Source organism: Ranitomeya variabilis, chromosome 7 (assembly GCF_051348905.1).
Source record: "Ranitomeya variabilis isolate aRanVar5 chromosome 7, aRanVar5.hap1, whole genome shotgun sequence".
Classification (NCBI taxonomy): Eukaryota; Metazoa; Chordata; class Amphibia; order Anura; family Dendrobatidae; genus Ranitomeya; species Ranitomeya variabilis.
The window spans coordinates 177,924,121-178,068,299 of NC_135238.1; the positions used below are offsets into that span (position 1 = coordinate 177,924,121).

The 144,179-nt window shown below is 41.7% G+C and overlaps 1 protein-coding gene, 2 long non-coding RNA genes and 1 pseudogene across 5 annotated transcripts in view; 3 read left to right on the forward strand and 1 right to left on the reverse strand.

The window, feature by feature from the left end:
- The window catches only part of TRUB2 (TruB pseudouridine synthase family member 2), a 20,387-nt gene extending 15,244 nt beyond the window's left edge, over positions 1-5,143 (reverse strand). Inside the window, exons 1-4 of one of the 2 annotated variants that reach the window (XM_077272363.1) lie at positions 5,002-5,143; positions 2,914-3,057; positions 2,705-2,836; positions 2,543-2,617 (exon numbers count right to left, since the gene is read on the reverse strand). In XM_077272363.1, the coding sequence (XP_077128478.1) occupies positions 2,543-2,617; positions 2,705-2,836; positions 2,914-3,031 (325 nt within the window). In that variant the 5' untranslated portion in view covers positions 3,032-3,057; positions 5,002-5,143. The remainder of the gene's footprint in view (positions 1-2,542; positions 2,618-2,704; positions 2,837-2,913; positions 3,058-5,001) is intronic. The other variant, XM_077272364.1, reaches the window with a different exon arrangement.
- Positions 5,144-5,417: 274 nt separating this feature from the next.
- Positions 5,418-8,587, forward strand: LOC143784280 (SRSF protein kinase 1 pseudogene; annotated as a pseudogene). Its single transcript, XR_013217755.1, has one exon. The product of XR_013217755.1 is annotated as an SRSF protein kinase 1 pseudogene (transcript).
- A 49,257-nt stretch (positions 8,588-57,844) lies between these two features.
- On the forward strand, positions 57,845-83,117 carry LOC143785796 (uncharacterized). Its single transcript, XR_013218082.1, has 5 exons — positions 57,845-57,981; positions 62,285-62,410; positions 76,004-76,127; positions 80,470-80,595; positions 82,993-83,117. It is a non-coding gene; the product is annotated as an uncharacterized LOC143785796 (long non-coding RNA).
- A 12,783-nt stretch (positions 83,118-95,900) lies between these two features.
- LOC143785797 (uncharacterized) lies at positions 95,901-103,739 on the forward strand. The gene is made up of 3 exons (XR_013218083.1): positions 95,901-96,025; positions 100,372-100,497; positions 103,319-103,739. It is a non-coding gene; the product is annotated as an uncharacterized LOC143785797 (long non-coding RNA).
- The last annotated feature ends 40,440 nt before the right edge of the window (positions 103,740-144,179 follow it).

Consider the following 144,179-nt stretch of genomic DNA (forward strand, 5'->3'; position numbering starts at 1 on the left):
GCTGGTGTTCTCCCCCCGGACCGTTAGACGGTTCGGGGGTTCTTGAATTTCCAGTGTGGATTTTGATAGGGTTTTTGTTGACCATATAAGTTACCTTTCTTTATTCTGCTATCAGTAAGCGGGCCTCTCTGTGCTAAACCTGGTTCATTTCTGTGTTTGTCATTTCCTCTTACCTCACCGTCATTATTTGTGGGGGGCTTCTATCCAGCTTTGGGGTCCCCTTCTCTGGAGGCAAGAAAGGTCTTGTTTTCCTCTACTAGGGGTAGCTAGATTCTCCGGCTGGCGCGTGTCATCTAGAATCAACGTAGGAATGATCCCCGGCTACTTCTAGTGTTGGCGTTAGGAGTAGATATATGGTCAACCCAGTTACCACTGCCCTATGAGCTGGATTTTTGTATTCTGCAGACTTCCACGTTCCTCTGAGACCCTCGCCATTGGGGTCATAACAGGACGCCTCCCTCCATTTCTAGCATACATTTCATGGTATGAATTTAAGGATTGTTGTTGTATACATACACGACCCATCTTTAGGGAAGGTAATATCACATCAGTGGGGTCCGCCACTCCTAACAATCAGCCATCTGCAGCTCCGGTGGTGGTCAGCTGTACCCTGGGCAGAGCTGTACACGGTTTACATCCAGCCTTGAGAGATGCAAACAGCTGATCATTGCCGGACAAGCCGCACACCTACAGATCTGACATGGGTGCCTATATCAAAAGTACTCAGTGGTGCTTGATAGTATTCAAACCTTTCAGGATTTTCCATGTCTTAACATTTTTATACCTAAAATTACATCAAATTTTGAATGTCCTAAAAGTAGATAAAGAGAATCAAACAAGTCAAAATATTAAATTGTCATTTTTTTTAAGGAAAATGATCCAATATCAAATGTCTGAGTGGCAAAAGTATGTGAACCTTTAGGACTAGCAAATAATTTGAAGAAGAAATTAGAGTCTGGTCTTTTCAATCAATGGGATGACAATCAAATGTGAGTGGGTGACCTGTTTTACTTAAAGAACAGGGATTAAAGTCTGATCTTCACAACACATACTTGTGAAATTGTATCATGGCACCAACAAAGGGAATTTCTTAAGATCTCAGAAAAGTTGTTGGTGATCATTAGGCAGAAAAAGGTTACAAATCCATCTCCAATGAGTTGGGACTCCACCAATAAACAGGCAAACTGTGTACAAATGAAAGAAATTCAAGACCAATATTAAACTCCCCAGGAGTGGTTGACCAACATGGATCACTCCAAGAGCAATAGTATAATAGTTTGTGAGGTCACAAAGGAACCCAAGGTAAGCTCTAAGCAAATAAAGGCCTCGCTCACATTAGGTAATGCTTACGAGTCCAGAATCATGAGGACACCGAACAATGGTGTGCATGGCGAGATTACAACGAGAAACCACTGTTCTCCAAAAAGAACATGGCTGCTTGTCTGCAGTGTCGCACACTTAAGCCACAGACATGTGATATTAGATAATTTGTCAATTAAGAGACTAATACTTTTGACAGATTTGATTTGGTTCTTTTTATCTAATTTTAGGACTTTCACCAAAAATAGTGTTAATGCCAACAACCGCTCCAGCTCAACTATACCTAATATGGCATGTGACTGTACCACAACCAGTTTTAGGTCTAATTCAGCTGTCCGCGTTACACGTACTTGCTCTGTGATTTTCACGGATTGATCTTGAACCCATTATACAGTGGGGGAAATAAGTATTTGATCCCTTGTTGACTTTGTAAGTTTGCCCATTGACAAAGACGTGAGCAGTCTAATTTTAAGGGTAGGTTAATTTTAACATTTGTAAAAGTAAAGTGCCCACCCCAACGCGCGTTTCGATGTTTTCTTCTTCCGGGGACGTCATGGAAGAAGAAGACAACGACACGCGCATTGTGGTGGGAGACAGGGCATTTCGGCTTCCCACTAAGGTAAAGAAAACTAGACTGAAACAGGAGCCAGGTGGCGGGCAAGAGAACTGCAAGTGCATTTCCCACCCTGACGCACATGCGGCTCATTTGCATAAGATTTCAATGTTGGATTGCTTAGAAATGCCAAAAAAATGATTTCTAACATCAAGGTATGGATTTTTTCCGCTACAACCTGGCTCATTGTAAAAAGTTCAGCCATAATATAAAGGGGCCCAATACAAAAAAAATCACACTCTCCTTACCGATCTCACCTGCCGACCACAAAAGGATGCACAGAGACCGGCAGCGGCCCAGGAAGAGGAGTGGCGGGGAGGAATCGGAAGGAGGAGTACTTCTGTCTTTATATTTTAGAGCCTCCTGCATGTTTTGCACAGAGATATGAATCCAGAATACCAGGACTCCCCACTGGGCTCCTGCTGTAGCTGATTTTATGGCAACTAAGGCAGGAAAGTTTCACAGCGCTGAAATCAGGGTCTCGATCACTTTTTTGCTGCCCTGTGCAGAAAAATCCTAGTAAGATTCCCTTTGATGAGGACAGAGAAGCTCTGTGCAGCTTATCATCCCTTCTGTAAAAACTGTGCATCAATTTTACGTCAAGCTCACCAAAGACTCCTGATGACCGTGTATCCAGCTTGTGCCCCACGCCGATCCTCAGGAAAGTATACCTAGGTCCTTTAACTGTTAAACCAGAGAGACATTACACTGATATAACATAGGTGTGATATCTGTAATCCTAAGGAACAAGCCTAGAAGAACTGGACTAACCCAGGACATGATCGGCCAGGACGGGAACGGAGGTGGCCACTTTGGTAAGCTCCAGGTTACTACTGTTCTCATTGCTTTGTGGTAGGAACAGGACCTGCTGCCGAGGAGGCGGCTGCTTCAGCGAGTTCAGCCCTATGTGAAGAAACGGACCATTACTTGTGCACAAGACGAGAGCTCCGATCTGAACGTCTCCACTAACATGGAATTACCTTGCAGCAGCTTCATCTCTATTGTGTCTCGTACAAACTTCCATCGAATCCCCGGCGGTTTATAAACAGCAAACATTCCATGCAACAGTCGGAATGCTGAAGAGGCGGAAAGAGCCATGGCTGCTGCTCATCTCCCACCGGTCACTGAGAAGAGAAGCACATTATTGCTTATTCCTATCTGTACCCACTGTGCATGGCAGCGAGCTGGGCGATCGGGCACGGTACGTTCCGGGACGCTGGGTGCCAGGAAGCTTCTCTACTTGGCAAGGTATTTAGGTTGCAGCTAATAAAATCTCTGCCATTGTACTGGTTCATTCATATCTCCAATTTGATAGTTTTTTTTTTTTTTTTATTAATTGATTTATTTTATCCAGTGATCCAATCCTTCAGATCAGCGCTTACAAGCTCTACAGAAACGACCTCGCAAGCACTGTACATGTTCAGCCACCGCTGCAAGATAACTGCTGGTAACCTAGGCACCAAGCCATAAACAATTATTATTAGTTATTTTTTTTACTTAAAGGGATTTTCCCATAAAAGTACATTGTAATCAATAGATCTTGGAATAAAAATAATTTTTACAATTGGATGTTTTTGAAAATATCGTTCCTGTGCTGAGATAATTTTATAAATGTGCCCCTGCTGTGTTCTGTGTAATGGCTGTGTCTGACCGTGAAGGGACATGGTCTGATCATATCACAGCTCCTGGGCAGGGGGGAAATAAGAGAGTATACTGACAGGGAGGAGCGGACCTGTGGAAGGCTGGGTTTGTCAGAATGCTACCTGAACTTCATCTCTCGTCATAAAATGGCGCCGTGAGATTGGAGCAGAGCTGATAAAAGGTGAAGATGGCAGCAGGAGAGTATAATACTTAGATTAGGGAATTTAGGTTAGTAGCACCACTCCAGCACTGACCCCCTCCATTGGAGTGGTGCTTTAAAAGGAATCTGTCAGCAGATTTTTGCTATATAATCTGAGAGCAGAATAATGTATAGCAAGAGATCCTGATTCCAGGGATGTGTCACTAGCAAGGCTGCGTGTTGTAGTTTCAATAGAATCAGTGTTTTATCGGCAGATTATCACGGCAGGACAGTCAGGCTAATCTGTGTAACCCCACCCCCTACCATTAGTGACAATACATGCCCTCCGACGTCAATTTCTGAGGAGGCACATTCAGCTGAACTGCACTGCGGTGCACAGGTCCCTGTGACATAATACATGTCCCCGGCCAACCAATCAAAGGCAGCCAGTCAGCGTGCCAGGCACTGGCCCTCTATGGCAAGGACACCATGTAATGCTCATGTTGGCTACCAGCTACATAAGAGAACGCCGCGTATCGTGGCAGAGGGGTACGGTGAAAAGAATGTTTGGGGGGGTTTATGCGTTACAGAAGAGTGGCAGAATGGGGGACATTTCTACGAGAAAATGGCTCAGATTGGTGGACATATGTGCCTGGAAGGGGCACAGGATGGAGGACATTGCAGGATGGGGACACTATAGGAAGGAGTCCAGGATGGGGGACATTATTATAGGGAGGGGGACACTATTATAGGAAGGCGCCCAGGATGGGGGACACTATTATAGGAAGGTGCCCAGGATGGGGGACTTTATTATAGGGAGGGGGACACTATTATAGGAAGGCGCCCAGGATGGGGGACATTATTATAGGGAGAGGGACACTATTATAGGAAGGCGCCCAGGATGGGGGGACATTATTATAGGGAGAGGGACACTATTATAGGAAGGCACCCATGATGGGGGACATTAATATAGGGAGAGGGACACTATTATAGGAAGGCGCCCAGGATGGGGGACATTATTATAGGGAGAGGGACACTATTATAGGAAGGCGCCCAGGATGGGGGACATTATTATAGGGAGGGGGACACTACTATAGGAAGGGGCCCAGAATGGGGGACATTACAGGATGGGGACAATACAGGATGGGAGTCCGCTGGGAGGGGCTTCCCTCACAGGCTGCTGCTCGGCTTGATTAACAGCTTTCTATATTACATACAGGAAGAGACCTGGCAATGAGACCAGAGGGGGAGACGCGGAGAGGAGCGCAGCCCCACGCGGGATACGCACCGACAATCACAGTGACCCCGTGTCCCCAGCACAGACCGTCACCCTCGTCTCCATGCCTCCCCAGCCGCAGCCATTAGCTTCCGACTACTGGGAGGTTCCGTAGAATCTAATTGGTTATCACCAGTAATTTTGAGCTTCCGGTGTCACAGAGACAGACACGCCCACTACACACGTGACACTGAAAAGCTTTTATCCACCAATCGCATTTGGAAGAAGAATCTCGCGCTGTCTAGCGATGGGCGGAGATTCAGCCCCGAGATGATGGAGTGGGCGGAGAGAAAGCTAGTGATGGGCGTGGTCTGAGAACAGACGTTCCTCGGATAGGCGGAGTTCAGCATCTGACGTAGTTGACAGCGGGAGTGTCCTCAGGAAAGCGCTCAGTGCAGCGGCTGGGTAAAGGGCGTGGTCTGCCGGCAGAGGCGGGATTAAGCGGTGACCTAGATGGCGTTGGGCGTGTCCAGGAAGCGGCGCAGCAGTTAGGCGGGACGGGAGAAAAGTTACAGAGGGCAGAGGTCTTCGCGCATGTCTCTTCCGCTGACCGGCTGAGAACATGGAGCGGAAGGTGCTGGCACTGCAGGCTCGTAAGAAACGGGCAAAAGCCAAGAAACCTCTCCGGAAAGTGGCAGACGGAGCTCCGCAGCGCAGCTGTGCCCCGGATCCGCCCGCAGAGGACCCCGCGGAGGACGAGGAGGAGGAGATCCTGGGCAGTGATGACGAGGAGCAGGAGGACCCCTACGATTACTGTAAGGGGGGCTACCATCGGGTGCAGATTGGCGACCTGTTCAATAACCGCTACCACGTGATCCGCAAGCTGGGCTGGGGCCACTTCTCCACCGTGTGGCTGTGCTGGGACCTGCAGGTGAAGCAGTTTGTGGCGCTGAAGGTGGTGAAAAGCGCGGAGCACTACACGGAGACCGCGCAGGACGAGATCCGCCTGCTGAGAGCCGTCAGGGGCACGGACCCCGGGGACGGCGGCCGGGACCGGGTGGTGCAGCTGCTGGACGACTTCAAGATCTCTGGGGCCAATGGCTCCCACGTGTGCATGGTGTTCGAGGTGCTGGGCCACCACCTGCTGAAGTGGATCATCAAGTCCAACTACCAGGGCATGCCCCTGCAGTGCGTGAGGAGCATCGTCCGGCAGGTGCTGCAGGGCCTGGACTACATGCACTCCAAGTGTAAGATCATCCACACCGACCTGAAGCCGGAGAACATCCTGCTGTGCGTGGACGACACCTACATCCGCCGGCTGGCCTGTGACGCCACACAATGGCTCCGCTCCGGTGCCCCTCCGCCCTCTGGATCTGTGGTGAGCACCGCGCCACTGCCCAAAGCCTCCACCAAACTGACAAAGAACAAGAAGAGAAAGCTCAAGAAGAAACAGAAGCGCCAGGCCGAACTGCTGGAGAAGCGGGTGCTGGAGATCGCGGGCATGGAAGTAGAAGAAGATGGTGCCCAGACACAAGACCAGGAGGAGTCTAACACTTGTAGTCCTACCACCCCAGATGGCGATTCATGCCCACCACCCAGGCAGAGTGATACTGAGGAGGTCCACCAGCAAAAAGAAGCCATGGAGGAGGTCCACCAGCAAAAAGAAGCCATGGAGGAGATCCACCAGCAAAAAGAAGCCATGGAGGAGATCCACCAGCAAAAAGAAGCCATGGAGGAGATCCACCAGCAAAAAAGAGAATCCATGGAGGAGATCCACCAGCAAAAAGGAGAATCCATGGAGGAGATCCACCAGCAGAAAGGAGAATCCATGGAGGAGATCCACCAGCAGAAAGGTGAAGAGATGGAGTCAATCAACATGCAGAAAGGGGACGCCATGGAAGAGGTCCAACAACAGAAAGGAGAAGACATGGAGAACCACCAGCAGAAAGAAGACATTATGGCGCTTCAGCAGCAGAAAGGAGAATCTATGGAAGAAATCCCTCAGCACAAAGGAGAAACCATCAAAGACATCCACCATCAAGAAGCTGATGAGAAGAATGAACCTGCAATAAAAGACGAAGCTGCATTAATGGCTGATGAAAAACTGACCGCCTCAGACTTCCTTATAAATCCTCTAGAACCCCAAAATGCTGAAAAAATCCGAGTGAAAGTTGCTGACCTGGGCAATGCCTGCTGGGTGCACAAACACTTCACAGAGGACATTCAGACCAGGCAATATCGGTCCCTGGAGGTTCTCCTTGGGGCAGGATACAGCACCCCCGCAGATATCTGGAGCACGGCCTGCATGGCGTTTGAGCTGGCCACAGGAGATTACTTATTTGAGCCTGACTCCGGTGAAGAGTACTCCCGTGATGAAGATCACATTGCACTGATCATCGAGCTCTTGGGTCACATTCCACGGAAGCTCATTGCTGCAGGAAAATACTCCAAAGAATTCTTCACCAAAAAAGGAGACCTGAAACATATATCAAAGCTGAAGCCGTGGGGTCTGGCCGACGTCCTGAAGGAGAAATACGAGTGGTCTGAGGAGGATGCCTCAGGCTTTGCGGACTTCCTGCTGCCCATGTTAGAATTGGCCCCTGAGAAGCGGGCGACTGCAGCTCACTGCCTCCGCCACCCCTGGCTGCAGTCATAGTGGCATAGTATTGACTCCACTCATTGTGTTTCTTGTTCAGTTTTTTTAAGGGCTGTCCTCCAACCCCCTGTCAGAAGAAAGTAGTATCAGAGGTGGACCGTGGACTTGTCATCTACTCCTGGTATGAGTGATCGGCGCGGAGGATCTCATTGGATGATGGGGGTTTCCAGCTGATTTATGGTGGAAATTAAGGGATTAGGTTAATCCTCTCTTGAGGGAATGAAGAAAGCCCTACAATGACCTTGCAGTCCTGGCTCTCGTAGAGTTCCACTATAATGGACCCATTTTGAAGTTTCCGGTGGCTTCAATATTTATCAATAGAGGAGAAAATAATTCCCATCGATTCGTTATGTTTCCAATTGATAGAACTTTGTTTCTTCATGTCTGTAATGGCTGATGATGCTCTACACACTGGTAATACCAAGGCTCCTTGCGGTCAGCGGCTCCTTCGGGGCTTACGTCTGAAGCCCTGGGAAACTGGATTCAGATGTCTGTGCGATGGGGCCATTGGCTGTAATGGTGACGATGGGATCACTGACGTAATTTTCACCCTCATTCACCTATTTGAGACCGGTTCCTAGACACAGCCGGCCGTCAGTGCCAACTCCGAATCCCGTTTTCCAGGGCTTTAGATGTAAGCCCTGATGAAGACCCTGACCGTCAGCAGAAACGTATGAACGTAGCTTAATATCTCAGACGCTGTCGGCTCCCGGGACTCTGTTCAGGACTTTGCGTCTAATCCACCACAGTTACATTCTTTTTATATACTTTGATTTGTTTGTGTTTCCGTCTGTTAACGTTTTGAAGGTTTCTGGTATTTCTTTATCCAGAGATCTGTTTTTTTGTGTTGTCTAACATAAGTAGAGGGTGCAGTGAGACAGTTCGGGTGGTTTACATCTGTTGTTCCATATCCAGTTCATGAAACTTTTTTGACCACATTTTTCGTATGTGATGACGGATTGTGAAGGAAAGAATAAAAATACTGTTGCCATTGACAAAGAACTGTTGTATGAGGCTATAAGTCACTATAGTTACGATCCGTATTGTAGGGGTCTGTATTGTGCCCCTGTGGGGTGCAGGGAGATGGAGGTACTAGTGTACTGTACAGGTTGCTGCTTGCAATTGATACTTTCCTCAATACTATGCCTTACGTTGGGGGTCTCTCTTTCTTAATTCTGTAGGCTTTGCTAAAAAGCAGACCAGTCTTGTCCCACTGACTGCCAACATGATTGTGGACTGGTGCCGGAGCTACATTTTATTGCATACACGATTCAGGTCTATAATGTTCATCAAATTTTATGGACCACAGCAGTGATGTCCCTGTGCCTCCCCACTGGTGGTATGTTTACCTTGGCTGCAGATGTTAAAGGGGTTGTCTAATACTAGGACAACTCCTTGATCTAAATGTTTGGCCTGATAAAACAAAAAAGCTTATACTCTCCTCCTGTGCCGGGGTCAATATCAAGAAGGGGTGGTCCTAGTAGTGGCCAACCCCTTTACGACATGCGCCGTACATGTACAGCGTATGTCGTGTGTCTCCCTTTGATGTGGGCGCTGGGCCCACATCTTTCCCGGCACATGTCTGTTGTTTTGAACAGCTGATGTGCCCGGAACTGCTGGTGGTGGAATCGTGATCCACCCATGGCTGTTAGCCCATTAAATGCCGCTGTCAAACTCTTGACAGCGGCATTTAACGCGCGCTCCTGGCAATTGCGACAGAAATCCTGCCCATCGGTGACCCCATCACCGATGGGTCGGCAGACCTCTATGGTTGTCACTGCCGGATTGCCATGAGCGCTGCTCGTTGGTTAGCACTCATAGCAAGTCAGCAATTCTGCTACATACAGGCGATCTGATCATTGCCTGTATGTAGCAGACCTGATCAGGTCATGGCAGCTTCTAGTCTCCCATGGAGACTATTGGCAAAGGTAAAAAAATATATATATATATATATATATATATATATATATATATATATATATATATATATATATATATATATATATATATATATATATATATATATTTTTTTATTATTTTATTAATATAAAAAAATATAAACTTTAAAATCACCCCCCTTTCGCCCCATTCAAAATAAAACGATAAAAAGAATCAAAACATACACATATTTGGTATCGCCGAGTTCAGAATCACCTGATCAATATAAAAAAAAAATTAACCCGATCGCTAAATGGCACAACGATAAAAAAATTCATTCAATTAAGTTTTTTTGGTCGCCGCAGCATTGCATTAAAATGCAATAACGGGCGATCAAAAGATAGTATCTGCACCAGAATGGTATCGTTAAAAATGTCAGCTTGCCACGCAAAAAATAAGCCCTCACCCGACCCCAGATCACGAAAAATGGAGACGCTACGGGTATTGGAAAATGGCACAATTTTGTTTTTTTTTTGTTTGTTTTTTTTACAAACTTTGGATTTTTTTTCACCATTTAAATAAAAAAGAACCTAGACATGTTTGGTATCTATGAACTCGTATGACCTGGAGAATCCTAATGGTCAGTTTTAGCATTTGGTGAACATGGTAAAAAAAATCCCAAAAACTGTTGTGGAATTGCTGTTTTTTTTGCAATTTTCACTGTACTTGGATTTTTTTTCCCGTTTTCCAGTACACTGAAACAAAAAAGGGCAGCAATTTGTAGCGTCATAGCATGCAAATATGAAAATTGAATTGCATTACTGCATTAGAAATATGAAAAAGTGAGAAAGCTTAGCACATAAATTGGCCAATTCCAGTACACAACATGGTAAAACCAATGGTGTGGTTCAAAACTACAATTCCGTCCTGCAAAAAACAAGCCCTCACAAGGCCATATTGACCGAAAAATAAAAAAGTTATGGCTCTGGGAAGAAGGGGAGCGAAAAACAGAAGCGAAAAAGGGCTGCTGCGTGAAGGGGTTAAATCCAGTGTATCAGGGTATGTGCATAACTTCTGTATTTGCAGCAGAAAAATCTGCAGACACTGTTTTGACAGGAAAAATGCAGCATAAATAAATTACATGTTTTTAATGCATTTTTATGCATTTTCCATGCATTAGTATGGATGAAATCTGCAACTCACAATGTACACAGAAGGTCCGCAGGGATCCTTAAAGGCGCAGCGCTGTAACTGTAGAGAGTTGAACATTGATTATTAATTATGGAGCAAGTATAAATTATTTTAATGTTTCCTGTGTGAAGCTTTTAATCTTCTTGGACAACCTCGTTAACAAAAAAATATAATTGAAATGAGTCAGAAATTGTATTGCAATCACAAGTAATGTATTAGACCCCTCCTTACCATTCCCCTCTTAGACGTTTACGATTTATAATGCGGATTGTGGAATCTGCTGTTTGGTCTGTTCTGTATCTCAAGAAATGCCGCCTGCTGCAGGTTTGTCATGGAACGTTGTGCACATTATTCTCTGGACAGTAACATTGCAGTAATGACTCCAGGTCCACAATCGCCTTTCCCCACTTCATACATTCTGTATTTGCCGTCTGCGGCATCTCCCTTTTTTTTTTTTTTTTTTTGCATAGCTCATGAAAATGAGTTGTTATAATATTTCCACCTAATGCTAAAAATGGAGCCGCGCATATGATTTTCATAATGTTGTAGGCAAATGATTGGAATAGCTACGGTATTCACTATGAGATGGTGAAGCTGAAGTCATCAGTCCGTTTGTTTTTCCTTTAAAAAGTTTCACACACAGAAAATGGGTACTGAGGAAAAAAGTGTTGGCTGTAAAGGCTGATGATGGAAAATTCAGTACGCTCACCCATAATGTTCATGTTGGTGGAATTCGGTGAAATTAGGCAGCTAATGTGATCATTGAAAAATGTCAGTTCGCTCACAGCCTTAGGGCTGTCCCACACGTCCAGATAATTCCGGTACCGGAATAAATCGGTACCGGAGTTGTCCGTGTGCCTGGGAACTCACGTAGGCCATACGTGCGGCACACGTGTGCCGCCCGTATGGCGAGTGGGTACCACATGGAGCGTGTGGTACCCACGCGTGTGGTACCCTGCATCGCGCTGAAGCCGCGATTCATATGTTCCCTGCAGCAGCGTTTGCTGCAGAGAAAATATGAATAATAGTGTTTAAAATAAAGATCTATCTGTCCGCAGGCCCCCCACCCCCTGTGCGCCCCCCCGCTGTTCAGAAAATACTTACCCGCTCCCTCGCTGCTTCCTGGTCTGGCCGCGGCTTCTAGTGTATGCGGTCACGTGGGGCCGATCATTTACAGTCATGAATATGTGGCTCCACCTCCCATAGGGGCGGAGCCGACTATTCATGATTGTAAATGATCGGCCCCACGTGACCGCATACAGTAGGAGGCGCGGGGCAGAGAGGAAGGAGTGACAGCCAACGTGGGAGCGGGTGAGTATTTTCTGAACAGCGGGGGGGGGGGCGCACAGGGGGTGGGGGGGCGGCGGACACATAGATCTTTATTTTAAACACTATTATTCATATTTTCTCTGCAGCAAACGCTGCTGCAGGGAACATATGAATCGCGGCTTCAGCACCATGTGGGGGGGACAGCGCTTACTGTAGCGCTGTCTCCTGCACGCACACGGACCCCAGACGGAGAATGTCCGTGTGAGGTCCGTGTTTTACACGGACCCATTGACTTTAATGGGTCCGTGTAATACGTGCGCTCCCACGAACACTGACATGTCTCCGTGTTTGGCACACGGAGACACGGTCCGCAAAAAATCAATGACAGATGCATTGATTTGAATGTGTCTACGTGTGTCAGTGTCTCCGGTACGTGAGGAAACTGTCACCTCACGTACTGGAGCCACTGACGTGTGAAACCGGCCTTAATGCACATGGGAGCATTAACTGGTCAGCACCATGTGGTTTCCTTGTTGTGAGATTGCAACTACGAACATGTCATCCATATGCATGCTGAGAGTGATAGTTTCTCTACAAGTAGGAGCCACGGGTTGCAGGCCATTAACCTTAATGACATGAGCTTTTGTCAGTTTTTTGCTCCCCTCGTTCCCAGAGCCATAACTTATTTATTTTTCCAACAATATGGCCATGTGAGGGCTTGTTTTTTTGCGGGACGAGTTGTACTTTTGAACGACATTATTGGTTTTACCATGTCGTGTACTAGAAAATGGGAAAAATATTCCAAGTGCAGTGAAATTGCAAAAAAAAGTGCAATCCAACGCTTGTTTTTGTTTTGCTTTTTTGCTAGGTTCACTAAAATGCTAAAACTGACCTGCCATTATGATGCTCTACATAATTACGAGTTCATAGACCCCAAACATGTTTAGGTTATTTTTTTTCTAAGTGGTGAAAAACAATTCCAAACTTTGCTTAAAAGAAAAAAAAGCGCAATTTTCCGATACCCATAACGTCTCCATTTTTCGTGATCTCTGGTCTGGTGAGGGCTTATTTTTTGCGCACTGAGCTGACATTTTTAATGATACCATTTCAATGCAGGTATGTTCTTTTGATCACCCGTTATTGCATTTTAATGCAATGTCGCGGCGACCAAAAAAACATAATTCTGGCATGTTTATTTTTTTCTCGCTACGCCGTTTAGCGATCAGTTTAATCCGTTTTTGTTTTTTTTTGTTTAATACATCGGGCGATTCTGAACGCGGCGATACCAAATGTGTATTTTTTTTATTTATTTTTTTGAATGGTGCAAAAGGAGGGTGATTTGAACTTTTATATCTCTTATTTTTTTCATATTTTTTTTAATAAAATGTATTTTACTTTTTTGCCATGCTTCAATAGCCTCCATGGGAGGCTAGAAGCTGCAATAGCCTGATCGGCTCTGCTACATAGAGGCAATGCTCACAACACTCCTATGTAGCAATATTACTGCATTGCTATGAGCTCCGTCCACAGGGTGGCGCTCACAGCAATCCAGCAACAACAACCATAGAGGTCTTCAGGAGACCTCTGGTTGTTATGCCGACACACCAATGATCCCTGACCACGTGACGGGTCAGTGGTGCGCGCATTTCCGGCCGGATGGCTAGAAGCGACTGTTAAATGAGCCGAGGCCTCACCCTGTCTAGTGACGTACCTGTGCAGTGGGCGTGGCCTCGATCCATACACTTGTACTGAGCCGAGACCACACCCTGTCTAGTTACGTACACTTGAAGTGGGCGTGGCTAACTAGAGGGCGTGGCCTCACTCCATACAAGTGTATGAAAGCAAGATTGCACCCACTAGACAGGCTCTGGCCGGGAGTATGTATAATGTATACATACCCTCCAGTCCCAGGTCATAAACCGGCAAAACCCACCAGCGCACAGTGCATGCGCTGGGGGATTCATAAGTCTGCTGTCACAATAGTAGGAATAGTACGTCCGATGGCAGAACCCCCGCTTTGATATGGGCTTCGGTGGTGAGCTCGCATCAAAGCCAGGACATGTCAGCTGTTTTGAACAGCTGACATGAGCCCGCAATAGGCGCGGGCAGAATCACGTTCCACCCGTGCCTATTAACTAGTTTAATGCCGCTGCCAAACTCTGACAGCGGCATTTAAATGCGATCTCTGCTAAGTACAAGTTTATGGAGGTAAGCCACGCCCACTGCACAGGTAGGTCACCAGACGGTGCGGCCTCGGCTCAGTACAAGTGTATGGATCGAGGCCACGCCCACTGCACAGGTACGTCACTAGACAGGGTGTGGCCTCGGCGCAGTACAAGTGTATGGATCGAGGCCACGCCCACTGCACAGGTACGTCACCAGACGGTGCGGCCTCGGCTCAGTACAAGTGTATGGATCGAGGCAACACCCACTGCACAGGTACATGACTAGACTGGGTGTGGCCTCGGCGCAATACAAGTGTATGGATCGAGGCCACACCCACTGTACATGACTAGACAGGGTGCGGTCTCTGCGCAATGCAAGTGTATGGCGTGAGGCCACGCCCACTGGACGGGTACGTGACTAGACGGGGTGCGGCCTCGGCTCAGTACAAGTGTATGGAGTGAGGCCACGCCCACTGGCCGGGCTCTGGCCGGGAGTATGTATAACGCATACATACCTTCTAGTCCCAACTCAAAAGCCAGTGGATCCTCACATCTCAGTGAGTACGCTGGGGTATTTATAAGTGCAATAACACAGTGACTGCAGACTTATCAATGTGGACCGGACAACCCCTTATCATAAAGAATTGAAGTGGTATTCTCACGTTTGGAAGCTATCCTCTATCAGTGTTTTAGGGTATAACTTCCTGATTGCTGGGGGTCCGGCCGTGGGACCACCACCGATCTATAGAACTGTGGCTCTGACGATCCCCATGTGAATGGAGCAGAGGTCGATCCTGTTCTCTGCTGCTCTTCCTTCTTGTGGTAGCGTCGAGGACCAGCTGAGCCCAGCGCTCTGCGAACTCCGGCAGTGCCAGTAAGGCTACTTTCACACTTCCGTCGTACCGACGGCCGTTGTGCTAAATTTAGCACAACGTGGGCAGCGGATGCAGCTTTACAACGCATCCGCTGCCCAGTGTGATGAGCGGGGAGGAGGGGCGGAGTTCCGGCTGCACATGCGCGGTCGGGAAAAGCGGAACTAACGGACAAAAAAAGTTACACTGAACTTTTTTTTGTGCATCGCGTCTGCGAAAACGCAACGCATCCGTCGCATGACGGACGCGACATGTGCCCATCCGTTGCGATCCGTCGCTTATTCAAGTCTATGGGCAAAAAACGCATCCTGCAGGCACATTTTCAGGATCCATTTTTTGCTCATAATGACGGATTGCGACGGTTACCAAAAGACGGAAGTGTGAAAGTAGCCTAAGAATGAATGAAGTGGTAGAGTGCATGAAAGACCACCTCTCCATACACATGAGCTCGGGATCAGGGGAGTCCTCTACTGCATGGATGGATAGAAGCAGCAGGTGTAAATGCCGATAGCTGATACTGTAGGACAGAACAGGCAGTATCTCGTCTTGTTCAGAGTCCAGTAAGCAAGTGCCATTTATATACAGGCGACTGGTGCTTGTTAAAGTGAGTTTGCCAGGGGGTGTTTCAATGCCGTCATTATTATTGAGGCAAAAGAAGTCTCAGCTCAGCCGTCTACATCAGCAGCGCTGCCAAGCTCCATGGTTGTCTACAGCTATGTTGCTGTGACGTCACCACTGCAGCTAATCAGCAGACATGGACTGTGGTGGGACATAGCATTGGACCCGAGGAGGGTAAATAAAGATCAGTTTAGTTTCTTGACTAAAGAACAAATATTTTAACATTTTTCTTTTTTTTTTTTTTCTTTACTGCAGCCAGCTTGAAATCAACAGGATAGCATGCACAGCAATCCGTGCTTTTTTTTTTCCTTTGCTGCATCTGTGTATTTTTAGTTACTCTCTTGTTTTTCAAGCACAACAAGTGTTGTTTTCTTCTTTTAATTTTCTTTAGGCTTCTGTGAAGAAAAAAAAAAATGAAAAAAATGCATGTGTGAAAAAATATATAAAATAAAAAAAAAATTTTAAGCAACAAAATCACTGCACAAAAATGTATTTGGCAGGAAGTTTCACACCTACTGAGGTGTCAGGCCAAGGATGACCAGCGCTGCATGTGGGGTCCCCAGGGGATAGATGGTAATACAACAAGATGGGTCCCTCCCCTCCGCAGGAGCATGCCCCTGGGGTGATGATGGGGGTTGTAGTGATTAGTGATGAGCGAGTGTACTCGTTGCTCGGGTTTTCCTGAGCACGCTCGGGTGGTCTCCGAGTATTTGACTGCTCGGAGATTAAGTTTTCATCGCTGCAGCTGAATGATTTACAGCTACTAGCCAGCTTGAACACATGTGGGGATTCCCTAGCAACCAGGCAACCCTCACATGTACTCAGGCTGTCTAGTAGCTGTAAATCATACAGCTGCGCCGATGAAAACTAAATCTCCAAACACTAAAAATATTCGGAGATCACCCGAGCATGCACGGGAAAACCCGAGCAACGAGTATATTCGCTTATCACTAGTAGTGAGCAGTGCAGCAGAAAGAAGCAAGGAGACGGAGTTCAGTCTTCATCTTTACTGAAGATGAATTCAGGTTGAGTCCAGGGGTTCTGAGCACTAGGTTCAGACTCCAGCTGGTCAGGAAGCAGCTGGAGTCCACTCCACTAAGTGGGTAGAATAAGCCTTCCTTTCTATGCCTGTCTGTTTGGAGATTCAACAGCTTATGAACTGATCTGTACTCCCTGCTTGCCTGTTCTGTAGCAGCTACAGCCAGCATCCATTGCGAGCTCTTTGCAAGCTGTTCTGCCAGTCCCAGCTCTGAGCCCTCTGTAATGTGGTGCTTTTGGTGCTGCAGGAGTGGCCAGAGAACCTGCAGTCCCCCTGGTCTCCAGATTCTGCTCTCTGAGTTTGCAATCCCTGGTAGCCCAGGACTCTGGTGTCCTCCTCTCGTCGCAATCCTAGGGTGAGCCTTCCATAGCTTCAACCCCAGAAACTCCACATGCTTCTTCTTCCCTACCCTTCCTCACACTACACTGCTCTCTTTCTTACTCCTCCCCCAGCCAGAAAAGACAGTTACCCTAAAAACTAAGGGCTTGTGCTCCCCCTTCTGGTCAGGGATCAGGCTTGTGTGTGGATGTGTGATTTACTTAGCGTATGGAGCTCCATTTACTTCCAGACATGATACCACCACCGGTAAGGCTACTTTCACACTAGCGTTGTTTGGAATACGTCGCAATGCGTCGTTTAGGAGAAAAAACGCGTCCTGCTAAGTTGTCTGCAGGATGCGTTTTTTCCCCATAGACTTACATTAGCGACGCATGGCCACACGTCGCATCCGTCGTGCAACGGATGCATCGTGTTTTGGCGGACCATCGGCACAAAAAAAACGTTATATGTAACTTTTTTGTGCGTCGTGTCCACCATTTCCGACCGCACATGCGCGGCCGAAACTCCGCCCCCTCCTCCCCGGACATTACAATGGGGCAGCGGATGCATTGAAAAACTGCATCCGCTGCCCCCGTTGTGCTTTTATTTCACAGCATGCGTCGGTACGTCGGCCCGACACACTGCGACGGACCCGTACCGACGCTAGTGTGAAAGTAGCCATAGGGAGGCGATACCATTGTGGCGGCCGGACCGCAGGGGCGCCACACTATTATCCAACGAAGATTACATTTTCGCGATCAGGTTGCACTACCTTATTCTAAGACGAGATGCTCCGCTATTATATAAAGAGGTCCAAATGTTCATATCAAGGGTAAAGGATTCCCAGTGGCAATTTCCAAATTTGATTAAATCTCTATTATGGCATATTAAAAGTGAGGTTACAGGCAATGGGGAAAAAAATGCATGTGTAGACAATGGCCGTTTTGCACTTGCTAGTGGTTCTACGGACCTGTCTGTATACTTTGTTTTGCATCCTCCTCTGCCTAGGAGATGTGGTATGATCAGACGATGTTCCTGTACAGTCAGACACAGCCATTACACAGTACACAGCAGGGGCACATTTATAAGATTATCTCAGCACAGGAACATTTTTTTTTAACACATCCGATTGTGTAATATATCCAAAATGACTCCACTTGTGTATAAAGGCACAGATGATTGGCCTCGGGGAGACCAAAGCATCCAACACCGCGGAGACACCATCACGTGTTTCTCAACGCAGTGATCCAGAACACTGCCCCCATCCCTGTGCCTCTACAGCCTTTGTACTAGGCACTGCTCCTAATAGCCAGATTCCTACTACACACTGATGAGGGGCAAAAACCCTGAAACAGCTGTCTGTGGATGGATACCATGCTTGGCATAGGTGGTTTTCCTGTATTGGATGTTTTCCTTTATTGGATGCTGCCCTTCCTGTGGTTGTTCCTTCCCGGGGAAAGGCCTGGCTATTCACTGCTTGCGTTGAAAAACACGTGATGGTGTCTCCGCAGCTACTCTACATCCACTTGTGTATAGTGATATAAGTGGAAAAATTATATTTAACCACATATATAGCAGTGTATAACAAAGTGTCCTGGTTCACATAAGATCAAACGAAAATTGTTTAACTTATTGATTAAAATGTACTTTGTTGCGGGCCAACCCCTTTAACAATATGTGTGCCCTTTTAGGAGACTTGTCAGTGGTCTATAAAATACATAGCGGGGTGAATGAACACTATGAAAATTAGGATATACCCAGGGCGCGCAGTGTTGTAGGTTCTGTGGTAATTCCCGCTATCATTTTTGTATTCCTAGCACGGATAGTCAGAATTTCAAATGACTTTGCTTCAATCTCCATTAGTTTAATATGTTTAATTAAATGGTTCTAATTAGTCTTGATTGAAGAAGATTATTTCATTAGCCTGGAGGGGTTTAATCTAGTTGAACCCTTCCTAGAAGTCGTCATTGAAGACCAAGAAAAGCTTCTAATTACATTTCTTTTATTTCTCAAAAGTTTTGCTACCACTTAAAGGGAACCTGTCGCTAAATGCTATACCCATTACCTTTTAGCCATCTTTAATAGCACCGCTGCAAGCCCTTCAGGTGAACCCAGCTGCCCCACATACCTAGGAAAATCCCTTTTATAGTTGTCCCATGCCATCTGATCGGCGGTTCAGTCAGTATCTCCGGATTATGCTCAGCGCATTCTCTTTGCCTCCAATCACCAGCCCACCTGCCTCATTAAGGCTAGTTTCACATTTGCGTTTAAAAACTCGGCGTTTAAAACGCAAATGCAGGTGGTGAAAAAACGCGTGCAAACGCTGGGTTTTTTAGACGCATGCGGTTTTTCATGCGGTAAAAAAACCACGGTGTTTTGACGCGTTTACATGCGTTTTTTCCTGCGTTTGCGTTTTTGAAACGCATGCTGAGAAGTGTGTGACAGCTGCCAATCATCAAAATCATCTAGAAAACCCACTATAAATAGAAATAGCTAGGGTTAGGGTTTGGATCCCTTTATCACCTTGATGGTGGGGGGGGGCTTATCAGGGTGTATTCTTGTTTTTTTTCTATTGAAACGCATGCGTTTAAAATGCAACCAAACGCATGTGCTTAAAAACGCATGCATTTACATAGACAGCAGTACGTTTTTTTGCGGCAAAAAAAGCCTCTAGAAATTACTACATGTTGCATTTCTGCAACCAAACGCAAGCATAGAAAAGACGCATGCGTCGTCAAACGCGGCAAAACGCATACAAAAAACGCATGCGTTTTTAATGTTAAATATAGGAAAAAACGCATGCTTTTTTTTGCGCTAAAACGCAGCGGCAAAAAACGCAAATGTGAAACCAGCCTAACGTAGGAGACTGTTGTGTCTTTACACATCTTGTTCCTGACTGCGTAGGCTCATTAGTTGTGGGAATTAAGTCCTCCACATCAATCAGAACAGGGGTGAAGGTAATGTAGGCAATGAACACAGTCTGGAACAATTATAACAGGCATTTTCCTAGCTATGCAGGCAGGCCTGGACTGGCCAACTGGAGAACAGGAGAATCCTCCGGTGGGCCGCCACACTCTTATATGAGCAGTATTTGGCACAATATACTTGAATCACTATGTACAGACAATTCCAGCATCTTATTCATGTAACAATCTACCCAGATCATTGTTATATAAATTTGTGATTGATGATAATGTCACATTTGCATGAAGTTGAAAAGTGGGGCAGTGGAGTTGGTTACTGGTGGGCCCTAGGCTCCCCAGTCCGACACTGCATGCAAGGCAGCTATGCCCGCAGGTATTAAAGATGGCTAAAAGGTGGTGGACACGAATAATCTTGGCAAAAACCTCAAGACAGGTTTCCTTTAATTATTGACTGCATGCAGCATTACTGCGTTTATACTGTTTCCTTGTTGGAGGATCACCTGCTAAGATCAATTCTGTACGTTGTTGGTCAGGTGGGCAACATGAACCAAAGGCAATGTCACAGCGGGCAGGACTTGATCAATGGCAGGGACCAAGACAGCAGGCAGACAAGCAGAGCAGCAAACAGCAGAAGAGACAGAAGTGTGATTATACACAGGAACTGAAGATGTATGGTCAGCCCGGGAGTTGCAGCAGCTTTTGTAGTGTGAACAGTTCCAGAGCAGAGTTATGTTTGGAGCCGACAAAGAGTTAATCAGCAAATAAATAGATAGCTGTTAGCAGTGGTGAAAAGACAATCTAGTTAGTAGGGAAGTTACAATCTGACGGAATGGAGTGTAATGTGAACAGCTCCAGAGAAGAGTCATGATTACAGCAGGCAAAGGGTTAGCAGCGGGTCCGAGCCATGCAGTGAATGCTGATAAATAAACAGGAGTTTGCAGAGATGATTGCCGCTGAGAGATCTGGTAGGTGAGGCAAACCCCAGGGCAAATGGTACCTGGATACAGAGCGTACTGAATACTCAGGCGCACATGGGTGTCTGAGTCAGCCATAGAAGGCCTTGGGTGATGATGTTAGTGGAGTTTGCTGGTATTTTGTGAAACCTGGCGTAAACCACAGCAAAGGGCGGAGGTCATGATGGAATAAAGCAGGGCCCGACCCTGGAGCGAGACAGGTGATTAACAGCTCTTTAACCCCTTAACAACCGCCGATACGACTTTTAACGGCAGTCATTAAGAAGCCTTATTCCTCAGCGCCACTATTTAACGTCGCTGAGGAATAAGGAAATAGCCCGCCCGGCAGCCACAATTCCACGGGTGTCAGCTGTACATAACAGTTGACACCATGCAGAATCCGCCCCAGCCGGTTTTGAAGCCGATGTGGGCCGATTAACCCCTTAAATACCGCTGTCAATCTTCACAGCGGTATTTAATTGGTTACAAGGGGGTTGAAAGACCCCCTTAGTAACCATCGGACTCCTGCGATGACAAAATAATGTGACATGTTCTCTTTAAGGGCATGGAAATTTTAAGTTTTAAAATTGCAAATTTTTCAAAATTGTTATATCTTAGTATAGTCATTATATTCACACTGTCCTGGTTTATAAGACTTGCAATCCATTCTTAGAAATGTTGTCACCCGTACAGCAACGGCTATTGCTTCACTTACTGGAAGGTGACTACATTGTACCCCAGAGGAGCACAAATGCCTGAAATGCCTGTTAGGCTACTTTCACACTAGCGTTAACTGCAATACGTCGCAATGTGTCGTTTTGCCAAAAAAAACCGCATCCTGCAAAAGTGCTTGCAGGATGCGTTTTTTCTGCATTGACTAACATTAGCGACGCATTGCCACACGTCGCAACCGTCGCACGACGGTTGCGCCGTGTTGTGGCAGACCGTCGGCTGCAAAAAACGTTACATGTACTCCGCCCCCACCTCCCCGCACTTCCCCGCACCTCACAATGGGGCAGCGGATGCGCTGGAAAAATGCATCCGCTGCCCCCGTTGTGCGGCGGAGACAACGCTAGCGTCGGGAACCTCGGCCCGACGCACCGCGACGGGTCGAGCCCGACGCTAGTGTGAAAGTAGCCTAATACACCAATACTAGATGTGTCTGCTGACAATCACCGCTCTGGTGTCAGCTTATGCTCTTGGATTTCAGATGATGCTCTGTAGTTTTGTGATCTTTTTAAACATATTCATTTGTGGATTCAGCGCCACCTTGTGGCTAACAGGAAAAAAAACAGGAAAAAAAGATTTAAAAAAACAAAACAAAAGATTTTTGCATTTTTTTCATTGTGAAATTCCACATTTTTATCACTCTTTAAAGTTTAAAACCCCTTTAATAGAGGATTAGTGTAACCTCTAGAAAAGGCTGTACTGCAATAACAGGCCAAAAGAAGGTTTATGTTACAGGGAACCTGTCAGCAGGGTTGTGCTCAGTAACCTACACACAGTGTCAGGTCGGCGCCGTTATACTGAATAAAATGATATCTGGGTTGATGAAATCCTTCTTGTGGTTTTTCTTTAATCTTTATTTTCAGTTTTACGTTAATGAGATTCTCGTGCCCTAAAGCGGGGTTCATATATGTGGTGCTCTGATTATATATTCATAATGCAGACTGCTGACTGGTCACCGATCCCTCTCTGACCCGCCCCCTAGTTTGCATAATGAATACCTAACATACTGAATAAAAAAAGTCACTTCTGGAGGCAGGTGCTGGACGTGGCCCCTGCGCTACAACATAATCGCATGGTTACTGTGCACTTAATCCCTTTTGCAGATTTACTTGAGCGACCACCAAGATGGCGCCGCCTGCGCAATGGTAGCTGATTGCGATCTCCGAGAGCTGCTACTGTGTAGGCACGGGCGGCGCCATGTTTGTGGAGGACAATTTTATTTCTTCTCCAGCAAGATGGCGCCTGCGCAACAGCAGCTATCAGATCTTTATACAAACCGAAAGCTGCTACTGCGCAGGCGTGGCGGGCACCATTTTCAAAATGACTTTCTTCGCTCAAGTAAATCTGCAAAAGGGATTAAGTGCGCAGTAACCATGCAATTATGCCGCAGCGCAAGTAACACGGCCGGCACCTGCCTGCAGAAGCATTTTTTTTTTCTTCAGTATGTTAGGTATTCATTATGCAAACTAGGGGGCGGGGCAGTGAGGGAGCAGTGACCGGTCAGCAGTCTGCACTTGAATATCTAATCACCACATACACCAGCCCCGCCTTAGGGCACGAGAATCTCATTAATCACAAACTGAAAATAAAGACTAAACAACAACCACAAGACGGATTTCATCAACCAAGGTATCATTTTAATCAGTATAATGGCGCTGACCTGACACTGTGCACAATCCTGCTGACAGGTTCCCTTTAAAGGGTTGTCCAATACTAGTTGACCCCTTCTTTACAGCCACAGCGTGTAGCTTTCAGACCAGCGATGTTCCTCCTCACTCATATACTGACATAAACAATGTCCTGTGACCACTGATTGGCTGCAGCATTCACTATTCTATCAGACTGGAGGAGACACGGTTTTTCAGCTGCAGTGGTCACATGACATTGTTTAAGTCAGGATACCAATTGGGGACATATCATTGATATTGGAGGAATGGAGCCCATCAAGACACTATGTAAACAGTTTATTTTGTGCTACACCTTGGGGCAATTAAGAAAAAGATTGTCAATCCTTTTAAAGTGGTGCTATGGAGCCAATCTGTTCCAAATCTGAGATGAGCAGTGCCAATTAGTTTACGACCCCATAAATCTTCCAAGATAAATGCACAATGCCTTTTGATCTTGCATGCGTCTCAGTATGTATCAGCACTACATCACATAAAAATTTGTGAAATGACACCTTTGACCCTTTCTGACATATCTGCACCACCATAGTCATATACAGCGCTGGCAAAAATTAAGAGACATCCAAACCCTGTCATGGGCAGCCCAATCTCCAGACCTGAACCCCATTCAAAACCTCTGGAATGTAATCAAGAGGAAGATAGATAGTCACAAGCCATCAAACAAAGAAGAACTGCTTATATTTTTGCGCCAGAAGCAGTGTGAAAGACTGGTGGAAAGCATGCCAAGACGCATGAAATCTGTGATTAAAAATCATGGTCATTCCACAAAGTATTGATTTCTGAACTCTTCCTGAGCAAAAACATTAGTATTGTTGTTTCTAAATGATTATGAACTTGTTTTCTTTGCATTATTTGAGGTCTGAAAGTACTGTTTTTTTAAATCTTGACCATTTCTCATTTTCAGAAAAAAAAAATTAAATTGAATGCTTGGAAATTTGGAGACATGCTGTCAGAAGTTTATATAATAAAAGAACAATTTACATTTTACTCAAAAACATACCTATAAAGAGAAAAATCAGACAAACTGAAAATTTTGCAGTGGTCTCTTAATTTTTGCCAGAGCTGTATAGTATAAAGCGCCCCCATAGGAGTATAATGCAGCCCCATAGCAGTATAATGCAGCCCCATAGCAGTATAATACATCCACATAGTAGTATAATGTACTCCTATAGTCGTATAATGGACCCACATAAGAACAAAATCTACAGAAAAACGCAGTCATCAGTCCAAAATATAGAAATATACAAAAAAAACTTTATTGAATCATGACAGGTATAAAAGCAGCAAACATGGGAAATCCCCCCGTGCCATCCTCAGCACGTACGATCGGACAGGGCAAGGTGCACACAGATATATCATACAAAATAAATCATGGCAGCATTTATATGTAATATATATCAAAAATAGCAAATATCCATAGTCAACTGCAATGCCAGCCTAAGTTACCAACAAAAAAAAGTATATACATACCAATGGTTAAGTAACAGGGATGTGTATGCACCAAGCGTCTGTCCCCCGAGGCGCGTTTCGGCGAATGCCTTTCTCATGGGGTGTGTCAATGTTCAGCTGGATTAAAATTTATACTCACACAACCGGAAGCATTTGAACCCAGAATTGTAATTAGCAATCACTGGCCCGCATGGCGGCATAACCCGGAAACACAGGGGCCCCATGTGATCCTAGGTCAGCGGCACCGCGGTGTCCAGGGCCAGAAATGACATACGTGTTATGCATGGTGAAGTAACACACGGATGGCTCTACACTTAAAACTTTGCCAAGGCATTTCAAGGAATATCATGGGTGTAATGCGACATTATTGAGGGTCAGGGGTATTGATGCCCTAAAGATCAATATCCGGGGTGGACAGTTATCCAAAAGACTTGCCAGACTCGAGACCCAATGGATATGGCATCTCCAAACTGTTCACCCCGATGGACTCAATGAAAATTTGTCATTTGTTCCATACTTGTAGTCCACCGCTTGTCTTCCTTTTCCCTAGTGTGTATCTTCTGCATGTTTGTGTTTTATTTGATTTTAATGGATTTTATTCTCTTTTAGTATTTGGACCACTATTTGCGATAGTCGGTGACTACGGCGGTGTATGAAATATGAGGATGACATGCTGTATGGACTACTATCAAGGGCCCTTTGAAGATGATACGACTGTCATTATGGGGGTACATATGTGGTTGGGAAATGGCCCCTGTATAGATGGAATGATTACAACTTAGATATTTACATATTTTGAGGCATATGTGTGTTGTTTATACAGGTTTTTTTTATATATAGGCCATCCAATTTGAACTATGAGATGTTCACTTACATATATGTTCATACTTGATTATGTATATACATGTGTGTTATATTATTATATATGTATTCTACTATATGTGTGTGTATGTCACGTATGGGTCGGATATTTTGGCCCATTCTTTATATATGGATGGTTACTATGTTACTATCCTTTTGCCTGTACACCTCTATTTATGTTGCACCTGCATTTGTTTGTAGGTACTACTTCTCATTTTATGTTGAAAGATGTGACTGATGTCCCTATTTTAGCCAGTATTCGTTGTATCCTATAACATCTATATCGAATATGTTTATGTAAATACCTTCTCTATTGTATTCTTCCTCATGTTTCCTCTGCGGGATCGTGGCTGGGTGATATATGTGTATATTTGTATCTCCGCCAAGATGGCCGTAATATGCGGCTGACATATGTTCGCTTATGGTCTACAATAAGATGGCCGCGGTTTACCGATTGCACATGCCTGGGTACATTTGACACCAATATGGTGGCACAGGTCCATCTGCGCATGTTTTCCTGCGCCTTTACCAAGATGGCGGCCCGGTTACTTCACCATGCATAACACGTATGTCATTTCCGGCCCTGGACACCACGGTGTCGCTGACCTAGGATCACATGGGGCCCCTGTGTTTCCGGGTTATGCGGCCGTGCGGGCCAGTGATTGCTAATTACAATTCTGGGTTCAAATGCTTCCAGTTGTGGGAGTATAAATTTTAATCCAGCTGAACATTGACACACCCCTTGTGAAAGGCATTCGCCGAAACGCGCGTCGCAGGAGACAGACGCTCGGTGCATACACATCCCTGTTACTTAACCATTGGTATGTATATACTTTTTTTTGTTGGTAACTTAGGCTGGCATTGCAGTTGACTATGGATATTTGCTATTTTTGATATATATTACATATAAATGCTGCCATGATTTATTTTGTATGATATATCTGTGTGCACCTTGCCCTGTCCGATCGTACGTGCTGAGGATGGCACGGGGGGATTTCCCATGTTTGCTGCTTTTATACCTGTCATGATTCAATAAATTTTTTTTGTATATTTCTATATTTTGGACTGATGACTGCGTTTTTCTGTAGATTTTGTTCTTAATGAATATGCAGTTAGTCCGTTATGGTCCTACCCAGTCTTATCATTACTGGACTATTAATTCAATATCTGGATTTTTGATATGATACTATTGACTGGTATGTTTTCCACTAAGTGTTCTTAATGGACCCACATAGTAGTATAATTCAACCCCATAGTAGTATAATGCACCCCCATAGTCATATATTCTATAAAGCACCCCCATAGGAGTATAATGCAGCACCATAGCAGTGTAATGCACTCCCTTATCAGTATAACACACCCTCGTAGCAGTATAATGCATTGCCATAGTCATTTATAGTGTAATGCACCCCCAAAGCCATATAATGCACCCCTAGACATATATATAGTATAATACACCCCATATGAGTATAATGTACCCCATAGTCAGATATAGTATAATGCACCCCAATAGCAGTATAATGCACCCATAATCATATACAGTATAATGCACACCAAAGCAGTATAATGCACCCCATAACAGTATAATGCACCCCCATAGCAGTATAAGGCACTCCATAGTCATATATAGTATAATGCACCCTCATAAGAGTATAATGCAGCCCCATAGCAGTATAATGCACCACATAGCAGTATAATGCACTCCAATATTAGTATAATGCAGCCCCATAGCCGTATAATGCACCCACATAGTAGTATAATGCACCCTCATAGCAGTATAATGCACCCCTATTGCAGTATGATGCACCCCCATAGGAGTATAATGCAGCCCCATGGGAGTATAATGCACCCCATAGCAGCATAATACACCACATAGTAGTATAATTCACCCACAGAGTAGTAAATTGCACCCCATAGCAGTACAATGAACCCCCACAGTAGTATAATGCACTTCCATAGTCATATAATGCACCCCAGAGTAGTATAATGCACCCTCATTGTGGTATAATATACCCTATAGTAGTATGACGCATCCCCATAGTTGCATAATACACCCATATAGCCGTATAATTCACCCCATAGTAGTTTAATGCACCCCATTGTAGTTTAATGCACCCCCATAGTCATATATAATATAATGAACCCCCATAGCTGTATAATCTGTTGTGAATTCTGCTCTTGGGCTCCCTCCAGTGGTTATAAGTGGTAGCGCTGCTGTCTTCAATCACAGCATTTCATCAGGTGGGCCCACTTAATGCATTTCTCTAGGCTATTTAGTTTTGTTCCACCCTTTAGTCAGTGCCAGTTGTCCATTGTTTTTGGAGGATTCACATCTCTGCCTGGTCTGTCCTGCTTTGCAGTTCATTTCTACAAAGATAAGTTCTGGTTTTGTTTTTGCATTCCACATGCTGTGGTTATAGTTCAAGTGCATTTCTATGTTTTGTCTTGTCCAGCTTGGTCTGTATAAGGACTTGCTCATCCAAGCTGGTATCTCTGGAGATGCAGATATACCCTCTATATCTTTAGTTAGATGTGGAGATTTTGGTATTTTCTGTGGTGGATATTTTCTAGTATTTTAATACTGACCGCATAGTACTCTGTCCTATCTTTTCTATCTAGCTAGAATGGCCTCCTTTGCTAAATCCTGATTTCAGTCTGTGTATGTTTATTCCCTCTCTTCTCACAGTCAATATTTGTGGTGGGCTGTCTATCCTTTGGGGATTTTCTCTGAGGCAAGATAGTTTTCCCTTTTCTATCTTTAGGGGTATTTAGTCCTCCGGCTGTGACGAGGTGTCTAGGGAGTGTCAGGAACATCCCACGGCTACTTCTAGTGTTAAGTACAGGGTCCGCGGTCAGTACAGGTACCACCTTCTCCAGGGTACATCTCATGCTGCTCCTAGGCCACCAGATCATAACAATAATCCACCCCATAGTCATATATAGTATAATGCACCCCTATAGCAGTATAATGCACTCCCATAGTCATGTATAGTATAATGAACCCCAGAGGAGTATAATGCACCCCAATAGTTATATATAGTGTATTGAACCCCCACAGAAGTATAATGCACCCCCATAGTCATATATGGTATAATGCACCTCAATAGCAGTATAATGCACCCCCATAGTAGTATAATTCAAACGATAGTCATACACAATATAATGCACCCCCAAAGCAGTATAATGCACCCCCATAATAGTATAATACACACTAATGGCAGTATAATGCACCCCCATAGCAGCATAATGCACACCCATAGTAGTATAATGCCCCATAGTCATATAATGCACCCCATAGCAGTATTATACCCCCCATAGTAGTATAATGCACCCCATAGCAGTATAATACACCCTTATAGTAATATAATACACCCCCATAGTCGTAAAATGCACATCAATAATCATATAATGCACCCCCATAGTAATAAAATGTACCCCTAAGCAGTATAATGCACCCCATAGTCATAATATAATATAATGCCTCCCCATAGCAGTATAATCCACCCCCATAGTCATATATACAGCTCTGGCAAAAATGAAGAGACCACTGCAAAATTTTCAGTTTGTCTGATTTTTCTTTTTATAGGTATATTTTGAGTAAAATATAAATTGTTCTTTTATTCTATAAACTTCTGACAACATGTCTCCGAATTTCCAAGCAATACATTTTGGGGTTTTTTTTTCTGAAAAGGAGAAATGGTCCAGATTTTTAAAAAAGCCAGTGCTTTAAGACCTCAAATAATACAAAGAAAACAAGTTCATAATAATTTAGAAACAGCAGTGCTAATGTTTTAACTCAGGAAGAGTTCAGAAATCAATATTTTGTGGAATAACCATGATTTTTAATCACAACTTTCATGCGTCTTGGCATACTTTCCACCAGTCTTTCACACTGCTTCAGGTGCTAAAATGTAAGCAGTTCTTCTTTGTTTGATGGCTTGTGACTATGCATCATCCTCTTTATTACATTCCAGAGGCTTTTAATGGGGTTCAGGTCTAGAGATTGGGCTGTCCATGACAGGGTTTTGATGTGGTGGTCTCTTAATTTTTGCCAGAGCTGTGGCTCTGTAGGAGTATATTGCAACCCCGTAGGAGTATAATGCAACCCCATAGCGGTATAATGCAACCCGTAGTAGTATAAAGCAACCCCATAGCATTATGCACCCCGTAGTAGTAAAATGCAACCCCACAGTAGTATAATGCACCCGAATAGCTGTGTAATGCACCCCATAGTCATATATAGTGTAACGCACCCCATAAGAGTATAATGTAGCCCCATAGAAGTATAATGTACCCCTAAAGCAGTAAAATGCACCCTCATAGCAGTATAATGCACTCCTATAGTCACATACAGTATAGTGATAATGCAAAGCCATAGTAGTATAATGCAACTTATAGCAGTATAATGCACCCCCATAGCAGTATAATGCATCCCAATAGTAGTATAAAGCCCCTCTATAGTTGTGTAATGCACCCCATAGTAGTATAATTCACCTTCATAACAGTTTATTGCACCCTCATAGTAGTTTAATGCACCCCCATAGTCATAAAATGCACCTCGATAGTTGTAAAATGCACCCCATAGTAGAATTATGCACGCCATAGTAGTACAATGTACCCCTAACAAATATAATGCACCACCACAGTCATAAATGGTAATATGGTATAATGCACCCCCATAGCAGTATAAAACAACTGAATAACCAGAAAAAACGTACTATCCTTTAAAACGATATTTTATTACTAACTTATCTAAAATTCCAATAAATAAAACTCAATTGTATGCAATAAACATCAGCCAACTGGGTTGGGTAGGCTAGAAAAATAGGGAGAAATTAGCAAATATGCCTGACACAGTCCCTGTAGGTGGCCCTAAAGTGTCTTAAACCTACCTACCAGCGGAGGTTGGCACCCTAGAATTCGATATGGCGCCCCCGCTCACCGTCGACTGTCCCTTCTCACCCTAGTAGGGTCCTACTTGCTACCCACACCCAGGTACCCACAGACATACACACACAAATTGACCAATAGGTCACACTAACCAAAAAACGTGAAAAAGTGAAAAAGTGAAAGAAAAATTCTAAAACCACTGCAGACATTGCTGCATAATTACACTAAATAGCATGTACCCCACAGTTACCTCAAAAAAGTTTTTCGAGAAACAAAGAAAAAAAATTTTTTTGGATAGTGCAGAGTTATGGGGTACAGCGGGGCACAGTTGGAGTGTGCTTAGTTAACTATTCAGAGGTCATGAGTAGTGAAGCCTCTAATAGATGTAACAGTAGGTCACTGTCTTAGTTAGTGATTGATGACCTGAAAATCATAGACAGACCAATAAGACTAATGTACAGAGTGGATCCCTAGGCAAGATAGCACCCCTCCGAAAAGGTTATCAGATATATGAGTACACTCAATGGATGTAAGTATTTTGTTGGGTGATATAGATAATACACCCTAGATTGTCCAAAAAATAAAGCAAAATATTCAACAAAGACAAAAAAACCAACAAAATAGACCCAAATGAAAAAATTATCTGCCTTATAGGGTATCACATATAGTATTTCTCATTTAGTTTAAGGGCTAATGCACACCGGAATACAGAGATGACTGAGAACCATCCCTCATTACTCACTCTATATTAGATGATCTGATAAGCTTATATTGCTATAAGTAGCATATTTGTCTGCACTCTAGATGCCATACGAGTTCCGCATCTTATAACATAGAAAAAAATCAGCAAAACATTAAACAAAATCAAAAGAAAGAAAGAAACACAACACAAATTGGTATCACATATAGTGTCTCTCAATTGCGTTAGATTAGTGCATCTATAAGCCCAAAATATCTGAGGCCAATCCCTTATAGGATATCGCATATAGTATTTCTCATTTAGTTTAAGGGCTAATGCACATCAGAGTACAGAAACAGCTGAGAACCATCTCTCATTACCCTCTCTATAATAGATAGTCTGATACACTTTTATTGCTGTCAGTAACACATTAGTCTGCACTCTAGATGCCGTACGAGTTCCGCATCTTATACCATAGAAAAACTTAGCAAAATATTAAACAAAGTCAGAAAAAAAGAAAAACACAAAACAAATAGGTATCACAAAGTGTCTCTCAATAACGTTAGATTAGTGCATCTACAAGCCCAAAATGTCTAAGACCAATCCCTTATAGGATATCGCATATAGTATTTCTCATTTGGTTTAGGGGCTAATGCACATCAGAGTACAGAAACAACTGAGAACCATCTCTCATTACCCTCTCTATAGTGGATAATCTGATACACTTTTATTGCTGTCAGTGACACATTAGTCTGCACTCTAGATGCCGTACGAGTTCCGCATCTTATAGCAAAGAAAAAATTAACAAAATATTCAACAAAATCAGAAAAAAGGAAAAAACACAAAACAAATTGGTGTCACATGAATTGTCTCTCAATAACATTAGATTAGTGCATCTACAAGCCCAAAATGTCTGAGGCCAATCCCTCATTGCTATCCTATAAGCAAGTACTGTACTTGGTCTGTCTTGACAAAGAAACATAAAGAAAAAAACTTATCTGAGTAGGTGACATATTCAGTCCCATCTCGCCATCCCTACGCGTTTCACCCCTTCCCAGTTTAGGGGCTCATCAGGGGATAAATTCGGATATAGCAACAATGGCTTCAGAGGTCTAGCAACAGTGGCTACAGGAGTGGGTTTCAGCCCCTGATGAGCCCCTAAACTGGGAAGGGGTGAAACGCGTAGGGATGGCGAGATGGGACTGAATATGTCACCTACTCAGATAAGTTTTTTTCTTTATGTTTCTTTGTCAAGACAGACCAAGTACAGTACTTGCTTATAGGATAGCAATGAGGGATTGGCCTCAGACATTTTGGGCTTGTAGATGCACTAATCTAATGTTATTGAGAGACAATTCATGTGACACCAATTTGTTTTGTGTTTTTTCCTTTTTTCTGATTTTGTTGAATATTTTGTTAATTTTTTCTTTGCTATAAGATGCGGAACTCGTACGGCATCTAGAGTGCAGACTAATGTGTCACTGACAGCAATAAAAGTGTATCAGATTATCCACTATAGAGAGGGTAATGAGAGATGGTTCTCAGCTGTTTCTGTACTCTGATGTGCATTAGCCCCTAAACCAAATGAGAAATACTATATGCGATATCCTATAAGGGATTGGTCTTAGACATTTTGGGCTTGTAGATGCACTAATCTAACGTTATTGAGAGACACTTTGTGATACCTATTTGTTTTGTGTTTTTCTTTTTTTCTGACTTTGTTTAATATTTTGCTAAGTTTTTCTATGGTATAAGATGCGGAACTCGTACGGCATCTAGAGTGCAGACTAATGTGTTACTGACAGCAATAAAAGTGTATCAGACTATCTATTATAGAGAGGGTAATGAGAGATGGTTCTCAGCTGTTTCTGTACTCTGATGTGCATTAGCCCTTAAACTAAATGAGAAATACTATATGCGATATCCTATAAGGGATTGGCCTCAGATATTTTGGGCTTATAGATGCACTAATCTAACGCAATTGAGAGACACTATATGTGATACCAATTTGTGTTGTGTTTCTTTCTTTCTTTTGATTTTGTTTAATGTTTTGCTGATTTTTTTCTATGTTATAAGATGCGGAACTCGTATGGCATCTAGAGTGCAGACAAATATGCTACTTATAGCAATATAAGCTTATCAGATCATCTAATATAGAGTGAGTAATGAGGGATGGTTCTCAGTCATCTCTGTATTCCGGTGTGCATTAGCCCTTAAACTAAATGAGAAATACTATATGTGATACCCTATAAGGCAGATAATTTTTTCATTTGGGTCTATTTTGTTGGTTTTTTTGTCTTTGTTGAATATTTTGCTTTATTTTTTGGACAATCTAGGGTGTATTATCTATATCACCCAACAAAATACTTACATCCATTGAGTGTACTCATATATCTGATAACCTTTTCGGAGGGGTGCTATCTTGCCTAGGGATCCACTCTGTACATTAGTCTTATTGGTCTGTCTATGATTTTCAGGTCATCAATCACTAACTAAGACAGTGACCTACTGTTACATCTATTAGAGGCTTCACTACTCATGACCTCTGAATAGTTAACTAAGCACACTCCAACTGTGCCCCGCTGTACCCCATAACTCTGCACTATCCAAAAAAATTTTTTTTTTCTTTGTTTCTCGAAAAACTTTTTTGAGGTAACTGTGGGGTACATGCTATTTAGTGTAATTATGCAGCAATGTCTGCAGTGGTTTTAGAATTTTTCTTTCACTTTTTCACTTTTTCACGTTTTTTGGTTAGTGTGACCTATTGGTCAATTTGTGTGTGTATGTCTGTGGGTACCTGGGTGTGGGTAGCAAGTAGGACCCTACTAGGGTGAGAAGGGACAGTCGACGGTGAGCGGGGGCGCCATATCGAATTCTAGGGTGCCAACCTCCGCTGGTAGGTAGGTTTAAGACACTTTAGGGCCACCTACAGGGACTGTGTCAGGCATATTTGCTAATTTCTCCCTATTTTTCTAGCCTACCCAACCCAGTTGGCTGATGTTTATTGCATACAATTGAGTTTTATTTATTGGAATTTTAGATAAGTTAGTAATAAAATATCGTTTTAAAGGATAGTACGTTTTTTCTGGTTATTCAATTTAATATATCCTTTCAATATTCTAGCTGGTTTTCTAACTTCAGTATAAAACAACCCATAGTCATACACAGTATAATGCACCCCCATAGCAGTATAATGCACCCTCATAGTAGCATAATGCACCATAATAGCAGTATAATGCACTCCAATAGCAGTGTAATGCACCGCCATAGCAGTACAATGTACCCCCATAGCAGTAAAATGCATCGCAATGGCAGTGTAATGCAGCCCCTTAGTCATATATAGTATAATGCAAACCCATAGCAGTTTAATGCACCCCCATAGCAGTATAATGCAACCCCATAGTAGTATAATGCCCCCTATAGTGGTATAGTGCACCCGATAGTAATATAATGCACCTTCATAGCAGTTTAAATCACTCCCGTAGTAGTATAATACACCCCATAGCAGTATAATGCATCCCTATAGTCATATAATGCACCCACATAGTAGTATGATTCACCCCCATAGTAGTATAATACACCCCCATAGTCATATATACGATAAAGCACCCCCATAGAAGTATAAGGTGGCCCCATAGCAGTGTAATGCACCCCCATAGCAGTATTATGCACCCCATAGTAGTATAATGCACCCCCATAGTATTATAATGTACCCCTTTATAGTATAACGCACCCCTATAGCAGAATGATGCACCCCAAAGGAGTATAATGCACCACATAGCAGTGTAATGCACCACATTGCAGTATAATACACCCCCCATAGTAGTAAATTGCACCACCATAGCAGTATAATGAACCCCCATAGTAGTATAATGCACTCCCATAGTCGTATAATGCATTCCATAGTAGTATAATGCACCCTTATTGTAGTATAATGTACCCTATAGTAGTAAAATGCATCCCTATAGTAGTATAATGCATCCACATAGCAGTATAATGCACCCCACAGTAGTTTAATAAACCCCCATAGTCGTATAATGCACTCTATAGTAGTATAATGCACCCCCAAAGTAGATTAATGCACCTCATAGTCATATATAACATAATGCACTCCCAAAGTAGTTTAATGCACCCCCATAGTCATACAATATATAGTATAATGCACCCCAATAGCAGTATAATGCACCTCCATAGTCATGGATAGTATAATGCATGACATAGGAGTATAATGCAATCCAATAGTCATATATAGTGTAATGCACCCCCACAGTAGTATAATGCACCCCATAGTCATATATAGTTTAATGCACCCCAATAGCAGTATAATGCACCTCCATAGCAGTATAATGCAACCCATAGTAGTGTAATGAACCCCCATAGTCATATAATGCACCCCATAGTAGTATAATGCACCCCCAACATAGTTTAATGCACCTCCATAGTCATATACAATATAATGCACCCCCATAGTCTTATATTGTATAATGCACTCCTTAGCAGTATAAAGCACCCCCATAGTCATGTATAGTATAATGCATCCCATAGTCATATATAGTGTAATGCACCCCCACAGAAATATAATGCACCCAATAGTCATATATAGTATAATGCACCCCAGTAGCTGTACAATGCATCCCCATAGCAGTATAATGCAACCCATAGTCATACACAGTATAATGCACTCCGATAGCAGTATAATGCATTCCCATAGTAGTATAATGCACCATTATAACAGTATAATGCACCCCAATAGCAGCATAATGTACCCCCATAGCAGTATGTAGTATAATGCACCCCCATGGCACTATAATGTACCGCCATAGCAGTAAAATGCACCCCTATAGCAGTATAATGCACCCCCATAGTAATATTTAGTATAAAGCAAACCCATAGCAGTATAGTGCAGCCCCATAGCAGTATAATGCACCCCATAGCAGTATAATGCACCCTTTTCATAGTATAATGCACCCGCAGTCGTAAAATGCACGCCAATAGTCATATAATGCAACCCATAGTAGTATAATGCACCCTCATAGCAGTATAAAGCACCCCCATAGCAGTATAATGCACCCCCATAGTAATATTTAGTATAAAGCAAACCCATAGCAGTATAGTGCAGCCCCATAGCAGTATAATGCACCCCATAGCAGTATAATGCACCCTTTTCATAGTATAATGCACCCGCATAGTCGAAAAATGCACCCCCATAGTCATATAATGCACCCCATAGTGGCATAATGCACCCCCACAGTTGTATAATGTACACCCATAGCCGTGTAATGCACTCCCATAGTCATATATAGTGTAATGCACCCCTGTAGGAGCATAATTCAGCCCCATAGCAGTGTAATGCATCCCCATATTCAGTATAATGCACCCCCATAGCAGTATAATATACCCCTATAGTAGTATAATGCACCCTCCATAGTCAACTGCTGGCCTCGGATTTGCCGGCAGTGTGCATTGCCATGCACAGACCCGACGGGTCTCTGCGTCGCAATACACTTCAACTAAACGTGGGTCCGAGGATGCACACTCCCATAGTCGTATAATGCATTCCATAGTAGTATAATGCACCCTTATTGTAGTATAATGTACCCTATAGTAGTATAATGCATCCCTATAGTAGTATAATGCATCCACATAGCAGTATAATGCACCCCACAGTAGTTTAATAAACCCCATAGTCGTATAATACACTCCATAGTAGTATAATGCACCCCAAAGTAGATTAATGCACCCCCATAGTCATATATAACATAATGCACTCCCAAAGTAGTTTAATGCACCCCCATAGTCATACAATATATAGTATAATGTGTTATGAGCTGGTGGCTTAGGAGCAACATGGGACGTGCTCTGGAGGAGCTGGTACCTGCACTGACTGCAGTTCCCGAGCCTAACACAACACTAGAAGCAGCCGTGGGATGCTCCCGCCTCTCCCCAGACACCTCGCCACAGCCGGAGGACCAACCACCCCTAAAGATAGAAACAGGAAAGCTATCTTCCCTCAGAGAAAACCCCCAAAAGATAGGACAGCCCCCCACAAACACTGACTGCAAGTGGAGAGGGAAATGACACACGCAGAATGAAACCAGGATGTAGCAAAGGAGGCCAGTCTAACTAGATAAATAGAACAGGAAAGAATACTGTGCGGTCAGTATTAAAAACCAGAAAAACCACCACAGAGTTTAGAAAAATCTCCACACCTGACCAAAGGTGTGGAGGGTAAATCTGCTTCCCAGAGCTTCCAGCTTAACTGAATAAATCCATACTGACAAGCTGGACTAGAAAAAACATAGAAAGTGCAGAAAGATTAAGTCCACAACAAGTGAACTGCAAAAGAACAAAGCAAGGACTTATCTTTGCTGAACTGGTCAGAATATCAGGGAAATCCAAGCAGAGATGTGAATCCAACCAGGAACCATTGACAACTGGCACAGGCTGAAGGATAGAACCAGGCTAAATAGTAGAGCCAGAAAGACAATCAGTGGAAGCAGCTGCTGACTACTAAATCCAAGGAGCAGCAGTACCACTTAAAACCACCGGAGGGAGCCCAAGAGCAGAACTTGCAAAAATGCCACTTACAACCACCGGAGGGAGCCCAAGAGCAGAATTCACAACAATAATGCACCCCAATAGCAGTATAATGCACTTCAACTAAACGTGGGTCCGAGGATGCACACCCAGTTGAGGATTGTGCTGACGTCATTGAGCCTCCACCCACATGGGTTTGGTCGCGACCTCTGCGATCGCAGTCGTTACGCCCCTGTGGGATGTCACATGTCGTCTCTTCTGGAATGTAAATGACTGTAATTTCTTCCATAGGGACAGTGTCATATATAAGCTGATGTATCAAAGTCATAAAAGTCGAAGTTCCAGCAGAGATCTCAGCACAAAGACCAAACATATACTGCACAATTTACTGTCCAATGATCTGCAGATTACTTTCAGGTAATAGAATCTATACAGAAAATTACTAGTAAGATGGTAATACACTAAGTTAGGAGGGTTAAAACTATGTACAATACAATTTATGAATTTGACTCACTTGGGGCAGAATTGAAACCGGACAGAAAAACTGCATGCCCTAAATACCAGACACCTAAGGCTACTTTGTTGTGAACTGTGTTTCTGGGCTCCCTCTGGTGGTCACTAACGGTATTGTGTTAGGCATGTCTTGTTGCAGGCCTGAGCTCCAGCTGTGTCGTTAAGCAGCGGGTGTTCCCTATTTAAGTCTCCTCTGGACTCAGTCTCTTGCCTGGCATCTTTGTATCCAGACCTACATGGTCTCCTCCGGATTCCTTTCAGTCTGCCTCATGCAAGAAAAGCTAAGTCTGTTTTGTACAATTTGGATCGTTTGCATTATTCAGTGTTTTTGTCCAGCTTGCTTTACATTTGATTTTCTGACTCGCTGGAAGCTCTAGGGGGCTGATATTCTCCCTCCACACCGTCAGTCGGTGTGGGGGTTCTTGAATGTTCAGCGTGGATGTTTTTGTAGGGTTTTCTGCTAACCGCATAGTCCACTATCTATTTTCTGCTATTTAGACTATTGGGCCTCACTTTGCTGAATCTAGTTCATCTCTACGTTTGTGCTTTCCTCTTGCCTCACCGTTATTATTTGTTGGGGACTTTCTATATCTTTGGGGTTCAATTTCTCTAGAGGCAAGTGAGGTCTTATTTTTTCTCTCTAGGGGTAGTCAGTTCTCCGGCTGGCTCGAGACGTCTAGAACCAACGTAGGCACGTTCACCGGCTACTTTTAGTTGTGTGTGTTAGGATCAGGTATGCGGTTAGCCCAGTTTCCACCTCCCTAGAGCAGTATTTATATTTTTGCTATCTTGCCGGAATATCAGAGATCCTCTGCCATTGGGATCATAACAGAATGCCAGGACTAAAGAAAATGTTTAATGCATCGCAGAAGCGGGATTAAAAAGAAGTTCTGAGTTGTTTTTTTTTTTTTTTTTTTACTGCAGTTTGCCTAGCTTCTTCCATCCCCTTTTTCTCTGAGTGGCTGAATCTCTGCTGCAGATATGACTGTCCAGACTCTGACTTCTAGTGTGGATCAGCTTGCTGCTAGGGTGCAAAGCATTCAGGATTTTGTTATCCATAGCCCTATGTCTGAACCAAAAATACCTATTCCTGAGCCGTTTTCTGGAGATAGATCTAAATTCCTGAATTTTAGGAATAATTGTAAATTGTTTCTGTCTCTGAAACCTCGTTCCTCTGGTGATTCCGCTCAGCAAGTTAAGATTGTTATTTCCTTCTTGCACGGCGACCCTCAGGATTGGGCCTTCTCTCTGGCGCCAGGAGATCCTGCATTGGTGAATGTTGATGCGTTTTTCCTGGCGCTTGGTTTGCTTTATGAGGAGCCTAATCTTGAAAATCAGGTTGAAAAAATGTTGCTGGCTATCTCTCAGTGTCAGGACGAAGCTGAGGTATATTGCCAAAAATTTCGGAAATGGTCCGTGCTTACTCAATGGAATGAGTGTGCACTGGCCGCAAATTTCAGAAATGGTCTTTCTGAAGCCATTAAAGATGTGATGGTGGGGTTTCCTATCCCTACAGGTCTGAATGATTCAATGGCTCTGGCCATTCAAATTGATCGACGTTTGCGGGAGCGCAAATCTGTTAATCCTTTGGCGGTGCTGTCTGAACGGTCACCTGATTCTATGCAATGTGACAGAATTTTGACCAGAGCCGAGCGACAAAATCATAGACGTCAAAATGGGTTGTGTTTCTACTGTGGTGATTCAACACATGTTATCTCAGCATGCTCTAAACGTTTAAAAAAAGAAGTTAATCCTGTCGCCATTGGTACTTTTCAGCCTAAGTTTATTTTGTCGGTGACTTTAATTTGTTCATTATCTTCTTACTCAGTTATGGCTTTTGTGGATTCTGGTGCTGCTTTAAGTCTGATGGATTTGTCGTTTGCCAAGCGCTGCGGTTTTGTCCTGGACCCTTTGGAAAATCCTATTCCTCTTAGAGGAATTGATTCTACGCCATTGGCAGAGAATAAACCTCAGTATTGGACGCAAGTGACCATGTGCATGACTCCTGTACATCAGGAGGTGATTCGTTTTCTGGTACTGCATAAAATGCATGATGTTGTCGTTTTGGGTCTGCCATGGTTACAGGCCCATAATCCAGTTTTAGATTGGAAAGCTATGACTGTGTCTAGTTGGGGGTGTCAGGGGATTCATGGCGATTCTCCATTGGTGTCTATTGCTTCTTCTACTCCTTCTGAGATCCCTGAGTTTTTGTCAGACTTTCAGGATGTATTTAATGAGGCCAGGTCCAGTGCCCTTCCTCCTCATAGGGACTGTGATTGTGCTATAGATTTGATTCCTGGTAGTAAGTTTCCTAAGGGACGACTCTTTAATTTATCTGTGCCAGAGCATGCCGCGATGCGGAGTTATATAAAGGAGTCTTTGGAGAAGGGACATATTCGCCCATCCTCGTCCCCTCTTGGTGCAGGATTCTTTTTTGTGGGCAAGAAAGACGGGTCTCTGAGACCTTGTATTGATTATCGTCTTCTGAATAAGATCACGGTTAAATTTCAGTATCCTTTGCCATTGTTGTCTGATTTGTTTGCTCGGATTAAGGGATCCAGTTGGTTCACCAAGATAGATCTTCGTGGTGCGTATAACCTTGTGCGCATAAAGCAGGGAGATGAATGGAAAACGGCATTTAATACGCCCGAGGGTCATTTTGAGTACCTGGTGATGCCTTTCGGATTATCTAATGCTCCTTCTGTGTTTCAGTCCTTCATGCATGACATCTTCCGGAAATATCTGGATAAATTTAGGATTATTTATCTGGATGATATTTTGTTTTTTTCTGATGATTGGGAGTCCCATGTGAACCAGGTCAGGATGGTGTTTCAGGTTCTGCGGGAGAATGCTCTATTTGTGAAGGGCTCAAAATGTATCTTTGGGGTACAGAAGGTTTCTTTTTTGGGTTTTATTTTTTCCCCTTCTACTGTGGAGATGGACCCAGTCAAGGTCCGTGCCATTCATGACTGGACTCAGCCCACGTCTGTTAAGAGCCTGCAGAAGTTCTTGGGCTTTGCTAATTTTTACCGTCGTTTTATCGCTAATTTCTCCAGCGTGGTTAAACCTTTGACGGATATGACTAAGAAGGGTTCTGATGTTGCGAACTGGTCTCCTGCGGCCGTGGAGGCCTTTCGGGAGCTGAAGCATCGGTTTACTTCAGCGCCAGTCTTGTGCCAGCCGGATGTCTCTCTTCCCTTCCAGGTTGAAGTTGATGCTTCTGAGATTGGTGCAGGGGCTGTTTTGTCGCAAAAAAGTTCTGATGGCTCCGTGATGAAGCCATGCGCCTTCTTTTCAAGGAAATTTTTGCCTGCTGAGCGGAACTACGATGTTGGTAATCGGGAGTTGTTGGCTATGAAGTGGGCATTTGAGGAGTGGCGACATTGGCTCGAGGGAGCTAGACATCGTGTGGTGGTCTTGACTGATCATAAAAATCTGATTTACCTCGAGTCTGCCAAGCGCCTGAATCCTAGACAGGCTCGTTGGTCGTTGTTTTTCTCCCGTTTTGACTTTGTGGTCTCGTACCTGCCTGGTTCGAAGAACGTGAAGGCTGATGCACTTTCTAGGAGTTTTGTGCCTGACTCTCCGGGAGTCTCTGAGCCGGCTGGTATTCTCAGAGAGGGAGTGATTTTGTCTGCCATTTCCCCAGATTTGCGACGAGGGCTGCAAAAATTTCAGGCTGATAGGCCTGATCGTTGTCCACCGGAGAGATTGTTTGTCTCTGATGGATGGACCAGCAGAGTTATTTCTGAGGTTCATTCTTCGGTGTTGGCGGGACATCCTGGGATTTTCGGTACCAGAGATTTGGTGGCTAGGTCCTTTTGGTGGCCTTCCTTGTCGCGGGATGTGCGTTCTTTTGTGCAGTCCTGTGGGATTTGTGCTCGGGCTAAGCCTTGCTGTTCTCGTGCCAGCGGGTTGCTTTTACCCTTGCCTATCCCAAAGAGGCCTTGGACGCACATTTCCATGGATTTCATTTCGGATCTTCCGGTATCTCGGAAGATGTCTGTCATCTGGGTGGTGTGCGATCGTTTTTCTAAAATGGTCCATTTGGTGCCCTTGCCTAAGTTGCCTTCCTCCTCTGATTTGGTCCCTTTGTTCTTTCAGAATGTGGTTCGTTTGCATGGCATCCCTGAGAATATTGTATCTGACAGAGGATCCCAGTTTGTGTCCAGATTCTGGCGATCCTTTTGTGCTAAGATGGGTATTGATTTGTCTTTTTCGTCGGCTTTTCATCCTCAGACTAATGGCCAGACCGAGCGAACTAATCAGACGTTGGAGACTTATTTGAGATGTTTTGTTTCTGCTGATCAGGACGACTGGGTTACCTTTTTGCCACTGGCCGAGTTTGCCCTTAATAATCGGGCTAGTTCTGCCACCTTGGTTTCACCCTTTTTCTGCAACTCTGGTTTTCATCCTCGTTTCTCCTCGGGCCAGGTTGAACCTTCTGACTGTCCTGGGGTTGATTCTGTGGTGGATAGGTTGCAGCGGATTTGGAACCATGTGGTGGACAATTTGAAATTGTCACAAGACAAGGCCCAGCGTTTTGCCAACCGCCGCCGCGGTGTGGGTCCCCGACTTCGTGTTGGGGATTTGATACCCCATATGTGGGGGAAAACCACTGTTTGGGCGCACGGCAGGGCTCAGAAGGGAAGGAGTGCCATTTGACTTTTTGAAACCAAAATTGGCTGGAATTGAGATCGGACACCATGTCGCGTTTGGAGAGCCCCTGATGTACCGAAACAGTGGAAAACTGCCACAAGTGACCCCATTTTGGAAACTAGACTCTTCAAGGAACTTATCTATCTATGTGATGAGCACCGTGAACCTCCAAGTGCCTCACCAAAAATTATAACGATGAGTCGTAAAAAAAAGTAAACACATTTTTTCTACAAAAATGATCTTTTAGCTACGATTTTTTTTATTTTCCCAAAGGTTATAGGACAAAATAGACAGAAAAAGATGTTGTGCAATTTTCCATGAGTACGCCGATACCCCATATGTGGGGAAAAACCACTGTTTGGGCACACGTCGGGGCTCGGAATGGAATAAGTGACGTTTTGGATTGCAGACTTTGATGGAATGGTCTGCGGGCGTCATGTTGTGTTTGCAGAGCCCCTAATGTGCCTCAACAGTGGAAATCTCCCACAAGTGACCCCATTTTGAAAACTGGACCTCTCAAGGAATTTTAGATATGTGGTGAGCACCGTAAACCTCCAAGTGCCTCACCAAAAATTATAACAATGAGTCGTGAAAAAAAAAACAACACAATTTTTCCACAAAAATGATCTTTTAGCTACGATTTTTTTATTTTCCCAAAGGTTATAGGACAAAACCTCCAAGTGCCTCACCACGGACCCCATTTTGGAATCTGGACCTCCCAAGGAATTTATTTAGATATGTGGTGAGCACCGTAAACCTCCAAGTGCCTCACCAGTGACCCCGTTTTGGAAACTGGACCTCCCAAGGAATTTATTTAGATATGTGGTGAGCACCGTAAACCTCCAAGTGCCTCACCAGTGACCCCGTTTTGGAAACTGGACCTCCCAAGGAATTTATTTAGATATGTGGTGAGCACCGTAAACCTCCAAGTGCCTCACCAGTGACCCCATTTTGGAAACTGGACCTCCCAAGGAATTTATTTAGATATGTGGTGAGCACCGTAAACCTCCAAGTGCCTCACCAGTGACCCCATTTTGGAAACTACACCCCTGAAGGAATTGAAAACACAAAAAAGCACAGTAAAACCAAAACCACTCTGTTGCAAAAAAATCACAGTGGACAGCAAGTGCTAGTAAAAAGATGGAAAAAACAGGGTATTTGGTTGATACGTTTTTTGCAAAAAATGTATATTAAGCCGCTGTACCAATCGCCAAGGTATACCCATATCACAGCAGTCCTAACTAATGAATGTAATCCCTATCTGATGTATTTAAAACCTGGTCATATGTACAATACCTGTATGAGCAGGATTCAGAAAAGGAATGTCCATGTGGACACGTTGGACAGAACGGCTCCTGTGCGCACAGCTCAAAAAAAGAGGGGTGGAGGCCTCCTCAGTCTTGTAGAAACAAGAAAACAATTATGTAGAACCAGAACACATGAGCTGCGCGCACAGTGAACAAGCTAGTAAAGACATGTTCACACCACCAAGAGACTTGAAAACACAAAAAAGCACAGTAAAACCAAAACCACTCTGTTGCAAAAAAATCACAGTGGACAGCAAGTGCTAGTAAAAAGATGGAAAAAACAGGGTATTTGGTTGATACGTTTTTTGCAAAAAATGTATATTAAGCCGCTGTACCAATCGCCAAGGTATACCCATATCACAGCAGTCCTAACTAATGAATGTAATCCCTATCTGATGTATTTAAAACCTGGTCATATGTACAATACCTGTATGAGCAGGATTCAGAAAAGGAATGTCCATGTGGACACGTTGGACAGAACGGCTCCTGTGCGCACAGCTCAAAAAAATTCCCCTGAAGGAATATATCTAGAGGCATAGTTTTATAGTATTGATTTTAATTCTTTTGCTTTTACTGGTGTATGAATTTATAATGTGGTGTTATGTGTAAGATGTGCTCGGTACATCAGATAATAAAAGTGTGTTGTGTCAACAGGGTATAAACTAATTTTATTAATTTGTGGATGTGTGGTATGCTTTGAAGCAATCCTTAATGCAAAGGCCAGGTTTCTCAGGGCAGGTTTCACAATGGTAAGTTGTGTCCTTTCGGATTCCCCTCTTGGAACATACTCTGCACCGTTTTTGTGATCGTCCTGTCCTCGCTGTTTGGGGAACCTGTCCTGGGAAATGTTGACCTGGGACAACACGGGCACTATCAGATTCAGAAGTACTGGGTCCCTCACCTCCCTGTGTGCCAAACATTAGGGCCTTGATGACTACCTCCTGAAACTGAAGGAAGGTCCCCCCCGTATTGCCTGTAGATCGGAACAGCACAAATGTATTGTACATTGCCATCTGTACAATGTGCACGGCCAATTTTTTGTACCATACGTAAGCTTTACGCATGGCACTGTATGGTTGGAGGACCTGATCTGAGAGATCCACACCCCCCATGTACCGATTGTAATCCAGGATACAATCTGGCTTTGGGACTTGTGTTGTGGTCCTACGAACAGTGACAAGGGTGCTGTTGTCACGGTGTATGGTGGTCAGGATAAGGACATCCCTTTTGTCCTTATACTTGACCACCAGCATGTTGTCGCTGCATTTGGCTCTGCTTTCTCCTTTTCTCAGCATTTGTCCCATTAGCGGCTTAGGGAGGCCTCGCTGATTTTTTCGCACGGTGCCTCATGCAGCTGTACCTCTGGCAGAGAGGGCCTTGAAGAGTGGGATGCTGGTGTAAAAGTTATCAATGTAGAGGTGATAACCCTTATCCAGCAGTGGGTGCAGCAATTCCCACACAATTTTCCCACTCACCCCCAGGATGGGGGGGCATTCAGGGGGGTTAATTTGGGTGTCCTTACCCTCGTAGACCCTAAATCTGTGGGTGTACCCTGAGGTACTCTCGCACAGTTTGTACAGCTTTATTCCGTACCTGGACCTTTTACTGGGCAGGTACTGTCGGAATTTTAGCCTCCCTTTGAAATGAACCAGAGATTCATCAATAGCGATGTCCCTCTGGGGTGTGTACGCCTCAGCAAATTTTCTGCTGAAATGTTCAATCACTGGCCGAATTTTATATAGACGATCAAAGTTTGGATCGTCTCGGGGAGGACACTGCGCATTATCACTGAAATGCAAAAATTTTTGGATCCTTTCAAATCGTGTCCTTTTCATGGCCATGCGGAATACCGGTGTACTGTAGAGAATTTCAGTACTCCAGTATTGCCGAAGCTTTGGCTTTTTGATTATGCCCATATGCAGCACAATTCCCCAAAATGTCATCATCTCTGCTGCATTTACGGGGGTCCATCTGGCGTGAGATGACGTGGGATTTTGGGTGAAAAATTGCTGGGCATAAAGGTTCGTCTGGGCCACCATAAGATTTATTATTTCATCACTGAAAAAGAATTTGAAGAAGTCAATTTCAGTGAGGCCAGTCGTGTCAAACTGGATTCCTGAGCTGCTGCTGAAATCCGGAATGACGGGCTGAAAATTTTCAGGGGGTGCAATCCATACGGGATCGATTGCTGCAGGAGTTGCCTGGGTCCTTCGGCGCCTTGTTGGGGGTCCTTCCTCACCAGATGAGGAGGAGGATGATGATGATGATGATGATGATGAGGAGGAGGAGGAGGAATAGAGGAATGTGGGATCTTCCTCACTGGCTGTATCCGTGTCGGACGCAAGGATGGCGTAAGCCTCCTCTGGTGAATAGCGCCTTGTTGACGAATGGGCCATTTTTTTTCCCCAAACCCTGGGGATGTGTGTGTAAGTGGTGCTTTTACACGTGTAATGTGTGGGGCTTTTGTATAGGGTACTCTTTATTATAACCAATCAGAGAGAAAAAACAAGTAGTGAGAAAAAATGTAGAAGAAACAAGAAAAAAAGATGAAAAGAAAATTCAGATGTAAAAAAATAAGTTTGTATAAAAAAAAAGTATAAATTTACCATACGCAACTAAATCTTTTTTTTGCAAAAGAAAAAACGAACGCCACTAATAGTGTGACGTACGCTCCCCTAATGAACGCGCTAAAAATTAGACGACGCAACTAATTATTCTTTTTACAAAAGAAAAGCGAACGCCACTAACAGTGTGACGTACGCTCCCCTAATGAATGCGCTAAAAATTAGACGACGCAACTAATTATTCTTTTTACAAAAGAAGAGTGAACGCCACTAACAGTGTGACGTACGCTCCCCTAATGAACGCGCTAAAAATTAGACGACGCAACTAATTATTCTTTTTACAAAAGAAAAGCGAACGCCACTAACAGTGTGACGTACGCTCCCCTAATGAACGCGCTAAAAATTAGACGACGCAACTAATTATTCTTTTTACAAAAGAAAAGCGAACGCCACTAACAGTGTGACGTACGCTCCCCTAATGAATGCGCTAAAAATTAGACGACGCAACTAATTATTCTTTTTACAAAAGAAAAGCGAACGCCACTAACAGTGTGACGTACGCTCCCCTAATGAACGCGCTAAAAATTAGACAACGAAACTAATTATTCTTTTTACAAAAGAAAAGCGAACGCCACTAACAGTGTGACGTACGCTCCCCTAATGAACGCGCTAAAAATTAGACGACGAAACGAATTATTCTTTTTACAAAAAAATGCGAACGCCACTAACAGTGTGACGTACGCTCCCCTAATGCACTAGAGATTATCCGGCGATAGCAGATTTTTTTATGCAAAAAAGACGCTACCTCTCTACCTATAAAACTACTCTGTACGAGTTTCATGTTACAACATAAAGCGGTGTGGTGTCTTAGATTATTTTTAATTGCTAAGAACAAGCTACTTTTTGTAAAAAGGGTTCATAAGTCCAAGATATGATTTAAATATTATATATATATACCTTACATCCTGCCATATATGTCCCTCAGCCTGGTGTTTTCATTTATATACCATTCTTCCTGGTATATATATATTTAAATATATATATATATATTACATGAATATTGTTATGTGTATTTATGGTAATGATTATAGATTTTGATTTTAGGTTTTGTTAAATAGGGATCTCTTTTCTCTGCATTTACTAATGTAATAGGTATTGTGATATTCTGAGGCCTGCTGGCCCAGCACACGGGAGATGAACACCCTATGTGCCAGTGATCAGTATATTTTGTGTTGTATTGATTGCATTGTAAAACCAAATAAAAATTACTTAAAAAAACAGTCATACCTAATAATCCTAATTGTACGGCAACTATTGATATGATGTTTAATTGATTGTGTCTTTGTCATAAAAATGTTACAAATGTTTTAATCTGAGAAAACCAAATAAAAATTAATTGAAAATAAAATAAAAATGAGCCAGTGGGTCCTACTCTTTGGGGAACGAGCGAACATGTCACCTGTGCTAGGAGAAATAAATAAGGATGATAGTATGGCATAGATAATGTTTGTAAGAGTATAACATATATAATAGAAGTCTATGAACATCACTGGGGGGAGAAAAGTAGCAAAATGTTGAAAAATACAGTACATACAGTGGTGAATATTCATAAGAGCAGAGGTCGCACTACATATTTTACATAATTTATAATTTTGAGGAGTATTTTTATACAAGGAGGAGTAAGTAATTTGCAGAAAGTCACATTTATAGTAAACACGTTTACAGAATGTTAAGTCCTCACTACATATAAAGAGATACATGTCTCCAAGCATGAAATGGGTTTTCCACTCTCCAGAGAGTCCTCTGTATCGGGCAGTGCTGTGTATAAATAATAGAATCAGATTCTCCCCTCACCTTCCCCGGGTCCAGCGCCGGCTCTCCGCTGCCCAGGTCTCGGTGTATTGGCTGTAGTTGTGAGCTCACCAATATATAGAGCCCATAGCAGCAGCAGACAGCCAGAGCTGGACTCAGGGAAGGTGAGGACCATCTCATTTTAATATCTGACCAATACAGATGAGAATCCATTAAGTTTAATACCCCTTTAATAGAGGATTAGTGTAACCTCTAGAAAAGGCTGTACTGCAATAACAGGCCAAGAGAAGGTTTTATTCATTTTGGAGATTATATTGTTATCATTTGGAGGTTTCTTCAATAAAATTCGATGTATAATCTAACGGGTGATGACTTTTATTAGACTGACTGTCATTTGCACCGACCATTTAGGAAAATCCAAGAATAATATCATTTGCATAATAATTTGGAACATGGTGTAATGCACCCAATAGTAACATAATGCACCTTCATAGCACTATAAATCACTCCCATAGTAGTATAATTCACCTCATAGCAATTTAATGAACCCCAATAGTCAGCTTTGGAGCGCCCCCAGACGCAGGGCAGTGGGTACCCTGTACCGGGTCCCTCTGTCTCGGTTCTGGGGATGTCACGGTGGCCCGACCCGGTCCGTGGCCCTGCTAAGGAGCGCCCAATTAAAGGTGATGAAAGTTTGTCAAGTGTTTGTGACGCCACCTGTGGTACTTGGTCAGGGTGACCGACGCTGCTAGGGGTCCACTGGGGCGATGGAATGGCAGCTAAATGGTATACCTTCCCACAGGTGAAGTATGTCCCCAGGGCTTCCCTTGATGAGTAGATAATAATGGTGTAGGTCACAGTAAATGACGAGGACACAGGGTTGCAGTCTCTTTACCTTTTTACTGAAGACTTTAGCATCCACAATCCAGAGCACTGCTAACAGGGCTAGCTGAGTCCGGCCGGTCCGAAGGCACATCCAGAGTTCCCTTTGCAGGTGGAAATCAGTAGCCTTCCTACTAGCGCCTGTGTGTTGTAGTACCTCCCTGCTGAGCACCACGGGATAGTTCTCACAACTGTCGTGTATGTTTCGGTTTCTCTCTACGTCCCCCAGATGATATGGATAGGACGCACCCGTATGACGGGGTAGGCCTGGAGCTTTTTTATAGGGACCCTAGAGACGCCCCTCTCCCACAATTTGCCTCCGTTGTCTTCATTAGGTGTAAAGGTTGGACAGCTAACTTGGAATTAACTGCCCTGCCGTAGTTCAGAGTAATAAATAGAGCCAATTACTCCCTCGGTGTTCCGGCCACCGGCTACATGCCTCAGAAGGATGTTGCCGATCTTAAGGCAGGACTCCTCCTGGTATTATCTCCTTGTGTTGTGATCTCGTTTCTCACTTCTCCACAATATACTAAGCTTCTTGTCCTTTCTTAGGATGCTGCCGCAATGAAGTGCAGGCGCAGCTCGGTAACGCTCTATCTTGTGCTAGGCCGCTGTCAGGATCCCACCCTTGACAGGTCCTCCCTGGGTCTCCCCAGTCAGCTTTCTCTCTCTGACTCGATGTTACCGGGGCCGAGCCCAGTCAGCTTCTCTCTAACTTCCTATCCGACTCCCAGTTTTAACAGAGTGTGAGGAGTGGCCTAATAGAGAGAACCCTTTGCTCCCCCTGGTGGCCGGATTGTGAAGTGTAGCATGTGACTGTGATACCTGGTCAGGTGAACTCCTTTAGTGCCATCAGACGTACCATCACTCCCCCTAGTGGAAGAGCGACAATACTGCAACGATCAGGACTCTGGGGTGCTGCAGTATAATGCACCCACATAGTAGTATAATGCACCCACATAATATATATATATATATGATAAAACACCCCCCATGGGAGTATAATGCGGCCCCATAGTAGTATAATGCTCCCCCACAATAGTATAATGCACCCCTGTAGCAGTATAATGCACCCCCATAGGAGTATAATGCACCCCATAGCAGTATAATGCATGACATAGTAGTATAATACACCCCTATAGTAGTAAATTGCACCCCCATAGCAGTATAATGAACCCCATAGTAGTATAATGCACCCCATGTAACCACTCTTCCAGCATCACTGCATGGCTTCCCATCCTCCACCTGCATTACACACCAACTTACTCACTTCTCCGGGCCATGCTGTGAGTTCTGTCTGCTGCCGGCTCCATGCTGTGTGCCTCATGTCTCCTGCTTGCTCTGTACATGCTTTCTGGCTGTGTGCCTGGGAGAGACAGAGCTGGCAAATCCTGATTCTTGAGACTGTTCGCACCTTCCTAATGTGTCCCCTGCCAATTGCCAAGAGGCATCAGGTACTTAAGGCATTCCCACCTCTAGGGTAATGCCTGAGCAACTTACTTCCTCAGTCAGTTTCTCGCTACTGAGGTGCCAGGTCCTGTCTCAATCTCTTGTGTTAACCACCCAGTGGGGCATCGTACTTCTGCCACCCAGTGAGCCTTGTACCCTGGTCTGTGTCCTTGTTTCTGTGCCTTGTCCCATTCCTGTCTTAACCTAGTCCTATTCCTGTGTCCGTTTGTATCCCAGTCTTGAGCCTTCCATATCTCTCTGTGTTTCCTTGTGTTTACTTCCTTCTGCACTCAGCTCCTTCCTTCACCACCTCCTGTGGTTCTGCTCTGCCTCCTGTGTCTGTGCTCTGCATCCTGTGACTTTGCTCTGCTCTCGGCTCCGCACTGTGCAGCTTTGCTCTTGCTCTGCGGCTCCGCTCTGCTCTCACTCTGCGGTTCTGCCTTGCTTCGCTCCTTGCGGCTCTGCTTTGTTTTGCTCCTTGCGGTTCTGCCTTGCTTCGATCTTTGCGGTTCTGCCTTGCTCCGCTCCTTGCTGTTCTGCTCCACTCTTGTTCCACACCTTGCGGGCCTTTGTCTGAACAGGTCCCTACCTGTTCCCATATATAAATTACAAACAATTTTTATTGATATATTCTAACATTAACATACATATAAATATAAAAAGGAACACAGACAAAGATACTGCCAACACGGGCATGTACCAAAAATTAGCACCATACAGTATCGCAAATGTACAATATATGTAGAAAAAAGCCACTGTCATAAGTAAATTCACCATTAATATATCCAATGCAAGTAAAAAATCCTACTAAATTAGACCATCATATACATATACGAGCAAAGAATGCTTCACAAACAATAAGTCTGAATGAGTGCAATAACTCAGTAGAGATATACAAGTAAGTAGGTATAATTAATAATGCATAATATCAATCAGAATTTTATTAAGACGTGTATACCCAATATAGGATTATCCTGGCTACTTCTACAATAAGTGTTGGGTGTTCAAGGTGCTTAATGCCTCTATCAATATTATCCACTGACCTCAAAAGGTGTCTAGTGCATATATGTTAGTAGTTTTATAACGATAAAAAATATACAGTTAGGTCCATATATATTTGGACAGAGACAACATTATTCTAATTTTGGTTCTAGACATTACCACAATAAATTTTAAACAAAACGATTCAGATGCAGTTGAAGTTCAGACTTTCAGCTTTCATTTGAGGGTATCCACATTAAAATTGGATGAAGGGTTTAGGAGTTTCAGCTCCTTTATATGTGCCACCCTGTTTTTAAAGGGACCAAAAGTAATTGGACAGATTAAATAATTGTAAATAAAATGTTCATTTCTACTACTTGGTTGAAAATCCTTTGTTGGCAATGACTGCCTGAAGTCTTGAACTCATGGACATCACCAGACGCTGTGTTTCCTCCTTTTTGATGCTCTGCCAGGCCTTCACTGCGGTGGTTTTCAGTTGCTGTTTGTTTATGGGCCTTTCTGTCTGAAGTTTAGTCTATAACAAGTGAAATGCATGCTCAATTGGGTTGAGATCAGGTGACTGACTTGGCCATTCAAGAATATTCCACTTCTTTGCTTTAATAAACTCCTGGGTTGCTTTGGCTTTATGTTTTGGGTCATTGTCCATCTGTAGTATGAAACGACGACCAATCAGTTTGGCTGCATTTGGCTGGATCTGAGCACACAGTATGGCTCTGAATACCTCAGAATTCATTCGGCTGCTTCTGTCCTGTGTCACATCATCAATAAACACTAGTGACCCAGTGCCACTGGCAGCCATGCATGCCCAAGCCATCACACTGCCTCCGCCGTGTTTTACAGATGATGTGGTATGCTTTGCATCATGAGCTGTACCAAGCCTTCGCCATACTTTTCTCTTTCCATCATTCTGGTAGAGGTTGATCTTGGTATCATCTGTCCAAAGAATGTTATTCCAGAACTGTGCTGGCTTTTTTAGATGTTTTTTTAGCAAAGTCCAGTGTAGCCTTTTTCTTCTTGATGCTTATGAGTGGCTGCACCGTGCAGTGAACCCTCTGTATTTACTTTCATGCAGTCTTCTCTTTATGGTAGATTTGGATATTGATACGCCGACCTCCTGGAGAGTGTTGTTCACTTGGTTGGCTGTTGTGAAGAGGTTTCTCTTCACCATGGAGATTATTCTGCGATCATCCACCACTGTTGTCTTCCGTGGGCGCCCAGGTCTTTTTGCATTGATGAGTTCACCAGTGCTTTCTTTCTTTCTCAGGATGTACCAAACTGTAGATTTTGCCACTCCTAATATTGTAGCAATTTTTCAGATGGGTTTTTTTCTGTTTTCGCAGCTTAAGGATGGCTTGTTTCCCCTGCATGGAGAGCTCCTTTGACCGCATGTTTACTTCACAGCAAAACCTTCCAAATGCAAGCACCACACCTCAAATCAACTCCAGGCCTTTTATCTGCTTAATTCAGAATGACATAATGAAGGGATTGCCCACACCTGTCCATGAAATAGCCTTGGAGTCAATTGTCCAATTACTTTTGGTCCCTTTAAAAACAGGGTGGCACATGTTAAGGAGCTGAAACTCCTAAACCCTTCATCCAATTTTAATGTGGATACCCTCAAATGAAAGCTGAAAGTCTGAACTTCAACTGCATCTGAATTGTTTTGTTTAAAATTCATTGTGGTAATTTCTATAACCAAAATTAGAAAAAGGTTGTCTCTGTCCAAATATATATGGACCTAACTGTATATGCTACAATGCAATACATAGAAAGGGAGCCAATATAAGCGTAATGGCAAACACTGACCTACAAAGTGTCTAGTGCATATGTATTAATAGCCTCATAGCGGTACAGCAGTGCTACAATGCAACACATACTAGGAAGCGGGTATAAGCAAAATGAGCGTAATGGCAAGCACTGACCTACAAAGTGTCTAGTGCATATGTATTAATAGCCTCATAGCAGTACAGCAGTGCTACAATGCAACACATGCTAAAAAGTAGGTATAGGCAAAATGACATGACATGACTAGTAGGGCAAAAGGTGCTAAATGATACATGACCTGTGCGTGCAGCTGGTCCCCGACGCGCGTTTTGCGACTTGCTTCTTCCTGGGGGGTTGTCGTCATGCTGTAATGGCGCTTGTCCCTTGTGTGTAGTATTATTGGTCGTTTTAAAAAATGTATGTGACAAATTCCCTTAGAGAAAAATAAATAAAAATATACCTAAGAGAGCATGGGGTATTTTGAGAAATGTTTAACAGGTTAGAGTAGAGTAGGACCCTGACAAGAAGAGTCTACCATGTCGTGATGGCTTCTTAAAAAATCTTTTGGCAAAACAAAAGCTGCCGGCTATGTATGTGATCTGGTGTTCTATGGGAACTGTTAATGTGTGATTGGTGAAGACGTGGTACAGAAGCGGAGTTTTTCCAAGAGTGGTCTGTGGAACTGTGGAATGTTCAAGGGTTGGAGGCGCAGTTGGGGTACAGGTGGAGCCTGGGTGGAGTCTAACTGGGGCCCAAAAATTTTGACAGTATGGTGCTCTGAAACACCTGGTAGAAGCCCTGAATATTAGACATGAGTTTATTCACCACAGTGCATTTCCAATTATATGTTAGAATATCAGGGTGATCCTGGATTAATAAAAGTTTTCAATTTTAACCTTAGATGTTCCCTGCCCCAGGTTTTGGGATCATTGTAATCCATGAGTGAAAGAAAGAAACCCAATAACATAATATGTACTATTTCTAAAGTCCATAAGTGAACTTATGCTCAAAAATATATGTAAAATACAAGATAAATAAAAACTATAGAGAATTAAAAATGTAAAATAAGATCTTGTGTTTGGTTGAGACTGTATGGTATACGTGTAAAGGACCTTTACACGTATACCATGTCGTGATGGCTTCTTAAAAAATCTTTTGGCAAAACAAAAGCTGCCGGCTATGTATGTGATCTGGTGTTCTATGGGAACTGTTAATGTGTGATTGGTGAAGACGTGGTACAGAAGCGGAGTTTTTCCAAGAGTGGTCTGTGGAACTGTGGAATGTTCAAGGGTTGGAGGCGCAGTTGGGGTACAGGTGGAGCCTGGGTGGAGTCTAACTGGGGCCCAAAAATTTTGACAGTATGGTGCTCTGAAACACCTGGTAGAAGCCCTGAATATTAGACATGAGTTTATTCACCACAGTGCATTTCCAATTATATGTTAGAATATCAGGGTGATCCTGGATTAATAAAAGTTTTCAATTTTAACCTTAGATGTTCCCTGCCCCAGGTTTTGGGATCATTGTAATCCATGAGTGAAAGAAAGAAACCCAATAACATAATATGTACTATTTCTAAAGTCCATAAGTGAACTTATGCTCAAAAATATATGTAAAATACAAGATAAATAAAAACTATAGAGAATTAAAAATGTAAAATAAGATCTTGTGTTTGGTTGAGACTGTATGGTATACGTGTAAAGGACCTTTCATCACATTTTTCATGCTGAACTGAACACAAGATGTAATAGTGGCTGCAGAGCAGAATAAAACATTTTATTTATTTTTAATTTAATCTCTCCTTGTGGCGATATCAGCAATCAAATCATTTGGCACCTAATGAGTTAACTTTTGTCACGTCCAAGTGGGTGTTACTGGAGAGCAACTCCTACAGGGAGAAGAAGTACACACCCCAATGAAAACACCCACTTCAGCTTAACTAAAGTGAACTCATTAGATGCCAAATACTTTGATTGCTGGTATATCTGCAAGAGGTGAAATAAAATTAAAAAAAACTTTTATTCCACTTCTGCAGCCACTATTATGTTGTGTGTCCAGGTCAACATGAAAAATTTGGTGGAAGGTCCTCTACACGCATATCATATTTTCTCAACCAAAACAAGATCTTATTTTACAATATTAATTCTCTATAGTTTTTATTTACCATATATACTCGAGTATAAGCCGACTCGAGTATAAGCCGACACGAGTATAAGCTGACCCCCCTAATTTTGCCACAAAAAACTGGGAAAACTTATTGACTCGAGTATAAGCCTAGGGTGGAAAATACAGCAGCTACCAGTGAATTTCAAAAATAAAAATAGATGCTCCATACCGTTCATTATGGCCCCAAAGGAGGTTCCATATAAAGCTGTGCCATATATAATGCTCCATACCGTTGATTATTGCCCCATAGATGATCCATACATAGCTGTGCCATATAGAATGCTCTGCACCGTTCATTATGGCCCAATAGATGCTCCTTATAAAGCTGTGCCATATAGAATGCTCTGCACCGTTCAGTATTGCCCCATAGATGATCCATTTAAAGCTGTGCCATATATGCTCTATAGCGTTCATTATGGCCCAATAGATGCTCCTTATAAAGCTGTGCCATATATGCTCTATAGCGTTCAGTATGGCCCCATAGATGCTCCTTATAAAGCTGTGCCATATATGCTCTATAGCGTTCATTATGGCCCCATATATGCTCTATAGCATTCATTATGGCCCCATAGATGCTCCATTTAAAGCTGTGCCATATATAACGCTGCTGCTGCAATAAAAAAAAACACATACTCACCTCTCTTGCTGCCTGCAGCTCCTCAGCGTTCTGTCTCGGCGTCTCTCCGCACTGACTGTTCAGGCAGAGGGCAGCGCGCACACTAGTACGTCATCGCGCCCTCTGACCTGAACAGTCAGAGCAAGAGGACGCGGAAGACAGAGCGGCGTCCAGCAGGTGGAACGTGGACAGGTGAATATAAAATACTCACCTAGTCCCGGCGCTCCTGACGCTGTCCCTGCCTGTCACACTGTCTTCGGGTGCCGCAGCTCTTCCTCTGTCAGAGGTCACTGGCACCGCTCATTAGAGAAATGAATATGCGGCTCCACCCCTATGGGAGTGGAGTCCATATTCATAACTTTAATGAGCGGTCCCACGTGACCGCTGAACAGGGGAAGAGCTGCGTCACCCGAAGACCGTGGGACGGACAGGGGAAGCGCCAGGAGCGCCGGAAGCAGGTGAGTATATGACAGACCTCCCTCCCCCTCACCCGCCGACCGTGACTCGAGTATAAGCCGAGAAGGGCACTTTCAGCCCAAAAATTTGGGCTGAAAATCTCGGCTTATACTCGAGTATATACGGTATATTGCATTTTACATATTATTTTTGCATAAGTTCAATGATGATTTGGATTTATATTGAATAAGTTTTTCTGGTATTTAGACCTTGTAATGATTTTGAACTATAAACAGCTTAGAACAACTGAGGTTTACACAGAAATCCCAAGAAAATGCTGAAAGGAAGTGGAGGGGGAAAAAGCGGATCCCTTTAAAGGGACTCTGTCACCTAACTTTGGAGGGAACAATTTTCAGCCATAGAGGCGGGGTTTTCGGGTGTTTGATTCACCCTTTCCTCACCCGCTGGCTGCATGCTGGCTGCAATATTGGATTGAAGTTCATTCTCTGTCCTCCGTAGTACACGCCTGCACAAGGCAATCTTGCCTTGCGCAGGCGTGTACTATGGAGGACCGAGAATGAACTTCAATCCAATATTGCAGCCAGCATGCAGCCAGCAGGTAAGGAAAGGGTGAATCAAACACCCGAAAACCCCGCCTCTATGGCTGAAAATTGTTCCCTCCAAATTCAGGTGACAGAGTCCCTTTAAACAAATGTGTGTAACCAGAGAAACGCAACAACTGGAAAACTTTCCTGATTGTATGTGGACGCTTCAGGGGAGTTTCATGTGACAACATAAAGCGGTGTGGTGTCTTAGATTATTTTTTATTGCTAAGAACAAGCTACATTTTGTAAAAAGGGTTCATAAGTCCAAGGTATGATTTAAATATCATATCACGTGACATATTTCTCCATACACGGTTTTACATGTGAAAATCTAAATGATCAGATCGATTCTCTCATTTACCCAAGTAATTAATGTAATGAACCAATCAGCTGCTTGCTTTGTTTGCTTTGTTAATATTAATGAGTGAATTTTTGAACCAACCAATCAGATGCTTTCTTTTTCTGCCACTTGTGACATGACAGTTGGAATGTGTCGGTTGGTGCCGGTGAGGAGATTCTTGTAATACCTGACCCCAGCCCTGGTACCGTGCAGATATGGGATGTAATTAGGGTCCGATGGGCCCCGGTGCAAGATTTGGCCCTCCAGGTATATATGTCCCTCATCTTAGCCCCATCTTGCTATTTATGTATATATATATACCCTACATCCTGCCATATATGTCCCTCAGCCTGGTGTTTTCATTTATATACCATTCATCCTGGTATATATATATTTAAATATATATATATTACATGAATATTGTTATGTGTATTTATGGTAATGATTATAGATTTTGATTTTAGGTTTTGTTAAATAGGGATCTCTTTTCTCTGCATTTACTAATGTAATAGGTATTGTGATATTCTGAGGCCTGCTGGCCCAGCACACGGGAGATGAACACCCTATGTGCCAGTGATCAGTATATTTTGTGTTGTATTGATTGCATTGTAAAACCAAATAAAAATTACTTAAAAAAACAGTCATACCTAATAATCCTAATTGTACGGCAACTATTGATATGATGTTTAATTGATTGTGTCTTTGTCATAAAAAAGTTGCAAATGTTTTAATCTGAGAAAACCAAATAAAAATTAATTGAAAATAAAATAAAAATGAGTCAGTGGGTCCTACTCTTTGGGGAACGAGCGAACATGTCACCTGTGCTAGGAGAAATAAATAAGGATGATAGTATGGCATAGATAATGTTTGTAAGAGTATAACATATATAATAGAAGTCTATGAACATCACTGGGGGGAGAAAAGTAGCAAAATGTTGAAAAATACAATACATACAGTGGTGAATATTCATAAGAGCAGAGGTCGCACTACATATTTTACATAATTTATAATTTTGAGGAGTATTTTTTTATACAAGGAGGAGTAAGTAATTTGCAGAAAGTCACATTTATAGTAAACATGTTTACAGAATGTTAAGTCCTCACTACATATAAAGAGATACATGTCTCCAAGCATGAAATGGGTTTTCCACTCTCCAGAGAGTCCTCTGTATCGGGCAGTGCTGTGTATAAATAATAGAATCAGATTCTCCCCTCACCTTCCCCGGGTCCAGCGCCGGCTCTCCGCTGCCCAGGTCTCCGTGTATTGGCTGTAGTTGTGAGCTCACCAATATATAGAGCCCATAGCAGCAGCGGACAGCCAGAGCTGGACTCAGGGAAGGTGAGGACCATCTCATTTTAATATCTGACCAATACAGATGAGAATCCATTAAGTTTAATACCCCTTTAATAGAGCATTAGTGTAACCTCTAGAAAAGGCTGTACTGCAATAACAGGCCAAGAGAAGGTTTTATTCATTTTGGAGATTATATTGTTATCATTGGGAGGTTTATTCAATAAAATTCGATGTATAATCTAACGGGTGATGACTTTTATTAGACTGACTGTCATTTGCACCGACCATTTATGAAAATCCGAGAATAATATAATTTGCATAATAATTTGGAACATGGTGTAATGCACCCAATAGTAACACAATGCACCTTCATAGCACTATAAAGCAGTCCCATAGTAGTATAATGCACCTCATAGCAGTTTAATGAACCCCAATATTCGTATAATGCACCCACATAGTAGTATAATTCACCCCCATAGTAGTACAGTGCACCCCTATAGCAGAATAATGCACCCCATTGTCATATATACAATAAAACACCGCCCATAGCAGTATAATGCGGCCCCATAGTAGTATAATGCACCCCGACAATAGTATAATGCACCCCTGTAGCAGTATAATTCACCCCCATAGGAGTATAATGCACCCCATAGCAGTATAATGCATGACATAGTAGTATAATACACCCCTATAGTAGTAAATTGCACCCCCATAGCAGTATAATGAACCCCATAGTAATATACTGCACCCCATGTAACAACTCTTCCAGCATCACTGCATGGCTTCCCATCCTCCACCTGCATTACACACCAACTTACTTCTCCGGGCCATGCTGTGAGTTCTGTCTGCTGCCGGCTCCATGCTGTGTGCCTCATGTCTCCTGCTTGCTCTGTACATGCTTTCTGGCTGTGTGCCTGGGGGAGGCGGAGCTGGCAAATCCTGATTCTTGAGACTTGCCAAGAGGCCTCAGGTACTTAAGACATTCCCACCTCTAGGGGAATGCCTGAGCAACTTACTTCCTCAGTCAGTTTCTCGCTTCTGGGGTGCCAGGTCCTGTCTCAATCTCTTGTGTTAACCACCCAGTGGGGCATTGTACCCTGGTCTATACCTGTGTTCTGTTACTCTTGTTTCTGCCACCCAGTGGGCCTTGTACCCTGGTCTGTGTCCTTGTTTCTGTGCCTTGTCCCATTCCTGTCTTAACCTAGTCCTATTCCTGTGTCCGTTTGTATCCCAGTCTTGAGCCTTCCATATCTCTCTGTGTTTCCTTGTGTTTACTTCATGCTGCTCTCAGCTCCGCCTCCTGTGGTTCTGCTCTGCCTCCTGTGTCTGTGCTCTGCATCCTGTGACTTTGCTCTGCTCTCGCTCTGCGGTTCTGCCTTGCTTCGCTCCTTGCAGCTCTGCCTTGTTTCGCTCCTTGCAGCTCTGCCTTGCTTCGATCTTTGCGGTTCTGCCTTGCTCCGCTACTTGCTGTTCTGCTTCACTTTTGTTCCGCACCTCGCGGGCCTTTGTCCTCACTGTCTGAACAGGTCCCTACCTGTTCCCATATATCTCTCACGCCTGCCAGTGTGTCAGCCGTGCCTGCCTGCATCTCAGCCGTGCCTGCCTGAGTCTCAGCTATGCCCGCCTGCCTGCTAGTGTTCCATCCCCCAGTGGGATCAGCAGCCACAGCCAGACAACACCTTGGAGTGGTACCTGGTAGCTACCTGCCGCACAAGCCTGACCTCACTATCAGAGGCTCCAATGAACACCAAGTTAGCTACTTAGTCATGCCCCTTCCAGGGTAGTCTGGTTTGTGGCACAGTGGGGCCACACCCCCTTGCTCATGGCAACAAGTCAGGGCGCGAGTGTAACACCCCATAGTAGTATAATGCACCCTCATTGTAGTATAATGTTCCCTATAGTAGTATAATGCATCCAAATAGCAGTATACTGTACCCCATAGTCGTATAATGCACCCCATAGTCATATAATGCATACCATAGTAGTATAATGCACCCCTAAAGTAGTTTAATGCACCCCCATAGTCATATATAACATAATGCACCCACAAAGTATTTTAATGCACCCCCATAATCATATATAGTATAATGCACCCCCATAGCAGTATAATGCACCCCCATAGTTATGTATAAAATAATACACCCCACAGAAGTATAATGCACCCCATAGTCATATATAGTACAATGCACCCCATAGCAGTATAATGCACCCCCATAGCAGTATAATGCACCCCCATAGCAGTATAATACACCACTATAGTTGTATGATGCACCCCATAGTCATATAATGCACCCGCATAGTCGTATAATGCATTCCCATAGGAGTATAATGTACCCCCATAGCAGTATAATGCACCCAAAAAGTCATGTTTAGTATAATGCACCCCATAGGAGTATAATTCACCCCAATAGTCATATATAGTGTAATGCACCCCCAGAGAAGTATAATGCACCCCATAGTCATATATATTATAATTCACCCCAATAGCAGTATAATGCAACCCATAGTCATACACAGTATAATGCACCCCAAATCAGTATAATGTGCCCTCATAGTAGTATAATGCACCATAATAGCAGTATAATGCACCCCATAGCAGTATAATGCACCCACACAGCAGCATAATGCATCCCCATAGCAGTATATAGTATCATAGACCCCCATGGCAGTATAATCTACCCCAGTAGCAGTAAAATGCACTCCAATAGCAGTTTAATGCACCCCCATAGTCATATAATGCGCCCCATAGAATTATAATGCACCCTATAGCAGTATAATGCACCCCCATAGTAGTATAATGCACCCCCACAGTCGTAAAATGCACACCGATAGTCATATAATGCACCCTCATAGCAGTACAATGCACCTCATTGTAGTATAATGCACCCCTATAGCTGTGTAATGCACCCAAATAGTCATATATAGTGTAATGCACCCCTGTAGGAGTATAATAAAGCCCCATAGTAGTATAATGCACCCCCATAGTAGTATAATGCACCCCCATAGCAGTAAAATGCTCCCCCATACTCAACTTCTGACCTCGGATTTGCCTGCAGTGTGTATTGCCATGCACAGACCCGATGTGTCTTTGCACCACAATACACTTCAACTAAACGTGGGTCTGAGGATGTACACCCAGTTGAGGATTGTGCTGACGTCATTGAGCCTCCACCCACATGGGTCCGGTTGCGACCTCTGCGATCGCAGTTATTACTCCTCTGTGGGATGTCGCATGTCGTCTCTTCTGGAATGTAAATGACTATAATTTCTTCCATAGGGACAGTGTCATGTGCAAGCTGATGTATCAAAGTCATAAAAGTCCATGTTCCAGCAGAGATCACAGCACAAAGACCAAGCATCTACTGCACAATTTACTGTCCAATGATTTGCAAATTACTTTCAGGTAATAGAATCTATACAGAAAATTACTAGTAAGATGGTAACACGCTAAGTTTGGAGTGTTAAAACTATGTACAATACAATTTACGAATTTGACTCACTTAGGGCAGAATTGAAACCGGACAGAAAAACTGCATGCCCTAAATATCAGACACCTAAGACTGACCTATCTCATGGATTTTAGTTATATACGCATTCAAGTAACCATTGGAAGATTGTTGGGAAGGTGGTGAAAGAAATTTGGGATCTTATAATGTCAGTGGTGATCACCGTACAACCTGTACACTGACACTATAGACAGAGCTCATGTGTATAATGTCACTGGTGATCATTGTATTACCTGTACACTGACACTATATACAGAGCTCCAAAGTACAATGTCACTGGTGATCACTGTATTACCTGTACACTGACACTATATACAAAGCTCCTGTGTATAATGGCACTTAGTATTGTGTTTTTTTTAAATTAATGATCAGTATTGTAGTATTCGTTCAGTATGTGGCGTTAATATGTGGTCTGGTCATGGTGTGGTGGAGTTTGATCCTTGTATGTGGTATTATCCGGTCACTATGTGGAGGTAATATGTGATCTGGTCATGCTGTGATGGCGCTTGTCCCTTGTGTGTAGTATTATTGGTCGTTTTAAAAAATTTATGTGACAAATTCCCTTAGAGAAAAATAAATAAAAATATACCTAAAAGAGCATGGGGTATTTTGAGAAATGTTTAACAGGTTAGAGTAGAGTAGGGTCCTGCCAGAAGAGTCTACCATGTCGTGATGGCTTCTTAAAAAATCTTTTGGCAAAACAAAAGCTGCCGGCTATGTATGTGATCTGGTGTTCTATGGGAACTGTTAATGTGTGATTGGTGAAGACGTGGTACAGAAGCGGAGTTTTTCCAAGAGTGGTCTGTGGAACTGTGGAATGTTCAAGGGTTGGAGGCGCAGTTGGGGTACAGGTGGAGCCTGGGTGGAGTCTAACTGGGGCCCAAAAATTTTGGCAGTATGGTGCTCTGAAATACCTGGTAGAAGCCCTGAATATTAGACATGAGTTTATTCACCACAGTGCATTTCCAATTATATGTTAGAATATCAGGGTGATCCTGGATTAATAAAAGTTTTCAATTTTAACCTTAGATATTCCCTGCCCCAGGTTTTGGGATCTTTGTAATCCATGAGTGAAAGAAAGAAACCCAATAACATAATATGTACTATTTCTAAAGTCCATAAGTGAACTTATGCTCAAAAAATATATGTAAAATACAAGATAAATAAAAACTATAGAGAATTAAAAATCTAAAATAAGATCCTGTGTTTGGTTGAGACTGTATGGTATACGTGTAAAGGACCTTTCATCACATTTTTCATGCTGAACTGAACACAAGATGTAATAGTGGCTGCAGAGCAGAATAAAACATTTTATTTATTTATTTTTAATTTAATTTCTCCTTGTGGCGATATCAGCAATCAAATCATTTGGCACCTAATGAGTTAACTTTTGTCACGTCCAAGTGGGTGTTACTGGAAGCAACTCCTACAGGGAGAAGAAGTGCACACCCCAATGAAAACACCCACTTCAGCTTAACTAAAGTGAACGCATTAGATGCCAAATACTTTGATTGCTGATATATCTGCAAGAGAGGTGAAATAAAACTAAAAAACCTTTTATTCCACTTCTGCAGCCACTATTATGTTGTGTGTCCAGGTCAACATGAAAAATTTGGTGGAAGGTCCTCTACACGCATATCATATGTTCTCAACCAAAACAAGATCTTATTTTACAATATTAATTCTCTATAGTTTTTATTTATATTGCATTTTACATATTATTTTTGCATAAGTTCAATGCTGATTTGGATTTATATTGAATACGTTTTTCTGGTATTTAGACCTTGTAATGATTTTGTACTATGAACAGCTTAGAACAACTGAGGTTTACACAGAAATCCCAAGAAAATGCTGAAAGGAAGTGGAGGGGGAAAAAGCGGATTCCTTTAAACAAATGTGTGTAACCAGAGAAACGCAACAACTGGAAAACTTTTCTGATTGTATCTGGACCCTTTAGGGGAGTTTCATGTGACAACATAAAGCGGTGTGGTGTCTTAGATTATTTTTAATTGCTAAGAACAAGCTACGTTTTGTAAAAAGGGTTCATAAGTCCAAGGTATGATTTAAATATCATATCACGTGACATATTTCTCCATACACGGTTTTACATGTGAAAATCTAAATGATTTGATCGATTCTCTCATTTACCTAAGTGATGAGTGTAATGAACCAATCAGCTGCTTGCTTTGTTTGCTTTGTTAATATTAATGAGTGAATTTTTGAACCAACCAATCAGATGCTTTCTTTTTCTGCCACTTGTTACATGACAGTTGGAATGTGTCGGTTGGTTCCGGTGAGGAGTTTCTTGTAATACCTGACCCCAGCCCTGGTACCGTGCAGATATGGGATGTAATTAGGGTCCGATGGGCCCCGGTGCAAGATTTGGCTCTCCAGGTATATGTGTCCCTCATCTTAGCCCCATCTTGCTATATATATATGTATATATATATATATATATATATATATATATATATATATATATACACATATACCCTACATCCTGCCATATATGTCCCTCAGCCTGGTGTTTTCATCTATATGCCATTCATCCTGGCATATATATATTCAAATATATATATATATATTACATGAATATTGTTATGTGTATTTATGGTAATGATTATATTATATATATATTATATATTATTATATATATTATTATTATTATTATATGTGATATTCTGAGGCCTGCTGGCCGAGCACACGGGAGATGAACACCCTATGTGCCAGTGATTTTGTGTTGTATTGATTGCATTGTAAAACCAAATAAAAATTACTTAAACAAACAGTCATAACTAATAATCCTAATTGTACAGCAACTATTGATATGATGTTTAATTGATTGTGTCTTTGTCATAAAAAAAGTTAGAAATGTTTTAATCTGAGAAAACCAAATAAAAATTAATTGAAAATAAAATAAAAATGAGTCAGTGGGTCCTACTCTTTGGGGAACGAGCGAACATGTCACCTGTGCTAGGAGAAATAAATATGGATGACAGTATGGCATAGATAATGTTTGTAAGGGCTCCTTCTCACTTGCGAGAAATACGGCAGAGTCTCGCAGGGTAAAACCCTGCAATGGCGCCGGCACTCCAGAGCGAAGCGTGCAGCTCCATGTATTGCTGTGCGGCCGCACGCTCCGCTCTGGAGTGCCGGCGCCATTGCAGGGTTTTACCCTGCGAGACTCTGCCGTATTTCTCGCAAGTGAGAAGGAGCCCTACGAGTGTAACATATAAAATAGAAGTCTATAAACATCACTGGGGGGAAAAAAGTAGCAAAATGTTGAAAAATAAAATACGTACAGTGGTGAATATTCATAAGAGCAGAGGTCGCACTACATATTTTACATAATTTATAATTTTGAGGAGTGTTTTTATACTAGGAGGAGTAAGTAATTTGCAGAAAGTCACATTTATAGTAAACACGTTTACAGAATGTTAAGTCCTCACTACATATAAAGAGATACATGTCTCCAAGCATGAAATGGGTTTTCCACTCTCCAGAGAGTCCTCTGTATCGGGCAGTGCTGTGTATAAATAATAGAATCAGATGCTCCCCTCACCTTCCCCGGGTCCAGCGCTGGCTCTCCGCTGCCCAGGTCTCCGTGTATTGGCTGTAGTTGTGAGCTCACCAATATATAGAGCCCATAGCAGCAGCGGACAGCCAGAGCTGGACTCAGGGAAGGTGAGGACCATCTCATTTTAATATCTGACCAATACAGATGAGAATCCTTAAAAAACCCCTTTAATAGAGGATTAGTGTAACCTCTAGAAAAGGCTTAACTGCAATAACAGGCCAAGAGAAGGTTTATGTTACAGGGAACCTGTCAGCAGGATTGTGCTCAGTAACTTACACATAGGGTCAGGTCGGCGCCGTTATACTGAATAAAATGATATCTGGGTTGATGAAATCCTTCTTGTGGTTTTTCTTTAATCTTTATTTTCAGTTTTACGTTAATGAGATTCTCGTGCCCTAAGGCGGGGTTCATATATGTGGTGCTCTGATTATATATTCATAATGCAGACTGCTGACTGGTCACCGATCCCTCACTGACCCGCCCCCTAGTTTGCATAATGAATACCTAACATACTGAATAAAAAATTCGCTTCTGGAGGCAGGTGCTGGACGTGGCCCCTGCGCTACAACATAATCGCATGGTTACTGTGCACTTAATCCCTTATGCAGATTTACTTGAGCGACCACCAAGATGGCGCCGCCTGCGCAATGGTAGCTGATTGCGATCTCCGAGAGCTGCTACTGTGTAGGCACGGGCGGCGCCATGTTTGTGGAGGACAATTTTGTTTCTTCTCCAGCAAGATGGCGCCTGCGCAACAGCAGCTATCAGATCTTTATACAAACTGAAAGCTGCTACTGCGCAGGCGTGGCGGGCACCATTTTCAAAATGACTTTTTTATTTTCTTCGCTCAAGTAAACCTGCAAAAGGGATTAAGTGCACAGTAACCATGCAATTATGCCGCAGCGCAGGTAACACGGCCGGCACCTGCCTGCAGAAGCATTTTTTTTTCTTCAGTATGTTAGGTATTCATTATGCAAACTAGGGGGCGGGGCAGTGAGGGAGCAGTGACCGGTCAGCAGTCTGCACTTGAATATCTAATCACCACATACACCAGCCTCGCCTTAGGGCACGAGAATCTCATTAATCACAAACTGAAAATAAAGACTAAACAACAACCACAAGATGGATTTAATCAACCAAGGTATCATTTTAATCAGTATAATGGCGCCGACCTGACACTGTGCACAATCCTGCTGACAGGTTCCCTTTAAAGGGTTGTCCAATACTGGATGACCCCTTCTTTACAGCCGCAGCGTGTAGCTTTCAGACCAGCGACATTCCTCCTTAGGCCGGAGACACACTGGTGCGAGATACGGCCGAGTCTCGCTGGTTAAAAGCAAGCTGTGGCACCTGCACTCCGGAGCGGAGCGTGCAGCTGCATAGCAAAACATGGAGCCGCATGCTCCGCTCCGGAGTGCCGGTGCCACAGCTTGCTTTTAACCAGCGAGACTCGGCCGTATCTCGCAGCAGTGTGTCTCCGGCCTTACTCATATACTGACATAAACAATGTAATGTGACCACTGATTGGCTGTAGCATTCACTATTCTATCAGACTGGAGGAGACACTGTTTTTCAGCTGCAGTGGTCACATTACATTGTTTAAGTCAGGATACCAATTGGGGACATATCATTGATATTGGAGGATCGGAGCCCATCAGGACGCTATGTAAACAGTTTATTTTGTGCTACACCTTGGGGCAATTAAGAAAAAGATTGTCAATCCTTTTAAAGTGGTGTTATGGTGCCAATCTGTTCCAAATCTGAGATGAGCAGTGCCAATTAGTTTACGACCCCATAAATCTTCCAAGATAAATGCACAATGCCTTTTGATCTTGCATGCGTCTCACTATGTATCAGCACTACATCACATAAAAATTTGTGAAATGACACCTTTGACCCTTTTTGACATATCTGCACCACCATAGTCATATACAGCGCTGGCAAAAATTAAGAGACCACCACATCCAAACCCTGTCATGGGCAGCCCAATCTCCAGACTTGAACCCTAATCAAAACCTCTGGAATGTAATCAAGAGGATGATAGATAGTCACAAGCCGTCAAACAAAGAAGAACTGCTTAAATTTTTGCACCAGAAGCAGTGTGAAAGACTGGTGGAAAGCATGCCAAGACGCATGAAAGCTGTGATTAAAAATCATGGTCATTCCACAAAGTATTGATTTCTGAACTCTTCCTGAGCAAAAACATTAGTATTGTTATTTCTAAATGATTATGAACTTGTTTTCTTTGCATTATTTGAGGTCTGAAAGTACTGGTTTTTAAAATCTGGACCATTTCTCATTTTCAGAAAAAAAAATAAATTAAATGCTTGGAAATTTGGAGACGTTGTCAGAAGTTTATATAATAAAAGAACAATTTACATTTTACTAAAAAATATACCTATAAAGAGAAAAATCAGACAAACTGAAAATTTTGCAGTGGTCTCTTAATTTTTGCCAGAGCTGTATAGTATAAAGCGCCCCCATACGAGTATAAAGCAGCCCCATAGCAGTATAATGCATCCCCATAGCAGTATAATGTACTCCTATAGTCGTATAATGGACCCACATAGTAGTATAATTCAACCCCATAGTAGTATAATGCACCCCCATAGTCACATATTCTATAAAGCACCCCCATAGGAGTATAATGCAGCACCATAGCAGTGTAATGCACTCCCTTATCAGTATAAAGCACCCTCGTAGCAGTATAATGCATCGCCATAGTCATAGATAGTATAATGCACCCACAAAGCCATATAATGCACCCCATAGTCATATATATATAGTATAATACACCCCATATGAGTATAATGTACCCCATAGTCAGATATAGTATAATGCACTCCAATAGCAGTATAATGCACCCATAATCATATACAGTATAATGCACCCCAAAGCAGTATAATGCACCCCATAACACTATAAGGCACCCCATAGTCATATATAGTATAATTCACCCTCATAAGAGTATAATGCAGCCCCATAGCAGTATATTGCACCCCATAGCAGTATAATGCACTCCAATATTAGTATAATGCAGCCCCATAGCCGTATAATGCACCCACATAGTAGTATAATGCACCCCCATAGCAGTAAAAGGCACCCCCATAGTAGTATAATGCACCCCCATAGTAGTATAATGTACCCCTTAGTAGTATAATGCACCCCAACAGTAGTATAGTGCACCCCTATTGCAGTATGATGCACCCCCATAGGAGTATAATGCTGCCCCATAGGAGTATAATGCACCCCATAGGAGCATAATACACCACATAGTAGTATAATTCACCCCCAGAGTAGTAAATTGCACCCCATAGCAGTACAATGAACCCCACAGTCATATAATGCACTTCCATAGTCGTATAATGCACTCCAGAGTAGTATAATGCACCCTCACTGTGGTATAATATACCCTATAGTAGTATGACGCATCCCCATAGTTGTATAATACACCCATATAGCCGTATAATTCACCCCATAGTAGTATAATGCACCCCATTGTAGTTTAATGCACCCCCATAGTCATATATAATATAATGAACCCCCATAGCTGTATAATCCACCCCATAGTCATATATAGTATAATGCACCCCTATAGCAGTATAATGCACTCCCATAGTCATGTATAGTATAATGAACCCCAGAGGAGTATAATGCACCCCAATAGTCATATATATTGTAATGCACCCCCACAGAAGTATAATGCACCCCCATAGTCATATATGGTATAATGCACCTCAATAGCAGTATAATGCACCCCCATAGTAGTATAATGCACCCCCATAGTAGTATAATGTACACTAATGGCGGTATAATGCACTCCCATAGCAGCATAATGCACACCCATAGCAGTATATAGTATAATGCACCCCAATAGCAGTGTAATGCATCCCAACAGTAGTATAATGCACCCCTATTGCAGTATGATGCACCCCCATAGGAGTATAATGCAGCCCCATAGGAGTATAATGCACCCCATAGGAGCATAATACACCACATAGTAGTATAATTCACCCCAAGAGTAGTAAATTGCACCCCATAGCAGTACAATGAACCCCACAGTAGTATAATGCACTTCCATAGTCGTATAATGCACTCCAGAGTAGTATAATTCGCCCTCATTGTGGTATAATATACCCTATAGTAGTATGACGCATCCCCATAGTTGTATAATACACCCATATAGCCGTATAATTCACCCCATAGTATTATAATGCACCCCATTGTAGTTTAATGCACCCCCATAGTCATATATAATATAATGAACCCCCATAGCTGTATAATCCACCCCATAGTCATATATAGTATAATGCACCCCTATAGCAGTATAATGCACTCCCATAGTCATGTATAGTATAATGAACCCCAGAGGAGTATAATGCACCCCAATAGTCATATATAGTGTAATGCACCCCCACAGAAGTATAATGCACCCCCATAGTCATATATGGTATAATGCACCTCAATAGCAGTATAATGCACCTCCATAGTTGTATAACGTACACTAATGGCAGTATAATGCACTCCCATAGCAGCATAATGCACACCCATAGCAGTATATAATATAATGCACTCCAGTAGCAGTGTAATGCACCTCCATAGCAGTATAATGCACCCCCATAGTAGTATGATGCCCCATAGTCATATAATGCACCCCATAGCAGTATTATACCCCCCATAGTAGTATAATGTACCCCATAGCAGTATAATGCACCCTTATAGTAATATAACACACCCCCATAGTCGTAAAATGCACATCAATAATCATATAATACACCCCATAGTAGTATAATGCACCCCCATAGTAATAAAATGTACCCCCAAGCAGTATAATGCACCCCATAGTCATATATAATATAATGCCTCCCCATAGCAGTATAATCCACCCCCATAGTCATATATACAGCTCTGGCAAAAATGAAGAGACCACTGCAAAATTTTCAGTTTGTCTGATTTTTCTCTTTATAGGTATATTTTGAGTTAAATATAAATTGTTCTTTTATTCTATAAACTTCTGACAACATGTCTCCAAATTTCCAAGCAATACATTTTGGGGGTTTTTTTCTGAAAAGGAGAAATGGTCCAGATTTTTAAAAAAGCCAGTGCTTTCAGACCTCAAATAATGCAAAGAAAACAAGTTCATAATCATTTAGAAACAACAATACTAATGTTTTAACTCAAGAAGAGTTCAGAAATCAATATTTTGTGGAATAACTATGATTTTTAATCACAACTTTCATGCGTCTTGGCATGATTTCCATCAGTCTTTCACACTGCTTCTGGCGCTAAAATGTAAGCAGTTCTTCTTTGTTTGATGGCTTGTGACTATGCATCATCCTCTTGATTACATTCCAGAGGCTTTTAATGGGGTTCAGGTCTAGAGATTGGGCTGTCCATGACAGGGTTTTGATGTGGTGGTCTCTTAATTTTTGCCAGAGCTGTGGCTCTGTAGGAGTATATTGCAACCTCGTAGGAGTATAATGCAACCCCATAGCGGTATAATTCAACCCATAGTAGTATAAAGCAACCCCATAGCATTATGCACCCCGTAGTAGTAAAATGCAACCCCACAGTAGTATAATGCACCCGAATAGCCGTGTAATGCACCCCATAGTCATATATAGTGTAACGCACCCCATAAGAGTATAATGTAGCCCCATAGCAGTATCATGTACCCCTATAGCAGTATAATGCATCCCTATAGTAGAATAATGCACCCGTATAGTCGTATAATGCACACACATGGTAGTATAATGCACCCTCATAGCAGTGTAATGCACCCACTTAGCAGTATAATGCACTCCATAGTAATGTAATGAATCCCCATAGTAGTATAATGTACCCCTTAGTAGTATAATGCACCCCGACAGTAGTATAATGTACCCCTATAGTCATATATAATATAATGCACCCCATAGAAGTATAATGCTACCCATAGTCAAACACAGTATAATACACCCCAAAGCAGTATAATGCACCCCATAGCAGTAAAATGCACCCTCATAGCAGTATAATGCACTCCTATAGACACATACAGTATAGTGATAATGCAAACCCATCGTAGTATAATGCAACTTATAGCAGTATAATGCACCCCCATAGCAGTATAATGCATTTCAATAGTAGTATAAAGCTCCTCTTTAGTTGTGTAATGCACCCCATAGTAGTATAATTCACCTTCATAACAGTATATTGCACCCCCATAGTAGTTTAATGCACCCCCATATGTTATGATCTGGTGGCCTAGGAGCAGCATAAGACGTACTCTGGAGAAGGTGGTAGCTGTACTGACAGCAGACCCTGAACTTAACACCGCAACTAGAAGTAGCCGTGGGATGTACCTAACACTCCCTAGACATCTCGACACAGCCATAGGACTAAATACCCCTAGAGATAGAAAAGGGAAAACTATCTTGCCTCAGAGAAAATCCCCAAAGGATAGACAGCCCCCCACAAATATTGACTGTGAGAGGAGAGGGAAATAACATACGCAGACTGAAAACAGGATTTAGCAAAGGAGGCCGCTCTAGCTAAATAGAAAGGATAGGACAGAGTACTATGCGGTCAGTATTAAAACACTAGAAAATATCCACCACAGAAAATACAAAATCTCCACATCTAACTAAAGGGTGGGTATATCTGCATCTCCAGAGATACCAGCTTGGCTGAACAAATCCTTATACAGACCAAGCTGGACAAGACAAAACATGGAAAAGAACTGAACAATAAGGCCCACAGCATGTGGACTGCAAAAAACAAGCCAGAACTTATCTTTGTTGAAACGAACAGCAAAGCAGGAGAGACCAGGCAGGGATGTGAATGCTCCAGGAACAATGGACAACTGGCACTGACTAAAGGGTCAAGCAAGACTAAATAGCCCAGTCAGAATTGCAATAAGTGGACACACCTGATGAATGCTGCGATCCAAAGACAGCAGCGCTACCACTTATAACCACCGGAGCGAGCCCAAGAGCAGAATTCACAACACCCATAGTCATAAAATGTACCCCGATAGTTGTAAAATGCACCCCGTAGTAGTATAATGCACCCCATAGTAGTACAATGTACCCCTAACTAATATAATGCACCCCCACAGTCATAAATGGTAATATGGTATAATGCACCCCCATAGCAGTATAAAGCAACCCATAGTCATGCACAATATAATGCACCCCCATAGCAGTATACTGCACCCTAATAGTAACATAATGCACCATAATAGCAGTATAATGCACTCCAATAGCAGAGTAATACACCACCATAGCAGTACAATGTGCCCCCATAGCAGTAAAATGCATCGCAATGGCAGTGTAATGCAGCCCCTTAGTCATATATAGTATAATGCAAACCCATAGCAGTTTAATGCACCCCCATAGCAGTATAATGCATCCCAATAGTAGTATAATGCAACCCCATAGTAGTATAATGCCCCCTATAGTGGTATAGTGCACCCGATAGTAATATAATGCACCTTCATAGCAGTTTAAATCACTCCTGTAGTAGTATAATACACCCCATAGCAGTATAATGCATCCCTATAGTCATATAATGCACCCACATAGTAGTATGATGCACCCCCATAGTCATATATACGATAAAGCACCCCCATAGGAGTATAATGTACCCCATAGTAGTATAATGCACCCCCATAGTATTATAATGTACCCCTTTATAGTATAACGCACCCCTATAGCAGTATGATGCACCCCCAAAGGAGTATAATGCACCATATAGCAGTGTAATGCACCACATTGTAGTATAATACACCACATAGTAGTAAATTGCACCACTATAGCAGTATAATGAACCCCCATAGTAGTATAATGCACTCCCATAGTCGTATAATGCATTCCATAGTAGTATAATGCACCCTTATTGTAGTATAATGTACCCTATAGTAGTATAATGCATCCCTATAGTAGTATAATGCATCCACATAGCAGTATAATGCACCCCACAGTAGTATAATAAACCCCCATAGTCATATAATGCAATCCATAGTAGTATAATGCACCCCCAAAGTAGATTAATGCACCCCCATAGTCATATATAACATAATGCACTCCCAAAGTAGTTTAATGCACCCCCATAGTCATACAATATATAGTATAATGCACCCCAATAGCAGTATAATGCACCTCCATAGTCATGGATAGTATAATGCATGCCATAGGAGTATAATGTAATGCACCCCAATAGTCATATATAGTGTAATGCACCCCCACAGTAGTATAATGCACACCATAGTCATATATAGTTTAATGCACCCCAATAGCAGTATAATGCACCTCCATAGCAGTATAATGCAACCCATAGTAGTGTAATGAACCCCCATAGTCATATAATGCACCCCATAGTAGTATAATGCACCCCCAACATAGTTTAATGCACCTCCATAGTCATATACAATATAATGCACCCCAGAGTAGTTTAATGCACCCCCATAGTCTTATATTGTATAATGCACTCCTTTAGGAGTATAATGCACCCCAAAGCAGTATAAAGCACCCCCATAGTCATGTATAGTATAATGCATCCCATAGTCATATATAGTGTAATGCACCCCCACAGAAATATAATGCACCCAATAGTCATATATAGTATAATGCACCCCAGTAGCTGTACAATGCATCCCCATAGCAGTATAATGCAACCCATAGTCATACACAGTATAATGCACTCCCATAGCAATATAAAGCACCCCCATAGTAGTATAATGCATCATTATAAGAGTATAATGCACTCCAATAGCAGCATAATGTACCCCCGTAGCAGTATGTAGTATAATGCACCCCCGTGGCACTATAATGTACCTCCATAGCAGTATAATGCACCCCTATAGCAGTATAATGCACCCCATAGTAATATTTAGTATAAAGCAAACCCATAGCAGTATAGTGCAGCCCCATAGCAGTATAATGCACCCCATAGCAGTATAATGCACCCTTTTCATAGTATAATGCACCCGCATAGTCGTAAAATGCACGCCAATACTCATATAATGCAACCCATAGTAGTATAATGCACCCTCATAGCAGTATAAAGCACCCCCATAGCAGTATAATGCACCCCCATAGTCATATAATGCACCCCATAGTAGTATAATGCACCCCCACAGTTGTATAATGTACACCCATAGCCGTGTAATGCACTCCCATAGTCATATATAGTGTAATGCACCCCTGTAGGAGCATAATTCAGCCCCATAGCAGTGTAATGCACCCCCATATGTAGTATAATGCACCCCCATAGCAGTATAATTTACCCCTATAGTAGTATAATGCACCCCCCATAGTCAACTGCTGGCCTCGGATTTGCCGGCAGTGTGCATTGCCATGCACATACCCGATGGGTTTCTGCGCCGCAATACACATCAACTAAACGTGGGTCTGAGGATGCACACCCAGTTGAGGATTGTGCTGACGTCATTGAGCCTCCACCCACATGGGTTTGGTGGCGACCTCTGCGATCGCAGTCGTTACGCCCCTGTGGGATGTCACATGTCGTCTCTTCTGGAATGTAAATGACTATAATTTCTTCCATATGGACAGTGTCATATATAAGCTGATGTATCAAAGTCATAAAAGTCGAAGTTCCAGCAGAGATCTCAGCACAAAGACCAAACATCTACTGCACAATTTACTGTTCAATGATTTGCAGATTACTTTCAGGTAATAGAATCTATACAGAAAATTACTAGTAAGATGGTAATACACTAAGTTAGGAGGGTTAAAACTATGTACAATACAATTTATGAATTTGACTCACTTGGGGCAGAATTGAAACCGGACAGAAAAACTGCATGCCCTAAATACCAGACACCTAAGGGTTGTTTGCTTTGTTAATATTAATGAGTGAATTTTTGAACCAACCAATCAGATGCTTTCTTTTTCTGCCACTTGTGACATGACAGTTGGAATGTGTCGGTTGGTGCCGGTGAGGAGTTTCTTGTAATACCTGACCCCAGCCCTGGTACCGTGCAGATATGGGATGTAATTAGGGTCCGATGGGCCCCGGTGCAAGATTTGGCCCTCCAGGTATATATGTCCCTCATCTTAGCCCCATCTTGCTATATATATATATACCCTACATCCTGCCATATATGTCCCTCAGCCTGGTGATTTCATTTATATACCATTCTTCCTGGTATATATATATTTAAATATATATATTACATGAATATTGTTATGTGTATTTATGGTAATGATTATAGATTTTGATTTTAGGTTTTGTTAAATAGGGATCTCTTTTCTCTGCATTTACTAATGTAATAGGTATTGTGATATTCTGAGGCCTGCTGGCCCAGCACACGGGAGATGAACACCCTATGTGCCAGTGATCAGTATATTTTGTGTTGTATTGATTGCATTGTAAAACCAAATAAAAATTACTTAAAAAAACAGTCATACCTAATAATCCTAATTGTACGGCAACTATTGATATGATGTTTAATTGATTGTGTCTTTGTCATAAAAAAAGTTACAAATGTTTTAATCTGAGAAAACCAAATAAAAATTGATTGAAAATAAAATAAAAATGAGCCAGTGGGTCCTACTCTTTGGGGAACGAGCGAACATGTCACCTGTGCTAGGAGAAATAAATAAGGATGATAGTATGGCATAGATAATGTTTGTAAGAGTATAACATATATAATAGAAGTCTATGAACATCACTGGGGGGAGAAAAGTAGCAAAATGTTGAAAAATACAATACATACAGTGGTGAATATTCATAAGAGCAGAGGTCGCACTACATATTTTACATAATTTATAATTTTGAGGAGTATTTTTTATACAAGGAGGAGTAAGTAATTTGCAGAAAGTCAAATTTATAGTAAACATGTTTACAGAATGTTAAGTCCACACTACATATAAAGAGATACATGTCTCCAAGCATGAAATGGGTTTTCCACTCTCCAGAGAGTCCTCTGTATCGGGCAGTGCTGTGTATAAATAATAGAATCAGGGCTCCCCTCACCTTCCCCGGGTCCAGCGCCGGCTCTCCGCTGCCCAGGTCTCCGTGTATTGGCTGTAGTTGTGAGCTCACCAATATATAGAGCCCATAGCAGCAGCGGACAGCCAGAGCTGGACTCAGGGAAGGTGAGGACCATCTCATTTTAATATCTGACCAATACAGATGAGAATCCTTTAAGTTTAATACCCCTTTAATAGAGGATTAGTGTAACCTCTAGAAAAGGCTGTACTGCAATAACAGGCCAAGAGAAGGTTTTATTCATTTTGGAGATTATATTGTTATCATTGGGAGGTTTCTTCAATAAAATTCGATGTATAATCTAACGGGTGATGACTTTTATTAGACTGACTGTCATTTGCACAGACCATTTAGGAAAATCCGAGAATAATATCATTTGCATAATAATTTGGAACATGGTGTAATGCACCCAATAGTAACATAATGCACCTTCATAGCACTATAAATCACTCCCATAGTAGTATAATTCACCTCATAGCAATTTAATGAACCCCAATTGTCATGTAATGCACCCACATAGTAGTATAATGCACCACCATAGTAGTACAGTGCACCCCTATAGCAGAATAATGCACCCCACAGTCATATATACGATAAAACACCCCCCATAGGAGTATAATGCGGCCCCATAGTAGTATAATGCACCCCGACAATAGTATAATGCACCCCTGTAGCAGTATAATTCACCCCCATAGGAGTATAATGCACCCCATAGCAGTATAATGCATGACATAGTAGTATAATACACCCCTATAGTAGTAAATTGCACCCCCATAGCAGTACAATGAACCCCATAGTAGTATAATGCACCCCATGTAACAACTCTTCCAGCATCACTGCTTCCCATCCTCCACCTGCATTACACACCAACTTACTCACTTCTCTGGGCCATGCTGTGAGTTCTGTCTGCTCCTGGCTCCATGCTGTGTGCCTCATGTCTCCTGCTTGCTCTGTACATGCTTTCTGGCTGTGTGCCTGGGGGAGGCGGAGCTGCAAATCCTGATTCTTGAGACTGTGTGCACCTTCCTAATGTGTCCCCTGCCAATTGCCAAGAGGCATCAGGTACTTAAGGCATTCCCACCTCTAGGGGAATGCCTAAGCAACTTAATTCCTCAGTCAGTTTCTCGCTACTGAGGTGCCAGGTCCTGTCTCAATCTCTTGTATTAACCACACAGTGGGGCATCGTACCCTGGTCTATACCTGTGTTCTGTTACTCTTGTTTCTGCCACCCAGTGGGCCTTGTACCCTGGTCTGTGTCCTTGTTTCTGTGCCTTGTCCCATTCCTGTCTTAACCTAGTCCTATTCCTGTGTCCGTTTGTATCCCAGTCTTGAGCCTTCCATATCTCTCTGTGTTTCCTTGTGTTTACTTCATTCTGCTCCCAGCTCCGCCTCCTGTGGTTCTGCTCTGCCTCCTGTGTCTGTGCTCTGCATCCTGTGACTTTGGTCTGCTCTTGGCTCCGCACTGTGCGGCTTTGCTCTTGCTCTGTGGCTCCGCTCTGCTCTCACTCTGCGGTTCTGCCTTGCTCCGCTCCTTGCTGTTCTGCTCCACTCTTGTTCCACACCTCGCAAGCCTTTGTCCTTACTGTCTGAACAGGTCCCTACCTGTTCCCATATATCTCTCACGCCTGCCAGTGTGTCAGCCGTGCCAGCCTGCGTCTCAGCTGTGCCCGCCTGCCTGCTAGTGTTCCATCCCCCAGTGGGATCAGCAGCCACAGCCAGACAACACCCTGGAGTGGTACCTGGTAGCTACCTGCCGCACAAGCTTGACCTCACCATCTGAGGCTCCAGTGAACACCAAGGTAGCTACTTAGTCACGCCCCTTTCAGGGTAGTCTGGTTTGTGGCACAGTGGGGCCACACCCCCTCACTCATGCCAACAAGTCAGGGCGCGAGTGTAACACCCCATAGTAGTATAATGCACCCTCATTGTAGTATAATGTTCCCTATAGTAGTATAATGCATCCACATAGCAGTATACTGTACCCCATAGTCGTATAATGCACCCCATAGTCATAATGCATCCCATAGTAGTATAATGCACCCCCATAGTCATATATAGTATAATGCACCCCCATAGCAGTATAATTGCACCCCCATAGTTATGTATAAAATAATACACCCCATTGGAGTATAATGCACCTCAATAGTCATATATAGTGTAATCCACCCCCACAGAAGTATAATGCACCCCATAGTCATATATAGTACAATGCACCCCCATAGCAGTATAATGCACCCCCATAGCAGTATAATACACCACCATAGGTGTATAATGCACCCCCATAGTCGTATAATGCACCCGCATAGTCGTATAATGCACTCCCAAAGGAGTATAATGTACCCCCATAGCAGTATAATGCACCCAAAAAGTAATGTTTAGTATAATGCACCCCACAGGAGTATAGTTCACCCCAATAGTCATATATAGTGTAATGCACCCCCACAGAAGTATAATGCACTCCATAGTCATATATTATAATGCACCCCAATAGCAGTATAATGCACTCCCATAGCGGTATAATGCAACCCATAGTCATACACAGTATCATGCACCCCAAATCAGTATAATGTGCCCCCATAGTAGTATAATGCACCATAATAGCAGTATAATGCACCATAATAGCAGTATAATGCACCCACATAGCGGCATAATGCATCCCCATAGTAGTATATAGTATAATACACCCCCATGGCAGTATAATCTACCCCAGTAGCAGTAAAATGCACTCCAATAGCAGTTTAATGCACCCCCATAGTCATATATAATGGAAACCCATAGCAGTTTAATGCACCCCATAGTCATATAATGCGCCCCATAGTATTATAATGCACCCTATAGCAGTATAATGCACCCCCATAGTAGTATAATGCACTCCATTGCAGTATAATGCACCCTTATAGTAGTATAATGTACCCCCACAGTCTTAAAATGCACACCGATGGTCAAATAGTGCACCCTCATAGTAGTATAATGCACCCCATAGTAGTATAATGCAACCCTTTAGCTGTGTAATGCACCCCAATAGTCATATATAGTGTAATGCACCCCTCTAGGAGTATAATAAAGCCCCATAGTAGTATAATGCACCCCCATAGTAGTATAATGCACCCCCATAGCAGTATAATGCTCCCCTATAGTCAACTTCTGACCTCGGATTTGCCTGCAGTGTGTATTGCCATGCACAGACCCGATGTGTCTCTGCGCCACAATACACTTCAACTAAACGTGGGTCTGAGGATGCACACCCAGTTGAGGATTGTGCTGACGTCATTGAGCCTCCACCCACATGGGTCCGGTTGCGACCTCTGCAATCACAGATGTTACGCCCCTGTAGGATGTCACATGTCGTCTCTTCTGGAATGTAAATGACTATAATTTCTTCCATAGGGACAGTGTCATGTGCAAGCTGATGTATCAAAGTCATAAAAGTCCATGTTCCAGCAGACATCACAGCACAAAGACCAAGCATCTACTGCACAATTTACTGTCCAATGATTTGCAAATTACTTTCAGGTAATAGAATCTATACAGAAAATTACTAGTAAGATGGTAATACGCTAAGTTTGGAGTGTTAAAACTATGTACAATACAATTTACGAATTTGACTCACTTAGGGCACAATTGAAACCGGTCAGAAAAACTGCATGCCCTAAATATCAGACACCTAAGACTGACCTATCTCATGGGTTTTAGTTCTGACCTATCTCATGGATTTTAGTTATGTGCGCATTCAAGTAACCATTGGAAGATTGTTGGGAAGGTGGTGAAAGAAATTTGGGATCTTATAATGTCAGTGGTGATCACCGTACAACCTGTACACTGACACTATAGACAGAGCTCATGTGTATAATGTCACTGGTGATCATTGTATTACCTGTACACTGACACTATATACAGAGCTCCAAAGTACAATGTCACTGGTGATCACTGTATTACCTGTACACTGACACTATATACAAAGCTCCTGTGTATAATGGCACTTAGTATTGTGTTTTTTTTTAATTAATGATCAGTATTGTAGTATTCGGTCAGTATGTGGCGTTAATATGTGGTCTGGTCATGGTGTGGTGGCATATGTTCCATGTATGTGGTATTATCCGGTCACTATGTGGAGGTAATATGTGATCTGGTCATGCTGTGATGGCGCTTGTCCCTTGTGTGTAGTATTATTGGTCGTTTTAAAAAAAATGTATGTGACAAATTCCCTTAGAGAAAAATAAATAAAAATATACCTAAAAGAGCATGGGGTATTTTGAGAAATGTTTAATAGGTTAGAGTAGAGTAGGACCCTGACAAGAAGAGTCTACCATGTTGTGATGGCTTCTTAAAAAATCTTTTGGCAAAACAAAAGCTGCCGGCTATGTATGTGATCTGGTGTTCTATAGGATCTGTTAATGTGTGATTGGTGAGGACGTGGTACAGAAGCAGAGTTTTTCCAAGAGTGGGCTGTGGAACTGTGGAATGTTCAAGGGTTGGAGGCGCAGTTGGGGTACAGGTGGAGCCTGGGTGGAGTCTAACTGGGGCCCAAAAATTTTGACAGTATGGTGCTCTGAAATACCTGGTAGAAGCCCTGAACATTAGACATGAGTTTATTCACCACAGTGCATTTCCAATTATATGTTAGAATATCAGGGTGATCCTGGATTAATAAAAGTTTTCAATTTTAACCTTAGATATTCCCTGCCCCAGGTTTTGGGATCATTGTAATCCATGAGTGAAAAAAAGAAACCCAATAACATAATATGTACTATTTCTAAAGTCCATAAGTGAACTTATGCTCAAAAATATATGTAAAATACAAGATAAATAAAAACTATAGAGAATTAAAAATCTAAAATCAGATCTTGTGTTTGGTTGAGATTGTATGGTATACGTGTAAAGGACCTTTCATCACATTTTTCATGCTGAACTGAACACAAGATGTAATAGTGGCTGCAGAGCAGAATAAAACATTTTATTTATTTTTAATTTCATCTCTCCTTGTGGCGATATCAGCAATCAAATCATTTGGCACCTAATGAGTTAACTTTTGTCACGTCCAAGTGGGTGTTACTGGAGAGCAACTCCTACAGGGAGAAGAAGTGCACACCCCAATGAAAACACCCACTTCAGCTTAACTAAAGTGAACCCATTAGATGCCAAATACTTTGATTGCTGGTATATCTGCAAGAGAGGTGAAATAAAACTAAAAAACCTTTTATTCCACTTCTGCAGCCACTATTATGTTGTGTGTCCAGGTCAACATGAAAAATTTGGTGGAAGGTCCTCTACACGCATATCATATGTTCTCAACCAAAACAAGATCTTATTTTACAATATTAATTCTCTATAGTTTTTATTTATATTGCATTTTACATATTATTTTTGCATAAGTTCAATGCTGATTTGGATTTATATTGAATACGTTTTTCTGGTATTTAGACCTTGTAATGATTTTGAACTATAAACAGCTTAGAACAACTGAGGTTTACACAGAAATCCCAAGAAAATGCTGAAAGGAAGTGGAGGGGGAAAAAGCGGATTCCTTTAAACAAATGTGTGTAACCAGAGAAACGCAACAACTGGAAAACTTTTCTGATTGTATCTGGACCCTTTAGGGGAGTTTCATGTGACAACATAAAGCGGTGTGGTGTCTTAGATTATTTTTAATTGCTAAGAACAAGCTACGTTTTGTAAAAAGGGTTCATAAGTCCAAGGTATGATTTAAATATCATATCACGTGACATATTTCTCCATACACGGTTTTACATGTGAAAATCTAAATGATTTGATCGATTCTCTCATTTACCTAAGTGATGAGTGTAATGAACCAATCAGCTGCTTGCTTTGTTTGCTTTGTTAATATTAATGAGTGAATTTTTGAACCAACCAATCAGATGCTTTCTTTTTCTGCCACTTGTTACATGACAGTTGGAATGTGTCGGTTGGTTCCGGTGAGGAGTTTCTTGTAATACCTGACCCCAGCCCTGGTACCGTGCAGATATGGGATGTAATTAGGGTCCGATGGGCCCCGGTGCAAGATTTGGCTCTCCAGGTATATATGTCCCTCATCTTAGCCCCATCTTGCTATATATATATGTATATATATATATATATATATATATATATATATATATATATATACACATATACCCTACATCCTGCCATATATGTCCCTTAGCCTGGTGTTTTCATCTATATGCCATTCATCCTGGCATATATATATTCAAATATATATATATATATTACATGAATATTGTTATGTGTATTTATGGTAATGATTATATTATATATATATTATATATTATTATATATATTATTATTATTATATGTGATATTCTGAGGCCTGCTGGCCGAGCACACGGGAGATGAACACCCTATGTGCCAGTGATTTTGTGTTGTATTGATTGCATTGTAAAACCAAATAAAAATTACTTAAACAAACAGTCATAACTAATAATCCTAATTGTACAGCAACTATTGATATGATGTTTAATTGATTGTGTCTTTGTCATAAAAAAAGTTAGAAATGTTTTAATCTGAGAAAACCAAATAAAAATTAATTGAAAATAAAATAAAAATGAGTCAGTGGGTCCTACTCTTTGGGGAACGAGCGAACATGTCACCTGTGCTAGGAGAAATAAATATGGATGACAGTATGGCATAGATAATGTTTGTAAGGGCTCCTTCTCACTTGCGAGAAATACGGCAGAGTCTCGCAGGGTAAAACCCTGCAATGGCGCCGGCACTCCAGAGCGAAGCGTGCAGCTCCATGTATTGCTGTGCGGCCGCACGCTCCGCTCTGGAGTGCCGGCGCCATTGCAGGGTTTTACCCTGCGAGACTCTGCCGTATTTCTCGCAAGTGAGAAGGAGCCCTACGAGTGTAACATATAAAATAGAAGTCTATAAACATCACTGGGGGGAAAAAAGTAGCAAAATGTTGAAAAATAAAATACGTACAGTGGTGAATATTCATAAGAGCAGAGGTCGCACTACATATTTTACATAATTTATAATTTTGAGGAGTATTTTTATACTAGGAGGAGTAAGTAATTTGCAGAAAGTCACATTTATAGTAAACACGTTTACAGAATGTTAGGTCCTCACTACATATAAAGAGATACATGTCTCCAAGCATGAAATGGGTTTTCCACTCTCCAGAGAGTCCTCTGTATCGGGCAGTGCTGTGTATAAATAATAGAATCAGATTCTCCCCTCACCTTCCCCGGGTCCAGCGCTGGCTCTCCGCTGCCCAGGTCTCCGTGTATTGGCTGTAGTTGTGAGCTCACCAATATATAGAGCCCATAGCATTAGCGGACAGCCAGAGCTGGACTCAGGGAAGGTGAGGACCATCTCATTTTAATATCTGACCAATACAGATGAGAATCCTTAAAGTTTAAAAAACCCCTTTAATAGAGGATTAGTGTAACCTCTAGAAAAGGCTTAACTGCAATAACAGGCCAAGAGAAGGTTTATGTTACAGGGAACCCGTCAGCAGGATTGTGCTCAGTAACTTACACATAGGGTCAGGTCGGCGCCGTTATACTGAATAAAATGATATCTGGGTTGATGAAATCCATCTTGTGGTTTTTCTTTAATCTTTATTTTCAGTTTTACGTTAATGAGATTCTCGTGCGCTAAGGTGGGGTTGGGGTATGTGGTGCTCTGATTATATATTCATAATGCAGACTGCTGACTGGTCACCGATCCCTCACTGACCCGCCCCCTAGTTTGCATAATGAATACCTAACATACTGAATAAAAAAAAAATCACTTCTGGAGGCAGGTGCTGGACGTGGCCCCTGCGCTACAACATAATCGCATGGTTACTGTGCACTTAATCCCTTTTGCAGATTTACTTGAGCGACCACCAAGATGGCGCCGCCTGCGCAATGGTAGCTGATTGCGATCTCCGAGAGCTGCTACTGTGTAGGCACGGGCGGCGCCATGTTGGTGGAGGACAATTTTATTTCTTCTCCAGCAAGATGGCGCCGCCGGCGCCTGCGCAACAGCAGCTATCGGATCTCTATACAAACCGAAAGCTGCTACTGCGCAGGCGTGGCGGGCACCATTTTCAAAATGACTTTTTTATTTTCTTCGCTCAAGTAAACCTGCAAAAGGGATTAAGTGCACAGTAACCATGCAATTATGCCGCAGCGCAGGTAACACGGCCGGCACCTGCCTGCAGAAGCATTTTTTTTTCTTCAGTATGTTAGGTATTCATTATGCAAACTAGGGGGCGGGGCAGTGAGGGAGCAGTGACCTGTTAGCAGTCTGCACTTGAATATCTAATCACCACATACACCAGCCTCGCCTTAGGGCACGAGAATCTCATTAATCACAAACTGAAAATAAAGACTAAACAACAACCACAAGATGGATTTAATCAACCAAGGTATCATTTTAATCAGTATAATGGCGCCGACCTGACACTGTGCACAATCCTGCTGACAGGTTCCCTTTAAAGGGTTGTCCAATACTGGATGACCCCTTCTTTACAGCCGCAGCGTGTAGCTTTCAGACCAGCGACATTCCTCCTTAGGCCGGAGACACACTGGTGCGAGATACGGCCGAGTCTCGCTGGTTAAAAGCAAGCTGTGGCACCTGCACTCCGGAGCGGAGCGTGCAGCTGCATAGCAAAACATGGAGCCGCATGCTCCGCTCCGGAGTGCCGGTGCCACAGCTTGCTTTTAACCAGCGAGACTCGGCCGTATCTCGCAGCAGTGTGTCTCCGGCCTTACTCATATACTGACATAAACAATGTAATGTGACCACTGATTGGCTGTAGCATTCACTATTCTATCAGACTGGAGGAGACACTGTTTTTCAGCTGCAGTGGTCACATGACATTGTTTAAGTCAGGATACCAATTGGGGACATATCATTGATATTGGAGGATCGGAGCCCATCAGGACGCTATGTAAACAGTTTATTTTGTGCTACACCTTGGGGCAATTAAGAAAAAGATTGTCAATCCTTTTAAAGTGGTGTTATGGTGCCAATCTGTTCCAAATCTGAGATGAGCAGTGCCAATTAATTTACGACCCCATAAATCTTCCAAGATAAATGCACAATGCCTTTTGATCTTGCATGCGTCTCACTATGTATCAGCACTACATCACATAAAAATTTGTGAAATGACACCTTTGACCCTTTTTGACATATCTGCACCACCATAGTCATATACAGCGCTGGCAAAAATTAAGAGACCACCACATCCAAACCCTGTCATGGGCAGCCCAATCTCCAGACTTGAACCCTAATCAAAACCTCTGGAATGTAATCAAGAGGATGATAGATAGTCACAAGCCGTCAAACAAAGAAGAACTGCTTAAATTTTTGCACCAGAAGCAGTGTGAAAGACTGGTGGAAAGCATGCCAAGACGCATGAAAGCTGTGATTAAAAATCATGGTCATTCCACAAAGTATTGATTTCTGAACTCTTCCTGAGCAAAAACATTAGTATTGTTATTTCTAAATGATTATGAACTTGTTTTCTTTGCATTATTTGAGGTCTGAAAGTACTGGTTTTTAAAATCTGGACCATTTCTCATTTTCAGAAAAAAAATTAAATTAAATGCTTGGAAATTTGGAGACATGTTGTCAGAAGTTTATATAATAAAAGAACAATTTACATTTTACTAAAAAATATACCTATAAAGAGAAAAATCAGACAAACTGAAAATTTTGCAGTGGTCTCTTAATTTTTGCCAGAGCTGTATAGTATAAAGCGCCCCCATACGAGTATAAAGCAGCCCCATAGCAGTATAATGCAGCCCCATAACAGTATAATGCATCCCCATAGCAGTATAATGTACTCCTATAGTCGTATAATGGACCCACATAGTAGTATAATTCAACCCCATAGTAGTATAATGCACCCCCATAGTCACATATTCTATAAAGCACCCCCATAGGAGTATAATGCAGCACCATAGCAGTGTAATGCACTCCCCTATCAGTATAAAGCACCCTCGTAGCAGTATAATGCATCGCCATAGTCATTTATAGTATAATGCACCCACAAAGCCATATAATGTACCCCATAGTCATATATATATAGTATAATACACCCCATATGAGTATAATGTACCCCATAGTCAGATATAGTATAATGCACTCCAATAGCAGTATAATGCACCCATAATCATATACAGTATAATGCACCCCAAAGCAGTATAATGCACCCCATAACAGTATAAGGCACCCCATAGTCATATATAGTATAATTCACCCTCATAAGAGTATAATGCAGCCCCATAGCAGTATATTGCACCCCATAGCAGTATAATGCACTCCAATATTAGTATAATGCAGCCCCATAGCCGTATAATGCACCCACATAGTAGTATAATGCACCCCCATAGCAGTAAAAGGCACCCCCATAGTAGTATTATGCACCCCCATAGTAGTATAATGTACCCCTTAGTAGTATAATGCACCCCAACAGTAGTATAGTGCACCCCTATTGCAGTATGATGCACCCCCATAGGAGTATAATGCTGCCCCATAGGAGTATAATGCACCCCATAGGAGCATAATACACCACATAGTAGTATAATTCACCCCCAGAGTAGTAAATTGCACCCCATAGCAGTACAATGAACCCCACAGTCATATAATGCACTTCCATAGTCGTATAATGCACTCCAGAGTAGTATAATGCACCCTCATTGTGGTATAATATACCCTATAGTAGTATGACGCATCCCCATAGTTGTATAATACACCCATATAGCCGTATAATTCACCCCATAGTAGTATAATGCACCCCATTGTAGTTTAATGCACCCCCATAGTCATATATAATATAATGAACCCCCATAGCTGTATAATCCACCCCATAGTCATATATAGTATAATGCACCACTATAGCAGTATAATGCACTCCCATAGTCATGTATAGTATAATGAACCCCAGAGGAGTATAATGCACCCCAATAGTCATATATATTGTAATGCACCCCCACAGAAGTATAATGCACCCCCATAGTCATATATGGTATAATGCACCTCAATAGCAGTATAATGCACCCCCATAGTAGTATAATGCACCCCCATAGTAGTATAATGTACACTAATGGCGGTATAATGCACTCCCATAGCAGCATAATGCACACCCATAGCAGTATATAGTATAATGCACCCCAATAGCAGTGTAATGCATCCCAACAGTAGTATAATGCACCCCTATTGCAGTATGATGCACCCCCATAGGAGTATAATGCAGCCCCATAGGAGTATAATGCACCCCATAGGAGCATAATACACCACATAGTAGTATAATTCACCCCCAGAGTAGTAAATTGCACCCCATAGCAGTACAATGAACCCCACAGTAGTATAATGCACTTCCATAGTCGTATAATGCACTCCAGAGTAGTATAATTCGCCCTCATTGTGGTATAATATACCCTATAGTAGTATGACGCATCCCCATAGTTGTATAATACACCCATATAGCCGTATAATTCACCCCATAGTATTATAATGCACCCCATTGTAGTTTAATGCACCCCCATAGTCATATATAATATAATGAACCCCCATAGCTGTATAATCCACCCCATAGTCATATATAGTATAATGCACCCCTATAGCAGTATAATGCACTCCCATAGTCATGTATAGTATAATGAACGCCAGAGGAGTATAATGCACCCCAATAGTCATATATAGTGTAATGCACCCCCACAGAAGTATAATGCACCCCCATAGTCATATATGGTATAATGCACCTCAATAGCAGTATAATGCACCTCCATAGTAGTATAACGTACACTAATGGCAGTATAATGCACTCCCATAGCAGCATAATGCACACCCATAGCAGTATATAATATAATGCACTCCAGTAGCAGTGTAATGCACCTCCATAGCAGTATAATGCACCCCCATAGTAGTATGATGCCCCATAGTCATATAATGCACCCCATAGCAGTATTATACCCCCCATAGTAGTATAATGTACCCCATAGCAGTATAATGCACCCTTATAGTAATATAACACACCCCCATAGTCGTAAAATGCACATCAATAATCATATAATACACCCCATAGTAGTATAATGCACCCCCATAGTAATAAAATGTACCCCCAAGCAGTATAATGCACCCCATAGTCATATATAATATAATGCCTCCCCATAGCAGTATAATCCACCCCCATAGTCATATACAGTGGGGCAAAAAAGTATTTAGTCAGTCAGCAATAGTGCAAGTTCCACCACTTAAAAAGATGAGAGGCGTCTGTAATTTACATCATAGGTAGACCTCAACTATGGGAGACAAACTGAGAAAAAAAAATCCAGAAAATCACACTGTCTGTTTTTTTATCATTTTATTTGCATATTATGGTGGAAAATAAGTATTTGGTCAGAAACAAACAATCAAGATTTCTGGCTCTCACAGACCTGTAACTTCTTCTTTAAGAGTCTCCTCTTTCCTCCACTCATTACCTGTAGTAATGGCACCTGTTTAAACTTGTTATCAGTATAAAAAAACACCTGTGCACACCCTCAAACAGTCTGACTCCAAACTCCACTATGGTGAAGACCAAAGAGCTGTCAAAGGACACCAGAAACAAAATTGCAGCCCTGCACCAGGCTGGGTAGACTGAATCTGCAATAGCCAACCAGCTTGGAGTGAAAAAATCAACAGTGGGAGCAATAATTAGAAAATGGAAGACATTCAAGACCACTGATAATCTCCCTCGATCTGGGGCTCCACGCAAAATCCCACCCCGTGGGGTCAGAATGATCACAAGAACGGTGAGCAAAAATCCCAGAACCACGCGGGGGGACCTAGTGAATGAACTGCAGAGAGCTGGGACCAATGTAACAAGGCCTACCATAAGTAACACACTACGCCACCATGGACTCAGATCCTGCAGTGCCAGACGTGTCCCACTGCTTAAGCCAGTACATGTCCGGGCCCGTCTGAAGTTTGCTAGAGAACATTTGGATGATCCAGAGGAGTATTGAGAGAATGTCCTATGGTCTGATGAAACCAAACTGGAACTGTTTGGTAGAAACACAACTTGTCGTGATTGGAGGAAAAAGAATACTGAGTTGCATCCATCCAACACCATACCTACTGTAAAGCATGGTGGTGGAAACATCATGCTTTGGGGCTGTTTCTCTGCAAAGGGGCCAGGACGACTGATCCGGGTACATGAAAGAATGAATGGGGCCATGTATCGTGAGATTTTGAGTGCAAACCTCCTTCCATCAGCAAGGGCATTGAAGATGAAGCGTGGCTGGGTCTTTCAACATGACAATGATCCAAAGCACACCGCCAGGGCAACGAAGAAGTGGCTTCGTAAGAAGCATTTCAAGGTCCTGGAGTGGCCTAGCCAGTCTCCAGATCTCAACCCTATAGAAAACCTTTGGAGGGAGTTGAAAGTCCGTGTTGCCAAGCGAAAAGCCAAAAACATCACTGCTCTAGAGGAGATCTGCATGGAGGAATGGGCCAACATACCAACAACAGTGTGTGGCAACCTTGTGAAGACTTACAGAAAACGTTTGACCTCTGTCATTGCCAACAAAGGATATATTACAAAGTATTGAGATGAAATTTTGTTTCTGACCAAATACTTATTTTCCACCATAATATGCAAATAAAATGATAAAAAAACACACAATGTGATTTTCTGGATTTTTTTTTCTCAGTTTGTCTCCCATAGTTGAGGTCTACCTATGATGTAAATTACAGACGCCTCTCATCTTTTTAAGTGGTGGAACTTGCACTATTGCTGACTGACTAAATACTTTTTTGCCCCACTGTATACAGCTCTGGCAAAAATGAAGAGACCACTGCAAAATTTTCAGTTTGTCTGATTTTTCTCTTTATAGGTATATTTTGAGTTAAATATAAATTGTTCTTTTATTCTATAAACTTCTGACAACATGTCTCCGAATTTCCAAGCAATACATTTTGGGGTTTTTTTTCTGAAAAGGAGAAATGGTCCAGATTTTTAAAAAAGCCAGTGCTTTCAGACCTCAAATAATGCAAAGAAAACAAGTTCATAATAATTTAGAAACAACAATACTAATGTTTTAACTCAAGAAGAGTTCAGAAATCAATATTTTGTGGAATAACTATGATTTTTAATCACAACTTTCATGCGTCTTGGCATGATTTCCATCAGTCTTTCACACTGCTTCTGGCGCTAAAATGTAAGCAGTTCTTCTTTGTTTGATGGCTTGTGACTATGCATCATCCTCTTGATTACATTCCAGAGGCTTTTAATGGGGTTCAGGTCTAGAGATTGGGCTGTCCATGACAGGGTTTTGATGTGGTGGTCTCTTAATTTTTGCCAGAGCTGTGGCTCTGTAGGAGTATATTGCAACCTCGTAGGAGTATAATGCAACCCCATAGCGGTATAATTCAACCCATAGTAGTATAAAGCAACCCCATAGCATTATGCACCCCGTAGTAGTAAAATGCAACCCCACAGTAGTATAATGCACCCGAATAGCCGTGTAATGCACCCCATAGTCATATATAGTGTAACGCACCCCATAAGAGTATAATGTAGCCCCATAGCAGTATCATGTACCCCTATAGCAGTATAATGCATCCCTATAGTAGAATAATGCACCCGTATAGTCGTATAATGCACACACATGGTAGTATAATGCACCCTCATAGCAGTGTAATGCACCCACTTAGCAGTATAATGCACTCCATAGTAATGTAATGAATCCCCATAGTAGTATAATGTACCCCTTAGTAGTATAATGCACCCCGACAGTAGTATAATGTACCCCTATAGTCATATATAATATAATGCACCCCATAGAAGTATAATGCTACCCATAGTCAAACACAGTATAATACACCCCAAAGCAGTATAATGCACCCCATAGCAGTAAAATGCACCCTCATAGCAGTATAATGCACTCCTATAGACACATACAGTATAGTGATAATGCAAACCCATCGTAGTATAATGCAACTTATAGCAGTATAATGCACCCCCATAGCAGTATAATGCATTTCAATAGTAGTATAAAGCTCCTCTATAGTTGTGTAATGCACCCCATAGTAGTATAATTCACCTTCATAACAGTATATTGCACCCCCATAGTAGTTTAATGCACCCCCATATGTTATGATCTGGTGGCCTAGGAGCAGCATGAGACGTACTCTGGAGAAGGTGGTAGCTGTACTGACAGCAGACCCTGAACTTAACACCGCAACTAGAAGTAGCCGTGGGATGTACCTAACACTCCCTAGACATCTCGACACAGCCATAGGACTAAATACCCCTAGAGATAGAAAAGGGAAAACTATCTTGCCTCAGAGAAAATCCCCAAAGGATAGACAGCCCCCCACAAATATTGACTGTGAGAGGAGAGGGAAATAACATACGCAGACTGAAAACAGGATTTAGCAAAGGAGGCCGCTCTAGCTAAATAGAAAGGATAGGACAGAGTACTATGCGGTCAGTATTAAAACACTAGAAAATATCCACCACAGAAAATACAAAATCTCCACATCTAACTAAAGGGTGGGTATATCTGCATCTCCAGAGATACCAGCTTGGCTGAACAAATCCTTATACAGACCAAGCTGGACAAGACAAAACATGGAAAAGAACTGAACAATAAGGCCCACAGCATGTGGACTGCAAAAAACAAGCCAGAACTTATCTTTGTTGAAACGAACAGCAAAGCAGGAGAGACCAGGCAGGGATGTGAATGCTCCAGGAACAATGGACAACTGGCACTGACTAAAGGGTCAAGCAAGACTAAATAGCCCAGTCAGAATTGCAATAAGTGGACACACCTGATGAATGCTGCGATCCAAAGACAGCAGCGCTACCACTTATAACCACCGGAGCGAGCCCAAGAGCAGAATTCACAACACCCATAGTCATAAAATGTACCCCGATAGTTGTAAAATGCACCCCGTAGTAGTATAATGCACCCCATAGTAGTACAATGTACCCCTAACTAATATAATGCACCCCCACAGTCATAAATGGTAATATGGTATAATGCACCCCCATAGCAGTATAAAGCAACCCATAGTCATGCACAATATAATGCACCCCCATAGCAGTATACTGCACCCTAATAGTAACATAATGCACCATAATAGCAGTATAATGCACTCCAATAGCAGAGTAATACACCACCATAGCAGTACAATGTGCCCCCATAGCAGTAAAATGCATCGCAATGGCAGTGTAATGCAGCCCCTTAGTCATATATAGTATAATGCAAACCCATAGCAGTTTAATGCACCCCCATAGCAGTATAATGCATCCCAATAGTAGTATAATGCAACCCCATAGTAGTATAATGCCCCCTATAGTGGTATAGTGCACCCGATAGTAATATAATGCACCTTCATAGCAGTTTAAATCACTCCTGTAGTAGTATAATACACCCCATAGCAGTATAATGCATCCCTATAGTCATATAATGCACCCACATAGTAGTATGATGCACCCCCATAGTAGTATAATACACCCCCATAGCAGAATGATGCACCCCCATAGTCATATATACGATAAAGCACCCCCATAGGAGTATAATGTACCCCATAGTAGTATAATGCACCCCCATAGTATTATAATGTACCCCTTTATAGTATAACGCACCCCTATAGCAGTATGATGCACCCCCAAAGGAGTATAATGCACCATATAGCAGTGTAATGCACCACATTGTAGTATAATACACCACATAGTAGTAAATTGCACCACTATAGCAGTATAATGAACCCCCATAGTAGTATAATGCACTCCCATAGTCGTATAATGCATTCCATAGTAGTATAATGCACCCTTATTGTAGTATAATGTACCCTATAGTAGTATAATGCATCCCTATAGTAGTATAATGCATCCACATAGCAGTATAATGCACCCCACAGTAGTATAATAAACCCCCATAGTCATATAATGCAATCCATAGTAGTATAATGCACCCCCAAAGTAGATTAATGCACCCCCATAGTCATATATAACATAATGCACTCCCAAAGTAGTTTAATGCACCCCCATAGTCATACAATATATAGTATAATGCACCCCAATAGCAGTATAATGCACCTCCATAGTCATGGATAGTATAATGCATGCCATAGGAGTATAATGTAATGCACCCCAATAGTCATATATAGTGTAATGCACCCCCACAGTAGTATAATGCACCCCATAGTCATATATAGTTTAATGCACCCCAATAGCAGTATAATGCACCTCCATAGCAATATAATGCAACCCATAGTAGTGTAATGAACCCCCATAGTCATATAATGCACCCCATAGTAGTATAATGCACCCCCAACATAGTTTAATGCACCTCCATAGTCATATACAATATAATGCACCCCAGAGTAGTTTAATGCACCCCCATAGTCTTATATTGTATAATGCACTCCTTTAGGAGTATAATGCACCCCAAAGCAGTATAAAGCACCCCCATAGTCATGTATAGTATAATGCATCCCATAGTCATATATAGTGTAATGCACCCCCACAGAAATATAATGCACCCAATAGTCATATATAGTATAATGCACCCCAGTAGCTGTACAATGCATCCCCATAGCAGTATAATGCAACCCATAGTCATACACAGTATAATGCACTCCCATAGCAATATAAAGCACCCCCATAGTAGTATAATGCACCATTATAAGAGTATAATGCACTCCAATAGCAGCATAATGTACCCCCATAGCAGTATGTAGTATAATGCACCCCCGTGGCACTATAATGTACCTCCATAGCAGTATAATGCACCCCTATAGCAGTATAATGCACCCCATAGTAATATTTAGTATAAAGCAAACCCATAGCAGTATAGTGCAGCCCCATAGCAGTATAATGCACCCCATAGCAGTATAATGCACCCTTTTCATAGTATAATGCACCCGCATAGTCGTAAAATGCACGCCAATACTCATATAATGCAACCCATAGTAGTATAATGCACCCTCATAGCAGTATAAAGCACCCCCATAGCAGTATAATGCACCCCCATAGTCATATAATGCACCCCATAGTAGTATAATGCACCCCCACAGTTGTATAATGTACACCCATAGCCGTGTAATGCACTCCCATAGTCATATATAGTGTAATGCACCCCTGTAGGAGCATAATTCAGCCCCATAGCAGTGTAATGCACCCCCATATGTAGTATAATGCACCCCCATAGCAGTATAATTTACCCCTATAGTAGTATAATGCACCCCCCATAGTCAACTGCTGGCCTCGGATTTGCCGGCAGTGTGCATTGCCATGCACATACCCGATGGGTTTCTGCGCCGCAATACACATCAACTAAACGTGGGTCTGAGGATGCACACCCAGTTGAGGATTGTGCTGACGTCATTGAGCCTCCACCCACATGGGTTTGGTGGCGACCTCTGCGATCGCAGTCGTTACGCCCCTGTGGGATGTCACATGTCGTCTCTTCTGGAATGTAAATGACTATAATTTCTTCCATATGGACAGTTTCATATATAAGCTGATGTATCAAAGTCATAAAAGTCGAAGTTCCAGCAGAGATCTCAGCACAAAGACCAAACATCTACTGCACAATTTACTGTCCAATGATTTGCAGATTACTTTCAGGTAATAGAATCTATACAGAAAATTACTAGTAAGATGGTAATACACTAAGTTAGGAGGGTTAAAACTATGTACAATACAATTTATGAATTTGACTCACTTGGGGCAGAATTGAAACCGGACAGAAAAACTGCATGCCCTAAATACCAGACACCTAAGGGTTGTTTGCTTTGTTAATATTAATGAGTGAATTTTTGAACCAACCAATCAGATGCTTTCTTTTTCTGCCACTTGTGACATGACAGTTGGAATGTGTCGGTTGGTTCCGGTGAGGAGTTTCTTGTAATACCTGACCCCAGCCCTGGTACCGTGCAGATATGGGATGTAATTAGGGTCCGATGGGCCCCGATGCAAGATTTGGCCCTCCAGGTATATATGTCCCTCATCTTAGCCCCATCTTGCTATATATATATATATACCCTACATCCTGCCATATATGTCCCTCAGCCTGGTGATTTCATTTATATACCATTCTTCCTGGTATATATATATTTAAATATATATATTACATGAATATTGTTATGTGTATTTATGGTAATGATTATAGATTTTGATTTTAGGTTTTGTTAAATAGGGATCTCTTTTCTCTGCATTTACTAATGTAATAGGTATTGTGATATTCTGAGGCCTGCTGGCCCAGCACACGGGAGATGAACACCCTATGTGCCAGTGATCATTATATTTTGTGTTGTATTGATTGCATTGTAAAACCAAATAAAAATTACTTAAAAAAACAGTCATACCTAATAATCCTAATTGTACGGCAACTATTGATATGATGTTTAATTGATTGTGTCTTTGTCATAAAAAAAGTTACAAATGTTTTAATCTGAGAAAACCAAATAAAAATTGATTGAAAATAAAATAAAAATGAGCCAGTGGGTCCTACTCTTTGGGGAACGAGCGAACATGTCACCTGTGCTAGGAGAAATAAATAAGGATGATAGTATGGCATAGATAATGTTTGTAAGAGTATAACATATATAATAGAAGTCTATGAACATCACTGGGGGGAGAAAAGTAGCAAAATGTTGAAAAATACAATACATACAGTGGTGAATATTCATAAGAGCAGAGGTCGCACTACATATTTTACATAATTTATAATTTTGAGGAGTATTTTTTATACAAGGAGGAGTAAGTAATTTGCAGAAAGTCAAATTTATAGTAAACATGTTTACAGAATGTTAGGTCCTCACTACATATAAAGAGATACATGTCTCCAAGCATGAAATGGGTTTTCCACTCTCCAGAGAGTCCTCTGTATCGGGCAGTGCTGTGTATAAATAATAGAATCAGGGCTCCCCTCACCTTCCCCGGGTCCAGCGCCGGCTCTCCGCTGCCCAGGTCTCCGTGTATTGGCTGTAGTTGTGAGCTCACCAATATATAGAGCCCATAGCAGCAGCAGACAGCCAGAGCTGGACTCAGGGAAGGTGAGGACCATCTCATTTTAATATCTGACCAATACAGATGAGAATCCTTTAAGTTTAATACCCCTTTAATAGAGGATTAGTGTAACCTCTAGAAAAGGCTGTACTGCAATAACAGGCCAAGAGAAGGTTTTATTCATTTTGGAGATTATATTGTTATCATTGGGAGGTTTCTTCAATAAAATTCGATGTATAATCTAACGGGTGATGACTTTTATTAGACTGACTGTCATTTGCACAGACCATTTAGGAAAATCCGAGAATAATATCATTTGCATAATAATTTGGAACATGGTGTAATGCACCCAATAGTAACATAATGCACCTTCATAGCACTATAAATCACTCCCATAGTAGTATAATTCACCTCATAGCAATTTAATGAACCCCAATTGTCATGTAATGCACCCACATAGTAGTATAATGCACCCCCATAGTAGTACAGTGCACCCCTATAGCAGAATAATGCACCCCACAGTCATATATACGATAAAACACCCCCCATAGGAGTATAATGCGGCCCCATAGTAGTATAATGCACCCCGACAATAGTATAATGCACCCCTGTAGCAGTATAATTCACCCCCATAGGAGTATAATGCACCCCATAGCAGTATAATGCATGACATAGTAGTATAATACACCCCTATAGTAGTAAATTGCACCCCCATAGCAGTATAATGAACCCCATAGTAGTATAATGCACCCCATGTAACAACTCTTCCAGCATCACTGCTTCCCATCCTCCACCTGCATTACACACCAACTTACTCACTTCTCTGGGCCATGCTGTGAGTTCTGTCTGCTCCTGGCTCCATGCTGTGTGCCTCATGTCTCCTGCTTGCTCTGTACATGCTTTCTGGCTGTGTGCCTGGGGGAGGCGGAGCTGCAAATCCTGATTCTTGAGACTGTGTGCACCTTCCTAATGTGTCCCCTGCCAATTGCCAAGAGGCATCAGGTACTTAAGGCATTCCCACCTCTAGGGGAATGCCTAAGCAACTTAATTCCTCAGTCAGTTTCTCGCTACTGAGGTGCCAGGTCCTGTCTCAATCTCTTGTATTAACCACACAGTGGGGCATCGTACCCTGGTCTATACCTGTGTTTTGTTACTCTTGTTTCTGCCACCCAGTGGGCCTTGTACCCTGGTCTGTGTCCTTGTTTCTGTGCCTTGTCCCATTCCTGTCTTAACCTAGTCCTATTCCTGTGTCCGTTTGTATCCCAGTCTTGAGCCTTCCATATCTCTCTGTGTTTCCTTGTGTTTACTTCATTCTGCTCCCAGCTCCGCCTCCTGTGGTTCTGCTCTGCCTCCTGTGTCTGTGCTCTGCATCCTGTGACTTTGCTCTGCTCTTGGCTCCGCACTGTGCGGCTTTGCTCTTGCTCTGTGGCTCCGCTCTGCTCTCACTCTGCGGTTCTGCCTTGCTCCGCTCCTTGCTGTTCTGCTCCACTCTTGTTCCACACCTCGCAAGCCTTTGTCCTTACTGTCTGAACAGGTCCCTACCTGTTCCCATATATCTCTCACGCCTGCCAGTGTGTCAGCCGTGCCAGCCTGCGTCTCAGCTGTGCCCGCCTGCCTGCTAGTGTTCCATCCCCCAGTGGGATCAGCAGCCACAGCCAGACAACACCCTGGAGTGGTACCTGGTAGCTACCTGCCGCACAAGCTTGACCTCACCATCTGAAGCTCCAGTGAACACCAAGGTAGCTACTTAGTCACGCCCCTTTCAGGGCAGTCTGGTTTGTGGCACAGTGGGGCCACACCCCCTCACTCATGCCAACAAGTCAGGGCGCGAGTGTAACACCCCATAGTAGTATAATGCACCCTCATTGTAGTATAATGTTCCCTATAGTAGTATAATGCATCCACATAGCAGTATACTGTACCCCATAGTCGTATAATGCACCCCATAGTCATATAATGCATCCCATAGTAGTATAATGCACCCCCATAGTCATATATAGTATAATGCACCCCCATAGCAGTATAATTGCACCCCCATAGTTATGTATAAAATAATACACCCCATTGGAGTATAATGCACCTCAATAGTCATATATAGTGTAATCCACCCCCACAGAAGTATAATGCACCCCATAGTCATATATAGTACAATGCACCCCCATAGCAGTATCATGCACCCCCATAGCAGTATAATACACCACCATAGGTGTATAATGCACCCCCATAGTCGTATAATGCACCCGCATAGTCGTATAATGCACTCCCAAAGGAGTATAATGTACCCCCATAGCAGTATAATGCACCCAAAAAGTCATGTTTAGTATAATGCACCCCACAGGAGTATAGTTCACCCCAATAGTCATATATAGTGTAATGCACCCCCACAGAAGTATAATGCACTCCATAGTCATATATTATAATGCACCCCAATAGCAGTATAATGCACTCCCATAGCAGTATAATGCAACCCATAGTCATACACAGTATCATGCACCCCAAATCAGTATAATGTGCCCCCATAGTAGTATAATGCACCATAATAGCAGTATAATGCACCATAATAGCAGTATAATGCACCCACATAGCGGCATAATGCATCCCCATAGTAGTATATAGTATAATACACCCCCATGGCAGTATAATCTACCCCAGTAGCAGTAAAATGCACTCCAATAGCAGTTTAATGCACCCCCATAGTCATATATAATGGAAACCCATAGCAGTTTAATGCACCCCATAGTCATATAATGCGCCCCATAGTATTATAATGCACCTTATAGCAGTATAATGCACCCCCATAGTAGTATAATGCACTCCATTGCAGTATAATGCACCCTTATAGTAGTATAATGTACCCCCACAGTCTTAAAATGCACACCGATGGTCATATAGTGCACCCTCATAGTAGTATAATGCACCCCATAGTAGTATAATGCACCCCTATAGCTGTGTAATGCACCCCAATAGTCATATATAGTGTAATGCACCCCTCTAGGAGTATAATAAAGCCCCATAGTAGTATAATGCACCCCCATAGTAGTATAATGCACCCCCATAGCAGTATAATGCTCCCCTATAGTCAACTTCTGACCTCGGATTTGCCTGCAGTGTGTATTGCCATGCACAGACCCGATGTGTCTCTGCGCCACAATACACTTCAACTAAACGTGGGTCTGAGGATGCACACCCAGTTGAGGATTGTGCTGACGTCATTGAGCCTCCACCCACATGGGTCCGGTTGCGACCTCTGCAATCACAGATGTTACGCCCCTGTAGGATGTCACATGTCGTCTCTTCTGGAATGTAAATGACTATAATTTCTTCCATAGGGACAGTGTCATGTGCAAGCTGATGTATCAAAGTCATAAAAGTCCATGTTCCAGCAGACATCACAGCACAAAGACCAAGCATCTACTGCACAATTTACTGTCCAATGATTTGCAAATTACTTTCAGGTAATAGAATCTATACAGAAAATTACTAGTAAGATGGTAATACGCTAAGTTTGGAGTGTTAAAACTATGTACAATACAATTTACGAATTTGACTCACTTAGGGCACAATTGAAACCGGTCAGAAAAACTGCATGCCCTAAATATCAGACACCTAAGACTGACCTATCTCATGGGTTTTAGTTCTGACCTATCTCATGGATTTTAGTTATGTGCGCATTCAAGTAACCATTGGAAGATTGTTGGGAAGGTGGTGAAAGAAATTTGGGATCTTATAATGTCAGTGGTGATCACCGTACAACCTGTACACTGACACTATAGACAGAGCTCATGTGTATAATGTCACTGGTGATCATTGTATTACCTGTACACTGACACTATATACAAAGCTCCTGTGTATAATGGCACTTAGTATTGTGTTTTTTTTAATTAATGATCAGTATTGTAGTATTCGGTCAGTATGTGGCGTTAATATGTGGTCTGGTCATGGTGTGGTGGCATATGTTCCTTGTATGTGGTATTATCCGGTCACTATGTGGAGGTAATATGTGATCTGGTCATGCTGTGATGGCGCTTGTCCCTTGTGTGTAGTATTATTGGTCGTTTTAAAAAAAATGTATGTGACAAATTCCCTTAGAGAAAAATAAATAAAAATATACCTAAAAGAGCATGGGGTATTTTGAGAAATGTTTAATAGGTTAGAGTAGAGTAGGACCCTGACAAGAAGAGTCTACCATGTTGTGATGGCTTCTTAAAAAATCTTTTGGCAAAACAAAAGCTGCCGGCTATGTATGTGATCTGGTGTTCTATAGGATCTGTTAATGTGTGATTGGTGAGGACGTGGTACAGAAGCAGAGTTTTTCCAAGAGTGGGCTGTGGAACTGTGGAATGTTCAAGGGTTGGAGGCGCAGTTGGGGTACAGGTGGTGCCTGGGTGGAGTCTAACTGGGGCCCAAAAATTTTGGCAGTATGGTGCTCTGAAATACCTGGTAGAAGCCCTGAATATTAGACATGAGTTTATTCACCACAGTGCATTTCCAATTATATGTTAGAATATCAGGGTGATCCTGGATTAATAAAAAGTTTTCAATTTTAACCTTAGATATTCCCTGCCCCAGGTTTTGGGATCATTGTAATCCATGAGTGAAAAAAAGAAACCCAATAACATAATATGTACTATTTCTAAAGTCCATAAGTGAACTTTTGCTCAAAAATATATGTAAAATACAAGATAAATAAAAACTATAGAGAATTAAAAATCTAAAATCAGATCTTGTGTTTGGTTGAGACTGTATGGTATACGTGTAAAGGACCTTTCATCACATTTTTCATGCTGAACTGAACACAAGATGTAATAGTGGCTGCAGAGCAGAATAAAACATTTTATTTATTTTTAATTTCATCTCTCCTTGTGGCGATATCAGCAATCAAATCATTTGGCACCTAATGAGTTAACTTTTGTCAGGTCCAAGTGGGTGTTACTGGAGAGCAACTCCTACAGGGAGAAGAAGTGCACACCCCAATGAAAACACCCACTTCAGCTTAGGCCGGTTTCACACGTCAGTGGCTCCGGTACGTGAGGTGACAGTTTCCTCCCGTACCGGAGACACTGACACACGTAGACCCATAAAAATCAATGCATCTGTTCAGATGTCATTGATTTTGTGCGGACCGTGTGCGGACCGTGTCTCCGTGTGCCAAACACGGAGACATGTCAGTGTTCGTGGGAGCGCACGTTTTACACGGACCCAATAGAGTCAATGGGTCCGTGTAAAACACGCACCTCACACGGACATTCTCCGTCTGGGGTCCGTGTGCGTGCCGGAGACAGCGCTACAGTAAGCGCTGTCCCCCCCACATGGTGCTGAAGCCGCCATTCATATGTTCCCTGTAGCACCGTTTGCTACAGAGAAAATATGAATGATAGTGTTTAAACTAAAGATCCATGTGTCCGCCCCCCCCCCACCCCCTGTGCGCCCCCCCCGCTGGTCAGAAAATACTTATCCGGGTCCCCCGTCGGCTGTCGCTCCTTCCTGGTCTGGCCGCGCCTCCTACTGTATGCGGCCGATTACACTCATGAATATGTGGCTCCACCTCCAATAGGGGCGGAGCCGCCTATTCATGAGTGTAAATGAGCGGCCCCACGTGACCGCATACAGTAAGCCGCGGCCAGACCAGGAAGGAGCGACTGCCGACGGGGGATCCGGGTGAGTATTTTCTGACCAGCGGGGGGGGCGCACAGGGGGTGGGGGGGCGGCGGACACATGGATCTTTATTTTAAACACTATTCTTCATATTTTCCCTGCAGCAAACGTTGCTGCAGGGATGATATGAATCGCAGCTTCAGCACCATGCAGAGTGGGTACCACACGCTCCGTGTGGTACCCACTCGCCATACGGGCGGCACACGTGTGCCGCAGGTATGGCCTCCGTGAGTTCCCAGGCACACGGACACGGATAACTCCGGTACCGATTTATTCCGGTACCGGAATTATCTGGACGTGTGGGACAGCCCTTAACTAAAGTGAACTCATTAGATGCCAAATACTTTGATTGCTGGTATATCTGCAAGAGAGGTGAAATAAAATTTAAAAAAAACTTTTATTCCACTTCTGCAGACATTATTATGTTGTGTGTCCAGGTCAACATGAAAAATTTGGTGGAAGGTCCTCTACACGCATATCATATGTTCTCAACCAAAACAAGATCTTATTTTACAATATTAATTCTCTATAGTTTTTATTAATATTGCATTTTACATATTATTTTTGCATAAGTTCAATGCTGATTTGGATTTATGTTGAATGCGTTTTTCTGGTATTTAGACCTTGTAATGATTGTGAACTATGAACAGCTTAGAACAACTGAGGTTTACACAGAAATCCCAAGAAAATGCTGAAAGGAAGTGGAGGGGGAAAAAGCGGATTCCTTTAAACAAATGTGTGTAACCAGAGAAACGCAACAACTGGAAAACTTTCCTAATTGTATCTGGACCCTTCAGGGGAGTTTCATGTGACAACATAAAGCGGTGTGGTGTCTTAGATTATTTTTAATTGCTAAGAACAAGCTACGTTTTGTGAAAAGGGTTCATAAATCCAAGGTATGATTTAAATATCATATCAGGTGAAATATTTCTCCATACACGGTTTTACATGTGAAAATCTAAATGATCAGATCGATTCTCTCATTTACCTAAGTGATGAGTGTAATGAACCAATCAGCTGCTTGCTTTGTTTGCTTTGTTAATATTAATGAGTGAATTTTTGAACCAACCAATCAGATGCTTTCTTTTTCTGCCACTTGTGACATGACAGTTGGAATGTGTCGGTTGGTGCCGGTGAGGAGTTTCTTGTAATACCTGACCCCAGCCCTGGTACCGTGCAGTTATGGGATGTAATTAGGGTCCGATGGGCCCCGCTGCAAGATTTGGCCCTACAGGTATATGTGTCCCTCATCTTAGCCCCATCTTGCTATATATATATATATATATATATATATATATATACACCCTACAACCTGCCATATATGTCCCTCAGCCTGGTATTTTCATCTATATACCATTCTTCCTGGTATATATATATATATTTAAATATATATTACATGAATATTGTTATGTGTATTTATGGTAATGATTATAGATTTTGATTTTAGGTTTTGTTAAATAGGGATCTCTTTTCTCTACATTTACTAATGTAATAGGTATTGTGATATCCTGAGGCCTGCTGGCCCAGCACACGGGAGATGAACACCCTATGTGCCAGTGATCAGTATATTGTGTGTTGATTGCATTGTAAAACCAAATAAAAATTACTTAAAAAAACAGTCATACCTAATAATCCTAATTGTATGGCAACTATTGATATGATGTTTAATTGATTGTGTCTTTGTCATAAAAAAGTTACAAATGTTTTAATCTGAGAAAACCAAATAAAAATTAATTGAAAATAAAATAAAAATGAGTCAGTGGGTCCTACTCTTTGGGGAACGAGCGAACATGTCACCTGTGCTAGGAGAAATAAATAAGGATGATAGTATGGCATAGATAATGTTTGTAAGAGTATAACATATATAATAGAAGTCTATGAACATCACTGGGGGGAGAAAAGTAGCAAAATGTTGAAAAATACATAAGAGCAGAGGTCGCACTACATATTTTACATAATTTATAATTTTGAGGAGTATTTTTATACAAGGAGGAGTAAGTAATTTGCAGAAAGTCACATTTATAGTAAACACGTTTACAGAATGTTAGGTCCTCACTACATATAAAGAGATACATGTCTCCAAGCATGAAATGGGTTTTCCACTCTCCAGAGAGTCCTCTGTATCGGGCAGTGCTGTGTATAAATAATAGAATCAGGGCTCCCCTCACCTTCCCCGGGTCCAGCGCCGGCTCTCCGCTGCCCAGGTCTCCGTGTATAGGCTGTAGTTGTGAGCTCACCAATATATAGAGCCCATAGCAGCAGCGGACAGCCAGAGCTGGACTCAGGGAAGGTGAGGACCATCTCATTTTAATATCTGACCAATACAGATGAGAATCCTTTAAGTTTAATACCCCTTTAATAGAGGATTAGTGTAACCTCTAGAAAAGGCTGTACTGCAATAACAGGCCAAGAGAAGGTTTATGTTACAGGGAACCTGTCAGCAGGATTGTGCTCAGTAAGGCGACTTTCACACTAGCGTCGTTTGGAATACGTCGCAATGCGTCATTTAGGAGAAAAACCGCATCCTGCAAAGTTGTCTGCAGGATGCGTTTTTTCCCCATAGACTTACAGTAGCGGCGCATTGCGACGTATGGCCACACATCGCATCCGTGGTGCGACGGATGCGTCGTGTTTTGGCGGACCGTCGGCACAAAAAAGTTCCATGTAATGTTTTTTTGTGCGTCGAGTCAGCCATTTTCGACCGCGCATGCGTGGCCGAAACTCCGCCCCCTCCTCCCCGGACTGCAGAATGGGCAGTGGATGCATTGTAAGACTACATCTGCTGCCCATGTTGTGATTAATTAGCACACTGTCCGTCGGTACGTCGGGCTGACGGTTTGCGACGGCCCGTACCGGCGCCTGCGCAACAGCAGCTGTCGGATCTCTTCAAAATAACTTTTTTTTCCTCGCTCAAGTAAAACTGCAAAAGGGATTAAGTGCATAGTAGCCATGTGATTATGCCGCAGCGCAAGTGCGCCTACTTGCAGAAGCCTTTTATTTTATTCAGTATGTTAGGTATTCATTATGCAAACTAGGGGGCGGGGCAATGAGGGATCAGTGACCTGTCTGCAGTCTGCATTATGAATATCTAATCAGAGCACCACATACCCCAACCCCACCTTAGGGCACGAGAATTTCAACCACACAATGGATTTCATCAACCAAGGTATCATTTTAATCAGTATAACAGCGCCGACCTGACACTGAGCATAGGTTACTGTGCACAATCCTGCTGACAGGTTCCCTTTAAAGCAGGGGTGGGGAATTTCAGGCTCCAGGACCATTTACGGCCCTCAATGACCTTTTATCAGGCAGATTCTCAAGGACTGCATTCTTGGGCAGGGAGGTGTATTTTGATTGCCACCAGTTCATTAATTTCTTCTTGCTCTGTTAGCACACACATATACAGTGTTCACTACTGAACACTGAAGGGCATGCAATGAAAGATTACATCCTGAACCCAGTCCCAGAGTCAGGATGTACTTTGTGGGCGGAGTATGTAGGACCCCCGAAGTATGGTATAAATAGCCAAATGGCCCTTGGCAGAAAAAAGATTCCCCACCCCTGCTTTAAAGGGTTGTCCATTACTAGATGACCCCTTATTAACAGCAGCAGCATGTTCCTTTCAGACCAGCGATGTTCCTCTTCACTCATATCCTGACATAAACAATGTCATGTGACCACTGATTGGCTGCAGCATTCACTATTCTACCAGACTGGAGGAAACACTGTTTCTCGGCTGCAGTGGTCACATGACATTATTTAAGTCAGGATACGAATTGGGGACATATCGTTGATATTGGAGGAATGGAGCCCATCAGGACACTATGAAAACAGTTTATTTTATGCTACACCTTGGGGCAATTAAGAAAAGATTGTCAATCCTTTTAAAGTGGTGCTATGGAGCGAATCTGTTCCAAATCTGAGATGAGCAGTGCCAATTAATTTACGACCCCATAAACCTTCCAAGATAAGTGCACAATGCCTTCTGATCTTGCATGCGTCTCAGTATGTATCAGCACTACATGACATAAAAATCAGTGAAATGACCCCTTTGACCCTTTCTGACTTATGACCTACAGTTATGCCATATGCCGGCTCCCCGGCTGAGATGCGGGGTCAGGGACTAGAATTTAGATTAGTGGTTACATAACCACTAGTGTTGAGCATTCCGATACCGCAAGTATCGGGTATCGGCCGATATTTGCTGTATCGGAATTCCGATACCGAGATCCGATATTTTTGTGGTATCGGGTATCGGTATCGAAACAACATTAATGTGTAAAATAAAGAATTAAAATAAAAAATATTGCTATACTCACCTCTCCGACGCAGCCTGCACCTTACCGAGGGAACCGGCAGTGTTGTTTGCTTAAAATTCGCGCGTTTCCTTCCTTACGTGAAGTCCCGGCTTGTGATTGGTCGCGTGCCGCCCATGTGGCTGCGACGCGACCAATCACAGCAAGCCGTGACGTAATTTTAGGTCCTTCAGGATTTTAAAATTACGTTCCGGCGTTGTGATTGGTCACGTCGCGGTCACATGGGCGACGCGACCAATCACAAGCCGTGACGTCACGGGAGGCTGGACACGCGCGCATTTTAAAATGCGCGCTTGTCCTGCCTCCCGTGACGTCACGGCTTGTGATTGGTCGCGTCGCCCATGTGACTGCGACGCGACCAATCACAACGCCGGAACGTAATTTTAAAATCCTGAAGGACCTAAAATTACGTCACGGCTTGCTGTGATTGGTCGCGTCGCGGCCACATGGGCGGCACGCAACCAATCACAAGCCGGGACTTCACGTAAGGAAGAAAAAGCGCGAATTTTAAGCAAACAACGCTGCCGGTTCCCTCGGAGAGGTGAGTATAGCAATATTTTTTATTTTAATTCTTTCTTTTACACATTAATATGGATCCCAGGGCCTGAAGGAGAGTTTCCTCTCCTTCAGACCCTGGGAACCATCAGGATACCGTCCGATACTTGAGTCCCATTGACTTGTATTGGTATCGGGTATCGGTATCGGATTGGATCCGATACTTTGCCGGTATCGGCCGATACTTTCCGATACCGATACTTTCAATTATCGGACGTTATCGCTCAACACTAATAACCACACATACATACTAGGAATACAGGGGAATTGTGACCCCATACATATCACACAATGTAGTGGTCAGCAGTCTGCAGTCACATTGAGTGACTGCAGATTTTTCTTCTGAGACCAAACAATGACCTCATCAAGGTAACAAAGGGTTTACTATGAGATCATTACATTTAGTGCTGATTACACCAGGATTATTGTGTGTGTGTTGGGGTGAGCAGCCGGGGGATTGTTATGAAATTATTAAATATAGTAAACTCAATCTGCTCTGTAGTAATAATCTCATAATAAATCTTCCCCCCAACCCCAGAGAAATTTAATGTCTGGGGTGATGTGGGGCAGCAGAGAGTTTTTTATGACAATCAGGGGATGTCACAAGGAATTTCAGGGCCCTATACTGGCAACATTTTCTCGACCCCTTGATGTCCACGCAGGCTCCACCTCCAACCCTTGAACCTTCCACAGTCCCACCGCCCACTCTCAGAAAAACTCCACATCTGCACCATGTCTTCACGAACCACACATTATCAGTTCCCATCTAACACCAGATCACATACATTATTATTATTATTTGTTTATACAGTACCATTGATTCCATGGTGCTGTACATGAGAAGGGGTTACATACAAATTACAGAAATCCCTTACAGTAGGCAAAGTAACAATGACAGATTGATGCAGAGGGGAGAGGACCCTGCCCTTGCGGGCTTACATTCTACAGGATGGTGGGGAAGGAAACAGTAGGTTGAGGGGTTGCAGCAGCTCTGGTGTTGGTGAGGCTGTAGCTCCGGTAGTGGTGAGGAGGCAGCGTGGTGAATGCAGGCTGTTAGCTTTCCTGAAGAGGTGGGTTTTCATGTTCAGTCTGAAGGATCCGAATGTGGTTGATAGTCGGACGTGTTGGGGCAAAGAATTCCAGAGGATGGGGGATATTCGGGAGAAGTCTTGGAGGCGGTTGGGTGAGGAGCAAATAAGTGTGGAGGAGAGAAGGAGGTCTTGTGAGGACCAGAGATTACGTGAGGGAAGATATCGGGAGATTAGTGCAAAGTCAGCAGCTTCTGTCTGGCTAAAAGATTTTTTTGAAGCCACCACCACAACTAGGTAGACTCTTTTGCCTGGACCCTACCCTACTCTAACCTATTAAACATTTTGTTAAAATATCTAACACTCTTTTTAGGTATATTTCTATTTATGTTTCTTTAAGGGAATGAGTCACATATATTTTTTAAAATGAACAATAATACCACATACAAGTGACCAGACCACATATCACCACCACATAGTGACCGAATAATACCACATACAAGGCGCAAATACCGCCACACCATGGCCGAACCACATATTACCACCACATTGTGACTGAATAATACCACATACAAGGGACAAATACCACCACACCATGGCCATACCGCATTATAACCACATAGTGACTGAATAATACCAGATTCAAGGAACAAACACCACCACACCATGGCCGGACCATATTTTACCACGACATATTGACCTATAATACCACATACAAGGGACAAATACCACCACACCATGACCATACCGTATTATTATTATTATTATTATTATTTATTGTTATAGCGCCATTTATTCCATGGCGCTTTACAAGTGAGGAGGGGTATACATAATAAAAACAAGTACAATAATCTTGAACAATACAAGTCATAACTGGTACAGGAGGAGTGAGGACCCTGCCCGCGAGGGCTCACAATCTACAATTATCACCCCATAGTGACTGAATAATACCACATACAAGGAACAAATACCACCACACCATGGCCGGACCACATATTACCACGACATAGTTAATGGATACTACAATACTGATCATTAATAAAAAACAATACAAATTTTACCATACGTGCCATTATACACAGGTGCTCTGTACATAGTATGCAATGTATAGTGTCAGTGTATAGGTAACTCACTGACTTACCAGTGACATTATACATAGGAGCTCTGTAAATAGTGTACATATAATACAGTGATCACCAGTGACATTATACACAGGAGCTCTGTAAATAGTGTACAGGTAATACAGTGATCACCAGTTACATTATACACAGGAGCTCTGTATATAGTGTATAGTGTACAGGTAATACAGTGATCACCAGTGACATTATACATAGGAACTCTCTATATGGTATACAGTGTACAGTGCTCGTGTACAGGTAACACACTGACTCACCGGTGACATCATCTTCATCCAGCACACACCGCCATTGCTTCTACCAGCTAGAACTTGTCTCTGCAGAAAATAAAGCAGTTATCTAGAGCACATTCTCCAATTTTTCCCCAACCTCTACACTATGCCAGATGAAGAAAAAAAAGCGACTGTGCAGCCCTGCCCTGTTACAGTACCTCTCTTCCCCCACACTGAAAACAGTATCCTCAAAAATAATATTCTTTAATTAGCTCTTAGAGTAATAATATCCCACATTCTGAACCCCAAGTGTCCTCCCATACTGCCCCATAGTGATTTATAATAATTTAATGCACCCCATAGTCATCTATAATAATATAATGCACCCCATAGTCATCTAGAATTAGTATAATGCACCCCGTAATCATCCATATCAGTATAATGCACACCACAGTCATCCATAATAGTATAACGCACCCCACAGTCATCCATAATAATATAATGCATCTCATAGTCATATATAGTAGTATAATGCACCTCCATAGTCTTACATATAGTAAAATGCATGCCCGTAGTAGTATAATGCACCCTCACAGCAATGAAATGCACCCCTATAGTCATATATAGTATAATGCATCCCCGATAGGAGTATAATGCGCCCCTGTAGCAGTATAATGCACCACCATAGTCATTTATAGTATAATGCACCCCCAAAGCCGTATAATGTACCTCCGTATGAGTATAATGTACCCCATAATCATACAGTGGGGAAAAAGTATTTAGGCTAGGATCACACTAGCGTTTGTGTATGCAGCATAGAGCTGCGTACTTCTTACCTTCAGATCCGCATACATCTGCATCCGTCCTGCACACCTATCTTTAACATGTTGCATTCGGCGGGCACGTAAAAAACGCCGCACAGGGACACATCCGCATACAAAGCATGACCACGCATGTCCCTGCGTACACAATGTTAAAGATAGTTACGCAGGACGGATGCAGATGTATGCAGATCTGAAGGTAAGAAGTACGCAGCCCTATGCTGCTTTCACAAACACTAGTGTGAACCCACCCTTAGTCAGCCACGAATTGTGCAAGTTCTCCCACTTAAAAAGATGAGAGAGGCCTGTAATTGACATCATAGGTAGACCACAACTGTGAGAGTCAAAATGAGAAAGCAAATCCAGAAAATCACCTTGTCTGATTTGGCAAGATTTATTTAGAAAATTATGGTGGAAAATAAGTATTTGGTCATTAACAAATGATCATCTCAATATTTTGTTATATATCCTTCGTTGGCAATGACAGAGGTCAAATGTTTTCTGTAAGCCTTAACAAGGTTGGCACACACTGTTGGTGGTATGTTGTCCCATTCCTCCATGCAGATCTCCTCTAGAGCTGTGATGTTTTGGGCCTGTCTCTAGGCAACACAGACTTTCAACTCTCTCCAATGGTTTTTTATGGGGTTGAGATCTGGAGACTGGCTAGGCCACTACAGGACCTTCATATGCTTCTTACGAAGCCACTCCTTCATTGCCCTGGCAGTGTGTTTGGGATCATTATCATGCTGAAAGACCTATCCATGTTTGGTCTGCAATGTCCTTACTGATGGAAGGAGGTTTGCACTTAAAATCTCCCGATACATGGCCTCATTCATTGTTTCATGTACACGGATCAGTCGTCCTTGCCACTTTGCAGAGAAGCAGCCTCAAAGCATGATGTTGCCACCCCCATGCTTCACAGTAGGTATGGTGTTCTTTGGATGCAACTTAGCCCTCTTTCTCCTCCAAACATGACAATTGTTATTTCTACCAAACAGTTCTACTTCGATTTCATCAGACCATATGACATTCTCCCAGTACTCTTCTGGATAATCCAAATGCTCTCTAGCAAACTTCAGACCGGACCGGACATGTACTGGTTTAAGCAGGGGGACACGTCTTTCACTGCAGGATCTAAGTCTCTGGCTGCGTAGTGTGTTACTGATTGTAGCCTTTGTTACGGTGGTCCCAGCTCTATGCGGGTCATTCACTAGGTGTCCCCGTGTGGTTCTGGGATTTTTGCTCACCGTTCTTGTGATCATTTTGACCTCATGGGGTGAGATTTTACGTGGAGCCCCAGATCGAGGTCTTGTATGTCTTCCATTTTATTATTGCTCCCACAGTTGATTTTATAACACCAAGCTGCTTGCCTATTGCAGATTCAGTCTTCCCAGCCAGTTGCTTGGCTACAATTTTGTTTCTGGTGTCCTTCAACAGCTCTTTGTTCTTCACCATAGTGGTGTTTGGAGTATGACTGATGGAGGTTATGGACAGGTGTCTTTTATACTGATAACAAGCTCAAACAGGTGCCATTATTACAGGTAATGAGTGGGGGACAGAGGAGCAGTTATAGGTCTGTGAGAGCCAGAAATCTTGCATGTCTTTAGGTGATCAAATACTTATTTTCCACCATAATTTGCAAAATAAATCTTGCAATATCAGACAAGGTGATTTTCTGGATTTGTTTTCTCATTTTGACTCTGATAGGTGTGGTCTACCTATGATGTCAATTAAGCCAATTCTCATCTTTTTAAGTGGGAGAACTTGCACAATTGGTGGCTGACTAAATACTTTTTTTCCCACTGTATATAGTATAATGCACCCCAATAGCAGTATAATGTACCCCATAATCATATACAGTATAATGCACACCCAAAGCAGTATAATGCACCCCCATAGCAGTATATAGTATAATGCACCCCATAACAGTATAATGCATCCCCATAGCAGCTTAATGCCGCCCGGAAACAGTATACAATATAATGCAGCCCCATAGCAGTATAAAGCACCCCATAGTCATATATAGTATAATGCACCCCAATAGCAGTATAATGCATCCCCATAGCAGCTTAATGCAGCCCAAAAGCAGTATACAGTATAATGCAGCCCCATAGCAGTACAATGCACCCCCATATTAGTATAATGCAGCCCCAGTCGTATAATGTACTCCCATAGTAGTATAATGCACCTCCATAGTAGTATAATGCACCCCATAGCAGTACAATGCACCCCATAGTCATATATATTATAATACAGCCCCATAGCAGTATAATGCACCCCCATAGAAGGATAATACATCCTTATAGTAGTAAAATGCACCCCTATAGTTGTATAATACACAAACACAGTAGTATAATGCACCCCCATAGTAGTATAATGCAGCCCCATAGTCATATCTACTATAAATCACCCCCATAGCAGTGATATTAGTGGTCATAAACTTGAAAATAACTCATGAAAGAGTAAAGTTACGTTAAAACCAAACACACCATTGTTTTTCTTGCCACATTCTCAATAAGTTTGATATGTCACATGACCCTCTTCCCATTCAAAAAAATAAAGTTGGATCCAAAATGGCTGACTTCAAAATGGTCACCATGGCCACCACCCACTGAAATTTTTCCCCCCTCCCATATACTAATGTGCCACAAACAGGAAGTTGATATCACCAACCATTCCGATTTTATTTAGGTGTATCCATATAAATGGCCCACCCTGTAGAACAAATTTAGTATTTCAATTTTTGCATTGTATCTTCTCCTTTGGTATTAGCTGACACTATTTATTTTGCTTTGTGTAGGCAAGAAAATTATTTCACTGGAAGCAAATTCTGGACTCTTGGAATCAATGAAAAACATTTTAAAATTCACGTTATGCGTCTGTTGGATGGTAAAAATTTCTTCCACCATTCAATTACATGTGCAAAGCTGTGACTGTAAATTATATTCAATCATCATTTGTCAGAAAGCTGAGAGGCTCTACATTGAGATTTCATTTTTACTGCTACAAGTTAAAATGCTGTGTTTTCGTTAGAAAAACAAGGGACCGTTCTCGATCCAGGCAATTCCCCTCTTTGGAGTCACTGAAACATGTTATCCTCAGTCTATTTATGGGAAGAAGGTCATGCTCAAGTGCTTGGTTGTTCCTATGCAATGCCCACACATTTCACAATGATAAATGCAGTAAAGGTTCTTGTCAAAGACTTGTTTTACTGCATTGTTGTGAAACTATATGCATACACAGAGCTATGAGCAATAACTTTTTGCTCATTGCATGAGCCATAGTGGAGCGCCCCCACACCGCCGCAGGGCCGAGGGGTACCCGGAGCCGGGCCTCTAGTTCTCAGTCTCGGGGTTGTCACGGTGGCTAGACCCAGTCCGTGGCCCTGTCCGTCAGTGGGGGACGTCCGGTGCAATAGGTGGTAGTAATGGTAGCGATGTAACGGTGCGGTTGTGGGGTGTAAGTCGCGGTAAATAACGAGGACACCAGTTTGCAGTCTCTTTACCTCTTTACTGGAGATCTCTGAGTCCTCAGTCCAGAATACGGTTCACCAGGCTGCGCAAGTCCGGCCGGTCCAATGGCACCTCCAGAGTTCTCCTCTCAGGTGGAAATCTGTGCCTTCCTTCTAGCGCTATGTGTTGTAGTCCTTCCCTGCTGTGCTTACGGAAAGTGACCCCACAACGGTTGTGTCTGTTTCTTAAGTTCCCTCACAACTCGATTTGATGTTCCTCTGTAATCCACCCCTTCCCTGTATTCAGGTTGGAATGGCACCCGTTTGTCAGGTAGGCCTGGAGTTCTTCCGGGACCCTAGAGACGCCCCTCTCCCGCAATTGCCCCCCAAGACTTCATAGGTGATATGTGGTAGACAGCCAGCCTGAGACCGACTGCCCTGCCGCTGTTTGGAGTATGGCTTGAAGCTGTATTCTAATCCACTCCCTCGGCGTTCCGGCCACCGGTATTGCGCCTCAGCAAGGTGCTGCCTCTTTCAGCACAACCCCTGCTGGTATTCTCCTTCTGCTTGATCTCGTTTCTCACTCAGCACAATCTGTCTCGCTTCTAGTCCTTTCCTTGAGTCCCGCCGCTTCCAGGAGCCTGCGCGGACCCGTTACGTTCTTTCAATGCCAAGCCTCTGCCAGGATCCCACCCCTGGCAGAGACCCTACAGTCTCTCCCTTCACAACACCCCCTGCCACAGGGTGTTGCTCCGTTCAATCCCGTCAGCGTTCTCTCTAACTTTCTGCCTGACCCCCAGTTTACCCACTATGGTGGGGAGTGGCCTAATGAATAGCACCCTTAGCTCCCCCCGGAGGCCCAGCTGTGAAACATATTGGTGTCTGTGATACCTGATTGGAGGAACTCCTTCGGTGCCATCGAACGTACCATGGCTCCCCTTAGCGGCGAAGCCACAGTACTGCAACGACCAGAACTCTGGGGCGCTGCACTCCCCCCTGGTTAAACACAGTACTCCGGGACTGGGAAGAAAAACAACAATACAGATTAGTAAACAGACATACAATTTTGTTGAGTGCAAAACAATAAGTATACTTGAACAGGCTTCCCTTTATGGGAGGTGAGGACACTTTTAACGTTACAAACATAGTCAACATTATAAATTACAGGCTATGCATAACTCCTGTTACCCAACCGGGTATTCTACTTAGTGTAAATTCTGGAACAATAAATTAACATTGCCTTTAAGAAACATACACTCTTAGTTTACCAAAGGCCTTCCTATAATCACATTACAGGGTAAGGTAACTTCACATTCTCCTACTTTGAACCTGCAGGACCGCCTGTCCCTATGGCACCAGACCTACTGCCTCTCCTTTCTTTTACAGGACCGCCCTGTTCATCCAGGGCCTACTGCCTTTCTCTACTATACATGGTATAGACATAACATTCCTTTCGTTTAAAGAACTCTGAGCCAGCTCTACTCGGCTCCTTTAAGGACTCACTCTCTAACCCCTACGGGTTCACTCTCTGTCCTTAGTAACAAAGTAACTTTCAATGGGGACGCGGGGTTTACCTTCTATCCTCACCTTCATTATTACTTTGCTTACTTTCAACTATGCAGACCTCTATCTCTACCCCTACGGGCTCTCTGCATCTTTTCTTTCTGCAAAACATTATTTAGACATTTCAACAAATTCAACACATATAACTTAGCATGTAAAACAGTTACATTTCTTTTCAAGGCATCATTATGGCATTACTGTTCTGCAACAGTATCTCTCTCAAGTTCAGTTTCTCACATCCCCTTTAAGAGGAGACCAAGTCTTTCTAAGGTAGCTCGTCTTCTCAGCCTACCGGCCCATGCAAAGGTTCCGGCATGGTATCTTCGCAAAGTGTCTTTAACTAGAACCGGTAGGAAAGGTATCTTCACAAAGTGTCTTTGGCTCAAACCAGTAGGGTGCACCTTTAAGAAGGTGCAAACTATTTACAAAGGAAGTTCGAATCATGCACAGTCCATGATTACTGCAGTTCGTATAACTTTTGTGCAACAACTTCAGAAAAAGGACAACAAACAAAGGGGATCCCGGGTCAACAGAGGGATCCATTAACCCTGGGCGGGTTTAGCAGCAACTTAAAGGAATAAAAGACAAACAGGAACAGTTAAAGGAATGAACAGTTAACTATTTACATTTTCCATCCAATGATAGTACTTTCAAAACTTTCCACGAGGCGCCACCCGGCAGGTGGATCCCTGCTGTTCAGGGTTCAGATCCACTCCTACTGCCAGGTACACCCCATGTGTTCGGGTCTGTTGTATGACCAGATCGTGCGCAGCGATGAAGGTCTGGGTTCCCACTGCTCTCTGCGCTGGCTCCTCAGGAGTCTCAACCACCCGAAGAGGCACTCCCTTGGCCACTGCTGTGGTGGCGGTGATCAACCTGCGGGCTCCAGGTTCCGCAGCCAGGCAGGTGGAGGCGACCGGAGTGGCTTCAAATCGATCACACGGTGACACCTTGGCTACAGGGGCTGGCCTCTCCTGCTTGTGCACATTCAGAGCAAACCACCCCTTTTCTCCAAAGTGCCGGGTGTAGGTAACGCTGTCCCCCGGGTAGAGGTCCCGATCCGGGTGACCTTCTCTGAGGTGCGACTCCACATCCCGGCGATTGACAAAGACCTCCGCATACAGCCCCGGTTCCTTGATAAAGCCCCAGCCTCCTCGGAGCTTGAAGATGGTGACAATGCCCTGCCTGCGCGGGGCCTGATGGGTGGTGGGGTCCTTGCGGGCCCGATCCTTAACCGCCAAATCTTTTTGATGGTAGGCCTCCCGTTTGGCCTGATGTATTCTCTCTTCCTCTTGCCACCGCTGTTCTAGCTGGGTCTGATATTCTTCCCAGCTTAGGGCCTGTACCATTTCTCCCTTCTGGGTCTCCACCCCGGGGAACCCCATGAGATTGGATCCAGGGTTCACCCAGCGGCACACCGTGCGCTCCGCACTGACCTCACACGGCAAGGGAGTAGGGGTGATAGGGGCTCGCATACGGTGTTCCATGCCCGTGGCTTCCTCCCATGGTAACAGGCGCTGAAGTCTATGGGTCCCCGGGAGAGGCGGTGCTGCTACGGGACCCACTAACACACCCTCGGCTGGTGGGGCAGGACCGGGAGACTCACCCACCGGTACGAATCCACTTTCCGCGACAGGTTCCGCTGGTTCCTCCGATGTCCGGGAACCCGCTGCCGGCACCGCCTGATGCGGGGCCTGGATTCTCACATTCAGTTGGAGGAGCTGGTTATATAAATCCTCCATCTCGGCTCTCAGGAATTTGGTGTTATCCACTGAGGACAAGCTGCTGGGCTCAGCCGGGTAGTCAGGGGAGACTTCCACTTCAACCCCGCTGTCGGGTTCGGAGCTGCTGGCCATAGCGTCCTCCACGTGGGTCGCTTCCTGGTCTTTTTCCCGCTCTCTCCTGCGTGAGCAGTTTCGTTTTCTCTGCCTCCGCCCCCCATTAAGGATTAGGAGGCGGATCTCTGCTGCTGACGGACACGTCCTCACTGCACAGAAATATTTAGACTGGGCGGCCATTATTCTTCGCGCTCTCCAGCTCGTCTACGCCCACTCCACGCCCCTCTTCTCTTCCTGCGCTTTCCTCAGCGCTGCAATGGCGGCGAATTTTGGCGGCAAATGGCACAGCACACAGTCTTGCAATAAAGTACAGTCCAAGCACAACAAAGTACAGTCTCTAGGCACACATGACCTGGTTCTTCAGGCTTAAGTAGATCCTGTTCGTGACGCCAAGTTGGAGCGCCCCCACACCGCCGCAGGGCCGAGGGGTACCCGGAGCCGGGCCTCTAGTTCTCAGTCTCGGGGTTGTCACGGTGGCTAGACCCAGTCCGTGGCCCTGTCCGTCAGTGGGGGACGTCCGGTGCAATAGGTGGTAGTAATGGTAGCGATGTAACGGTGCGGTTGTGGGGTGTAAGTCGCGGTAAATAACGAGGACACCAGTTTGCAGTCTCTTTACCTCTTTACTGGAGATCTCTGAGTCCTCAGTCCAGAATACGGTTCACCAGGCTGCGCAAGTCCGGCCGGTCCAATGGCACCTCCAGAGTTCTCCTCTCAGGTGGAAATCTGTGCCTTCCTTCTAGCGCTATGTGTTGTAGTCCTTCCCTGCTGTGCTTACGGAAAGTGACCCCACAACGGTTGTGTCTGTTTCTTAAGTTCCCTCACAACTCGATTTGATGTTCCTCTGTAATCCACCCCTTCCCTGTATTCAGGTTGGAATGGCACCCGTTTGTCAGGTAGGCCTGGAGTTCTTCCGGGACCCTAGAGACGCCCCTCTCCCGCAATTGCCCCCCAAGACTTCATAGGTGATATGTGGTAGACAGCCAGCCTGAGACCGACTGCCCTGCCGCTGTTTGGAGTATGGCTTGAAGCTGTATTCTAATCCACTCCCTCGGCGTTCCGGCCACCGGTATTGCGCCTCAGCAAGGTGCTGCCTCTTTCAGCACAACCCCTGCTGGTATTCTCCTTCTGCTTGATCTCGTTTCTCACTCAGCACAATCTGTCTCGCTTCTAGTCCTTTCCTTGAGTCCCGCCGCTTCCAGGAGCCTGCGCGGACCCGTTACGTTCTTTCAATGCCAAGCCTCTGCCAGGATCCCACCCCTGGCAGAGACCCTACAGTCTCTCCCTTCACAACACCCCCTGCCACAGGGTGTTGCTCCGTTCAATCCCGTCAGCGTTCTCTCTAACTTTCTGCCTGACCCCCAGTTTACCCACTATGGTGGGGAGTGGCCTAATGAATAGCACCCTTAGCTCCCCCGGAGGCCCAGCTGTGAAACATATTGGTGTCTGTGATACCTGATTGGAGGAACTCCTTCGGTGCCATCGAACGTACCATGGCTCCCCTTAGCGGCGAAGCCACAGTACTGCAACGACCAGAACTCTGGGGCGCTGCAATAGCATAGCTAAAGCATGTTCTAGAAGAACCTTGGAAGGGATCTTCTGCTTTTGTCAAAGGGTCATCTTTTGAATGTTGGATTACGAAGTCTCTTTGAACCTTCCATCAAGAAAAGTTTCACTCAGAAGAACTTTCAAGAAGATGTGTGGATTTTTTTGAACATTTTAAAAAAAAAACAACAAATCAAGGTCAGTAGAACTAAAGTAATATTTAAATGTTTGGATATATTCTTCGCTTTTTGTCCAAATATATTTTTTGTTTTTGCTTTTTTGTAGAACAGGAAGATCCTTACCTGGAAGCGGTTCCTGGACTCTTGGATTCCTAGGAAGACATTGAAGAATTCAGGTCATAATCCAACTGGGTGGTAAGCAATTGCTCAAGCATTCAATCAGATTTTCAAAGCTTTGAATGTAGACAATATGCAATCATCATGTATCAGAAAGCTGAGAGGCTTTACATTGAGATTGCATTTTTATTACTGCAAACTAATCTTTTGTATTTCAGTTAAGAAACGAAAGACCATCCTCGATCCATGCAATTTCTTTTTTTGCAGATGCTTAAATCTGTTATCCTCAAGCCAAATACGGTACAAAATATTTGTTGAACCAACTGGTTGCTTCTGTGCAATACCCTCACATTTACAATGATAAGTACGGTAATAGCTCTTATTACAGATTAGTTGCTACTGCATTGTTGTGAATTTGTGTTCCTGCTCATAACCTAGGTTGTACACTTCTTATGTATTGCATGGGTTAAGCTATGGCTCATGCACTTTGTAGAAGAACTGAAAAAATACTGCCATTCTTGACAAAGGAGCACTTTCTAAGTGTTAAATTTTGAGGATATTTTGGACCTTCTATCAAGAATGGATGCCATTAGTAAAACATTGAAGAACATGTGAGGCCTTTACTCATTCATTTTTGGAAGACACCAAATCAAAGTAAGCAGAACAAATTTAGTATTTCAATTTGTGCATTGTATTTTCTCCATTGGTCTAAGCTGACATTTTTTTATTTTGCTTTATGTAGGCAAGAAAATTATTACTCTGGAAGCAAATTCTGGACTATTGGAATGAAAGAAAAACATTTTAAAATTCACGTTATGCTTCAGTTGGATGGTAAGTATTTATTCCACCATTCAATTACATGTACAAAGCTATGACTGTAAATTATATTCAATCATCATTTGTCAGAAAGCTGAGAGGCTCTACATTGAGATTTCATTTTTATTACTACAAGCTAAACTGCTGGGTTTTCGTTAGAAAAACAAGGGACCGTTCTCGATCCAGGCAATTCCCCTCTTTGGAGTCACTGAAACATGTTATCCTCAGGCTATTTATGAGAAGAAGGTCATGTTCAAGTGCTTGGTTGTTCCTATGCTATGCCCACACATTTCACATTCATAAATGCAGTAAAGGTTCTTGTCAAAGACTTGTTTTACTGCATTGTTGTGAAACTATGTGCATGCACAGAGCTATGAGCAATAATTTGCTGCTCATTGCATGAGCCATAGCATAGCTAATGCATGTTCTAGAAGAACCTTGGAAGGGATCTTCTGCTTTTGTCAAAGGGTCATCTTTTGAATGTTGGATTACGAAGTCGCTTTAGACCTTCCATCAAGAAAAGTTTCACTCAGAAGAACCTTCAAGAAGATGTGTGGATTTTATTGAACATCTTTTAAAAAAACAACAAATCAAGGTCAGTAGAACTAAAGTAATATTTAAATGTTTGGATATAATCTTCCCTTTTTGTCCAAATATATTTTTTGTTTTTGCTTCTTTGTAGAACAGGAAGATCCTTACCTGGAAGCGGTTCCTGGACTCTTGGATTCCTAGGAAGACATTGAAAAATTCAGGTCATAATCCAACTGGGTGGTAAGCAATTGCTCCAGCATTCAATAAGATTTTCAAAGCTTTGAATGTAGACAATATGCAATCATCATGTATTAGAAAGCTGAGAGGCTTTACATTGAGATTGCATTTTTATTACTATAAACTAATCTTTTATTTTTCAGTTAAGAAATGAAAGACCATCCTTGATCCATGCAATTCTCTATTGGCAGTTGCTTAAATCTGTTATCCTCAAGCCAAATATGATCTGAAATTTTTGTTGACCCAACTGGTTAGTTTTGTGCAATACCCTCACATTTACAATGATAAGTACGGTTATAGCTCTTATTACAGATTAGTTGCAACTGCATTGTTGTGAATTTGTGTGCCTGCGCATAACCTAGGATGTACACTTCTTACGTATTGCATGGGTTAAGCTATGGCTCATGCACTTTGTAGAAGAACTGAAAAAATACTGCCATTTTTGACAAAGGAGCACTTTCTAAGTGTTGAATTTTGAGGATATTTTGGACCTTCTATCAAGAATGGATGCCAATAGTAAAACATTGAAGAACATGTGAGGCCTTTACTCATTAATTTTTGGAAGACACCAAATCAAAGTAAGTAGAACAAATTTAGCATTTAAATTTTTGCACTGTATGTTCACCATTGGTCTTAGCTGACATTTTTTCTTTTGCTTTATGTAGGCAAGAAAATTATTACTCTGGAAGCAAATTCTGGACTCTTGGAATGAATGAAAAACATTTTAAAATTCACGTTATGCTTCAGTTGGATGGTAAGTATTTATTCCACCTTTCAATTACACGTACAAAGCTATGACTGTAAATTATATTCAATCATCATTTGTCAGAAAGCTGAGAGGCTCTACATTGAGATTTTGTTTTTATTACTACAAGTTAAACTGCTGTGTTTTCGTTACAAAAACAAGGGACCGTCCTCGATCCAGGCAATTCCCCTTTTTGGAGTCACTGAACCATGTTATCCTCAGGCTATTTATGGGAAGAAGGTCATGTTGAAGCGCTTGGTTGTTCCTATGCTATGCCCACACATTTCACATTGATAAATGCAGTAAAGGTTCTTGTCAAAGACTTGTTTTACTGCATTGTTGTGAAACTATGTGCATGCACAGAGCTATGAGCAATAATTTGTTGCTCATTGCATGAGCCATAGCATAGCTAATGCATGTTCTAGAAGAACCTTGGAAGGGATCTTCTGCTTTTGTCAAAGGGTCATCTTTTGAATGTTGGATTACGAAGTCACTTTGGACCTTCCATCAAGAAAAGTTTAACTCAGAAGAACCTTCAAGAAGATGTGTGGATTTTATTGAACATTTTTTAAAAACACAACAAATCAAGGTACGTAGAACTAATGTAATATTTAAATGTTTGGATATCATCTTCCCTTTTTGTCCAAATATATTTTTTGGTTTTGCTTTTTTGTAGAACAGGAAGATCCTTACCTGGAAGCAGTTTCTGGACTCTTGGATTCCTAGGAAGACATTGAAGAATTCAGGTCATAATCCAACTGAGTGGTAAGCAATTGCTCAAGCATTCTATCAAATTTTCAAAGCTTTGAATGTAGACAATATGCAATCATCATGTATCAGAAAGATGAGAATCTTTACATTGAGATTGCATTTTTATTACTACAAACTAATCTTTTGTATTTCAGTTAAGAAACGAAAGACCATCCTCGATCCATGCAATTCTTTTTTGGCAGATGCTTAAATCTGCTATCCTCAAGCCAAATAAGGTACAAAATATTTGTTGAACCAACTGGTTGCTTCTGTGCAATACCCTCACATTTTACAATGATAAGTATGGTCAAAGCTCTTATTACAGATGAGTTGCTACTGCATTGTTGTGAATTTGTGCGCCTGCGCATAACCTAGGATGTACACTTCTTACGTATTCCATGGGTTAAGCTATGACTCATGCACTTTGTAGAAGAACTGAAAAAATACTGCCATTTTTGACAAAGGAGCACTTTCTAAGTGTTGAATTTTGAGGATATTTTGGACTTTCTATCAAGAATGGATGCCAATAGTAAAACATTGAAGAACATGTGAGGCCTTTACTCATTAATTTTTGGAAGACACCAAATCAAAGTAAGTAGAACAAATTTAGCATTTAAATTTTTGCATTGTATTTTCTCCATTGGTCTTAGCTGACATTTTTTCTTTTGCTTTATGTAGGCAAGAAAATTATTACTCTGGAAGCAATTTCTGGACTCTTGGAATGAATGAAAAACATTTTAAAAATCACGTTATGCTTCAGTTGGATGGTAAGTATTTATTCCACCATTCAATTACATGTACAAAGCTATGACTGTAAATTATATTCAATCATCATTTGTCAAAGCTGAGAGGCTCTACATTGAGATTTTGTTTTTATTACTACAAGCTAAACTGCTGTGTTTTCGTTAGAAAAACAAGGGACCGTCCTCGATCCAGGCAATTCCTCTCTTTGGAGTCACTGAAACATGTTATCCTCAGGCTATTTATGAGAAGAAGGTTATGCTCAAGTGCTTGGTTGTTCCTATGCAATGCCCACACATTTCACAATGATAAATGCAGTAAAGGTTCTTGTTAAACAGTTGTTTTACTGCATTGTTGTGAAACTATGTGCATGCACAGAGCTATGAGCAATAACATTTTGCTCATTGCATGAGCCATAGCATAGCTAATGCATGTTCTAGAAGAACATTGGAAGGGATCTTCTGCTTTTGTCAAAGGGTCATCTTTTGAATGTTGGATTACAAAGTCGCTTTGGACCTTCCATCAAGAAAAGTTTCACTCAGAAGAACCTTCAAGAAGATGTGTGGATTTTATTGAACTTTTTTAAAAAAATAACAAATCAAGGTCAGTAGAACTAAAGTAATATTTAAATGTTTGGATATATTCTTGGCTTTTTGTCCAAATATATTTTTTGTTTTTGCTTTTTTGTAGAACAGGAAGATCCTTACCTGGAAGCGGTTCCTGGACTCTTGGATTCCTAGGAAGACATTGAAGAATTCAGGTCATAATCCAACTGGGTGGTAAGCATTTGCTCAAGCATTCTATCAGATTTTCAAAGCTTTGAATTTAGACAATATGCAATCATCATGTATCAGAAAGCTGAGAGGGTTTACATTGAGATTGCATTTTTATTACTATAAACTAATCTTTTGTTTTTCAGTTAAGAAATGAAAGACCATCCTCGATCCATGCAATTCTCTTTTGGCAGTTGCTTAAATCTGTTATCCTCAAGCCAAATATGATCTGAAATATTTGTTGACCCAACTGGTTGCTTCTGTGCAATACCCTCACATTTACAATGATAAGTACGGTTATGCAGTAGCTCTTATTACAGATTAGATCCATCTGCATTGTTGTGAATTTGTGTGCCTGCGCATAACCTAGGATGTACATTTCTTAAGTATTGCATGGGTTAAGCTATGGCTCATGCACTTTGTAGAACAACTGAAATAATACTGCCATTCTTGACAAAGGAGCACCTTCTAAGTGTTGAATTTTGAGGATATTTTGGACCTTCTATCAAGAATGGATGCCATTAGAAAAACATTGAAGAACATGTGAGGCCTTTACTCATTAATTTTTGGAAGACACCAAATCAAAGTAAGCAGAACAAATTTAGTATTTCAATTTTTGCATTGTATTTTCTCCATTGGTCTTAGCTGACATTTTTTGTTTTGCTTTGTGTAGGCAAGAAAATTATTACTCTGGAAGCAAATTCTGGACTCTTGGAATGAATGAAAAACATTTTAAAAATCACGTTATGCTTCAGTTGGATGGTAAGTATTTATTCCACCATTCAATTACATGTACAAAGCTATGACTGTAAATTATATTCAATCATCATTTGTCAGAAAGCTGAGAGGCTGTACATTGAGATTTTGTTTTTATTACTACAAGCTAAACTGCTGTGTTTTCGTTAGAAAAACAAGGGACCGTCCTCGATCCAGGCAATTCCCCTTTTTGGAGTCACTGAACCATGTTATCCTCAGGCTATTTTTGGGAAGAAGGTCACGTTCAAGTGCTTGGTTGTTCCTATGCTATGCCCACACATTTCACATTGATAAATGCAGTAAAGGTTCTTGTCAAAGACTTGTTTTACTGCATTGTTGTGAAACTATGTGCATGCACAGAGCTATGAGCAATAATTTGTTGCTCATTGCATGAGCCATAGCATAGCTAATGCATGTTCTAGAAGAACCTTGGAAGGGATCTTCTGCTTTTGTCAAAGGGTCATCTTTTGAATGTTGGATTACAAAGTCGCTTTGGACCTTCCATCAAGAACAGTTTCACTCAGAAGAACCTTCAAGAAGATGTGTGGATTTTATTTAACATTTTTTAAAAATACAACAAATCAAGGTACGTAGAACTAATGTAATATTTAATTGTTTGGATATCATCTTCTCTTTTTGTCCAAATATATTTTTTGTTTTTGCTTTTTTGTAGAACAGGAAGATCCTTACCTGGAAGCGGTTCCTGGACTCTTGGATTCCTAGGAAGACATTGAATAATTCAGGTCATAATTCAACTGAGTGGTAAGCAATTGCTCAAGCATTCTATCAAATTTTCAAAGCTTTGAATGTAGACAATATGCAATCATCATGTATCAGAAAGATGAGAATCTTTACATGGAGATTGCATTTTTATTACTACAAACTAATCTTTTGTATTTCAGTTAAGAAACGAAAGACCATCCTTGATCCATGCAATTCTTTTTTGGCAGATGCTTAAATCTGCTATCCTCAAGCCAAATACGGTACAAAATATTTGTTGACCCAACTGGTTGCTTCTGTGCAATACCCTCACATTTTACAATGATAAGTACGGTAATAGCTCTTATTACAGAATAGCTGCAACTGCATTGTTGTGAATTTGAGTGCCTGCGCATAACCTAGGATGTACATTTCTTAAGTATTGCATGGGTTAAGCTATGGCTCATGCACTTTGTAGAAGAACTGAAAAAATACTGCTATTCTTGACAAAGGAGCACCTTCTAAGTGTTGAATTTTGAGGATATTTTGGACCTTCTATCAAGAATGGATGCCATTAGAAAAACATAGAAGAACATTTGAGGCCTTTACTCATTAATTTTTGGAAGACACCAAATCAAAGTAAGCAGAACAAATTTAGTATTTAAATTTTTGCATTGTATTTTCTCCATTGGTCTTAGCTGCCTTTCTTTGTTTTGCTTTGTGTAGGCAAGTAAATTATTACTCTGGAAGCAAATTCTGGACTCTTGGAATGAATGAAAAACATTTTAAAAATCACGTTATGCTTCAGTTGGATGGTAAGTTTTTATTCCACCATTCAATTACATGTATAAAGCTATGACTGTAAATTATATTCAAACATCATTTGTCAGAAAGCTGAAAGGCTGTACATTGAGATTTTGTTTTTATTACTACCAGCTTAACTGCTGTGTTTTCGTTAGAAAAACAAGGGACCGTCCTCGATCCAGGCAATTCCCCTTTTTGGAGTCACTGAACCATGTTATCCTCAGGCTATTTATGGGAAGAAGGTCATGTTCAAGTGCTTAGTTGTTCCTATGCTATGCCCACACATTTCACATTAATAAATGCAGTAAAGGTTCTTGTCAAAGACTTGTTTTACTGCATTGTTGTGAAACTATGTGCATGCACAGAGCTATGAGCAATAATTTGTTGCTCTTTGCATGAGCCATAGCATAGCTAATGCATGTTCTAGAAGAACCTTGGAAGGGATCTTCTGCTTTTGTCAAAAGGTCATCTTTTGAATGTTGGACTACGAAGTCGCTTTGGACCTTCCATCAAGAAAAGTTTCACTCAGAAGAACCTTCAAGAAGATGTGTGGATTTTTTTGAACATTTTTAAAAAAAACAACAAATCAAGGTAAGTAGAACTAATGTAATATTTAAATGTTTGGATATCATCTTCGCTTTTTGTCCAAATATATTTTTTGGTTTGGTTTTTTTGTAGAACAGGAAGATCCTTACCTGGAAGCGGTTCCTGGGCTCTTGGATTCCTAGGAAGACATTGAAGAATTCAGGTCATAATCCAACTGGGTGGTAAGCAATTGCTCAAGCATTCAATCAGATTTTCAAAGCTTTGAATGTAGACAATATGCAATCATCAAGTATCAGAAAGGTGAGAGGCTTTACATTGAGATTGCATTTTTATTTCTACAAACTAATCTTTTGTTTTTCAGTTAAGAAATAAAAGACCATCCTCGATCCATGCAATCCTCTTTTGGCAGTTGCTTAAATCTGTTATCCTCAAGCCAAATACGGTCCGAAATATTTGTTGACCCAACTGGTTGCTTCTGTGCAATACTCTCACATTTTACAATGATAAGTACGGTAATAGTTCTTATTACAGATTAGTTGCAACTGCATTGTTGTGAATTGGTGTAGCTGCGCATAACCTAGGATGTACACTTCTTACGTATTGCATGGGTTAAGCTATGGCTCATGCACTTTGTAGAAGAACTGAAAAAATACTGCTATTCTTGACAAAGGAGCACCTTCTAAGTGTTGAATTTTGAGGATATTTTGGACCTTCTATCAAGAATGGATGCCATTAGAAAAACATTGAAGAACATGTGAAGGCCTTTACTCATTAATTTTAGGAAGACACAAAATCAAAGTAAGCAGAACAAATTTAGTATTTCAATTTTTGCATTGTATTTTCTCCATTGGTCTTAGCTGACATTTTTTGTTTTGCTTTGTGTAGGCAAGAAAATTATTACCCTGGAAGGAAATTCTGGACTCTTGGAATCAAAGAAAAACATTTTAATATTCACGTCATGCTTCAGTTGGATGGTAAGTATTTATTCCACAATTTAATTACATATGCAAAGTTATGACTGTAAATTATATTCAATCATCATTTGTCAGAAAGCTGACAGGCTCTACATTGAGATTTTGTTTTTATTACTACAAGCTAATCTGCTGTGTTTTCGTTAGAAAAACAAGGGACCGTCCTCGATCCAGGCAATTCCCCTTTTTGGAGTCACTGAACCATGTTATCCTCAGGCTATTTATGGGAAGAAGGTCATGTTCAAGTGCTTAGTTGTTCCTATGCTATGCCCACACATTTCACATTAATAAATGCAGTAAAGGTTCTTGTCAAAGACTTGTTTTACTGCATTGTTGTGAAACTATGTGCATGCACAGAGCTATGAGCAATAATTTGTTGCTCTTTGCATGAGCCATAGCATAGCTAATGCATGTTCTAGAAGAACCTTGGAAGGGATCTTCTGCTTTTGTCAAAAGGTCATCTTTTGAATGTTGGACTACGAAGTCGCTTTGGACCTTCCATCAAGAAAAGTTTCACTCAGAAGAACCTTCAAGAAGATGTGTGGATTTTTTTGAACATTTTTTAAAAAAACAACAAATCAAGGTAAGTAGAACTAATGTAATATTTAAATGTTTGGATATCATCTTCGCTTTTTGTCCAAATATATTTTTTGGTTTGGTTTTTTTGTAGAACAGGAAGATCCTTACCTGGAAGCGGTTCCTGGGCTCTTGGATTCCTAGGAAGACATTGAAGAATTCAGGTCATAATCCAACTGGGTGGTAAGCAATTGCTCAAGCATTCAATCAGATTTTCAAAGCTTTGAATGTAGACAATATGCAATCATCAAGTATCAGAAAGGTGAGAGGCTTTACATTGAGATTGCATTTTTATTTCTACAAACTAATCTTTTGTTTTTCAGTTAAGAAATAAAAGACCATCCTCGATCCATGCAATCCTCTTTTGGCAGTTGCTTAAATCTGTTATCCTCAAGCCAAATACGGTCCGAAATATTTGTTGACCCAACTGGTTGCTTCTGTGCAATACTCTCACATTTTACAATGATAAGTACGGTAATAGTTCTTATTACAGATTAGTTGCAACTGCATTGTTGTGAATTGGTGTAGCTGCGCATAACCTAGGATGTACACTTCTTACGTATTGCATGGGTTAAGCTATGGCTCATGCACTTTGTAGAAGAACTGAAAAAATACTGCTATTCTTGACAAAGGAGCACCTTCTAAGTGTTGAATTTTGAGGATATTTTGGACCTTCTATCAAGAATGGATGCCATTAGAAAAACATTGAAGAACATGTGAAGGCCTTTACTCATTAATTTTAGGAAGACACAAAATCAAAGTAAGCAGAACAAATTTAGTATTTCAATTTTTGCATTGTATTTTCTCCATTGGTCTTAGCTGACATTTTTTGTTTTGCTTTGTGTAGGCAAGAAAATTATTACCCTGGAAGGAAATTCTGGACTCTTGGAATCAAAGAAAAACATTTTAATATTCACGTCATGCTTCAGTTGGATGGTAAGTATTTATTCCACAATTTAATTACATATGCAAAGTTATGACTGTAAATTATATTCAATCATCATTTGTCAGAAAGCTGACAGGCTCTACATTGAGATTTTGTTTTTATTACTACAAGCTAATCTGCTGTGTTTTCGTTAGAAAAACAAGGGACCGTCCTCGATCCAGGCAATTCCCCTTTTTGGAGTCACTGAACCATGTTATCCTCAGGCTATTTATGGGAAGAAGGTCATGTTCAAGTGCTTAGTTGTTCCTATGCTATGCCCACACATTTCACATTAATAAATGCAGTAAAGGTTCTTGTCAAAGACTTGTTTTACTGCATTGTTGTGAAACTATGTGCATGCACAGAGCTATGAGCAATAATTTGTTGCTCTTTGCATGAGCCATAGCATAGCTAATGCATGTTCTAGAAGAACCTTGGAAGGGATCTTCTGCTTTTGTCAAAAGGTCATCTTTTGAATGTTGGACTACGAAGTCGCTTTGGACCTTCCATCAAGAAAAGTTTCACTCAGAAGAACCTTCAAGAAGATGTGTGGATTTTTTTGAACATTTTTTAAAAAAACAACAAATCAAGGTAAGTAGAACTAATGTAATATTTAAATGTTTGGATATCATCTTCGCTTTTTGTCCAAATATATTTTTTGGTTTGGTTTTTTTGTAGAACAGGAAGATCCTTACCTGGAAGCGGTTCCTGGGCTCTTGGATTCCTAGGAAGACATTGAAGAATTCAGGTCATAATCCAACTGGGTGGTAAGCAATTGCTCAAGCATTCAATCAGATTTTCAAAGCTTTGAATGTAGACAATATGCAATCATCAAGTATCAGAAAGGTGAGAGGCTTTACATTGAGATTGCATTTTTATTTCTACAAACTAATCTTTTGTTTTTCAGTTAAGAAATAAAAGACCATCCTCGATCCATGCAATCCTCTTTTGGCAGTTGCTTAAATCTGTTATCCTCAAGCCAAATACGGTCCGAAATATTTGTTGACCCAACTGGTTGCTTCTGTGCAATACTCTCACATTTTACAATGATAAGTACGGTAATAGTTCTTATTACAGATTAGTTGCAACTGCATTGTTGTGAATTGGTGTAGCTGCGCATAACCTAGGATGTACACTTCTTACGTATTGCATGGGTTAAGCTATGGCTCATGCACTTTGTAGAAGAACTGAAAAAATACTGCTATTCTTGACAAAGGAGCACCTTCTAAGTGTTGAATTTTGAGGATATTTTGGACCTTCTATCAAGAATGGATGCCATTAGAAAAACATTGAAGAACATGTGAAGGCCTTTACTCATTAATTTTAGGAAGACACAAAATCAAAGTAAGCAGAACAAATTTAGTATTTCAATTTTTGCATTGTATTTTCTCCATTGGTCTTAGCTGACATTTTTTGTTTTGCTTTGTGTAGGCAAGAAAATTATTACCCTGGAAGGAAATTCTGGACTCTTGGAATCAAAGAAAAACATTTTAATATTCACGTCATGCTTCAGTTGGATGGTAAGTATTTATTCCACAATTTAATTACATATGCAAAGTTATGACTGTAAATTATATTCAATCATCATTTGTCAGAAAGCTGACAGGCTCTACATTGAGATTTTGTTTTTATTACTACAAGCTAATCTGCTGTGTTTTCGTTAGAAAAACAAGGGACCGTCCTCGATCCAGGCAATTCCCCTTTTTGGAGTCACTGAACCATGTTATCCTCAGACTATTTATGGGAAGAAGGTCATGTTCAAGTGCTTGGTTGTTCCTATGCTATGCCCACACATTTCACATTGATAAATGCAGTAAAGGTTCTTGTCAAAGACTTGTTTTACTGCATTGTTGTGAAACTATGTGCATGCACAGAGCTATGAGCAATAATTTGCTGCTCATTGCATGAGCCATAGCATAGCTAATACATGTTCTAGAAGAACCTTGGAAGGGATCTTCTGTTTTTGTCAAAGGGTCATCTTTTGAATGTTGGATTACGAAGTCGCTTTGGACCTTCCATTAAGAAAAGTTTCACTCAGAAGAACCTTCAAGAAGATGTGTGGATTTTTTTTAAATTTTTTTAAAAAAACAACAAATCAAGGTAAGTAGAACTAATGTAATATTTAAATGTTTGGATATCATCTTCCCTTTTTGTCCAAATATATTTTTTGGTTTGGTTTTTTGTAGAACAGGAAGATCCTTACCTGGAAGCGGTTACTGGACTCTTGGATTCCTAGGAAGACATTGAAGAATTCAGGTCATAATCCAACTGGGTGGTAAGCAATTGCTCAAGCATTCAATCAGATTTTCAAAGCTTTGAATGTAGACAATATGCAATCATCATGTATCAGAAAGCTGAGAGGCTTTATATTGAGATTGCATTTTTATTTCTACAAACTAATCTTTTGTTTTTCAGTTAAGATATAAAAGACCATCCTCGATCCATGCAATTCTCTGTTGGCAGTTGCTTAAATCTGTTATCCTCAAGCCAAATACGGTCCGAAATATTTGTTGACCCAACTGGTTGCTTCTGTGCAACACTCTCACATTTTACAATGATAAGTACGGTAATAGTTCTTATTACAGATTAGTTGCAACTGCATTGTTGTGAATTGGTGTAGCTGCGCATAACCTAGGATGTACACTTCTTACGTATTGCATGGGTTAAGCTATGGCTCATGCACTTTGTAGAAGAACTGAAAAAATACTGCTATTCTTGACAAAGGAGCACCTTCTAAGTGTTGAATTTTGAGGATATTTTGGACCTTCTATCAAGAATGGATGCCATTAGAAAAACATTGAAGAACATGTGAGGCCTTTACTCATTAATTTTAGGAAGACACCAAATCAAAGTAAGCAGAACAAATTTAGTATTTCAATTTTTGCATTGTATTTTCTCCATTGGTCTTAGCTGACATTTTTTGTTTTGCTTTGTGTAGGCAAGAAAATTATTACCCTGGAAGGAAATTCTGGACTCTTGGAATCAAAGAAAAACATTTTAATATTCACGTCATGCTTCAGTTGGATGGTAAGTATTTATTCCACAATTTAATTACATATGCAAAGTTATGACTGTAAATTATATTCAATCATCATTTGTCAGAAAGCTGAGAGGCTGCACATTGAGATTTTGTTTTTATTACTACAAGCTAAACTGCTGTGTTTTCGTTAGAAAAACAAGGGACCGTCCTCGATCCAGGCAATTCCCCTTTTTGGAGTCACTGAACCATGTTATCCTCAGGCTATTTTTGGGAAGAAGGTCACGTTCAAGTGCTTGGTTGTTCCTATGCTATGCCCACACATTTCACATTGATAAATGCAGTAAAGGTTCTTGTCAAAGACTTGTTTTACTGCATTGTTGTGAAACTATGTGCATGCACAGAGCTATGAGCAATAATTTGTTGCTCATTGCATGAGCCATAGCATAGCTAATGCATGTTCTAGAAGAACCTTGGAAGGGATCTTCTGCTTTTGTCAAAGGGTCATCTTTTGAATGTTGGATTACAAAGTCACTTTGGACCTTCCATCAAGAACAGTTTCACTCAGAAGAACCTTCAAGAAGATGTGTGGATTTTATTGAACATTTTTTAAAAATACAACAAATCAAGGTACGTAGAACTAATGTAATATTTAATTGTTTGGATATCATCTTCTCTTTTTGTCCAAATATATTTTTTGTTTTTGCTTTTTTGTAGAACAGGAAGATCCTTACCTGGAAGCGGTTCCTGGACTCTTGGATTCCTAGGAAGACATTGAATAATTCAGGTCATAATCCAACTGGGTGGTAAGCAATTGCTCAAGCATTCTATCAAATTTTCAAAGCTTTGAATGTAGACAATATGCAATCATCATGTATCAGAAAGATGAGAATCTTTACATGGAGATTGCATTTTTATTACTACAAACTAATCTTTTGTATTTCAGTTAAGAAACGAAAGACCATCCTTGATCCATGCAATTCTTTTTTGGCAGATGCTTAAATCTGCTATCCTCAAGCCAAATACGGTACAAAATATTTGTTGACCCAACTGGTTGCTTCTGTGCAATACCCTCACATTTTACAATGATAAGTACGGTAATAGCTCTTATTACAGAATAGCTGCAACTGCATTGTTGTGAATTTGTGTGCCTGCGCATAACCTAGGATGTATATTTCTTAAGTATTGCATGGGTTAAGCTATGGCTCATGCACTTTGTAGAAGAACTGAAAAAATACTGCTATTCTTGACAAAGGAGCACCTTCTAAGTGTTGAATTTTGAGGATATTTTGGACCTTCTATCAAGAATGGATGCCATTAGAAAAACATTGAAGAACATGTGAGGCCTTTACTCATTAATTTTTGGAAGACACCAAATCAAAGTAAGCAGAACAAATTTAGTATTTCAATTTTTGCATTGTATTTTCTCCATTGGTCTTAGCTGCCTTTCTTTGTTTTGCTTTGTGTAGGCAAGTAAATTATTACTCTGGAAGCAAATTCTGGACTCTTGGAATGAATGAAAAACATTTTAAAAATCACGTTATGCTTCAGTTGGATGGTAAGTTTTTATTCCACCTTTCAATTACATGTATAAAGCTATGACTGTAAATTATATTCAAACATCATTTGTCAGAAAGCTGAGAGGCTGTACATTGAGATTTTGTTTTTATTACTACAAGCTAAACTGCTGAGTTTTCGTTAGAAAAACAAGGGACCGTCCTCGATCCAGGCAATTCCCCTTTTTGGAGTCACTGAACCATGTTATCCTCAGGCTGTTTATGGGAAGAAGGTCATGTTCAAGTGCTTAGTTGTTCCTATGCTATGCCCACACATTTCACATTAATAAATGCAGTAAAGGTTCTTGTCAAAGACTTGTTTTACTGCATTGTTGTGAAACTATGTGCATGCACAGAGCTATGAGCAATAATTTGTTGCTCATTGCATGAGCCATAGCATAGCTAATGCATGTTCTAGAAGAACCTTGGAAGGGATATTCTGCTTTTGTCAAAAGGTCATCTTTTGAATGTTGGACTACGAAGTCGCTTTGGACCTTCCATCAAGAAAAGTTTCACTCAGAAGAACCTTCAAGAAGATGTGTGGATTTTTTTGAACATTTTTTAAAAAAACAACAAATGAAGGTAAGTAGAACTAATGTAATATTTAAATGTTTGGATATCATCTTCGCTTTTTGTCCAAATATATTTTTTGGTTTGTTTTTTTGTAGAACAGGAAGATCCTTACCTGGAAGCGGTTCCTGGACTCTTGGATTCCTAGGAAGACATTGAAGAATTCAGGTCATAATCCAACTGGGAGGTAAGCAATTGCTCAAGCATTCAATCAGATTTTCAAAGCTTTGAATGTAGACAATATGCAATCATCAAGTATCAGAAAGCTGAGAGGCTTTACATTGAGATTGCATTTTTATTTCTACAAACTAATCTTTTGTTTTTCAGTTAAGAAATAAAGACCATCCTCGATCCATGCAATTCTCTTTTGGCAGTTGCTTAAATCTGTTATCCTCAAGCCAAATACGGTCCGAAATATTTGTTGACCCAACTGGTTGCTTCTGTGCAATACTCTCACATTTTACAATGATAAGTACGGTAATAGTTCTTATTACAGATTAGTTGCAACTGCATTGTTGTGAATTGGTGTAGCTGCGCATAACCTAGGATGTACACTTCTTACGTATTGCATGGGTTAAGCTATGGCTCATGCACTTTGTAGAAGAACTGAAAAAATACTGCTATTCTTGACAAAGGAGCACCTTCTAAGTGTTGAATTTTGAGGATATTTTGGAACTTCTATCAAGAATGGATGCCATTAGAAAAACATTGAAGAACATGTGAGGCCTTTACTCATTAATTTTAGGAAGACACCAAATCAAAGTAAGCAGAACAAATTTAGTATTTCAATTTTTGCATTGTATTTTCTCCATTGGTCTTAGTTGCCTTTTTTTGTTTTGCTTTGTGTAGGCAAGTAAATTATTACTCTGGAAGCAAATTCTGGACTCTTGGAATGAATGAAAAACATTTTAAAAATCACGTTATGCTTTAGTTGGATGGTAAGTATTTATTCCACCATTCAATTACATGTACAAAGCTATGACTGTAAATTATATTCAATCATCATTTGTCAGAAAGCTGAGAGGCTGTACATTGAGATTTTGTTTTTATTACTACAAGCTAAACTGCTGTGTTTTCGTTAGAAAAACAAGGGACCGTCCTCGATCCAGGCAATTCCCCTTTTTGGAGTCACTGAACCATGTTATCCTCAGGCTATTTATGGGAAGAAGGTCACGTTCAAATGCTTGGTTGTTCCTATGCTATGCCCAGACATTTCACATTGATAAATGCAGTAAAGGTTCTTGTCAAAGACTTGTTTTACTGCATTGTTGTGAAACTATGTGCATGCACAGAGCTATGAGCAATAATTTGCTGCTCATTGCATGAGCCATAGCATTTCTAATACATGTTCTAGAAGAACCTTGGAAGGGATCTTCTGCTTTTGTCAAAGGGTCATCTTTTGAATGTTGGATTACGAAGTCGCTTTGGACCTTCCATCAAGAAAAGTTTCACTCAGAAGAACCTTCAAGAAGATGTGTGGATTTTTTTTTAAATTTTTAAAAAAAACAACAAATCAAGGTAAGTAGAACTAATGTAATATTTAAATGTTTGGATATCATCTTCCCTTTTTGTCCAAATATATTTTTTGGTTTGGTTTTTTGTAGAACAGGAAGATCCTTACCTGGAAGCGGTTACTGGACTCTTGGATTCCTAGGAAGACATTGAAGAATTCAGGTCATAATCCAACTGCGTGGTAAGCAATTTCTCAAGCATTCAATCAGATTTTCAAAGCTTTGAATGTAGACAATATGCAATCATCATGTATCAGAAAGCTGAGAGGCTTTACATTGAGATTGCATTTTTATTTCTACAAACTAATCTTTTGTTTTTCAGTTAAGAAATAAAAGACCATCCTCGATCCATGCAATTCTCTTTTGGCAGTTGCTTAAATCTGTTATCCTCAAGCCAAATACGGTCCAAAATATTTGTTGACCCAACTGGTTGCTTCTGTGCAATACTCTCACATTTTACAATGATAAGTACGGTAATAGTTCTTATTACAGATTAGTTGCAACTGCATTGTTGTGAATTTGTGTAGCTGCGCATAACCTAGGATGTACACTTCTTACGTATTGCATGGGTTAAGCTATGGCTCATGCACTTTGTAGAAGAACTGAAAAAATACTGCTATTCTTGACAAAGGAGCACCTTCTAAGTGTTGAATTTTGAGGATATTTTGGACCTTCTATCAAGAATGGATGCCATTAGAAAAACATTGAAGAACATGTGAGGCCTTTACTCATTAATTTTAGGAAGACACCAAATCAAAGTAAGCAGAACAAATTTAGTATTTCAATTTTTGCATTGTATTTTCTCCATTGGTCTTAGCTGCCTTTTTTTGTTTTGCTTTGTGTAGGCAAGTAAATTATTACTCTGGAAGCAAATTCTGGACTCTTGGAATGAATGAAAAACATTTTAAAAATCACGTTATGCTTCAGTTGGATGGTAAGTATTTATTCCACCATTCAATTACATATGCAAAGCTATGACTGTAAATTATATTCAAACATCATTTGTCAGAAAGCTGAGAGGCTGTACATTGAGATTTTGTTTTTATTACTACAAGCTAAACTGCTGTGTTTTCATTAGAAAAACAAGGGACCGTCCTCGATCCAGGCAATTCCCCTTTTTGGAGTCACTGAACCATGTTATCCTCAGGCTATTTTTGGGAAGAAGGTCACGTTCAAGTGCTTGGTTGTTCCTATGCTATGCCCACACATTTCACATTGATAAATGCAGTAAAGGTTCTTGTCAAAGACTTGTTTTACTGCATTGTTGTGAAACTATGTGCATGCACAGAGCTATGAGCAATAATTTGTTGCTCATTGCATGAGCCATAGCATAGCTAATGGATGTTCTAGAAGAACCTTGGAAGGGATCTTCTGCTTTTGTCAAAGGGTCATCTTTTGAATGTTGGATTACGAAGTCGCTTTGGACCTTCCATCAAGAACAGTTTCACTCAGAAGAACCTTCAAGAAGATGTGTGGATTTTATTGAACATTTTTTAAAAATACAACAAATCAAGGTACGTAGAACTAATGTAATATTTAATTGTTTGGATATCATGTTCTCTTTTTGTCCAAATATATTTTTTGTTTTTGCTTTTTTGTAGAACAGGAAGATCCTTACCTGGAAGCAGTTCCAGGACTCTTGGATTCCTAGGAAGACATTGAATAATTCAGGTCATAATCCAACTGAGTGGTAAGCAATTGCTCAAGCATTCTATCAAATTTTCAAAGCTTTGAATGTAGACAATATGCAATCATCATGTATCAGAAAGATGAGAATCTTTACATGGAGATTGCATTTTTATTACTACAAACTAATCTTTTGTATTTCAGTTAAGAATCGAAAGACCATCCTTGATCCATGCAATTCTTTTTTGGCAGATGCTTAAATCTGCTATCCTCAAGCCAAATACGGTACAAAATATTTGTTGACCCAACTGGTTGCTTCTGTGCAATACCCTCACATTTTACAATGATAAGTACGGTAATAGCTCTTATTACAGAATAGCTGCAACTGCATTGTTGTGAATTTGAGTGCCTGCACATAACCTAGGATGTACATTTCTTAAGTATTGCATGGGTTAAGCTATGGCTCATGCACTTTGTAGAAGAACTGAAAAAATACTGCTATTCTTGACAAAGGAGCACCTTCTAAGTGTTGAATTTTGAGGATATTTTGGACCTTCTATCAAGAATGGATGCCATTAGAAAAACATTGAAGAACATGTGAGGCCTTTACTCATTAATTTTTGGAAGACACCAAATCAAAGTAAGCAGAACAAATTTAGTATTTCAATTTTTGCATTGTATTTTCTCCATTGGTCTTAGCTGCCTTTCTTTGTTTTGCTTTGTGTAGGCAAGTAAATTATTACTCTGGAAGCAAATTCTGGACTCTTGGAATGAATGAAAAACATTTTAATATTCACGTCATGCTTCAGTTGGATGGTAAGTATTTATTCCACCATTCAATTACATGTATAAAGCTATGACTGTAAATTATATTCAAACGTCATTTGTCAGAAAGCTGAGAGGCTGTACATTGAGATTTTGTTTTTATTACTACAAGCTAAACTGCTGTGTTTTCGTTAGAAAAACAAGGGACCGTCCTCGATCCAGGCAATTCCCCTTTTTGGAGTCACTGAACCATGTTATCCTCAGGCTATTTATGGGAAGAAGGTCATGTTCAAGTGCTTAGTTGTTCCTATGCTATGCCCACACATTTCACATTAATAAATGCAGTAAAGGTTCTTGTCAAAGACTTGTTTTACTGCATTGTTGTGAAACTATGTGCATGCACAGAGCTATGAGCAATAATTTGTTGCTCTTTGCATGAGCCATAGCATAGCTAATGCATGTTCTAGAAGAACCTTGGAAGGGATCTTCTGCTTTTGTCAAAAGGTCATCTTTTGAATGTTGGACTACGAAGTCGCTTTGGACCTTCCATCAAGAAAAGTTTCACTCAGAAGAACCTTCAAGAAGATGTGTGGATTTTTTTGAACATTTTTTAAAAAAACAACAAATCAAGGTAAGTAGAACTAATGTAATATTTAAATGTTTGGATATCATCTTCGCTTTTTGTCCAAATATATTTTTTGGTTTGGTTTTTTGTAGAACAGGAAGATCCTTACCTGGAAGCGGTTCCTGGGCTCTTGGATTCCTAGGAAGACATTGAGGAATTCAGGTCATAATCCAACTGGGTGGTAAGCAATTGCTCAAGCATTCAATCAGATTTTCAAAGCTTTGAATGTAGACAATATGCAATCATCAAGTATCAGAAAGCTGAGAGGCTTTACATTGAGATTGCATTTTTATTTCTACAAACTAATCTTTTGTTTTTCAGTTAAGAAATAAAAGACCATCCTCGATCCATGCAATTCTCTTTTGGCAGTTGCTTAAATCTGTTATCCTCAAGCCAAATACGGTCCGAAATATTTGTTGACCCAACTGGTTGCTTCTGTGCAATACTCTCACATTTTACAATGATAAGTACGGTAATAGTTCTTATTACAGATTAGTTGCAACTGCATTGTTGTGAATTGGTGTAGCTGCGCATAACCTAGGATGTACACTTCTTACGTATTGCATGGGTTAAGCTATGGCTCATGCACTTTGTAGAAGAACTGAAAAAATACTGCTATTCTTGACAAAGGAGCACCTTCTAAGTGTTGAATTTTGAGGATATTTTGGACCTTCTATCAAGAATGGATGCCATTAGAAAAACATTGAAGAACATGTGAGGCCTTTACTCATTAATTTTAGGAAGACACCAAATCAAAGTAAGCAGAACAAATTTAGTATTTCAATTTTTGCATTGTATTTTCTCCATTGGTCTTAGCTGCCTTTTTTTGTTTTGCTTTGTGTAGGCAAGTAAATTATTACTCTGGAAGCAAATTCTGGACTCTTGGAATGAATGAAAAACATTTTAAAAATCACGTTATGCTTCAGTTGGATGGTAAGTATTTATTCCACCATTCAATTACATATGCAAAGCTATGACTGTAAATTATATTCAAACATCATTTGTCAGAAAGCTGAGAGGCTGTACATTGAGATTTTGTTTTTATTACTACAAGCTAAACTGCTGTGTTTTCATTAGAAAAACAAGGGACCGTCCTCGATCCAGGCAATTCCCCTTTTTGGAGTCACTGAACCATGTTATCCTCAGGCTATTTTTGGGAAGAAGGTCACGTTCAAGTGCTTGGTTGTTCCTATGCTATGCCCACACATTTCACATTGATAAATGCAGTAAAGGTTCTTGTCAAAGACTTGTTTTACTGCATTGTTGTGAAACTATGTGCATGCACAGAGCTATGAGCAATAATTTGTTGCTCATTGCATGAGCCATAGCATAGCTAATGGATGTTCTAGAAGAACCTTGGAAGGGATCTTCTGCTTTTGTCAAAGGGTCATCTTTTGAATGTTGGATTACGAAGTCGCTTTGGACCTTCCATCAAGAACAGTTTCACTCAGAAGAACCTTCAAGAAGATGTGTGGATTTTATTGAACATTTTTTAAAAATACAACAAATCAAGGTACGTAGAACTAATGTAATATTTAATTGTTTGGATATCATGTTCTCTTTTTGTCCAAATATATTTTTTGTTTTTGCTTTTTTGTAGAACAGGAAGATCCTTACCTGGAAGCGGTTCCAGGACTCTTGGATTCCTAGGAAGACATTGAATAATTCAGGTCATAATCCAACTGAGTGGTAAGCAATTGCTCAAGCATTCTATCAAATTTTCAAAGCTTTGAATGTAGACAATATGCAATCATCATGTATCAGAAAGATGAGAATCTTTACATGGAGATTGCATTTTTATTACTACAAACTAATCTTTTGTATTTCAGTTAAGAATCGAAAGACCATCCTTGATCCATGCAATTCTTTTTTGGCAGATGCTTAAATCTGCTATCCTCAAGCCAAATACGGTACAAAATATTTGTTGACCCAACTGGTTGCTTCTGTGCAATACTCTCACATTTTACAATGATAAGTACGGTAATAGTTCTTATTACAGATTAGTTGCAACTGCATTGTTGTGAATTGGTGTAGCTGCGCATAACCTAGGATGTACACTTCTTACGTATTGCATGGGTTAAGCTATGGCTCATGCACTTTGTAGAAGAACTGAAAAAATACTGCTATTCTTGACAAAGGAGCACCTTCTAAGTGTTGAATTTTGAGGATATTTTGGAACTTCTATCAAGAATGGATGCCATTAGAAAAACATTGAAGAACATGTGAGGCCTTTACTCATTAATTTTAGGAAGACACCAAATCAAAGTAAGCAGAACAAATTTAGTATTTCAATTTTTGCATTGTATTTTCTCCATTGGTCTTAGTTGCCTTTTTTTGTTTTGCTTTGTGTAGGCAAGTAAATTATTACTCTGGAAGCAAATTCTGGACTCTTGGAATGAATGAAAAACATTTTAAAAATCACGTTATGCTTTAGTTGGATGGTAAGTATTTATTCCACCATTCAATTACATGTACAAAGCTATGACTGTAAATTATATTCAATCATCATTTGTCAGAAAGCTGAGAGGCTGTACATTGAGATTTTGTTTTTATTACTACAAGCTAAACTGCTGTGTTTTCGTTAGAAAAACAAGGGACCGTCCTCGATCCAGGCAATTCCCCTTTTTGGAGTCACTGAACCATGTTATCCTCAGGCTATTTATGGGAAGAAGGTCACGTTCAAATGCTTGGTTGTTCCTATGCTATGCCCAGACATTTCACATTGATAAATGCAGTAAAGGTTCTTGTCAAAGACTTGTTTTACTGCATTGTTGTGAAACTATGTGCATGCACAGAGCTATGAGCAATAATTTGCTGCTCATTGCATGAGCCATAGCATTTCTAATACATGTTCTAGAAGAACCTTGGAAGGGATCTTCTGCTTTTGTCAAAGGGTCATCTTTTGAATGTTGGATTACGAAGTCGCTTTGGACCTTCCATCAAGAAAAGTTTCACTCAGAAGAACCTTCAAGAAGATGTGTGGATTTTTTTTTAAATTTTTTAAAAAAACAACAAATCAAGGTAAGTAGAACTAATGTAATATTTAAATGTTTGGATATCATCTTCCCTTTTTGTCCAAATATATTTTTTGGTTTGTTTTTTTGTAGAACAGGAAGATCCTTACCTGGAAGCGGTTACTGGACTCTTGGATTCCTAGGAAGACATTGAAGAATTCAGGTCATAATCCAACTGCGTGGTAAGCAATTTCTCAAGCATTCAATCAGATTTTCAAAGCTTTGAATGTAGACAATATGCAATCATCATGTATCAGAAAGCTGAGAGGCTTTACATTGAGATTGCATTTTTATTTCTACAAACTAATCTTTTGTTTTTCAGTTAAGAAATAAAAGACCATCCTCGATCCATGCAATTCTCTTTTGGCAGTTGCTTAAATCTGTTATCCTCAAGCCAAATACGGTCCAAAATATTTGTTGACCCAACTGGTTGCTTCTGTGCAATACTCTCACATTTTACAATGATAAGTACGGTAATAGTTCTTATTACAGATTAGTTGCAACTGCATTGTTGTGAATTTGTGTAGCTGCGCATAACCTAGGATGTACACTTCTTACGTATTGCATGGGTTAAGCTATGGCTCATGCACTTTGTAGAAGAACTGAAAAAATACTGCTATTCTTGACAAAGGAGCACCTTCTAAGTGTTGAATTTTGAGGATATTTTGGACCTTCTATCAAGAATGGATGCCATTAGAAAAACATTGAAGAACATGTGAGGCCTTTACTCATTAATTTTAGGAAGACACCAAATCAAAGTAAGCAGAACAAATTTAGTATTTCAATTTTTGCATTGTATTTTCTCCATTGGTCTTAGCTGCCTTTTTTTGTTTTGCTTTGTGTAGGCAAGTAAATTATTACTCTGGAAGCAAATTCTGGACTCTTGGAATGAATGAAAAACATTTTAAAAATCACGTTATGCTTCAGTTGGATGGTAAGTATTTATTCCACCATTCAATTACATATGCAAAGCTATGACTGTAAATTATATTCAAACATCATTTGTCAGAAAGCTGAGAGGCTGTACATTGAGATTTTGTTTTTATTACTACAAGCTAAACTGCTGTGTTTTCATTAGAAAAACAAGGGACCGTCCTCGATCCAGGCAATTCCCCTTTTTGGAGTCACTGAACCATGTTATCCTCAGGCTATTTTTGGGAAGAAGGTCACGTTCAAGTGCTTGGTTGTTCCTATGCTATGCCCACACATTTCACATTGATAAATGCAGTAAAGGTTCTTGTCAAAGACTTGTTTTACTGCATTGTTGTGAAACTATGTGCATGCACAGAGCTATGAGCAATAATTTGTTGCTCATTGCATGAGCCATAGCATAGCTAATGGATGTTCTAGAAGAACCTTGGAAGGGATCTTCTGCTTTTGTCAAAGGGTCATCTTTTGAATGTTGGATTACGAAGTCGCTTTGGACCTTCCATCAAGAACAGTTTCACTCAGAAGAACCTTCAAGAAGATGTGTGGATTTTATTGAACATTTTTTAAAAATACAACAAATCAAGGTACGTAGAACTAATGTAATATTTAATTGTTTGGATATCATGTTCTCTTTTTGTCCAAATATATTTTTTGTTTTTGCTTTTTTGTAGAACAGGAAGATCCTTACCTGGAAGCAGTTCCAGGACTCTTGGATTCCTAGGAAGACATTGAATAATTCAGGTCATAATCCAACTGAGTGGTAAGCAATTGCTCAAGCATTCTATCAAATTTTCAAAGCTTTGAATGTAGACAATATGCAATCATCATGTATCAGAAAGATGAGAATCTTTACATGGAGATTGCATTTTTATTACTACAAACTAATCTTTTGTATTTCAGTTAAGAATCGAAAGACCATCCTTGATCCATGCAATTCTTTTTTGGCAGATGCTTAAATCTGCTATCCTCAAGCCAAATACGGTACAAAATATTTGTTGACCCAACTGGTTGCTTCTGTGCAATACCCTCACATTTTACAATGATAAGTACGGTAATAGCTCTTATTACAGAATAGCTGCAACTGCATTGTTGTGAATTTGAGTGCCTGCACATAACCTAGGATGTACATTTCTTAAGTATTGCATGGGTTAAGCTATGGCTCATGCACTTTGTAGAAGAACTGAAAAAATACTGCTATTCTTGACAAAGGAGCACCTTCTAAGTGTTGAATTTTGAGGATATTTTGGACCTTCTATCAAGAATGGATGCCATTAGAA